The 138349-nt window shown below is 46.5% G+C and overlaps 3 protein-coding genes and 1 pseudogene across 4 annotated transcripts; 2 read left to right on the forward strand and 2 right to left on the reverse strand.

Annotated features, from left to right (window-relative positions):
* The first annotated feature begins 7434 nt into the window (after positions 1-7434).
* Positions 7435-22144, forward strand: LOC115468363 (mitochondrial uncoupling protein 2-like). Its single transcript, XM_030200010.1, has 8 exons — positions 7435-7581; positions 9387-9540; positions 11505-11716; positions 12591-12798; positions 13718-13915; positions 14888-14989; positions 15470-15650; positions 21505-22144. The coding sequence occupies exons 3-8, from the start codon at positions 11591-11593 to the stop codon at positions 21617-21619; spliced, it is 930 nt and encodes a 309-aa protein (XP_030055870.1). The 5' UTR covers positions 7435-7581; positions 9387-9540; positions 11505-11590; the 3' UTR covers positions 21620-22144.
* A 3717-nt stretch (positions 22145-25861) lies between these two features.
* DNAJB13 (DnaJ heat shock protein family (Hsp40) member B13) lies at positions 25862-70815 on the reverse strand. Its single transcript, XM_030200009.1, has 8 exons — positions 70720-70815; positions 65323-65426; positions 61068-61229; positions 47608-47765; positions 43433-43546; positions 42064-42177; positions 35720-35796; positions 25862-26021 (listed from the first exon to the last, which is right to left on the reverse strand). Exons 1-8 carry the CDS (start codon positions 70785-70787, stop codon positions 25868-25870), a joined length of 951 nt encoding a protein of 316 aa, XP_030055869.1. The 5' UTR covers positions 70788-70815; the 3' UTR covers positions 25862-25867.
* Positions 70816-79529: 8714 nt separating this feature from the next.
* LOC115467833 (proteasomal ATPase-associated factor 1-like) lies at positions 79530-121536 on the reverse strand. Of its 2 annotated transcripts, XM_030199323.1 has the most exons (12): positions 121461-121536; positions 121305-121345; positions 118687-118790; positions 110570-110659; positions 108626-108724; positions 106069-106219; positions 101177-101371; positions 95628-95719; positions 93581-93696; positions 85315-85397; positions 83382-83464; positions 79530-79840 (listed from the first exon to the last, which is right to left on the reverse strand). In XM_030199323.1, exons 1-12 carry the CDS (start codon positions 121505-121507, stop codon positions 79763-79765), a joined length of 1179 nt encoding a protein of 392 aa, XP_030055183.1. In that variant the 5' UTR covers positions 121508-121536; the 3' UTR covers positions 79530-79762. The 2 variants fall into 2 exon arrangements, with proteins under 2 accessions (XP_030055183.1, XP_030055184.1); XM_030199324.1 differs by lacking the exons at positions 118687-118790; positions 121305-121345; positions 121461-121536 and adding an exon at positions 114579-114677.
* A 3394-nt stretch (positions 121537-124930) lies between these two features.
* Positions 124931-125246, forward strand: LOC115468221 (annotated as a pseudogene).
* Positions 125247-138349: the final 13103 nt, after the last annotated feature.

The following is a 138349-nucleotide window of genomic DNA, read 5'->3' on the forward strand; positions in this document are numbered from 1 at the left end:
GTATAAGTCTGTCCAGCACTATCCCCGCCTCCCACCACCGGCTCTGGCACAGACCGTATAAGTCTGCCTAGCACTATCCCCGCCCCCCAACCACCAGCCCCGCCTCCCACCACCGGCTCTGGCACAGACCATATAAGTCTGTTCAGCACAATCCCCGCCTCCCAACCACCAGCCCCGCCTCCCACCACTGGCTCTGGCACAGACCGTATAAGTCTGTCCAGCACTATCCCTGCCTCCCAACCACCAGCCCCGCCTCCCACCACCGGCTCTGGCACAGACCGTATAAGTCTGTCCAGCTCTATCCCCGCCTCCCAACCACCAGTTCCGCCTCCCACCACCGGCTCTGGCACAGACTGTATAAGTCTGCCCAGCACCATCCCCGCCTCCCGCCACCGTTTCTGTACTTTATTACAACATATTTCCCCTTTTAAATAGAAATACAGTATTTTAAGTACTACAAATACAGTACTGTAGTTTAGTTTTATTTTCAACAATAAGTTGCCAGAAAAAAAGTACAATGTTCAATATACAATGCTGTGATTGTGTTTTCTTGATAAAAATTAGGTATGTCCAATTATCCGGATTTAAGATGATCCTTACCACTCCCTGCAGAGGATAGTCCGGATAATCGGCGTCCTACTGTATACAGTATAGTCTCAATTATCCAACATAAAGGAGACCGGCCCATTGTCGGATAAGCAAAAAGTCAGATAAGAACATAAGAATAGCCATACTGAGTTAGATCAATGGTCCATCTAGCCCAGTATCCTGCTTCCAACAGTGGCCAAGTAGAAGCAACATTCCATGCCACCAATCCCAGGGCAAGCAGTGGCTTCCCCTATGTCCATCTCAATAATAGACTATGGACTTTTCCTCCAGGAACTTGTCCAAATCTTTTTAAACCCCAGATATGCTAACCGGTTACCACATCCTCCAGCAATGAATTCCAGAGCTTAACTATTCATTGAGTGAAAAAATATTTCCTCCTATTTGTTTAAAAGTATTTCCATGTAATTTCATTGATTGTCCCGTGCTCTTTCTACTTTTGAAAGAGTGAAAAATCAATTCACTTGTACCTGTTCTACACCACTCAGACTTTCATAGACCTCAATCATATCCCCCTCAGCCATCTCTTTTCCAAGCTGAAGAGCCCTAACCTCTCAATCATGTCTAGCAGGAATCCTATGAATTCAAATTGCTGTTACATGGTTATTTGGGATAATTTATGATGAACCCTAGTATCTTCAGCACCTGAATAGTTATGCACCCTGATCTTTCTGCTCCTTGTAGAGATGTGCTCTTCACTAGCTAACTGTCCAAATAGGGAAACGTGCAAACACAGTCAGATTTGGACGTCATATCGAATATGCTCCTCCACATTTCTCATTAGTGGAAAAAGTAATGAGTAGAGTTATTTAATTATAGTTACACAAAAGTAATCATTACAATTACTTGCTACTTTTAAAAGTAATATATTATCAGTAAATTATTACTACTATATTACTTCCCAACAGTGCTACAATAAAATTGATGCCATATAACCTCGCATTTGCCTCAGAGCAGGTGTAAATCCTGGAAGCCAAAATGACTTCTATTTGTGTGAGTTAACGAATAAAAATAAAAGAAAATAAGATACATTAATGGACTAACTTAAGTTAGTCCTCTAAAAAAAGGTATAATCTTCGTTTTTGTTTATTTTATTTCTATTAATTACCTTTAAAAGTGGACTAACACAGCTACCACACAATTTTATCCAATTTGTGAGAGCATGTGTGTGGTACAGGGAATAGCTCTGGGAACCTATCATAAAGGCTTAGCTTCCTATATTGCATATATAAAATAGCACAAGGCTGGCCAAAGGACAATCCAACACAGAAGATAGTGCTTTAAAAGATGCTTTATTTGCTGCTTGGACACAAAGGACCCAACACAGTCCGTGTTTCGGCATCACAGAAAGCCTGCCTCAGGGGTCACAATAGTGTTCTAAAAGACATACATAAGTGTATCATACATAAACAAAATTTACATATAAAAGTACATCCTACACAACAAAATTACAATGAAAGGACAAAACTGGTATATTAACTCAAATAGAGGTATACAATACATAAAAATGACTGAAAATGCAGAATATTGTTATAAGTGGACTTACTTATAGATTAAAAAACTAAAAGACATCAAATGGACCATCCATGGACTACCCGGTTTAGTATAAACAAATAACCATATTGTATTGATGGTTTAAGGATCACAAAGATATCCATACAAAAGGACAAGTGGGAAGAGGAAAGAGCACATGCCTATCCTGTTTACTGTGCCCGATATATAAAATAGACACTTTTAGAAATTTATAAAAATGTGGCTATGATAAAATTATTTCCACAAAGGCAATTTCCAAAGCAATTCAGGTAGCTACTATCTTAGAATAAGATGGTTCTCTTCTAACCAGTGATGGATTGATGACAAGGCAGAATTTAACTCAGTAAGATCAGGGGAGAGAGAGTCAGTAGGAAAGGACTATCATGATGTTATCAGTATAATAACATCAGGTCAGGAAAGCTGCCCACCCTCCTTGTGGGTAAAAGTACATACTGATGGTTCTTTGAGTATGTGTGAAAGTCACAGCTGCTGTAGCAATCTTTTGTTGCCTTCCAGGAGCAGCTGCCTAGGTGACCATGTAGTTTACCAAATGGGTAAGCAAGCCCTGCATAAGGGAGGTGCTCTCTTTTATATTAATTATCCTTTCTTACAGATGTTGTAAATGAAACAATATTCAGAGGAAAGAGTCAATACAGAACCACCAGTTGCAAGTCCAAAATACATTAATAAAAACAATCCAGCCTTTTTCAAGGACCAAGCAAAGCAACAGTGTTGTAATAGTGAACCTTGAGAGTAAAAAAAAAACAAAAACAACTAAAGAAAAGACAGAACAGATAGCAGGAGGTGGGATTGTATGTGTGTGGGGGCAGGATAGAAGGAGAACCCAAAAAGTCAAATCATGGACATTGATTTGAACTGGCCATGGAACCAGCTGCTCCTGCAGAAACTCATCAATTCTTCTTCCAATCTAGTCCCAAAATATCAGCAATTTTGTGCAGTCTCTAAATATTTTTTTTTGTTACATTTGTACCCTGCGCTTTCCCACTCATGGCAGGCTCAATGCGGCTTACATGGGGCAATGGAGGGTTAAGTGACTTGCCCAGAGTCACAAGGATCTGCCTGAAGTGGGAATCGAACTCAGTTCCTCAGTTCCTTGGAAGTTAGCAATGGCATAGTGGATTTGCTCTAGGTTACTGTTTTTATGTTTTTTGTAGAGTTCTATTATTTCACAATATTGATGCTTGGTACTGAGATGATTTATATTGATCTTGATGAGATTATACTAGAATCAAAATTTTTGCATGCTGATCTTTACGGGGAAAGGTCCTAGCTCTGCTCCTGTTACTGGGGGGGGAGAGGGGGGCGCAAGGGTTCTGTGGATGCAGAATTTGTTTTCCTTTAATACTGTATGGGGAAAACATGTGTGCATTTGAGGACTGAAAAGTGCAACTTCTTGTACTCCCCCCCACCCATGTGGCCTTCAGGCACTGAATCCTGTACTGCTACCCTAACTGCAGCTAGTTTTGCAAGGCAGGGCAGAGGATATGGTGGAGGCAGAGCATGGGAGAGGAAGGTGGTGGGTTTTTGTCCCTGAGCAGCAGCAGGAGGCAGCATTTCCTTTACAGCTTTCTGTCTCCCCCATACCCCTCTCCACTGCTGCAACATCTCCATCAGTCACTGAAGAAAGAAATGACAGGTTGGTTCATCATCCTCAGAGTGGTAGAAGAACCTTCTAGATCCAATGCCTTTTTTTGGCCTGGTCAGGTGTAAGGGGGAGAGAGAGGGGAGTTTAGGGAGTAAAGAGAAAGAGAGGGGAGAGGGCACAAAGATGAGTGTGGGGTGGGGTTGTGCCTTGGAATGGTAAGAGAAGGAATGGGGGGGGGGTACAGATGAGAGAGATAAGGTGGTAAGGGCTGTGGCAGGATAGAAAGAAGGGAGGCAAGGTAAAGGAGAGAAAGGAATGGTGGTGGGCAGAGTAAGGGAAGTTCAGGGTACAAGTAGGGAATAGTAAAGGGATAAGGTCAGAGAGGCACGTGTGGGGTAGAGTCAGTATAGGAAGAGAGGGGGTATGGCAACAGGAAGGGAAGAGAAGGTAGTGGGGGTGAGATGGTAGGGGGAAAAGGGAGGTGAGTGGACAGCAGGATAAGTGGCATGAGAGTGTGGGTGAAGGGATAGAGTCAAAAGTGAGGGGATGTGCAAAGGATAAAAGAGACAAGGAAGCTGTCGGAAAAGAGGATTGGGAAATGATGGACTTTTTGGGGATCACTGAGTCCCACTATCTCTGCTGGGGATGGGAACTGTTATGTTGGAGTCACCTAGCCCCTCTTTGTATTCTTGCTGGAGTGGGAGGTATGGTGTTGGGGCTGCTGAGCCCCTCTTGTTTTTGTGAAGGTTGGAAGTACTGTGTATGTGCTGCATAAGAACATAAGTGTTACCATACTGGCATCAAGCCCAGTATCCTCTTTCTAATAGTGGCCAATCCAGGTCACAAGTACCTGGCAAGATCCCAGAACAATAAAAAAAAAAAAAAAAGATTTTATGCTGCTTATTCTAGAAATAAGCAGTGGATTTTTCGAAGTCCATCTTCATAATGGTTTATGGACTTTTCTTGTGTAGGAAGTTATCCAAAACTTTTAAAAATCCTGCTAAGCTAACTGCTTTTGCCACATTTATTGAATTCTCTGTTGTGTCACCGCACGCCACTGGTGGAGGGAGCATCTCTTCCTTACTCTAACTTCAACGCTCTGGTATAGATGAACCAGTTAAAGCCTGTTTTTGTTTTTCTCTTTTTGAAGCAAGTACAGCAAACCCAGCAAATCCTCATACTAAAGCTCCTAAGAGAAACCAGTTTATTGCACATATAATTATTTATTGCACATTTTGTTGAATTTCTAACCAGTAACTCATTTCAGAAATTAAACTAAATGAATAATAAAATGTATACTAATGTCCAATTTAGTTTTTAAAAGTTAATGTATATTTCAGAGAGTAAGGCTGAAGGTCCATCCAGGGCCTATCCTGGATAAAGCAGTGTAATTGAATGTGCCCACTGCCCAGGTCACTGTATTTAGCAAGCAAACAGGCATTCTAAAACAAATAGCAGTATGCATTTCTATACCAGATCAAGACAGGATTCCTGACTTGAAGAAGGTTCTGCCTTCAAAAGCTTGTCAAAAAATGTATCAAGTTAATCCAGTACAAAAGATATTTCTATTTATCATCTTTAAACACAACCACCACACTATTTATACTAGGACCAGGCAGGGAACAGTCAGAATGGGCATTAGTCCAGACTTTCCATTCTTTTTTTTTTAAGTTAACTTTTCAGATGTGTCACCTAGGACAGCAGCTTTTGTGGGTGCAAGGAGCAGTTGCCTTCAAGGTAAAACAGTAGTTCCTAACAGCTACACCAAAAAAAAAAAAATATATATATATATATATTTGGGATGATCAGTAGAAATAAAACAAAACCATAAAAACGAAAGATAAAATGATAGTTTTTTATTGGACAAAATTAATACAGGCCCAGGGTCAGTAAAAGGTGGTAAAGTATCAGAATATATAAGAAAAACATTCCAGTGAAAATCATAAATGACTGGAGGAGTGGCCTAGGGGTTAGAGTGGTGGACTTTGGTCCTGGGGAACTGGGTTCGATTCCCACTGCAGGCACAGGCAGCAGCTCCTTGTGACTCTGGGCAAGTCACTTAACCCTCCATTGCCTCAGGTACAAATAAGTACCTGTATATAATATGTAAGCCGCACTGAACCTGCTATGAGTGAGAAAGCGTGGGGTACAAATGTAACAAAAATAAGATCTGCAGGGATGTTATACGTTGAGTATTTTGCTGCAGTTATAGGTTGAGTATTTTGGCTATCAACTGGGGGGGGGGGGTGCTCCTGGCATTAGCCTAGCCACAGGTGGGCCTAGTACACCCTTGTGAAAAACTGAAATACGTGCTAGATGGCCGTTGGCAGCTCCTGAACACTTCCACCAACCGCTGAGCTTGGCTACAGGGAGCTCTTGGCACCTTCCGAAAAAGTCTGGCAGAGCCCGGGGATCCCTGCTAACTCTAGTATTTATATTTTGAAAAGTCACCCAAAATTTGCGGTCTGGCAATGCTACTACTCTGTGGGTGCTGAGCCACCCCGATATCCACAGCAAGCTCTTTCACTGTATCCAGGAGGGGGCGATTTTTGTCTGGCAGCCCCAATCACTTTGAAAATGTTGACGCCTATAAGTGGGAAAAAAAAGGCAATAGTCTTGCAGCAGTTTCACCTCCTTTGCCTTCCTCTTTCTTCTCCGTGCTCTAATTTGAGTGACGTGATCATTTTCCTGGCTGCGTAACTCGTCTCAGCCCACGCTTCTCTCGGAAGCCGCCCGGAAGCACAGAAAAACTCCCTCCAGTAACACATAACATAAATCAAGGGGTTGCAGCACGAGCCTCCCCCACGCCTCCCATGACGCACGCTAGTACCCACACTACGCCCTGGCTCCACCCAGTCTCGAGCCGGTCGGCCGCCATGCGCCGATCTGGTTGGCTGTAAACTAGAGACACACCGGGCAGTTCAGCCAATAGGAGAGAGGCGGGTCGGAGCTACTCCCCCCCGATACAGGTAGCAGCAGAGCAGCAGCACTGAGAGTTGTTTTATTATAATAACGGTCACATAAAAGAACTAAGTAACCGAATTCTACGGAGCGGCGCGCGCTGCCCCCATCTGCTCTGTAGCCATTAACTGGCCGGGCCGGAAGCGTCAAACTAGAAACTTAAGTTCCCCTTCATTTAAAAAATCAGAACCTATCTGAATTATAGTATTAATAGTGAAGCACCCGCGAGTGGGAGCGTTAAGGCGCGGGTGCTGGAGGTGTCTGTCTGTTCCCCGCGCCTGAGGCGCTACCCAGTGTCCACACATATATTAATAAAGCAGGTTTTTGCGAAACAAATACACGGAAACTTAAGAGAGCGGAGAGGTTACTGAATGAGGAGAAACAATTCGAAAGTTCTGCACAGAAATAAAGAAAAACATTATACCCTTCCTTTTCCACTAACTATTTTTAACGTTAGCCCAATATATAAAGGGAGCGTCTAAACAGTTGCTAACCTTGTTCGTTCGTCCTCTTCTTTGTGAAACTGCTGCTGAGGTGATATCGGCGCGCGCGCAGCAGCAGCCACCTGTCCTCGCGTGGGGGGGGGGGACTTTCTCGCTTCGCGCTCTCTTCCCCCCTCCCCACCCGGAGGGGGGGGGCCCATTGCCGGCTGCAGCCGGTTTTGACCTTCCCCACAGAAATGGTGACCCCGCCCATCCCTCTGCTCGGCCTATATAAAGGGGGAACCGCCGAAGTCTGTTCTTCTTATTTTCTCGGCATCTGAAGTTCGTTATTATTTCGTTTCTATCGTGGTGTCTTTCGTTCTCTGAATCCTGCTGAGCTCCTGGTCGTCTGTCTCCTCTACAGCTTTTTCTCTCTCTTCTTTTAATATTCAGGTAAGTGCGGTTCTTGGCTCTTTTTTTTTTTTTTTTTTTTTTTTTTTTTTCTTGTTCTTTTGCCCAAAACAGATGCGCTTATCTCGCAGCTTCATATGGTGTTTTTGTTAACTCCACATATACCGCCTTTATGTGCTTCTTACGCTTCCTGCCCTCCTATTGTGCGGTTTTATTTTTCATTTTAAACAGTTATACTTTAGGGTTGTTGTTTTTTAATTATTTCTATATCCCGTTTTATTTCTCTGTAAAACTTTGTCGATATTAGTTAAAATGAGGTCACCCCTTGTGTCTCCTCTTCTTATCCCCCTTCAGTTTTAATAATTTTTATGCCGTCTAGATGTGTTATTTGACAGTATATGAATCGAAACATAAAATGATGATGAATTTTTAACTGTATGTAAATTTAGCTAAAAGTTATCCCCGGTTTCTCAGAAGTGGGGCCGAAATAAGGGGATTTCAGGAGTAGAATATACCCCTGGGGGAGGGGGGGAATGGGGGGGGGTGTAAGAGGCCCTTTAGGCTCACAACCACGGGGGATGTGTGTGGGGAAAGGAAAGGGTGACTTCTTGCGGCACGAGGAGCACGTGAAGCTGATGGGATGATGTGTTGGTCCACGCCATGGAAATAAAATAAAACAGAGAAAAGAAAATGATACCTTTTATAATGGACATAACTTAATACGTTTCTTGATTTAGCTTTGGAAGGAATCTTTCACGTGCTCATCTTCCAATGTGGTATATATCAGTGTAAAAAAAAAAAATGCAGCCAAGGCTGCTACATTGGAGAAACAAGTCAGATGCTAAAGAAGAGATTTAAATTACATAGACAACATATGAAAAACTTTTATTTATTTTTTGGTTACATATGTAGCCCGCGCTTTCCGGCTTGCATATTGTATGCAGGTACTTATTTGTACGTGGGCCAATAGAGGGTTAAGTGACTTGCCCAGAGTCACAAGAAGCTGCAGTGGGAATCGAACTCAAGTTTCCCAGGACCAAAGTCCATTCCACTAACCACTAGGCCACTCCTAGTACCAATAAAGATGTCACGTCTGTGACAAAACCAGAACACTGTACCAGTGATTTCATGGTAAGAATCCTAAAAGGGAACTTTAAAACAATACAGGAACGTAAGACCTTTGAAGTCAGAATGATTAAATATTTTGACACCTACAAGACAGGACTTAAACAAAGATCTGGGTTTTCTAACCCATTGTAAACCATAAAATTGTACTGCTTTGTCACCCTCCTGTCTCCATGCATATCTCCCTGGCTGTCATCCACCCCGACTCTTCCTGTCTCTCACCTATCCACCCTCACTCATCCTGTTAGACTGTCACTGAAATGCTTTGATGTTTCACTTATATATACTGTCATCTACTGAAGGCCAACTTTTGAAAGCTAATCAAGAAATGTATTATGTCCAATAAAAAATGTATCATCTTATTCTTTTCCATGTTTTATTTTGACTCCTTTAACACAATTCTATTAAAAAAATTTTAACCCTTTAGTGTCTAGTGTTCCTGTAGTAAGCCATATGGGAACAGATTGATGGGAACATTGAACACTAAAGGGTTAATAAAGCGCATTTCCTGTAAACTTGAACTGGACACTAAACGCTTTAGTAATTCGGATCCTGGGAGGGGAGGGGGGCTTTTGTACCTTCCCCAGATTGCTCAGAGTTAGCTGTAGATAAATGCAGATGAATCTGATCTCTGTGCTCAAAGTATGAGAGCCACCTCCCTTCTATTGCATGGACCATGTTGACTTTGATAGATGTAACGTCATCTTCCTTTTCTTTTGCAGGATAAGTATTATGATTATTCGGTCTCTCGTTTCCAAACGTTTTTCTATGGAAAACCAAGGCCATTGGCTTTTAGTTGCCACTAGTAAATTTGATGGGCGAGACACTTTTAGGGACGCCTGATCATCGAGCCCCGATTCTCCTGGAGCACTTAAGGTAACGATCCTAGCACTTATCACTTGTGCCTATCCCTGCTGTCAATACATATGAACTAAGTATATATTAACTAAATGTCTTAGTTAAAGGCTTAATGGGGGGATTGCCGCTGCTAAAACGTGTAAACTATAGCTTGTAATAGGGCTTGTGCTTTTGCATATTGTGTGATAGTATTTATAGATTTTCATAGTCTATACTAATCTAAGATAAGTGTGCAGGATGTGTGGCAAAACCCTTGGTGAAACCAGTTGAACTCAGCTTCTCAAATCCAGTTGTGTCAAGAGTTGTGGTATGTCTACCTAGCTGCCTATTCTATCACATTTTTAAAGCGACATCTTAAATATTGACTGGATACCTAACAAATCCAGCATTTGGTTTTCTGTTGGGGGCTCTGCCTTTTGGCAAGAGATGGTGGCTTCTTTTTTTTTTTTTTTTTTTTTTTGCCTTAGATAAGGCGAGGTGGGGGTGGTTAACTGTATGAAGGAGCGGTCACAACTAGTTTATTTTAACTACACACACTGAACAGGCCTTTATTATCTACTGTTGTTGTTAATTACTGTGATCTTTGAATACATTTTTTGAGCTTTAAAATACGAGATTTCCTAGGCAGGAAGAGTGGTATTCCTAATTCTAGCCTGCACCCTTAAAATCTCAAGACTTAAATACAAAGCATATTATATTTGGTAATGCTTTTCAGTATCTCTAAACCTCAGCCTCTATATGGTGGACCAGATAAAATGGAGGTGTCTGGTTTAGACTTTTCTGGAACTTACTCTCAAAAACACACCAGTACCTGAAGGGTGGATGTTGCAAATGTATATCAACTGCCTGCTCTTGGTAGTATTGGACAAAGGTGAAGACATGCTGAGAAATCATACATAACACCTAAAGAGTTTTATAGCATCTTCTGTAGAAGCATAAGTCTAATACCACTGAACTGATTCTTGCATTTTTTTGATTGGGAGGAGGGATGGTAAGGTGACTTTCTGCATCATTAAGGCTAGGCTTAGAAACAGTAGGAGCAGAGTAAAGTCTTCCAGATTGGGTAAGATTGGTGATGAGTGACCTTTCCAGGAATGGGCAATCTGTTCACGGCTTATGTAACCGTGGGACCAGGAGTGGGGCTAGTTTAGACTTCCCTGTATGCCATTCCATGGTCTATGCTGTTACTGTGTGTGTGTCACAATTTAAATCTCAGCTTATCAAGGTATCATAACTAAACTGCTACTTACTGGGGAGGGTACAGCTTGCCACTTCAAAAGGCTTTCTTAGTGGGGAAGGGCCTTATTCCCAATCTTTTCCTGCATCCTTTTGAGGAGTAAAGCCCAAAGCCGGTGCTAGAGCTTCCTTCTGGTATTCATAAGACAACTTTGTATATGCAACCTGGGGGTGCTTGGAAACTCATAGTAATCAGGCTGGTGCATGGAAACTGTACACATCTTAAAGCATTCAGTGGTCTTCTACAGAATAAATCCAGATAGTAACAAAAGGCATGTTTATGCCTGGGGGAGGTAATTTGCTCTCAAGTCGTCATCTTGCATTCTCTCTGCACCCTTTGAAGAAAAAACAAACCTGAATAGTAGAGCTGCTCCTAGCTAATGCTTTGTCAGTTTGGTCTCCCCTTTCTTCTTAATCCCAGGGCTTTACATCTTTGGGAGTTGCTACTACTCTGTCACAGGCTACATGAAAGCTGTTGTGCCCTTTCTAGACAAGATCACTTTGAACTCTGAGTGCTTTCTTCCTCTGAGCTCTAAGCATAGTAACTCATAATGGCTGTTGCCAAGACCATGGTACCTGAGGCTGGTAATATTTAAAGCCAAAACCACATTTTAATATAAAACTAAGGTGGACAATAAGGCCTGGGTGTAAGAATATACTACATAATCCTGTAACATATGCACATCATTATTACATTTGTTCTAGCAAGTGATTAAAAAAACTGTTCATTTTTATTATCTCTTTAGACTCTGGTAGAGTTCATTTGTCTTGTCATTACATCAACCATACCTCTGCCAAGGTTACCTTTAAGAACCAATTGGAAGTGTTGAAAATGGTTGGATTTAAGCCCACCGATGTCCCTCCAACTGCAGCTGTGAAATTCGTAGGGGCTGGGACAGCAGCTTGCATAGCTGATCTGTTCACCTTCCCGCTGGATACTGCTAAAGTCAGATTACAGGTAAAACACTTTCCTGAACTGCTGTTGCACTCAGTTACTTAACCTGCATAGACTGTCACTGTTCCTGCAGAATTTCTCTAGGTGAACACTTATTCGTGGTCTGAATCTTGCATAGTTTACACTTCCATTTTTTATAGTAAGTACTGGAACCTTAACCAGGATTTAAGCCAGTACCTGTTGCATGATAGGCACAAAGCCCAAATGCTAAAGTAGATCTTATTTTTTTTTATTTGTTTAACTGAATGTTGTACTGGGACAACTGTGCTGCAAGGGATAAGTAGACAAGTGCTCTGCTGGAAAAGCTGGCTTTCTTTAGTCTTTAAATTTGTGGCTTAATTATAGTGCAGTAACTGAGGGGGCCATACTAGAACATTTTAATGGCTTACTAACAAGCCATCTGCACTGGTGAAAAGATGGGGATGTTAAATAACTAGTGGTTGGGATCAACAAAACCAGGTTTATAGAACTTGTTAATCTTTATCCCTTCTCTTGCTTTTATAATGGTGGCTGAGTACTTATTTTGGTCTTGTAAAAGCCTAAAGCTAGACACTTGACTGAATAAATTATGTTCTCTTCTCTTCTTGCCCCACAACACCTGAGACTGTTTCTAGAAACTTTCACATACAAAATACAAGCAACTCTTCTCTAGACTAGATCCAACTTTGTGCTTGCTTTTTCTCAAGAGAAATACAAACTCATAGTTCTTGTATACAATTTCTTTTTTAATGATAAAGGGCCTGGTGTGCAGTTTCCCTCCAAGGAAGGACCTTTTGGATCAGTCCAGGACTCGGCACTTTCATAGCTGGTTTTAGTGAGTTGGGCTCTGCCCAAAGTCACTGTAAAGCCTCTTCACCCCCACTTCTCTCCTGTACAGATCCAAGGAGAGACCAAGTCACACTGCAATGTGAAGGCCGTACAGTACAAAGGGGTCTTTGGCACCATTGCCACCATGGTGAAGACAGAAGGCCCAAGGAGTTTGTACAATGGGCTGGTGGCTGGCCTGCAGCGTCAGATGAGCTTTGCTTCTGTCCGTATTGGGCTGTATGACTCTGTTAAGCAGTTCTATACAAAAGGATCAGAACGTGAGTACTGCAAGCATTCTCTAGTATTTTTTTCTTTTGCTAACCCAGGGCACCCTGTAACTCTTTATAGAAGAAAAAATAAAATAAAAAATCTACCCCTCTTCTTACTCCTTAAAACTTTGAAGGAACACAGTAACATAGTAGATGTCGGCAGAAAAAGACCTGCACGGTCCATCCAGTCTGCCCAAGAAGATAAATTCATATGTGCTACTTTTTTTTTGTACTGTCCTCTTCAGGGCACAGACCGTATAAGTCTGCCCAGCACTATCCCTGCCTCCCACCACCGGCTCTGGCACAGACCGTATAAGTCTGCCCAGCACTAGCCCCGCCTCCCAACCACCAGCTCTGTCTCCCACCACCAGCTCTGGCACAGATCGTATAAGTCTGCCCAGCATTATCCCTGCCTCCCACCACTGGCTCTGGCACCCATTCTAGGCTAAGCAGTGTTGTATTCATAGATTTTAGCTTTTGATATTGTGAAGTGATACTAAAATTTGTACACAGTTTTATGATTTTAAGTCTGCCTCAGAGATCTGTCTTGAGAGGCTCATTTTCAAAGCACATAGACAAGTCTGTGCTTTTGAAAATGAGCACCTTTAATATGTAAGGATTTGTAGCCTTTGGTTGAGGTTTTCCTTTGACTGGTAGCCTGGCCTCTGAGAAGTGATTAAGAATAAATGTGCCGTAGCTATGCACCTAGTCTGTATTTAAAACAGAATAAATACAAGAGCTATTCTGGTACCTCAGCCTGTAGTAATGGATATATGGCGATACTATATAGTACAGTTAGTCACTGTACTTGCAATCATTGCTTCAGCTTAAGACTTTTACTCAAGTGTCTAAAGTAGAAAATGCCAGGTCATGCTTAACGAATTCTTATTAGAGGCCTTCTAAGCCCAGACCCATATTTTTTTGTCAGATGCTGGGATTGGTTGCAGACTTCTTGCTGGCTGCACAACAGGTGCCATGGCCGTAGCTGTTGCTCAGCCCACAGATGTGGTAAAGGTTCGCTTCCAGGCCCAGGCCAACACATGCAGTAGTAGCAGAAGGTACAAAGGGACTATGGATGCATATAAAACTATTGCAAAGCAGGAAGGAGTCCGAGGCCTGTGGAAAGGTCAGTATAATGGTTACTTTTCATCTAGGATATAATGTAAGATGATTCTAGTTCTTGGGCAGGAACTAAACTTACACAGTGGATTGATAAGCTGCAATCAGTTTTAAAGCTGGTGCTGTGTTGCCATTCTTCTAATGAGCATAAGGTTGGCTCTGTTCTTGTGCTGAGGTGTACAGCAAGAGCATTCAGCAGAATGGCCCCAAAATGAGTGGCAAATAGGGGTGTTATATTACTCTGGGAATTCCGCAAAAGTACCAGCAATACCACCATTTCCCTTCACTCTCCCCTACACTGATCAGGTGGCAGAAGAAGGTGACAGCAGTGCATTCTACCCATCAAGCCACATTCTCTGCTGTCCTAGACCCAGCTGCTTATTTGAAGCTATGGCCTCCATATAGCTCAATTGAGCACAGGCCTAGGATGGCAAAGTATGTGGTCCAATGGACAGCTGTTCAGCATCATGCAATTGGGGAAGAGGGAATGCTGCAGGGAGGGTTTCTGGAGCATGCTTAGTGTACCATGTTGATGGGGGTGAAACTTGGGGGTGGGGAGAGTTTAGAGATGGAGGGTGAGGATGGCGTGCTATAGGAGCAGATGTGGGGTTATAGCAGGCCTGGCAGTATGCCATGGGGATATAGGGCACCAACTTGAAGGTGTACCTGAGGGGGAGGTGGGGATATACCTGGAACAGAAGAAAGGGGGTTTTTGCCTTTATGGCAAGGGAAGAAGGCAAGGTGGACATATGTATCAGAGGGAGGGGAAGACCTTGAACTCAAAAGTATCACTGAGGGGCAAGAGCTGTTGAGGGCTTGACACCTAAGGAACAATTTCTAACTTTTTAGAACTGCAGCAATTGTGCTTTACTAAGTTACACACCCCCCCCCCCCCCCCCCCCCCCCCGGTCATATGTTAGTTTTATTTTAGATTTGTACTACTGTGAAAACTTAAGCTTGTTTTTCTACTCAAAAACAGGTACAGCACCAAATATTACTCGCAATGCCATCGTAAATTGTACTGAACTGGTCACCTATGATCTGATAAAAGAGATGCTGCTGAAATCAAACATTATGACAGGTGGGTGCTTAAAAGAGCTGTCAATCCTGTGCATGGGATCCTTATGGCTTTTTCTGACATGGTATATTTTGGAGATAAGAATGGAACAAAGCTGCCGATTTAAATGCCCAGTGCAGTTTTGCAGCATATGAATCTCTCTATCAAACTTATGCCACATAGAGGATTTTAAAGGAAGGTATCATAAAGTATGGTGTAAATGTGCAGAATTAATAGGCCACATAGTGCATCTGCTGTTCCTGATCTGTGACACCCCCCCCCCCCCCCCCCCCCCCCCCCCAGGCTGTTAGGGTTTGGACATTTCCAGATTGCATATACCATATCAAATGTAGAGCTTGCTTTTTAAAAAGCCAAGAGGGTTATGGTCCTCAACCAAGTTTAGGGACGGCAACCCAGGGGTTTCTTATGCTATAGCCACCTTCGCGCTGGCTGCTGTAGTTTTGTGTAACATGTTTTTTTTTTTTTTTTTTTCCCCCCTCCCAGACAATCTGCCGTGCCATTTCACATCAGCATTTGGTGCTGGCTTCTGCACAACTGTGATCGCTTCCCCTGTTGATGTAGTGAAGACAAGATATATGAACTCTGCCCCTGGCCAGTACAACAGTGCCTTGAATTGTGCACTCACTATGCTCAGAAAGGAGGGGCCTTTGGCTTTCTACAAAGGGTAAGTCACCTGAAATCCACTAAACCCTGTTACCTGCTTGATAGGAAGTGAGTGCCTTATTCACTCTTAAAGCATTTTTAAAATGCTGTTGCCAGTGTAAGCAAACTAATTTTTCAAACCAGTTCTAGTCACAAATCACTCATTGAATGTTAACCTATTCCATGTATATTATCCTGAAAACCAGAGAGATGGGTGAGAACCTATATTCCATCTTTGTTGATGCCATTGTACTTAAGGAAACATTCTTCCTGGTGCTCGTTTCCAAGAGTACTCAGCCTTGGTTAGAAAAGTACTGATGCAGGGGGAGGAAGTGACGTCACCGGGCAGCATGGACGCCTGAAAAGCTAGCTCCGGTGGCCTCGCGGCAAAAACGATCGCGTTCGCGATCCAAAACTAAGCTGGAAAGCTAAAACTGACGGCAGCACTAAAGCGGGAACTCGTACCACGAAAGCGCATGAATTTTCGCCGAACTGTGGCTGATCTTTCAAGGTTTGCATTCGCCGGAGGCGCGACCCCGATAAAAAACAAAATGGCCGACGCACGGAAAAATAAAGAACTGACAGAGAAAGCAAAACCCCAGGAGCCAACGCTGGAACAGCGATCGGTAACAGAAATCACAGAAGAAGAGCAGCCCAGCCTGCAATTATGCCTGCAAAACATCAGCGCTGACCTCAAAGCACTGCGAGCTGAGGTAGCAAAGTTGGGCACAGACTTGCGCGATGAAATAAGAGAGCTGGGAGTGCGGCTAGAGGACACGGAGGCCCAAGTGGAAGCCCACAGCGAGGCCCTTGGCTCGATGGACCAACATATCACTGAACTCCGGAGCGAACAGCAAATACTACAAGATAAACTGGAAGATTTGGAGAATCGGGGACGCCGCAACAATTTGAGATTTCGAGGCCTACCTGAAACACCTCTATACCAGGACAGTGAGCAAGTAGTACAAAAAATAATACAAGAACTGTTCACACAGAACGGGGCCAATATGGAACCTGAGGCAGTGCAATTGGAGAGGGCGCACTGGGACCGGTAAGAAATAATAGACCCAAAGATATCATTGCCTGCTTCAGTAGCTACAAACTAAAGGAACAAATACTGAAACTGATGCGACAAACTTCAGACTTTAAATGGGATTCCTACCATGTTGAAATATATCAGGACCTGGCAGCGGCGACGCTGAGAAGGAGAGGGGATTTGCGGCCATTCACGAGATATCTTAGAGAGCAGAAGATCCAGTACAGATGGCGGCACCCCTTCGCCTTGGTATTCTATAAAGATGGCAAACATCAGATTCAGTCTCTTTTGGAAGCCAGAGCAATATGCCCGGAGTCCGCAGATGAGAGTGAACGGCGAGAGGCCAGTTCGGGAGCAAGACCAAACTCCCGCTCCTTCCCACCAAAATGGCAACGAGTGGGAAATGGCCGGAAAAGACTACAACGGCAACAATCGGCCTCAAAGATCACCTGACGAGGCACAAACTTTATATTTGGGAAAGTTATTATCTTTAAAATTGTTGCGGGATGCTGAGAATGTTGAGCAGAATTCCAGTTTTGGATAAGAGGTAGTTATGATGTGTTTTTGTTGTGGGGCCCCGGGGCAGGGCCAGCTGTTCCTTCCTCTCTGAATAGGCACCCATAGAGATTGTTTGGGATGCCTAAAATGTATGGGGGAAAGTTGGGAGGGGGGGGTGAACAGGGGGGAGTAATGAGAAATAGAAGCAAACCATGTATGTCTCTAGCAGCAAATAGGACACAAGTTATGAATAAAGTAAAAGCACTGAAACAGGGAGGATGGATGTATAGTAAGGGGTAATGGGAGATATTAAATGCATGTCACTCAATGTCCGAGGGCTGAATATACCTAGGAAACGGCAGCTGCTGTTCCGGGAATTGAGGCGGCTTGGGGTAGATATAGGGATGATACAAGAAACCCATTTAAAGCCCAGACATGAATATCTATGTGTTAATAAGAAATACCCTCTCATATATTTCGCCTCCAATACAGATAATACGAAAAGCAAAGGGGTCCTGATAGCATTCTGTAGTGGCAAGAACTGGGAGGTAAAAAAGGTTATCAAGGATAAGAATGGGAGATATCTGTTAATTGTTTTAACAATGGGGGGGAAAACTTACACACTGGTGAACATATATTGCCCTAACACTAAGCAGGGAGACTTCCTCACGGATCTAGATCAGATACTGCTACGGCATCTGGAGGGTTCTCTCCTGATAGGTGGTGATTTCAACCTCACTTTGCATCCACTACTAGATAATACGACACGTAATGCGAACTACGCTAAACAAGACAGGCGACACCTCCACGAGTTTATAACACGATGGCAACTTATAGATTTATGGCGAAGGGACAATCCATCCCAGCGAGCTTATACATATTTTTCCACAGTGCATCAGTCCTCTTCTAGAATAGACCTATGGATGGGGGACGCCTCTCTGTTAGGGGTGGTGGGAGAACACACTATACTACCTCATACATGGTCGGACCACTCTCCGGTGCTATTAACAATCAAGGGGTTAGACCCTAATAAAATAAAACGGCAGTGGCGCTTGGATGATGCTTTATTGGCGGATCCATCTAATATTTCCCAGATAGAATCGGCCATCCAGGATTATATCCTATTCAATGATAATGGTGAGGTCTCCCCAACTGTGCTTTGGGAGGGCTTTAAAGCAGTAATAAGGGGCCATCTGATCGCACTGCGGGCGAGGAGATGGAAGGAGAGATGTGCTAGAGAAAAGGAATTACGCCAACAACTCCTACAGACGGAGACACTGTTGCAGGAAGGAAAAGATCAAAATCCGCTGAAACTGAGGGGGCAGGCACACAAAATCCGAACTCAGATACATGAACTGGAACTAGCAGATCTGGCAGAAAAACTACAGAGGGTACGCCAACAACACTTAGAATTTGGTAACAAACCTAGCAGACTACTAGCCCATAAACTGGCCCAACATGCTAGCAGAACCCTGATAGGGGGCCTAAGGGATGCAGGGGGAGTGGTGCACTCAGAACCCGAGTTTCTAGATGCAGCCTTTAGTGGATATTATAAGACCTTATATAGTGATACAACAAGCTGTGCAACTGAAGAGATTAGTAATTATCTGGAGGGCGTGGAGCTCCCGCGGCTCCCCGACATAGCAAATCAGGCACTGGGGGAACCCATAACACAAGAAGAGAGAGAACAGACGATTCATGGGCTCTCTGTGCATAAAGCTCCAGGGCCAGATGGCTTCACAAATAAATTTTATAAAACTTTTCAAAAACAATTGGTCCCTCTGCTGCTCCGGGTGTTTAACTCTTTGGATAGGGCCACAGGCATCCCACCTACATGGAATCTGGCTACAATCACGGTTCTCCCTAAACAAGGCAAAGACCCCCAGCTGTGTAGCTCCTACAGGCCTATCTCTTTGTTGGGAGTAGACTATAAAATATTTTCCAAAATTATGGCCACTAGGCTCCAGAAATACCTCCCACAGCTTATACATGAAGACCAGGCGGGCTTTGTACACGAGCGCCAGACCTTTGACAACATTAGGAGAGCGTTACAGGTTATTCAGGGGGCCCAAATACTTACATCTCCCCTTTGTATTTTGTCCTTAGATGCAGAAAAGGCCTTTGATCGGGTCGGCTGGTCATTTCTCTTCGCAGTGCTTGAGAAGTTTGGGGTGGGGGACGATACGTGGAATGGCTGTCTCTTATATATGAGAATCCGAGGGCAGCGGTGCGGATCAATGGGACATTAACTAGCTCCTTTCCCCTGCAGAGAGGCACCAGACAGGGGTGTGCACTGTCGCCACTTCTGTTTGCCCTAGTAATGGAACCCCTGGCATCGAGGATCAGAGCACATGAGAGTATAAGGGGTCTTATGGGAGGGGGTATTGAGACGAAAATTTTATTGTTTGCAGACGATGTCCTACTTCTGCTAAAGGACCCCCTGGTTGCATTCCCCGCTTTGGAGGAAGAGATACAGGTATATGGGGCGGTGTCCGGCTTTAAAATTAACTTTACCAAATCCGAAGCACTTGATATAAACTTACCTGACACAGTCCTGGAAACATTGAAGACACAATTCCCATATAGGTGGGCTAATAAGTTTGTCAAATATCTTGGGGTCAGTTTACCACGTCGACTGGAGGAGGTATTTGAATATAACTTTCCATGTAAGGTGCGAGAGCTCTTTAGGGACCTAGAGCGTTGGGAGGGATTGACACTATCCTGGGTGGGTAGAATTAACGCTGTCAAGATGATGATGCTCCCGAAGCTGCTGTACCTATTCACGGCCCTCCCAATCGAAATACCAGCTACCTTTTTCAGAGGCTTACAGGGCAGGGTGTTCTCATTTATATGGAAGAAGAGACCACCTAGGGTAAAGCGAGAGATGATGTATCAATTTAGAGATCGGGGAGGCATGGGGGTTCCCCAATTCCAGATGTATCAGACTGCAGCCCACTTGCGAATTTTAGCAATCTGGCTTCAGAATACAGGGAAACTCTGGACAGAGGTAGAACAAAGCTGGTTGGAGCCCTACCCACTTCGTGCAATACCATGGCTACCTAACCCCACACTCTGGGCATTAATTAAAAGAAGTCCCCTTCTCCTGCAGTGGCCATTAACAACTTGGTACAAGGTTAGGAAGCAGTTTTTCCCAGAGCGTAAATATTTCAAACATACATTTCTTAGATTCACCCCCCAATTTGGGCCGGGTAGATCAGATAAAGTATATAAGGAATGGGAAGATTGGGGACTCTGTGAGTTAGGACAAATGTGTGAGGAGGGTGCGGTCCCACCCTACTCGGAACTATGCCAAATACACGGGCTCTCTCCCTTGCAATCCTTTTATTATTATCAAGTACAGCACTTTATCAAAAATAAAGCAAGGGAGGAGCTGGAGCTAGCCGAGACACAGCTAGAGATAGGGATGACAAAAGGGGGGAACAGGGGGGGCATCTCAAGAATATATAAGGCTTTGTTGGCCCGAGAAGATCCCGTAGAATATTACATACATAAATGGGAGGTGGCAATAGGGACAACATATGATCCCGCACTGTGGGGAAGGGCTCTCAAATCCTTGCTTAGGGTATCGATCTCTAGTGCTATGATAGAAAATGGGCATAAGATGTTGTACGGTTGGTACTATACCCCAAGCCGCCTGGCCAGGATGTTTGGGACAGGTTCCTCCCAATGCTGGCGGGACTGTGGAGAGGAAGGTGATATGTACCATATATGGTGGTCCTGTGTATATGCATCTAGATTCTGGATGAAAATAGTGGACTTTGTAAATTTAGTGACGACCGCACAATACCAGCTGAAAGCGGAGCACTGTCTACTTCACCTTAAACCACCAGTGATTCCGTCACACATCCACCAGTTTGCCACTCAGGTGTTTGTGGCGGGCAGGCTGGTGCTGGCGGCATCCTGGAGAAAACCTGGCCTACCGGACATCTCAGTGGTGCTGGAAAAACTGAACTACATCCACTTGATGTCTAAGCTGACAGCGATGAGTAAAGGGCGCTTAGACCAACATAGGAAAATATGGGAACTGTACAACACTTGGTCCGCAACAGCAGCGCAGTAACAGAGACTTAAGGACTGTTAAAGGGACAGTGGGGGGGGGGGGGGGGGGGGGGGGGGGGGGGGGAGGGGAGAGGGGAGGGGGGATCTACAGGAGGTTGTTATGATAGGACCAATTACTGTAATATGCAACTTTTCTTTAAGATATCCTGTTATGACAGAACAGTCTTAAATTTTGTTTTGTATGGTTCTGAAAATTATATAAATAAAAAACTAAAAAAAAAAAAAAAAAGAAAAGTACTGATGCAGTATGCTTTCCTTCCAGGTTCATGCCCTCATTTCTGCGTCTGGGATCCTGGAACATAGTCATGTTTGTGACCTATGAGCAGCTGAAAAGAGCCATGATGACAGCCCGTATGTCATGGGAAGCTCCTTTCTGAACATGCTGAGTTGGTCTAGTCCATGTTAGACTGAACACTCCAGCTTATTTATAATCCTACCTCCTTGTCTTGTTTACATATTTGTACGTTTTTACCACTTTTGGTACAATGCAGAAAATCTAAACTTCTGAATGGGAGTTAACTTCATTATCCTTTTTCCTTCAACTTTGGCCTTTTTAAATTTTTCTAAACTTAGTCAAACTTTTTCTTTGTAAAGCTTACTTAAAATTGAGTGTTTAATTGCACATATAATCTCATCTAGTCTGCAAGGGTGCTACAGCACTTGTGAGGATGAGGTCAAACTTTTTAACTCTTGCACTAAATGGGTGGGGACTCCTTTCCAATATAAAATGAGCATGGTGGGGTGGGTGCCTTTTTATGACCATTTTTTACTTTAAACTGAGCTTGTTTCCTTTTGATATGCTGTCTTGTGACAGCACAGCCAGATGTTGCCAGAACACCTTCATATAGCCAGTGTGTTAATGAAGATTGTTATACGAGAAATAAAATTTTACTAAACTCATACCATAGTCTTCTGTTTCTGTAAAACTAATGTGCTATTTTTGTTTCCAGCAGCAGTGACCTTGTACAGCACAAACCCTGCTCCCCTGCAAGGAAGGGTCTAGCTACTAGGTGTTCAAATATCTATAATTTTATTTTGCCCCCCCCCCCCCCCCCCCCCCCCCCCCCCCCACACACACACACACACACACAAAGTATCTTGCCTTCCTTTAAACCACAAAGGAGTAATGTAGAAGAGAGCAATGTAAAATGTTGAGCTGTAGCTACAGAATCTCACAGTGGGAGGAATGCTTAAGGTTACTAATCAAGCAAGATGCATTATGGATACTAAAGCACTTTTTTGCAGCTGCTTTATCCTCCAGCCAGTGTTTCAGGACACTTAAAATATTTTTGTCTGGTATCGCCTCTCATGGCATCATGTTAAAAGCTGGACTGGTTGCTGTTCAGGGTCAAATATTAAGGCTGAAATTCTGTTAAGCCCCAGCAAACAACTCTGACATTGAAAGGATAGCCTGGATTGTACTAATCCTAATACATCAGCTTTTAGTGTTAGACATACCATCCTAGCTAAATTATAGTCCTGAACGTTTGGGATTAGATAACATAGGTGCAGTATCACTCAATGCTTTATGTAAGCATATACCAGATTTTTGCAACAGGTGTACTGGCTGGTGCTTACAGGCATATTCATTTAATCTGCAGATTTTAAAGACACAGCTGCTACGGCTTAGCAGGTACCTGGTACTTGTGTATTAATCATTACAAAATGGAAGTACCTGTACTTTTTCTTTTTTTTTTATTATTGCTTTATTCATATATTTCAATATATCGTCACAATACGTGAATATGCAATCGGCATTTATACAAAAGGCAAAAATAAAGAGAAATATCATTAACAGCCTTTCTGTCCACAAGTTTAGGAAATTTTGAATCTAAGAATTTAGAATTTAAAGTAAAAACATATAGCAATAATTACGGACTAATGGTTGCAACCTCTGGTTCAGACCCCAGCCTGCATTTAGGAAGGGCACACAACATTCAATTCCGCTCTAGAATCTAGAAATTGTTTTAACCGTTTTGGGTCTACAAATTGAAACTGTTTACCCTCAAGCATTACAGTAACAAGGAAAACGTAATATAAAAGTTGCTCCCAGTGCCACCACCCTAGGGCGGAGTTCCAAAAAGGCCCTCCGTCTCATCTGTGTAGGCCTTGAGAGATCAGGAAAAATACACATTTTTGAGCCCCAAAACAGATTTTCTTAAGTGTCTCAAGGAAAGCCTTAATACAGCATTCCTATCAGGCTCCAGCACAAAAGTAACAAGCAGAGTCAACCTCTGAGTAATTATCTCCAATGAACTTTCAAGGAAAGAAGATAGATCCATTCCTTCCCCTGCTATTGGGGGATTTTCTTCCACCACTCCTGATGTAATAAGCCCGAGTAAGGGGAGGCAGCGAGTCCTTATCCATTCCAAGAATATCAATCATATATTTTTTAACCATAGCCAAAGGGGAAATTAAAGGCAATTTGGGAAAATTTAAGAAACCTGAGGTTGTCTTCTAGCCTGGTTTTCCAGGTACTCCAATCTTTTATGTAGGAAATTATTATCCTTAACCAAAGCTGTTTCTACAGATCCCATTTCTTGAATTTTAGTATTTAGTCTCCAAATCTAAGGTTTGCTGTGCAGTCTTTTGCGCCTGAAGCAGGGCAGCCTCAGACTATGTCAGAAGTATTCATTTTTAAAGTAGTTTGCATAGAAGTGTGAATGCTGTAAACCATACCCCTTAGTGACTGTCACAGTTGCTGGTCTATTCACACCACTAATGGCTGGAGAAGGGTGAGGTTGATCTTCAACACCAGCAAGTTTAGAAACTATATCCTGGGGCAATACCTTTGAAGCTGATTGTAGCAATAGTTCTCGGCATTGAGATTCAGCTTCGGCTTCCTTCCCTGTTAGAGCTGCCAGCAACTCCCCTCCAGGCTTTGGTGGAGCAACTCGTTCCACGGGGGGGGGGGGGGGGGGGGGGCTCAGGGAAGCCCTGTTTCCATTCTCAATTGACGCAGAGAGTTGCAGAGGGGGTTGAAAAACCCTGAGGACCCGGTTGTCTGCCTCCTCGCTGAAGAAGTCACAGGAGCTGGGGGATGTTCCTTCACTTTTCCCCTCCATTCCCCATGCTTGATGAGGCGTCAGAGGCACCGAAGAGGACCTACAAACAGAGCAACTTCCAGGAGCTAACACAGGTGTGTCCATTCACAGCGCCATCTTGGATTCCTCTTTGGCCATTTTCAAGTCCAAACTGAACCTGTACTTTTTTCAACCCACCCAAAAGCCCCCTTGAACTCTGCATCCTGGCTGTCTACGTGCAGAAAGTGTTTCATAAAATCACTATAATTCTGTGTGTAAATGCTGCTGCTTTAATCAGGAGCATTTTTGCTCTTGGATCTATATCACTGAAGGAGCTAATACATAGCAATAGATTGTAGGCAGCTGACCAGATCTGCCTGCATTCATGTTTTCTAACCAGGAGCTAGTGACAGAATAGTTTTCCCAGTGCTATTGTCATCCCTCTATCAAAGTAGTGCAGCGGGATGTCCATGCTGGTTGCTGTGCCCTAGTGCTTGGCCTATGGCCAGTGGTCCTGGTTAAGAGAAAGCTGGTGCGCCAGCTCTTGGCACCCTGTCTGCAGGCTGTATACGAATGCTCAGGGTCTGAACTCGTGGGTTGGCAGGTGCCAGTGAGAAGTATCTCTTGGGCCTGCCTGCTCAGGTAAATGTGCCTGTATACCCTTAATTTCTCTGGGTCAGCAGGGGAGAGTGTGCTAGGCTTAAGGAAACATTCTTCCTTGTGCTTGTTTCCAAGAGTACTCAGCCTTGGTTAGAAAAGTACTGATGCAGTGCGCTAGGCTTCTCTCAACACGCCTTTCTTTCCTTCTGCACCCCTTCTCATTCCCCTGCCTGGGAGCCTATTGGTTTTAGGGCTCTTCAAGAGAAAAATATGGATAAGTGAACCTGGAGCTATAGGGGTAAAGGTGGGGGAACACTCTGTTAAGTTACTTGGAACTACTTTTAAAACAGAAGGAAATAAGTTTTCACTCAAGCAGTGGCGTACCAAGGTGGGGGCGGTCCGCCCCGGGTGCACGCCGCGCGCCTGTCAGCTGAGTTCACTAACTTCGCTGCAGCTCCCTCTGCTCCGGAACAGGTTACTTCCTGTTCCGGCCAGGGCAGAGGGAGCTGCAGCGAAGTTAGTGAACTCAGCTGACAGGCGCGCGCCGCAGCACCCGGGGGGGTGGGGGGGTCATCGGCGATCTGCCCCTGGTGTCATGCCGGCTAGGATCGCCACTGCACTCAAGGAATAATTAAGCTCTGGAACTCGTTACCAGAGGATGTGGTAACAGTGGTTAATGTATCTGGCTTTAAAAAAAAAGGTTTGGACAAGTTCCTGGATTTAAAATCCACAGTCTGCTATTGAGATAGAAATGAGGAAAGCTACTGCTGCCCCTGGGGTCGGTAGCATGGAGTCTTGCTACACTTTGGGGTTCCAGAATCTTGTTGTTAAAATCCTAAAAAATGAAGTTAGTTTAGCAATGAGCTACTGAAAAATCTGAATCTATTAATGATATAAATATAATTTATTACATTTATGCAGCCATTACATGACGGATGTATATAAAAACAGAGCCTGGTGCCAATAGGTGAGGAATCAGCGACTGCGTCAGGATGACTCGCATTACATCAGCAGTGCTTGTCTGATGAGTTGTTTCTTATACTGTGAGAGCTTCTCCGGGAAATGGATATCAAAGGTGATAATGAGGTCCCCCTTCTGCTTGGGGTCCTGGGATAGTGGCATCCCTTCTCCCGGCACTACTTTCTTATAGGTGGCACTGAGGAAAAATAGAGAACATTAGTCAGGGAGCAAAGATGAATATTTTGGACGGTTAAGGTCCATTTAATTTGCTTCTAGAACTGCTGACAATTACTCATGATGAACTGATGGTGCAGACAAATCTAGGCAACCACAGGGCTGCCAAGAGACAGACCTGGGCACAGGGCAGGGCATGGCTGCCGCTGCTGCCTCCCCCCCAACTCGGGCTGCTGCCACTCCCTTACCTTCCTGTGTCTGCTCCTCCTTCGGTCTGTCGCTCTGCTGTTCCTCTGTGCCTGGACCCGGGTTATCGCGTTAATGTAGTCACCTGGATTCCGACACACAGGAGCAGGAGACAGACCGAGGGAAACAGAAGCTTCTGCCTGCCTCCAGAAACCTTGCTGGCGCTGGGCCCCCCTTGGAGGTCAGGTCCAGGGAATCCCCCTGCAACCAGTCCTGAGCCATTTCTCTTCCCCCTCCCTTCCTTCCTCTGCTCTCTCTCTCTCTGTTGCCCTTTCTTCTGCTTTCCTCTCCTCTGTTCTTGTAGTTGATTGTCGTGAACTGCGTAGTCACCTTGCTGACTCCATTGCAGTATATCAAGCTCAAGAAAATAATCAATGCATTTTTAAATGAATATACCCCTCATTCCAGGTACCCTCTCTCTCTCATCCTTCCACGTCACAGGTATCATCTTTCACACGTACTTTAGCATGCCTTTCCAAATAATGTTAGTGATGGCTTACAGCATTATTAATATACTGGCACAATAACTCCCCCCAAAGAGGTTACAACTACCGACCTCTGTGAGTACCTGAGGCAATGGGAGAGAAAGTGATTTGCCCAAGGTCATAAAGAGTTCTGGTAGGGACTGGGGTGGAACTGAACCCTGATTTCTCTGGGTCTAGGCCACTCCTCTCAATAATAGTAATTTAGATTTTTGTTAGCAGGGGGGGATTTTATAAATAGCGCTCAAAAATAGGCACTGGAAAAGATTGACACTTAGGGCCAGATTCTATATACGGCTCCTTAAAAATCGGCGTGGAATAAATTTCCCCCTAAGTGTATTATATAAGTGGCACTAGATTTAGGCATGGTATATAGAATACAATTAGTTGATATTGCTTGTTAAGTACTGTTAAAAACGCTGATTGGCTTAAGCCAATTTACGCATGTTGTTATAGAATACACTTGGATTTCGGCACGGAACGCTAGGCGCGATAGATAGAATCCAGCGGTAAGCGATATTCTACAAAGGGCGTGCATCTTTTATAGAACAGGGCTTAGCGGCGATTCCCACGTCCAATTCTAGCTGTTAGACTTGCGCCTGTTGAAACCTGGTGTAAATCCCGGCACCCAAGTTGGGTGAAGAGGCCCATTATTCTATAACACTGTGCACAAAATCTGACCCACCTATGCCCCCTCCCACGTCCTCTTTTGAGTTGCATGCTATGGGATTTAGGCACTCAGCATTATAGAATAGCACACAGCCAGATGTGTGGCAAATCCTAATTGATGCCAATTAATGTTGACAATTAGTTGTTAGCATCCAATTATTGCCTGTTAATAGCTCATTAGCCAATTAAGTTTAGTGTGCATTTCGGAAGCGCCTCCAAATCTGGACACCATATATAGAATCCAGGGGATGATGCTCAAGGCAGCTTAGAGGTCCTTTCACTATGCTGAGGTAAAAGGGGGCCTGCGCTAGCATCAGCGTGTGTTTTTGACGCACGCTGAGGCCCCCTTTTACCGCAGCTGAAATAGAGCCTAGATTATGAGCACTGCTATTTGCACCTGCTCAGGAGCAGGCCTGAATATTCACGGGTAAATTTGTGTGTAAATTGTGACTCTGTTCATGCTGCACCCAAACTCATAAGAATATGGGTCAGACCAAAGGTCCATCTAACCCAGTATCCTGCTTCCAACAGTGGCCAAACAAGGTCACAAGTACCTGGCAGAAACCCAAATAGTAGCAAGATTCTGGAATTCCAAACAACAAGAAGATTCTGGAACCCCAAACAATAACAAGATTCCGGAACCCCAAAGAGTAGAGAGATTCCATGATACTGATTCCAGGGATAAGTAGTGACCTTCTCCATGTCTATCTTAACAGCAATTTATGGACTTTTCCTCCAGGAACTTGTCCAACCTTTTTTAAACCCAGATAAACTAACTGTATACCACATCCTCTGGTAACGAGTTCCAGAGTGTAACTATTCATTGAGTGAAAAAACTATTTCCTCTTATTTTTTTTTTTAAGTATTACCATGTCATTTCAATGACTATCCCCTTGTCTTAATACTAGTAAAAAATTGATTCACGTTTACGTTCTACTTCCCTCAGGATTTTGTAGAATCCTCCCCTGAACATACCTACCTAACAGGTACCAGCTTGCACTGTACAGGCTTTTAGTTGCAACCTAAAGTTTATAAGAGGCCTTTTGGTGTTTGTTATTACTATTTACCCCATCTGACCCTCAACTTGTTGTTTATTATAAAATTATCCTCGGGAGTCACGTGATGCTGTAGAGGGAGTGAGACGTGTTCTCAGGCTCTCTTAGGCCCCAGCACCTCTTAATCCACCGTTGAAGCCTCAAACTAAATAAATACAGGACGGGAACCAAAAGAGCACTCAACGAAAGTAGCGCATAGCAGATGGACAAATTTATAGAAACATCGGGGAAAGCAATGGCGAGTAGAGGGCAGGAAAAGGAAAAGGAGAAGGCCCGAAGCGCGGAAAGCGCGGCAGAAACAAAACAAGCGCCGGAAACCCCCGTGTTCTCACTGGAACAGCTATCGCAACTCACCGCGGCGGTGGAGAAGGCAATGGAGCCGAGATGGGAGCGGCTGGAAGGGCGGCTAGCAAATATGGAAACGCTGCTGGGCGAAACAGTGCAAAGAGCAACGGAGCTGGAGCGAAGGGTCTCGGCGCTGGAGGATGCAGGGGTACCGGCAGCTCAAAAACTGGAGCGAGCGTTGGGGAAGATTGAAAATATGGCGTCGGCCTTAGATGACCTAGAGAATAGGTCAAGGAGAGCAAACCTCCGGATCATTGGCGTCCCTGAATCAGTGGGGGATGGCGTACTGTGCACCAAAATAGAAAAATGGCTAAAAGAAGAGTTCGCGCTCTCGGACCACGCGGGTCCGCTATGCCTGGAGCGGATCCATCGCGTGGGCAGAAAGCAAGAAGGGAGACAGGCGCCGAGAGCAATTATCCTGAAAGTACATAATTATTTGCACAAAGTGGAAATCTTGCAGGGATACCGGATGAAGAGGGACTCTACTCAATATGAAGGACACACAGAATATTTCAGGATTACTCGGCACAGCTGCAGGGAAGGAGGAGAAACTTCACCCCGCTGTGCAAGAGACTACATGAGGCCCGCATTCAATTCATGCTGATTTACCCAGCCATCCTCAAGATTAAGCACGAGGGACGATGGAGGTCTTTCGAGGAAGTGGCAGGGGCCTCAGCGTTTATAAATGAGATAGAGAATAATATGAACAATGTCCATGCCAGTAACAACGCTAAGTGAAGTTCCTGTGTATAGGTATGACAAAGAAACTGTGAAATTGTTATTTTTCAGTGTAATGAGGGTTGGAAACATCCCATAACAGTAAGGGGTGGAAACCTGGGTATTTTGGAAAAGCTACAGAGGTGGGGGGGCCACTAGCATTGAAGTGACTCTAGGTCTGTAGGAATATGGACCCAGAACTACAGTTGCACGGGGAGGGACAAGGAGGGGAGGGGGGAGGGGGGGTAGACGGGAGGGAGTAGGGGGCAGAATTTTGGAACCACATGGCACTTCACATGTAGAGAACTCGAGGCAGGGAAGTCAGGGTCAATACGCAGAAAATAAATTAAGGGAGCTGGATAGCTGGGAACAGCAAAGCTCTGGGGGGGAGGCTGGGCGCCCCTGGAGCAGCATAATGAGAGAACTGACAGGTAAACAAAGTTTTGCTCCTGGCTAAGAAGCAGAGAGGAGAGGTAAGGGTGGTCTCCTGGAATGTTTGCGGGGTCACGTCCCCAGTAAAGAGAACTAAGATTCTAGATGCTCTGAAACGCCATGGGGCCCAAATAGCTTGTATTCAGGAGACCAGACTCACAAGAGGAAAGTGAAAAACTGAGAAGGCAATGGGTGGGAGAAGTACACTGCTCCCCAGCAAAAGGTAGAAAGGGAGGGGTGGCTATTTTAATTCACAAGGCCCTAGCTTGCCAAGTTACACCGCTGTTTAAAGACACAGAAGGGAAATATGTGGGGGTCAAACTCAAGCTACAAGGCAGGGATCGGCTCTTGATAGCAGTTTATGCACCTACAGGATCCAATAAGGCTTTTTACTCTCAGCTGTTGGCTAAGTGTCAACAGTATCCAGAATTGCCCATAATAGTGGCAGGAGACATGAATCAGGTTTTTGACTGGGAAATGGATCGCTCTGGGCCTAGACACAAAGGGGCTCCATCTGGCCCCTCATTGCTGGAGTCCTTCTGCAGACTAGCGGGACTGGTAGATGCGTGGCGGCTGATGAATCTGGAAGAGAAGGACTACACACACATCTCTAGGGCCCATAGGACCCACTCTAGATTAGATTATATCCTCCTCTCGCGGGAACTCTTTAGCCAAGTGCAAGGGGCAAAAATAGGGCCGGAGGGTCTCTCAGACCACGCAATGATATGGGTGGATTTTGAAGCGCAGCCATACTACAGAGCACAGGGGAACTGGAGGTTCCCAGCTTACCTTTACCACTCGGCAGACTTTAAGAAGTACTTGCTTGCAAAGTGGGAGGACTACTGCACATTCAATGCGCAGCACACAGATGACCCAGTGCTCTTCTGGGCAGCTGCAAAGGCAGTCATACGGGGACACATCATTGCATATGTCAGTCAGCGCAACCGCCACATTGCAAAAGGTATCATAGACAGAGAGCACCAGTTCAGAGAGGCAAAGCGGCGACATATAAAATCACCCACCACAGGGAATTATGAAGTGCTGATGGTCGCACGAGTAGCTTTGAATGAGTTGTTACATGAGCGAATGACCCGTTCCCTAATATATAGGAAATACAAGATGTATAAGTATGGAGATATAGCAGGGGGGCGCTTAGCAAGGATGGTGAAGGGAGCCCGTGGGTCTCACTTCATTGTGGCAATTAAAGACAGTGCGGGGCAGGTGAAGACAAGAGCCGAAGAAATAGCTGAGACACTCTGGAGTCATTTTGCAGCACTATATCAAGGGGGGGAAGGGAACTTAGAGGCAATAAGAACCTATCTGAGAAATTCGGAGATACCACAACTCACTGCGGAGGAGGCAGCAGGGCTAAACGAGCCGATAACTGCTAAGGAAATCCAGAAAGCTATTAAGGCATTAAAACTATACTCGGCACCCGGACCAGATGGCTATTCGGGCGAATTTTATAAACTATTGGGGAACCAGTTGGTAGGACCGCTGTGGGAATATTATATGGAAGTGATAGAGCACGAGACTTTACCCCCACAGGCGAACACAGCATTAATCAGCCTAATACCGAAGGGAGGGAGAGATCTGTTGAGCCCTGGATCGTATAGGCCGATATCACTGATTAACGTAGACCTTAAAATTTTGTCACGAATACTAGCAGATAGATTGGCTCCCTTGCTGCCCCGGCTGGTCCATGATAGCCAGGTGGGCTTTGTTAGAGGGCGGCAGTCAGTGCTTAATGTGCGTAAACTGTTAGCGACTGTGATCCATGCAACGGTGGAGGGGGAGGGTGGTCTTATAGCTAGTCTAGACGCAGAGCGCGCTTTTGACAGGGTGCTCTGGCCCTTCATGTTCGAAACTTTGCAGTGGGTAGGAATAACGGGCTGGTTTCTACAGGCCATACGAACGCTATATTCATCACCAAAGGCAATGCTTATAATTAATGGGGTCAGAACCCGGGAACTAGACATAGAGTGTGGGACACGGCAGGGCTGCCCCTTGTCCCCTCTGCTATTTGTGCTCTCATTGGAACCGTTGTTGTGCAAGGTGCGGGCAGAGGAGGGGATAAAGGGAATAAGAATCCAAGGGGTAGCAACAAAAATTCTTGCATACGCAGACGATCTACTATTGCTGCTAGATGAGGGCCACTCATCCCTGTATTGTTTATTAGAGGTGCTGCAGACATACGGGAACCTTTCAGGCTTTAAACTTAACCTCACAAAATCGCAGGGGCTGCCATTGGGAGGAGAAACAAGGGATAGCTGGAACCGGGAATTCCCACTGGGGTGGGCAGAAGGTAATATTAAATACCTAGGAGTCCGGGTGTCAGGGGACTTGTCAACATTGTATAAACTAAATGTATTTCCAATGCTGATGGAGACTCGGCGGCTTCTGCAACTCTGGGGCGCCTACCCCATTTCGTTAATGGGCCGTATAGCGCTGTTTAACATGTTGATAGCGCCCAAGTGGCTTTACTTATTTCAAATGTTGCCACTATTCATGCGGAGGAGGGAGGAGAGGAGGTTGTCTCAACAGATTCAGGAATTCCTGTGGAGGGGTCGGCGCCCCAGATTGCCAATAACGGTGCTGCAGAAGCCTAGGGCCCATGGGGGAATGGGGTTGTTGAATGTAAGGTATTTGGGGGTGTCCTATATATTAAGGCACATTAGAGACTGGCTGGCTGGTACGCAGAACTTCACGCCAACTGACATAGAGACCTTACTGTCTCCCAGGGAGCACCTGGGATGGCTGCTGCACACCACGGGGAGGAGGCCGCAGCTGGAAATCAGGAAAAATCCATTTGTCAACTCAGCACGGGAAGCATGGAGATGGCTGTGTCGGCGGCACGGATTCTCACCGTCAGCAACGCCCTTTCTGCCACTAAAACACAACCCGGATTTTCCGGTGGGGACCTCTTCTAGAACATTTGCGGAATGGCATTCGCGAGGGATTCAATATCTATATCAGATACTGGATGAGGAAGGACAACTTAAGAAACTGTCTGAGCTGCAGCGAGAGTTTGGGCTACAGAGGGCAGACCCCCTTGCATATTACCAAGTGAGACATTATATATACTCATTGGGCTGGATGAACTTATGCGAAGATGTGCAGGAGGTTATAAGCTCGGCGCTGACTTTGGGGGCACAGAGTGTGGTGCCGCTGAGATTCTTTCACAGAAACCTCCTAGACTCGACGGAGGATATAGATTACAGAGGCTATGCAAAAAAGTGGACGATAGACCTCAGAGAGGAAGTGACGGAGACGCTGTTCACAGGATTCCTGACTAGCATACGGAAAAGTGCCACGTTCCCTCGTGACTGGGAGCTGCAGTACAGGTTTGCACTGAGACTTTATGTGGCGCCTAATCGAGCATTTAAGGCAAAGTTCGGAGCCTCTGGGGCATGCTTGAAATGTGGTCAAGATCCAGCTACTTTGAGCCATATGTTTTGGCTATGTCCGCAGGTGCAGAGCTTCTGGAGAGTGGTGGTAGGAGCCATTGAGAAGTATTGGAACTGTACAGTGCCTGCACAACCCTTGCTTTTATTTGAAGACTTTAAAAATGTAGGTCTCCGAGTGCCGGGCTTGAAAGGGTTTTTGCAAAGAGCGATGCTGCAGGGGAAAAGAGTACTACTGACAAACTGGAGAGAGAGTGCAAGCCCAACTTTGGCCCAATGGAGGGGACAAATGATAGAGATGTTGAAATTAGAAAGATGTGGAGTACAAGACTTTGAAACTGTAGAGGGTAAACACCTGACAAGCATCTGGAGCAATTTTTGGGACACTCTTCAACCAGCAGCCAGGAGCAGACTACTTAATTGCTAAATATATGTGACTTTGGGACGACCCTGCTATGTTTGGAAAGCCACTAAATCGAGGAGTAGAGGAGGGAGGGTGGGAGGGGGGGCAAGAGGAGAAGGGATGGGAGGGGGGAGGGAGGGGATTGAAGGGGTAGAATAGGTTGTTAAAAGAAATATCCAGACATCAAGTCGAAAGCAATAGTTACCAGAAGTTAACATGTTGTATTACATTGTGATGTGCTATGGTTACAGTACATGAATGTATTTTGTTTGAGAACACCAATTAATAAAAAGATTTAAACATAAAATTATCCTCCATGTGAGTACATGAGGCAAAAGTCCATAAAACGGCCAATTGTTTTCATTTAGGTAGGAAAAAGGACATCAAAAATTAGCAGAATATTTTACAAAAGGTTCACTGAACACAGAGCCTTTTGTAGAATTGGTATCAGGGCGGAGGTATAGGAGCCAGCTTTGAGGGTACTGTGGGTGCTTGAGCACCCCTAACATTGAATAATCCTTGACTGTATCCAAGGAGAAGTAATTTCCATTGAGTTTATACCCTCCAATAATTTTGAAAATTTGTCTCCTATGGGCACAGGAAGTGCCAGGCTGTAAAGCAGGAGCATGTATTATACAAAGAAAGATGTTCAAAAAAGAAGCAGCATCACTCATGGCTCAGCAAGTGTAAACAACGGCATTTACACGTCTAAGTGGTGGATTTTGCAACCTACGTAAATGTCACACTCTTAAATGCTGGATTTGACCAAGATGGCGGCCGGGCATGTAGCAGCATAGGAACGCTCTCATTAGCTGGTGGAATTTTCTTCCAGGTACTTGTGACTGGGACTGTCCTCTATTGGCAACAGGACTAAATGGGACCCTTGGTCTGACCCAGTAGGTTCTTTTGTACAGAACAGGATTCACCAAAGAAGGGACTAACAGGTAGGAACTCCACTTAGTAAGACTTTGCTATTAACCTGCAAGTTGAGAACCATTGGTACAAAGACCAGCTGTAACATATCAAGGATGTCATGTGATCAGCTTCCAGCAGGAGTCACATGACCGGTCCCGTTTTGAACTCATCCTGCAGGGAGCTGTGGTAGCAGAGGCATAGGAGACAACTTTTCAAAATGATTAGAGGTGCTAAACCACACAGTCAAGGAGTTTGCCCAATATTCGGGGTGCTCAAGCACCCACAGAGCTGGCTCCTATGAGCAGAGGTATCACTGAACTGGACTTACTAGAAAGCTCAGCTTTCTGAGGGGAAGAAGAGGCAGAAGCTTAACCTGCTCTCCTACCACCCAAGGAAAGAGATCTGGGTCTTGTAAGAGAAGGCCTTAAGTGGTCTAACAGTGGAAGTCCTTCAGGCTGGTAACTGAACACGGTCTGGGCCTACTGGGACTCATGGAGGGTGAGGGTGGAAAAATGGCTGAGAGCTCAGGTGAAAGACAAAAAGGAACAACTGCATGTGGGAATCTACAGACTCATTTACCACTACTAGAAGAATCTCAATAGGGCAGATTGGAAGAGTCAATTTGGTCCTTCCTTCGTTTACTGAATAACTGGTCTTGCTTCTTCTGTTCAAAATGAACACTTGAACACTACAGGTCCCTGTGTACATAAATCAGGCCTGGCCCCAGTATCCAGGTCTCTTTGCAGCTCTGTGGCATTATAAACCCCTGGGAGCAGTGTACGGCCACAGCAGCTCCAGTCCCCTTTCTTGGCAATTAAAAGCTCTTGCTCTTTGGGGTAATTTTGTTTTGGGGGGGTTCCCCCCCCCGCCCCCCCCCCCCCCCGCCCCCCCCCCCCCCCCCCCCCGCCAAAGGCTGCCCTGCCAAATTGTCTATGGACCATCAGCCATCCAGTTCATGGCAGGCTCTAGAGGTGAAAGCCCATCACACCTGCTGTTGTAAGTCCCCCCCCCCATGAGCCTCAACACATGCAAAGACCATGTCTACCACTTACTGCACAATGTCGTTAATGGGAATATTCAGGAGCCTCTCGTCCAGAGTTTGTATGTCTAGTGTACAGCCAATTAAAGCCTGAAAATAGAACAGAACATCAAACAAATCCAGCATCCACGTGCAGGAGCAGCTTGTGATCTTAGAATTAGAAATGTATACTGTGCACATTTTTAGGTATGAATCTGTTAGCCATTACAAATTTTAAAATGAATTTGCATAAAACCATCGCACCAAGGTCAAATAACTTTGGGGTTCGTTGAAGCATATTTCTTGAGACGTGGAAGGTTTATGACAACAACAATTCCTAATCTTCAGTCCGCTAAGGACAGATTATATTTTTGTTTCTTAATATAGTGCCTTTTGTAAAGATACAGCAAAATGGTTTACAATACTGAAATAAGAAATAAAAGTGAGAAAGGAACGCCATAATTTCAAATAGCGCAAAGTATCTAATCACACGAGTGGAGGAGTAGCCTAATGGTTTGTGTAGCAACCTGGGTTTGATTCCCACTGTAGCTCCCTTGGGCAAGTCACTTAGGGACCCTTTTACTAAGCCACCTACACGCGTCCAACACACACCAAAGTGGAACTACCGCATGCACCGGGCGGTAATTCCATTTTTGACACGTGTCCAAAACACGTGGTACAAATTTTCTCTCATTCCCACTCACTCATTCTGTCTTCATGGTCTCCCCCCCCCCCCCATACTTCTTCCTCCTCCTCACTCTCTCATCCCCCCCATGCTCTCTCCTCCCCCACTAACTGACCCTTCATGCTCCCTCTTCCCCACTCATTCACACTCTCCCCATGCTCTTTCATTCCTACTCACTCATTCCCCCTTCAGGGTCTCTTACCGACTTGCTCCCTCCTCACTCATTCTTCCCCCCCATGCTCTTGCTGTTTTTTTCTATGTCAACTGCCCACTGCGCAGCCAACAGTGCAGTCTGTAGCAGTGGCGTAGCTACGTGGACCCAGGGGGGCCTGGGCCCCTGTAGATTTGGCCCTGGACCCCCTGCTGACAACCCTCGACCCCCCCCTCCCGCCTGCCTTTGCTGGCGGGGGACCCCAACCCCCGCCAGCCCAGGTCCTCTTCTTCCCGCAAAAGGCTTCCTTCTGTTTCTGACATCCTGCACATACAACGTTGTATACAGCTGATCACGTTGTATGTGCAGGACGTCAGAAACATAAGGAAGCCTTTTGCAGGAAGAAGAGGACCTCAGCTGGCGTGGTTTTTTTTTTGTTACATTTGTACCCCGCGCTTTCCCACTCACGGCAGGCTCAATGCGGCTTACATGGGGCAATGGAGGGTTAAGTGACTTGCCCAGAGTCACAAGGAGCTGCCTGTGCCTGAAGTGGGAATTGAACTCAGTTCCTCAGTTCCCCAGGACCAAAGTCCACCACCCTAACCACTAGGCCACTCCTCCAATCCAGTCCCCCGCCAGCAAAGGTAGGCGACGATGGGTTGGTGGCAGGAGGGGGGTCGAGAGGGTAGGTGGCAGGTGGGGAAGCAAAGTTGTTGTTGTTGGTGGCGGCGGCTGCAGGGTCAGCAATGGAGGGGGGGGGGTCGGCGGCACCAGGAGGGGGGCTAAAATGTGCCCCTCACCTTGGCCTCTGGACCCACCCTCCCGCCGAAGTCTGGCTATGCCCCTGGTCTGTAGGCAGTGAGAGGGTTCAGCATTGAAAATAGCAGCCCACTCGGGATCTTCACCTGTAGGATCTGGGAATCCCTGCTGGTGCTTTTCTTTAACTACTGCAGCACCTTTTCTTTGGCTGCTGGGACTTGAGAATCCCCCCCCCCCCCCAAACACACACAGGAAACAGCGACGATGACTCAAAAAAAGTCTCTTGACAATGCTAAGTGTGTCCAACTTTTATTGTACAACTGTGTAGACTCGACATGGCCATGTTTTGGCCAACTGGCCTGCCTCAGGAGTCTGTACAAGCCAGTGGCGTAGCCACAGGTGGGCTGGCCCACCCATTTATGGCTTAGGCCCACCCAACAGTAGCACGTGTTTAGTGGTAACTGGTGGGAATCCCAAGCTCCGCCAGCTGAAGATTTCCCCTGATGGTAACAAAAACGTTACTCTCCACGACACCGGCACCTGTGCATGCTCAGTTTTCAGTGCATTCCTGCTGCCAAGGTGGAAAGAAGCGTTTTCCCACCAGCTGAGATTTTTTTTTTTGGGGGGGGGGGGGGGTGGAGAACACTTGGTGCCCACCCAATTCTTGCCTAGGCCCACCCAAAATCTGTTGTCTGGCTACGCCCCTGGTACAAGCTCTCAAAGATGTCTTGATGGAAAGGACAATATTTCTTATGAAAGATGCAAACCAGTGTGTAAACTGGTATGGTAGAAGCGCTATGCGAAACACTTTGCTTGGAGAGAAAGAGAAGGAACCACCAAATTGTACCGTACAAAGCTCAAATGTGTTGATCTTGATTAACGAACAAACGTCTCCTTATCCTTAGCATTGTCAAGAGACTTTTTTTTGAATCATCTTTGCTGTTTCCTGTGTGCTTTCGAGTGTGCAAAGATTAGTGTTCTTCTGTGCATACATTGACTTTAGAATCCCCACCAGTTCTTTTTCAGCAGGACAGTTTGCCTCCTAGCAGCCCTGAGCAACCATTCACTCTACCCATAGGTCAGCCCTGATCCCAAACCTTGTTGACTGCTACAGGATCTAGCAACCCCCACTTTCTGCCCCGCCTTTACCAGCCAGTCATTGCATGCGGGATCAACTATATGAACTGAGTGTGTGCCGAGCACGGAACACAGTAATACCGGCATACCAACAATCGCTGCATCAGGCATCAAGTGGAACCAGCAGGGCAGTGCGGGAGAGAACAGCGAGACTTCTATGGGGAGCAGAGCAGGGGCGTAGCTACGGGTGGGCCTGGGTGGGCCCAGGCCCATCCAATGTCTGCTCAGGCCCGCCCACCCAAACAAACGCAGCTGAAAAGCGCACAAACTACAGCAGCCTTCTCGTAGCCGTAGCGTAGCGGCGCCCGCTCAGCTGATCCAGCTAGCCCACCTACCTTTTCAGGCTTGAGGCAGAAGGCATGCACAGCACGCAGGTGCAGACCTCTAACCCCGTGCGTCTGCGTGCTGCTGATGACTCAGATGACAGAGTGATGATGTTGTTCCATCCTACGCGGTATCCAGCGGCTGTGTACGGCAGCACGCACAGCCTCGTTCTCGATCTGCTCCGTCCGTCTCGAGATAGTGAGTGTGATATAAAATTACATTCGAACTGTCGGTGGTGCAAGTTTACTGCCAAGCAGCCTGCCAGCCCACTAAGCCCAGCCCAGCACTACAGGTAATAAATTTTTAAATACGTTTTGTTTTAAACTTTTTACATCGTAATTTTTAACATTTGTTTTAATTAAGCTAGCTGGGGCCTGGGCAGTATTAAAATTTATTGTTGGGAAATTTCTGGGTAGGGTAAGCACTTCACTGCCTAGGGCAAAAAATGTATATATTTAATGATTAAAGTATACCTTTTTTGCCCTGCAGCCAGCGTTTTGACTACTCTGGTCTGGTGGGATAGACATTTCACTGCCTAGGGCAATGAGGAGTATATATATATATATATATATATATATATATATATATATATATATATATATATATATAGGCCCACCCATATTAGCTCTGGGCCCAGCCAAAATGTCAGGTCTGGCTAAGCCACTGGAGCAGAGACTGGCTTCTCCGGATTTCTGACTCAATCTGGACCTAACTGCGCCTATGGTAGCCGGCTGAAGTCTGATCATGAAGAAACTTATTCACAAAGGCAGGTTATGCATTAATGCAATATTTATCGCAGGCCCTGTTGCTTCCTGTGCAGTAAATACGAAGTCATTATTTAAACAGGACTTCCAGTAGCGTCCCCTGTTCGTTCAGAGTAAATGAATAGATGAAGGGCATTTTCAGTAGTTGTATATTCTCATGCCCAAAATTGGGTGCAGATCCCACCACTAAGTGCTATTCTATAAACAGTACCCGACTCGGAGCACCATTCATAGAACAGCGCTTACCGCAGGATTCTATATATCACGCCTAGCGTCCCGCGCCTAAATCTAAGCGTATTCCAGATCAACACGCGTAACTTAATGGGCTTAACAAGCCAATCAGTGCTGTTAACAGCACTTAACAAGCAATAATGAGCACTAATTGGCAATAATTAGAATGTACGCGAATAATTCGCTAAGCATATGCTGTAACTCACTGCGCCTAAATTCTAATGCGCATCCAAAAAGGGGCGTGGTTATGGGCAAATGTGCATTTCGTAGGCGTTCCCAATTTTACGCGCATGGTTATAAAATATGGCCCAGTCCGCGTAAATCCAAACGCAGGGATTTATGCCACGTTTTTGTCGGTGTAAACGGATGCGTGTAGTTTTAGGTGCAGGGGTATCAACTAAGCGTATTCTATATATACCGTGCCTAAATCTTATAGAATACGCTTAGGCGAAAAAGATTTCCGCGTGGATTTTCCAGGCGCCCATATATAGAATCTCCCCCTTAGAGTGCATTTTTTTTCGGGGGGTGCCACCAATTACAGAATTGAGTCTATAGTGTTTGCTGCTGAGGAAATGCACTTAATCTGCCTGTGCATTCATGCGACTGAGGATCCTGCCAAGTACGGCTCGTCTACGCTGGCAACTTCCCATCTACCAACTGTGCTCCCAACCTGCCTCTGGGCAAGTACCTACCCTAGAAGTTCATCCCTGACGGTTTCCAGGGACTCTGAGATGTTCAGCGTTCCTAGAAATGCACCTACGGACCACCTGTAAAACAAATACTGGCACCTCTGAGTACTTTGTTAGCCCCGGGCCTGCCTGTGACTGAACAGTTTATTAGGAAATAAATCTTCAAGATTGACTTTAATTAGCCTGCGCCCAAGAAGGTTCCGGTAACAGTCTGCCCATGAAGGAGTGAGACAGGGTTATGATGCAGCTCTGGTTGACTGTACGCCTTCTGGAAAATTCTGGGCTAGGTCTTCCTTGAGCTACGCCTAACCCACAAGACACTGGATTTCTGACCAATAATATTGCTAAATCCTGAAATGCACATAAAATGTAATATTACAAATAATATTATAAAATCCTTGGGAAAGGGCAGAAAAATACCTCCATTTTCAGTTACTACAATGTAAAGCTGACTATGCCCAGCTATACCTGCTGTGCACCTCCTTGGGTGAATCACGGCATACAAACAGTTGTTAAATCTTCAAGAAATAAGACTAGTTTAACCCCTTTGGTCCTGAGTGACATAAAGGACTGCTTCCCAGCTGCCAGGAATATTTTTTTGTTTTGTTTTTTTTTGTTACATTTGTACCCCACACTTTCCCACTCATGGCAGGCGATGGAGGGTTAAGTGACTTGCCCAGAGTCACAAGGAGCTGCCTGTGCCTGAAGTGGGAATCGAGCTCAGTTCCTCAGGACCAAAGTCCACCACCCTAACCACTAGGCCACTCCTCCACTGTTGCTACTATTTGAGATTCTACATGGAATGTTGCTATTCCACTAGCAACATTCCATGTAGAAGTCGGCCCTTGCAGATCACCAATGTGGCCGCGCAGGCTTCTGCTTCTGTGAGTCTGACGTCCTGCACATACGTGCAGGACGTCAGACTCACAGAAACAGAAGCCTGCGCAGCCTTCTACATGGAATGTTGCTAGTGGAATAGCAACATTCCATGCAGAATCTCCAATAGTAGCAACATTCCATGTAGAATCTCCAGTAGTAGCAACATTCCATGTAGAATCTCCAATAGTATCTATTTTATTTTTGTTACATTTGTACCCCGCGCTTCACAACTCATGGCAGGCTCAATGCGGCTTACATGGGGCAATGGAGGGTTAAGTGACTTGCCCAGTGTCACAAGGAGCTGCCTGTGCCTGAAGTGGGAATCGAACTCAGTTCCTCAGTTCCCCAGGACCAAAGTCCACCACCCTAACCACTCCTCCACTCCAACGATAGCAGACTATTGTTGAGATCAGAGCGGTCTCCTGGAGGTAACTTAAGAGCTTGTGAGGGGAGAGAGTCACACAGATCCCAGAACAAAAGCAAGGCATCCCAAATGACACGTTGATCCCTATTTTGCCACAAAATCTTTCAGTGTACTTTGATTATTCATTGGGGCTATGCTATTAATGCTAGTACCGCAACTGCCTGCTCATTGGGAGAAGCAGGAGCGGTGGTGGAAGTGTGAGAAAAAAATGATTCTCTGTCTCAGAGGGAGGACTTCCCGTTTTGGCCAAAGCGTGAATCTCCCGCATGCAGGTCTGCATCCAAGGGTATACAAGATGCACAGCCAGAAGATATACCATACCAAAAAATTCTTACCTTTCCCAGAGCGATACTGGCTACATATATCAGGTCATCCCCTTGGCGTTTAAACCTCATGTGTGGCTTCTCTTTCACAATGAAGATGATGTCAGCTGGAATAATGTTTGGCCCCTGGTTAGACACAAAAGACCAGTAAGGAAGGAACTGTAGAATGAGTCTTACGGGGGGGCTTTTATTCTCACTACATTGACTTCTTGGCAGCTGGTGTTACCCAGCTTCCTCTATAAGCTGCAATACCTAAACTGGTAACAAGGTGTCAGTATCATCTAGAAAAAGAAAAAGATGGACCTGCCACCAGCTGGCCACTGGCGGTACTGCAGCTGAAAAAGTGAAACCCCAATTTTTTTATTAGATCCACTAGAAAGCTTGTTGGAATAATAACCCAGAAAGCTTAGGGATTTTGCTGAAAACTAGGAGAAAAAATGCTGTCCTGTGCATAGATTATCTCCCTACAAAAACCAATACTTATCATGGCAATCTGGATTTTGTAGGGAGATAATCTATGCACAGGACAACATTTTTTCTCCCAGTTTTCAGCAAAATCCCTAAGCTTTCTGTGTCATTAGTCCAACAAGCCTGCCTTCATTCACCACCTGTTTATCTCTTATTCCCCATCTTCTCACTTTAAAGGGAAGTTGAAGATTGCTTCAGTTGCTGCTCTGTGTCATGGAAGCTCTCTCTTTCTCCTTCCACACGTCTCTCTCGTAGAGCTGTGGGCCCTGCTACTCTCTCCTCCCTAACAGAGTTCAATCCCCATTTCCTACCAGGGATGTAGCTAAGTGGGGCCACGGGGGCATGGGCCCTGCAGATTTAGCCCTGGCCCCCCTGCTTTCACCCCCCCCCCCACCGCCGACCTTCCCCCGCCACATTCGCCCCCCCCCCCCATCCCCCCCCGCCGCTGCCGTCAGGTACCTTTGCTGGCGGGGTCCCCAACCCCCGCCAGCCAAAGTCCTCTTCAGCGCCAGTCTCCAGCGTGTTGCTGATCTGGATTCTGTTTCTGTGAGTCCTGACATCTTGCATGTAGGAACGTGCAGGATGTCAGGACTCACAGAAACAGAATAAAGATCAGCAAACTTGCCGGACTCGGAGACCGGCGCTGAAGGGGACTTCGGCTGGCGGGGGTTGGGGACCCCCGCCAGCAAAGGTACCTGACGGTGGTGGCGGAGGAGGGTTGGCGGCAGGAGGGGGGGTCGAAAGGGACAGGGGAGGGGGCTAAAATGTGCCCCCTCTCCTCGGGCTCTGGACCCCCCTCTCGCCGGTCTGGCTACGCCCCTATTTCCTACTCAATCCCACTTTGTCTTGAGACCTCTCTACACAAGCAGAAGCATGTATAAATCAAACAGCAATAAACCCGTCTTCTGCTTACCTGGTCTCCTTCTTTTGGAAAGGTGATTCTGGTACTTGGTTTCCATCCAGGTTGCACTTCGATAGATAAGATTTTGTCCCTTATGCTGGACGTGTGTCCATCTTCATTCATCACCTAGGGGCGATACCCTTATCAGCAGTGCGCTCCACTTCCAGGCACACTCACTCACTCTCACCTATGAAACCCAACAGGAAGGATGCGGGCATGCGAAAAACTTTGATACCAAACATACCACGATCTACACTCTGGATAAGGAGGATAGAATGGGCAGGAGATGAGAAGTTGAGTACGATGTCTTCTTTGTGAGGGCTGAATGGGGAGCAGACAAACAAGGGGCTCTATATGATGGCTCCTTCGTGATGGCTGGACAGGCGGGAGGGAGGTAAGAGGCACTGTATGATGGATGGTCATGAGGGCTGGATGGCAGGGAGAGTCGAAGGGCCCTGAATGATGGTTCGTTATAAGGGCTGTACAGGGAGGAGAGAGCCGAGGGGTTCTGTGTAATGGTTCTTCATGAGGGCTGGATAGGATGGAGAGAGGTGAGGGGCTCTGAATAATGGATGATTATAAGCACTGGATGGGGAGGAGGGAGGTGAGAGGCTTCATGCAATGGCTCTTCATGAGAACTGGATGGGAGGCAGAGAGTCGAGGGGCTCTGAATGATGGTTTGCTATAAGGGCTGGACAGGGAGGAGAGAGCCAAGGGGTTCTGTGTAATGGTTCTTCACGAGGGCTGGATGGCAGGGAGAGTCGAAGGGCCCTGAATGATGGTTCGTTATAAGGGCTGGACAGGGAGGAGAGAGCTGAGGGGTTCTGTGTAATGGTTCTTCACGAGGGCTGGATAGGATGGAGAGAGGTGAGGGGCTCTAAATAATGGATTGTTATAAGCACTGGATGGGGAGGAGGGAGGTGAGAGGCTTCATACAATGGCTCTTCATGACAGCTGGATGGGAGGGAGAGAGTCGAGGGGCTCTGAATGATGGTTTGTTATGAAGGCTGGATGGAGAGGAGGGAGGTGGAAGCCTGTGTTATGGATCCCTTAAGGAGCAAAACATGGTGCAATACACAGAATAATCCGTATTACAGAGATGTCAAGCGCTAGCGTAGCCAAGTTGAGGGCGTGGGGGGAGCGGACTGCTGACGCATCCAATACACGTCTACAACAGAGCAGGACATTTTTCGGCGCACCTTAGTAAAAGGACCCCTAAGCACCTGTATATAATAAACTGATTTGACTGGAACAGTGGTTCCCAAACCTTTTTTGGGTCACGGCACCCTTAGTGTCCAAGTAATTTTTCACAGTGCCGCCTACGCAACACAGGTCTCATCGCCCCCACAGGTCTCACCCTTACACATTTCCTCTCAGGATCTCAGGTCTCCCTTCCCCCTCACCACACATTTCATCTCAGGTCTCTCTCATCCCCCCCCCCCCAAAGCAAAATGGAGTCCTACCTTTTCCGGCTTCTTGCTGCCTAAGCTGGAATCGCCAAGAGGCAAAGATTCTATGCCGGGGACAGAGCATCTCACCTCTCCTGCGGCTCCACTGACAGCCAAGCCTCCTCCTCCATGTCTGACCTTTACCCTGTGCCAGGTGCCCTCAGCTCCTCCCCTCCTCAAGCCCTCCCCAGGTGGGGGAGTCGCAGCTGCTTCATTTGTTGCCTTCAGCACTCCTCACCCTCCAGCAGCAGCGGGGCCTGGCATTCGCTCCAAGAGGTGTCAACTCTCAAGGTGCGGCTGCTTCCCTGCTAGAGGCTGCATGCCGAGGGCGGGCAGGAAACACAGCAGTGCACCTAACATTTTCCGGCTTAAATGCAGCAAGAACGCATGTAACCTGCAGTATTCTGTACATTATGTGTGCAAGTGGGAGTGCCACTCATGTCCTGCCCATGCTCGCACTCCCCCTTGCATTTATACACTTGCTTACCGCAATGTAGAGTAACGCTTAGGAGCCCACTGTCCTATATACAGTGCGTTTTTTCTAGCAAAAAAGGTGCCGGTACTCAAATGCTAGGCCACCCTTCAGGGGTGGGGTGATCACTGAGGGACTCATCCCACAATAGCCAGGCCCCCTGCAACCAGTCACAGAATCTATGACAAGGCAGAACTGGTGTGTAGAGCCTGAGCTCTTTCATTAAAGCTTGGGGTCAATTTTAGCAGATAATGGAAAAGGTGCCGCCTTTTCAGTACCCCCAAGAACCCCTCAAAAAAAGCCCTGCCTAGGCACCTTGCTTATGTATACAGCAGGAAATCAGCAGTGGGAAATGAATCCAGGCACTTCAAACCAGGGTCGTAGCCAGACCTCAATGGGGGGGGGGGACCAGACCCCAAAGTGGGGGGGGACACATTTTGGCCCGCCTCCTCCACCCTCACCCCGCTGCTACTGCACCCCCTCCCGCCACTGCCACTTTGGCTGGCGGGGGTCCCCCGCCGGTCTCGCATTGCTTGTCCTGTTCTCAGTCACGCCGTGCACGCTCTTTTTAATGAAACTGAGCACGAGTGAATGAGTGTGCACGGCATGACTGAGAAAAGAAGAGTAGGCAATGCAGCAAGACCAGCGAGGGACAAACGCTTCAGCTGGCGGGAGCTGGGGACCCCCACCATCCAAACTGGGGGCCCCCATGGCCCCCCCATAGCTACGCCACTACTTCAAACACAGATCAAAGAACACCCAATATTAGATTCAATATTCAAGAACACCAAATATTAGTAAAAGGACCGTTCAGCCGGTTAAGTGCCAATACTGAGCACTTAACCAGCCAGGGTAACCGCATAAAACACAGTCCAATCTTTATGTGGCAACCCATGGCCGGTTAAGTTCTGAATATCGACTTAACCAGTGTTAGCCAGCGCCGGATAAACCGAATAATTCAACGTCAAAGCCCGGACATGGCCCAGCACTGAATATCCGGGAATAACGTGCAATTAGCGAAACACTCGCCGCCGCCGGCTGAACACTGACCTCCATGGTGTCTTTAGTAAATGCTTAAATGTTTAGCATTGCTATTAAACATACAAATCCTTTTAATATCTGGCTCTCAGGGTATCAGCTAGACCTGGTTCTTGATCAGGGCCGGTCAAACCCGGTAAGCAGGGTAAGCACTGCAGGAGGGCGCCTGCCTTCAAGGGCGTCACTTTGCAAGCAATCAAGCTCTGCTGAGTATCTAATCTCTGCTGCTCATCTCAGTCTGGCTCCAAAGCTGTCAGCTCTCTGTCCCGTCCCCTCCCCCCTCCCAAGCAGAGAAATACCCTCCTTGTGTTTGTCAGAGGACGTCACTGCTCCAACTGAATCTGGCTCTGAAATAACTTGTAGGAGCTCAGCTAACCTCTGTCCTCTGCCCAGAGAGGGCTCAGACAGAGACAGCACAGCACAGCCTGGACCCTTGTTTTGTCAGAGACTGCTGTTTAGTGCTGTACCTGACCCACCTTTTTCCACCCCCACCCCCAACATGGCAACTCACAGGACAGGAGGGCTAGATGCCTGCTTTCAATTCCTAACCATCACCTATCTCTCATTCCCACTTCAGTAACTCCTGTTAGTCTGTCCAACTCAGATTGTAGAATATGTTAGTTAGAGCTGATTAAGTCTGTCCTAGCTAGATCCTAAGCTGTGCTCGATGGGAAGGCTATTGTGCTGCATGCAGAGTCTAACTTCTTAGGATTTCAGGTTAATTTTTGAAGAATTTGAAGAGGGGCTATCTCTGTTCTACATGTGTGACTGCAAGGCCAAGTGTCTGAATAGAGATCTGTTTGTTAGATTCTGAAATTTTGATAACACATTGTTTTTCAGAGTTGGCAAGACTGTCTGTTCTCCTAATTCCTGGTATGTGTGCTAAGTTATTTTTCTTCTATACTGGTGTAATATTTTCAATGATGCCATGGCTGGTAAAAGGGGTGTGTCTACTATGGGGGCGGAGCCATAGTGATCCCGCCTCTGGATGGGTAGGGGCGCCGACTAATAAACTGCAGGAGGGCGCTAGAAACCCTAGGGCCGGCCCTGTTCTTGATCATCTTTTCTGGGGAGAAACCAAAGTATGGATTTTTTGTTTCCATCAGTGACAGATCTACAAAGCTGCTTTGCTTGCTGTCAGTTTGCTCACGTGGCCTGTTGATTTTCAGCTCAGTTGTCAGACAGCTTTAAATGCAGCTGAGGAGATCTTTCCTGACAAAAGGTCTTACCCGACGAGAAATTTTTATCTTTTTGGTGCATCCGTGGAATAAGTCTTCCAGTGACAAATAGAGATCTCGCTCGATAGGGAGGTCCTGCTTCTTCACCCCTCTTCCACGCAGGCCTCCAAATGCTGTGATCACGTCTGAGCCGTCCGCATTGTAAAAATCTACAAGGAACAAAACATGTGTCTGTTTTCTTACACATCAGAGGTTGAGCCTCAGATTCAGTAACATACAATCAAAAGAATGACCATTAAAAATAGACAGGGAACGGCAGAAGTCTACAGTACCAGGCATGACAAATGTCCTAACTCTTAGCCTGGGTAAACAGAGGCACGGGGTGTCTTGCAGCAGTAGAGAAGAAACAACAGAAAGCTGACACCAAAAGTCCAAACAAATCCTTTATTCAAACCAGGGGTGTAGCTACGTGGGGCCATGGGGGCCTGGGCCCCCATAGATTTGGCCCTGGACCCCCCTGCTGATGACCCTCTCAAACCCCCCCCCCCCCGCCGTCGCCATGGGCTACCTTTGCTGGCGTGGTCCCCAATCCCCGCCAGCCAAGGAGGTCCTCTTCTTCCTCCGAAGGCTTCATTCTGTTTCTGTGAGTCTGATGTCATGCACGTACAGCGTGCAGGATGTCAGAAACAGAACGAAGCCTTCGGAAGAAGAGGACCTCCTCAGCTGGCGGGGATTGGGGACCCTGCCAGCAAAGGTAGCCCAAGGCGACAGTGGGGGAGGGTTGGCGGCGGGAATGGGGGTCATCAAAGTTGGTGGGGGGGGGGGGGGTCGGCGGCGCCGGGGGGGGGCTAAATTGTGCCCCCTCACCTCGGGCTCTGGCCCCCCTCCCGCCGAAGTCTGGCTACGCCCCTGGTTACAACCAAAGTTTGACATTAAATCTGCTAATGATTCGATGTATCCATTAAATATGAGAGGGGAGAAGGCCAAGCACTGAGAGACCCCACATTTGAGCTCCCAACATAACCAGATTCACTGTGGCCTAGCTCTTCCAAGATATACACGTTTAGATCTTCAAATCTGTCACCATTTTCTTTACGATGGAGACCACTGCTCTTAATATCTGCCTTCTAGACTGTCTTCATCTGGTTTATATCCTTTTGAAGATTGTATACAGTACACCAAATGAGGTCTCAACAGAGTTAATATCACCTCCTATTTCCTGCTACTCATTCCTTTCCTTGTGCACTCAAGCATCCTTCGGCTTTTGCTGTTGCTTCTTCTACCTGTTTCATACCTTAGGACAGAAACAAGAAAAATGTAGGCAGGTAAAGACCATATGGTCTATCCTGTCTGCCCATCCATGCCATCTACTCTCCCTATCACTCCCTTCCAGATCCTATTACTGTCACAAGCTCTCTCGAATTCACTACTACTACTACTTGACATTCAGATACTGTTTTAGTCTCTACCACTTCCACTGGGAGGCCATTCCACAAATTCACCGCCCTTTCCGTGAAGAAGTATTTCCTCAGGATATTTCTGAGTCTATCCCCTTTCGCCTTCATTCCAGAGCTTCCTTTCAATTGAGACTCGGCTCCTGTGCATTTATGCCACATAGGTATTTAAATGTGTCTATCATATCTCCCCTCTCCTGCCTTTCTTCCAAAGAATACATATTGAGATCCTTAAGTGTGTCCCCATAAGGTTTATGATGAAGACCACTGACTATTTTAGTAGCCGCCCTCTGGACCGACCCCATCCTGTTTATATCTTTTTGAAGGTGGGAGTCTCCAGAATTGTACACAATATTCTAAATGAGGTCTCACCAGAGTCTTATACAGGGGCATCATCACCCCCTTTCCAAACTCAGAATAAGGTGTAAGATGTTCACCCAACCATCCCAATTAGCCATTACCTCCTTTTTGAGCCTCTAAATCGATCCCACAATTTGTTTTATTTATTTATTACATTTGTACCCCGCGCTTTCCCACACATTGCAGGTTCAATGCGGCTTACATAGTAATTTGAAATACAAAGTCTTATAAGGAGAGAAATAAAATTTCGAACTGTAATAAAACATAGTAATGGTGAAGCTTAATAATGTATGATTAGGATAAGGGAGGGTAAACAGGATAGGGTAGTATAGGTTGGGGGAAATGGGGTAAAGGAGAGATGGAGAAGAAAAGGTTGGGGATGGGTAAAGGGAGAATGGGGAGGTGGGGTAAGTGTAGCCAATGATGAGGTCGGTATCAGTGTCAGAACAGATTTGGGAGTGTAGGCTAATCCTCATCCTTCTTGACCTATCTGCTGCTTTCGACACTGTTGACCACACCTTACTCCTCCCCTCCATTTCTTTCCTGGTTCTCTTCCTACCTCTCACTCCGTACTTTCAGTGTTCACTCTGGTGGATCCTCTTCAACTTCCCTCCCGCTTTCAGTAGCTGTGCCTCAGGGTTCTGTCCTTGGACCACTCCTTTTCTCCATCTATACCTCTTCCATTGGTGCCCTGATCTCATCCCATGGTTTTCAGTATCATCTTTACGCTGATGACGCCCAGATCTAACTCTCCACACCAGAAATCTCAGCCAAAATCCAGGCCAAATAATAAGCAAAGGAAGTTATTTCCAGTTAATGCCCTAGTCAAAAGGATTAAGGCAGGAATTCTGAAACCTGTACTGGGGACCCCACAGCCAGCCAGATTTTCAGTATATCCACAGTGAATATACATAAGAAATATGAATGACTCTAGGTTGCTCAGGACAGGTTTGGTAAACTCTGGATTAAAACATAGAAACATGACAGCAGATAAAGGCCATATGGCCCATCCAGTCTGCCCATCCTCTGTAACCCCTAACTCTTCCTTTTCCTAAGCGATCCCACGTGCTTATCCCATACCTTTTTAAATTCTGACACAGTCCTCGACTCCACAACCTCCACCGAGAGGCCACTCCACGCCTCCACCACCCTTTCCGTGAAAAACTCAACAAAGAAAAAATACACTGTCTCATCCTCTCGTCCCAACACAGCGCGGACAACCCCACAATCATCAACACCCCAGATCACACCCTCCCTATTTCAGACAGCATGAAAATCCTCGGCGTTACAATGGACCGCTACTTAACACTAGAGAGCCAAGTGACATCCACGACAAAGAAAATGTTCCACTCAATGTGGAAGCTCAAACACGTGAAGCAATTCTTCCCGAGGGAAACATTTCGCAACCTGGTACAATCAATGATACTAAGCCATGTAGATTACTGCATTGAAATCTATGCGGGTTGTAAAGAACAAACCTTAAAGAAACTTCAGACCGCTCAAAACACGGCAGCTAGGCTTATCTTCGGAAAAACGCGGTTTGAAAGCGCAAAACCCCTCCGCGAAAAACTACACTGGCTCCCAATCAAAGAACGCATTGCTTTCAAAATTTGCACTATGGTTCACAAAATTATCTATGGTGAAGCCCCGAGATATATGGCAGACCTGATTGACCTACCAACTAGAAACACATCCGAATCAACACGAACATACCTAAATCCGCACTACCCAAGCTGCAAAGGACTCAAATACAAATCAACCTACGCATCCAGTTTTTCCTACATTAGCACACAACTGTGGAACGCATTACCAAAAGCCTTGAAAACTACGTACGATCACCTAAACTTCCGGAAAACATTAAAAACTAATCTGTTTTAAAAGGTATACCCTGCCAATCCAACATAAATGCCTGATATCTGAAACACAACAAAACTAAAGTACGTAATGGACATAACACAACTCTTCCGTTCTACGATGCCCTAGTGTGGCTGTGCCACATGAACTTTATCTTACCACAACATCACTTTGTATTTGTTCACACCGGAGTCTGCAAACACCTCTCTGGTACTATGTAAGCCACATTGAGCCTACAAATAGGTGGGAAAATGTGGGATACAAATGTAACAAATAAATAATACTTTTTTAGATTACTCCTAAGCCTATTCCCTCTTAACTTCATCATATGCCCCCTCATTCCAGAGCTCTCCTTCATTTGAAAAAGGCTCTCTTCCTGTACATAAATGCCCTTGAGATATTTAAACGTTTCTATCATGTCTCCTCTGTCCCTCCTCTCTTCCACCGTATACATGTTGAGGTTCATAAGCCTGTCCCTATAATCTTTGCATTCAAGACCACCTACTAATTTTGTAGGCGCCCTCTGGACTGAGTCCATCCTCTTTATATCCTTCCACAGGGGTGTTTCTCCAGAACTGCACGCAGTACTCCAAATTAGGCCTCACCAGTGTCGCGCCCCTTACCTGCGCCGCTTTGCCCGCTGGGATGCCCCGCTCCGCGAGCAGGGGAGAGCGGGGTATCGCTGGCTATGGGCGGCGTGGGCAGAGAGTTGTACCCACCTCCTGGGGTATGCCGGTTCGCCGCTTCAGCGCGGTGGCGGCCGGAGAGCGCCGGCGCTGCCAAAATGGCCGGCGCTCTCTTACTAGCAGGTCCCTTCCGGGTGCGGGACCTGGGAGCAGAGGAAACGCCCCTTCAGGGTCCGGATTGGCTGGTCGCGGCTGGACTCCGCCTTCTCTCTGGGACCAGCCTATCCGGAGCCCTGGGGCTGGTTGTGTGCCCCTCCTTTCTAACAGCTGTTGAGTGTTCTCCAGACGGAGGGGGCTATTTAAGGGCAGTCGCTGGCAGTGTTCGTTGCTTCGGCTTCTACTTGCGGATCCCTGAGTTCTGTGTTCTGGATTGCTCTCCGTTTGCCTTTGAACCTCTGATTGAACCTGGACCTTGCTATTGCCTGCCGCCTGCCTTTGAACCTCTGATTGAACCTGGACATTGCTTTTGCCTGCCGCCTGCCTTTGAACCTCTGATTGAACCTGGACATTGCTTTTGCCTGCCGCCTGCCTTTGAACCTCTGATTGAACCTGGACATTGCTTTTGCCTGCCGCCTGCCTTTGAACCTCTGATTGAACCTGGACATTGCTTTTGCCTGCCGCCTGCCTTTGAACCTCTGATTGAACCTGGACATTGCTTTTGCCTGCCGCCTGCCTTTGAACCTCTGATTGAACCTGGACATTGCTTTTGCCTGCCGCCTGCCTTTGAACCTCTGATTGAACCTGGACATTGCTTTTGCCTGCCGCCTGCCTTTGAACCTCTGATTGAACCTGGACCTTGCTATTGCCTGCCGCCTGCCTTTGAGCCTCTGATTGAACCTGGACTTTGCTATTGCCCGCCGCCTGCCTGTGAACCTCTGATTGAACCTGGACTTTGCTTTTGCCTGCCGCCTATCTTTGAACCTCGGATTGAACCTGGACTTGCTTTTGCCTGCCGCCTGCCTTAGAACCTCTGATTGAACCTGGACTTTGCTACTGCCTGCCGCCTGCCTTTGAACCTCTGATTGAACCGGGACTTTGCTTTTGCCTGCCGCCTGCCTTTGAACCTCTGATTGAGCCTGGACTTTGCTTCTGTCTTTCCTAGCCTGTCCCTCCTCGGAGGCCTCAGCCCTGATTCTCCAGGTAAGATCAGAACTGTCTGGCTGCCAGACGTTGTTTGGCCCAAGGGCTCACTTTTCGTGACACAGGCTTGACAGAAAGCCGAAGCCATGAGCTCGCCAGATAAGCCTGATCTACCGACTTGGCCCAAGCTCTCCAACAGCAGCAGGCCCAGCTTAACAGATTGTCTGGAGTACTGCAAGATGTGTGTTCCCAGATGTCATCACAGCGAGCACCGACTCCCGGGGCAAGTAGGGCATCTCCACCTCAGCCTGCCTTTCGTTTGCCGGAACCTCCCCGGTTTGACGGCACACCCTCCGCATGTCGCGGATTCCTGAACCAATGTCAGATGCTCTTTGACATGCAACCTGCCTCTTTTCCTACGGACAAACAAAAGATTACCTACATTATTTCATTACTCTCCGGTGCGGCCCTGGCATGGGCTTCACCTCTCTGGGAGCAACAGGATCCTCTCCTTTCGGATCTTGGAGAATTTCTGCGTCGGTTCCGCATGGTCTTCGATGTTCCAGGGCGTCCCTCCTCTGCTGCAGGAGAACTACTACGGATCCAGCAAGGAAGCAGTACGGTTGGTGCCTATGCTATTCGATTCCGTACTCTGGCAGCGGAACTCAAATGGAATCAAGAGGCTCTTACGGCCATTTTCTGGCAAGGCTTGAGTGGGCGCATTAAGGACGAGCTAGCCGGCCGGGAGGTCCCTAGTACCTTGGACGCTCTAATTTCTCTAAGTACTCGGATTGATGTCCGCTTCCAGGAACGGGCACGAGAACAAGTTGCCTCTCGTCCACCTCGCAGGTTTTCCCCTCAAAGACCACGAATTGTCTCTCCCCAGGAGGCGGTGGTTCCGACTGTGGAGGCACCGGAGGTGCCTATGGTGATTGGCAGGCACCGATTGACAGCTGTGGAACGAACCCACCGGAGGGAAAATAAACTATGTATGTATTGCGGGAAACCTGGCCATTTTGTGAAAAGGTGTCCCAACAAGCCGGGAAATGCTTAGACCCTAGCCTTGTGAAGGGGGTGGTTTTGGGTCGTTCAGGAACCCTTCCGGATAACTTAATGACTGTACCTATTATCTTACGTTGGCAAGAATTCAGGATAAACACCCTAGCCTTGCTAGATTCAGGAGCAGGGGGCAACTTTATTGATGCTAGGCTACTTCAGGGCCTAGGAAGGCCGGTTATTTCCTGTAAACCAGCTCTTCAAGTCACTTCCATACACGGCTCTGCTTTACCTCAGCCTATCACTCATCTCACACTCCCGCTTCAGATGCAGGTGGGCCTTCTTCATCATGAGGAGATACAATTTCTTATTTTACCTCAGGCCATCCATCCTGTAATTCTAGGTATGCCCTGGCTGCGGCTGCACGCGCCTTACATAGACTGGCCTTCGGGAGAGATCAGCCAATGGAGTGGTCATTGTTTTGAAACTTGTCTGACACCAGTGCACCCTCTTCCTATTAATGTGCCAGCGCTACCTGGACTCCTCCACCCCTGTGATGCTCATCTTCCAAGGGAGTACGAGGAGTTTTCTGATGTTTTTGATGCCCGGGAGGCAGATTCCCTCCCGCCCCATCGCCCGTTCGATTGTCCCATTGATTTGTTGCCCGGCACTATGCCTCCTCGTGGGCGGTTATATGCTTTGTCCCGGGAGGAATCTGCTGCCATGCGGGACTACATTCGGGACAACCTTCGTAAAGGATTTATCCGTCCATCCTCTTCTCCTGCCGGGGCGGGGTTTTTTTTTGTCTCTAAGAAGGATGGGTCCTTGCGGCCCTGCATTGACTATCGAGGACTTAACAACATCACAGTCAAGAACCGTTATCCCCTTCCACTTATCCCGGAGCTTTTTGATCGGCTCCAGGGGGCTGTCATTTTTACTAAGTTGGATCTGCGAGGGGCCTACAATTTGATTCGTATCCGTCAGGGGGACGAGTGGAAAACTGCCTTTAATACTCACGAAGGCCATTTTGAGTATCGGGTCATGCCTTTTGGACTGTGTAATGCTCCGGCTGTATTTCAAGACTTCATCAACTTCATTTTCCGGGATCTTCTGTATTCTTCAGTCATTGTTTACTTGGACGATATTCTGATCTTCTCTGCTTCACCTCTGGACCATCCCGGGCATGTTCGCACTGTGCTTCAACGACTCCGGGATCATCGACTGTTTGCCAAGTTGGAAAAGTGTGCATTTCATCAATCCACTATTCCTTTTTTGGGACATATTATCTCTGCTGTGGGATTACAAATGGACCCTGCTAAACTGCAGGCTATCCGGGACTGGCCGCTGCCCCAGGGTCTCCGTGCCTTGCAACGTTTTCTTGGCTTTGCTAATTACTACAGACAGTTCATTCCCCATTATTCGCTCCTCACAGCTCCTTTGACAGCCCTTACTCGGAAGGGGGCGGATGTTCGGCATTGGTCTCCTGCTGCCCTGGAGGCTTTTTCTGCCTTAAAGACGGCTTTCTTGTCTGCATCTGTGCTCCGGAGTCCTGATGTCACAAGGCCTTTCATCGTGGAGGTCGATGCCTCTGCTCTAGGGGTGGGAGCGGTGCTGTCCCAGACAACTTCTTCTGGTAAGAAACATCCTTGTTTTTTTTTTTTCTAAGAAGTTTTCGCCTGCAGAACGTAATTATACCATCGGGGACAGAGAGCTGCTGGCTCTAAAGCTCGCCTTTCAGGAGTGGCGGTACCTACTGGAGGGTGCTGCGCATCCTATTACAGTCATCACTGATCACAAAAACCTGCTTTATTTGCAAGATGCCAAACGCTTGAATCCCCGGCAGGCCCGTTGGTCACTATTTTTTGCCCGTTTTTCTTTTCATTTGGTGTTTCGTCCCGCAGAAAAGAATATTCAGGCAGATGCCCTCTCCCGAGCGTTTGACGTTCCTGAGGAGCCTGAGGAGCTCTATCCCATGCTCGATCCTGCTTGCCTTTCTCCTATGGTGGGGGCCTCCGCCTGTCTCAAGACTACTGTTCCTGCTCGATCTCGTCGCAAGGTTCTTCAGTGGGGTCATTCTACGGCATTTTCAGGACATTTTGGGTTCCGTAAAACCTATCACCTTATTTCCCGTTATTTTTGGTGGCCCCGCATGGCCCAGGAGATTCGGCAGTTTGTCTCTACCTGTCCTACCTGTGCCCGTACCAAGTCCTTGCCAGGCAAGCCGTGGGGGCTTCTTCAACCATTACCTGTACCCCATCTACCATGGCAGGAGGTCTCGATGGACTTCATAACTGATCTTCCCTGTTCCAAGGGCAACACGATCATCTGGGTGGTGGTGGATCGTTTTTCTCACATGGCTCACTTCGTTCCCATGCGGTCCCTGCCATCCGCGAAGACTCTGGCTTCCCAATTTATCCAGCACATTTTTCGGCTACATGGACTGCCGCATCGTATCATCAGTGATAGAGGGTCCCAATTCACCTCTAAATTTTGGAGATCATTATGCTCTGCCTTTGGGGTTACCACGCATTTCTCGTCAGCTTATCATCCTCAGACCAATGGCATGGCAGAACGTACGAACCAGACCCTTAAAGCCTTTCTTCGGGCCTTCACCAATGCTCGTCAAGATGATTGGACTGATCTCCTGGCCTGGGCTGAATTTGCATACAACAATAGTTTTCATTCTGCTTCACGGACGTCACCCTTCTTCACTGTTTTTGGTCGTCATCCACGTCTTCCACCTCCGATTCCTTTGACTACAGCTCCTCCACTACTCCAGTCTACTCTCACCACCATTCATGCAACTTGGAGGACAGTCCGGCAGCAGTTGGGGAGGGCGGCTGCTCGGTACAAGCATTATGCTGATCAGCGTCGCCGTGCCGCTCCCGTATTTCAGCCGGGACAGAGAGTATGGCTCAGCACCAAGTACCTCAAACTACGTCTTCCCTCCCTAAAGTTTGCTCCTCGCTTCATCGGGCCATTTTCTGTGTCATCTAGAGTGGGGACGGTGGCCTATCGCCTTCACTTACCTGGTAATCTGCGCATTCACAATGCTTTTCATGTGTCTCTGCTTAAACCTTTTAGGACTTCCCACTGGCATCCTGCTCCAAAGAAGCTACTGGTTCCTGATTCTGATCCTGATCCAGAGTTCGAGGTAAAAGAGATACTTGACTCTAAACTCCAGCGGGGTCGACTGTTTTACTTGATCTCGTGGAAGAACTTTGGGCCTGAAGATAACTCCTGGGAGCCAGTGGCTAATATCCTTGCCCCTGATTTGTTACACGAGTTCCACTCTCGTTATCCTGCTAAGCCTGGACCTAGACGGAGAGGGGGGGCTTACGGGGGGGGTACTGTCGCGCCCCTTACCTGCGCCGCTTTGCCCGCTGGGATGCCCCGCTCCGCGAGCAGGGGAGAGCGGGGTATCGCTGGCTATGGGCGGCGTGGGCAGAGAGTTGTACCCACCTCCTGGGGTATGCCGGTTCGCCGCTTCAGCGCGGTGGCGGCCGGAGAGCGCCGGCGCTGCCAAAATGGCCGGCGCTCTCTTACTAGCAGGTCCCTTCCGGGTGCGGGACCTGGGAGCAGAGGAAACGCCCCTTCAGGGTCCGGATTGGCTGGTCGCGGCTGGACTCCGCCTTCTCTCTGGGACCAGCCTATCCGGAGCCCTGGGGCTGGTTGTGTGCCCCTCCTTTCTAACAGCTGTTGAGTGTTCTCCAGACGGAGGGGGCTATTTAAGGGCAGTCGCTGGCAGTGTTCGTTGCTTCGGCTTCTACTTGCGGATCCCTGAGTTCTGTGTTCTGGATTGCTCTCCGTTTGCCTTTGAACCTCTGATTGAACCTGGACCTTGCTATTGCCTGCCGCCTGCCTTTGAACCTCTGATTGAACCTGGACATTGCTTTTGCCTGCCGCCTGCCTTTGAACCTCTGATTGAACCTGGACATTGCTTTTGCCTGCCGCCTGCCTTTGAACCTCTGATTGAACCTGGACATTGCTTTTGCCTGCCGCCTGCCTTTGAACCTCTGATTGAACCTGGACATTGCTTTTGCCTGCCGCCTGCCTTTGAACCTCTGATTGAACCTGGACATTGCTTTTGCCTGCCGCCTGCCTTTGAACCTCTGATTGAACCTGGACATTGCTTTTGCCTGCCGCCTGCCTTTGAACCTCTGATTGAACCTGGACATTGCTTTTGCCTGCCGCCTGCCTTTGAACCTCTGATTGAACCTGGACTTTGCTATTGCCCGCCGCCTGCCTGTGAACCTCTGATTGAACCTGGACTTTGCTTTTGCCTGCCGCCTGTCTTTGAACCTCGGATTGAACCTGGACTTGCTTTTGCCTGCCGCCTGCCTTAGAACCTCTGATTGAACCTGGACTTTGCTACTGCCTGCCGCCTGCCTTTGAACCTCTGATTGAACCGGGACTTTGCTTTTGCCTGCCGCCTGCCTTTGAACCTCTGATTGAGCCTGGACTTTGCTTCTGTCTTTCCTAGCCTGTCCCTCCTCGGAGGCCTCAGCCCTGATTCTCCAGGTAAGATCAGAACTGTCTGGCTGCCAGACGTTGTTTGGCCCAAGGGCTCACTTTTCGTGACACAGGCTTGACAACCAGAGACTTATACAACGGCACTATCACCTCCTTTTTCTTGCTGGTCATGCCTCTCTTTATGCACCCAAGCATCCTCCTGGCTTTGACCGCCACTTTTTCTACCTGTTTGGAAGCTTTAAGGTCATCAGACACAATCACCCCCAAGTCCCGCTCTTCCTTCGAACGCTGAAGCACTTCACCCCCTATACTGTACCATTCCCTCGGATTCTTGCGACCCAAGTGCATGACCCTGCATTTATGTTTCAACATTTTTATTGACCAACCAATACAGAAATAAAATTTGCACACATGAATCTACAAAGCAATTGTCGTCTGTGATCATTATCATAATCTAACATTATTTCGCCCCCCCCCCCCTTTTCACCCTCCTCCCCCCCCACCCCTCCTCCCCTCTTCTTTCCAGTGATACCATCCGATTGTTTTACCCTTCACCCCTCCTTCCCCCTATCCCTCCCTCCCCTATCTCCCTCGTGGCTTGTGTTCTGATAGCCCGGAGAGATCCTTCCCCCCCCCCACCCCCCACCCCCGCTGTCTGTTAACTACGAAATTTATGTGTGATCAGGGCTATCTTTAACCTTCAAGTTAGGGTGTCGCATTATGCCAATTTAGTAGTAAACTACGCCCTCTAGGGCTTAATGCCTCCAGATAAGGGCCCCATATCTGTTTAAAATGTACATATCTCTTCGGGGAGCCCCTTGCCTCCCGTGCTTCCCATGTTGCCAAAAGGTGTACCTGATTTCTCCAGTGCCAGTAAGCTGGCGACTCCGGAGCCGTCCAATACTGCAGAACAGTCTTCCGCGCCACCAAGCTCAGCTTACGGCATAAGGTGCGTGCCCCCGCTGAGTGTGTCCTGAAGGCCCTTTTCGTGTCCAATACAAAGTGATCCCAAGTTCCCGTTACTGATGATCCTAGTATCCGGGACAAGAATCTCTCAACCTGTGTCCAGAAAGCCCTTACCCCTGGACATGCCCAAAATGCATGGAACAATGTATGTGGGGTTTGACTGCATTTAATGCAACTCGCTCCTTGCGGGAGGCCTATATGTGACAACTGTTGCCCTGACATATATGCACGCATGATTGTCCGATAGCCACACTCGCGTAGCCTTTCATCTGACGTAAGGGTTGCTATTCCCTTCAGCATGGTTTCCCCCTTCCCAACCCACCAGGGGTCTCCCTGCTTCTTGTTCCCATAATTCTTTGCCGGAGGTCCCCGACGGATCAATTGAAGTGCCAACACTGACAGGCCTGTTGCTTCTGTTTCTTGAAAAAAAATCCCTCACTCTTTGCCCCAAACCCTGTCTCAGCATAGGTTGATCCAGGGGCGTAGCCAGCCTTCCGTGGGGGAGGAGTCCAGAGCCCAGGGGGAGGGGGCACATTTTAGCCCTCCCCCGCCGCCGCCCCCCCCGCCGACATTGCCGCCCCCCCCTCCCGCCGCGAACCCGCCGCCGCTGCAGCCTATCTTTACTTTTGCTGGCGGGGGATCCCACTCCCCGCCAGCCGATGTCTTCTACTCAGTCGCTTCCTGCTCTTCAATTTGTTTGCTGACGTCCTGCACGTTGTACGTGCAGGACGTCAGACTCAGGGAAGGACGTAAAAGTAAAGGTAGGCGGCGGCGGGGGCGGGTTCGCCAGGAGGGGGGTCCGGGGGTGAATCTGCGGGGGCCCCGGCCCCCTCAGGCCCCACGTAGCTACGCCACTGGGTTGATCTAAAGCAGATACATAGTGTTTAATTTGGACATACGTGAACTTATTCCCCCAAGAGACTCCTACTCGTCTCTGCAATTCTTCATAACCTATTAATTCTCCATCTCTCCCCAGGAGGTGTTCCAGCTTCCTAATACCCTCTCTTTCCCATTTTATAAATACTGGCTTATCTGTACCTGGCTGGAAGGTCGGATTCCCCCTTATTGCCAGTTGATCAGACACCGTGTAGCTCCCCCCCCCCAACTTTCTCGCCAACCCTTTCCATACCTCCCTCATTGATGTGAGTATCACACAGCCTCTAAATTGTCGCGGAAGTTGTTTCTGGGTCATATGCAACAAAGAGAGGAAATCGTATGGGGCAAAATACTCCCTTCCCATATCAGTCGGAGTATATATGTTGGTCTTACGAACCCAGTCCCCCAGATGACGTAGCAAACAAGCTTGGTTATACACATATAGGTCGGGGATTCCCAGGCCCCCCTGATTCCAATTCCCTAGCAGGTAGGAGAACCGTACCTTTGGCTTTTTTGCATGACCCTGCATTTAAACAATGAATTAATCTATGAGGTAAAATAAGAAAGATGTACAATTATGAAAGGCTTATTACATTTTGCAAAATGGGAAACTTTAGTTCCCAACTAATCCTATTACTGCGGAGTGTTTCCTCCTTTAGTCAGGCTGGCGATAACAAAGTAATCAGCACTCAATTGCCAGAACAAGACGATAAGAGTTGAACTGCGGTTCGGTCAAACTTATCTGTTCTACCACATTTCTACATACCAGCAAAAGGATTATCTCCTCCAAAGAACTCCCTGAAGGTTCTGAATACATTTCCGTGATACGTGTAGCCACTGGTCCAGGCACTTTCGCCTCCAAAAGATGTAGGGATGCCTCCCTTCAGGCCCTCTTCTCCAAATTTATCGTAAACAGCTTTTTTTCTAGCTATAAAGAAAAACAAGTTGAGAATGTAACCTTTGTGCTTTTGGGGCTCTTTTACTTAGCCGCCTACAGGCGCCCAACGTCAACTTTTGAGTTACTGCCTGGCTACCGCGTGGCCCTTGCGGCAGGGGCGTAGCCAGACACCCAATTTTGGGTGGGCCTGTGCTCAAGATGGGTGGGCAGAAGAACTCCGCCCTGTCCCACAAGTAATTTAGTCTCTCCCTCTCTCACCTGCATGCCATATGGTCTCTCAAACTTCCCCCCTCCTCCGCATACCTTTTAAATAGCAGATTTTCACCGGCAGCAAGCACCAACTAATACACACTGCTCATGTTGGTTCCACAGCCTTCCATCTGATGCAACTTCCTGTTTCCTCATAGGCGGGAATACATCAGAGGGAAGGCTGTGGGGCCGGTGCGAACAGTATGTATCAGTCACTGAAGGTGTGCAGGAGGGACAGTTGTTCAGGGATTTCGGCTGGTGGGGCTTGGGGATCCCTGCTAGCCACATCATAGGTGTACTGTTACTGGGTGGGACTAAGCCCAAAGTGGGTGGTCCTGGCCCTTGGCTACACCACTGCCTTGCGGTAATTTCATTTTTGACACGCATCTGCTACGCACGCTGGAAAATATCTATATTTTCTGGCACACGGGTGGTAATTGGCATTTTCCGCGTGTAGACCATTACCGCCTGGTTACCGGGTGAGACCTTACCGCTAGGTCAATGGCTGGCGGTAAGGTCTCAGACCCAAAATGGACGCGCAGCAATTTTCATTGTGCCACACGTCCATTTTCGGCACAAATTTTAAAAAAGGTATTTTTTACAGGTGCACTGAGAAATGATTCTGCGCGCGCCCAAAATACGCGTCTACACTACCGCAGGCCATTTGTCAACACGCCTTTGTAAAAAGGCCCCTTTGTTTTTAAGCCACCGTCAAATGTGTGGATTCATGAGTCACACCAGCTTCTCTCCCAGCAGGATGCGCAAACCTAAGAATGGATACACAACTGAACAGAAAAAGAGGCAGACGGGATTCCTCAATGACTATTTATCCATACTGTCCAAAGGGAAAATACTGAGCAAAGATTAGAAAACATTTGGGAAAAGGTGGCTAAAGTTGCAGACTCTAATTCTATCCCACTGCCAGTTGGTGTACCTCAGGGATCTGTCCCGGGACCTCTTCTTTTCTCCATCTATACTTCTTCCCTTGGTACTCTGATCTCATTCCATGGTTTTCAGTATCATCTTTACGCTGATGACTCCCAAATCTACCTCTCCACACCAGAAATCTCAGCCGAAATCCAGGCCAAAGTATCAGCCTGCCTGTCTGACATTGCTGCCTGGATGTCTCAGCGCCATCTGAAACTAAACATGACCAAGACTGAGCTTCTTATCTTTCCCCCTAAATCAACCTCTCCTCCTCCCCCATTCTCTATTTCTGTGGATAACACTCTCTTCTTCCTGTCTCGTCAGCTCGTAACCTTGGGGTCATCTTCGACTCCTTCCTCTCCTTCTCTGCACATATTCAGCAGACTGTAAAAACCGGTCGCTTCTTTCTCTATAGATCACCAAAATTCGCCCTTTCCTTTCTGAGCACACTACCAGAACCCTCATCCACACTCTTATCACCTCTCACTTAGACTATTGCAACTTGCTTCTCACAGATCTCCAACTTAGCCATCTCTCTCCTCTTCAATTTGTTCAAAATTCGGCTGCACAACTAATATTCTGCCAGTGTCGTTATGCTCATATTAGCCCTCTCCTCAAGTCACTTCACTGGCTTCCTATCCGTTTCCGCATACAGTTCAAACTCATCTTACTGTCTTACAAATGCATTCACTCTGCAGCTCCTCAGTACCTCCCCACTCTCATCTCTCCCTACATTCCTCCCCGGGAACTCCATTCACTGGGTAAATCTCTTTTATCTGCACCCTTCTACTCCACTGCTAACTCCAGACTCCGTTCCTTTTATCTTGCTGCACCATATGCCTGGAACAAACTTCCTGAGCCGGTACGTCAAGCTCCATCTCTGGCCGTCTTCAAATCTAAGCTAAAAGCCCACCTTTTTGATGCTGCTTTTAACTCCTAACCCTTATTCACTTGTTCAGAACTCTTATTTTATCATCCTCACTTTAATATTCCCTTATCTCTTGTTTGTCCTGTTTGTCTGTCCTAATTAGATTGTAAACTCTGTCGAGCAGGGACTGTCTCTTCATGTTCAAGTGTACAGCGCTGTGTACGTCTAGTAGCATTATAGAAAAGATAAGTAGTAATAGTAGTAGTAAACATATAAATTGGCTATGTCAGGAGCCATGGACGAACCCATGGCCGTGCCTTTAATCTGTTGAAAAAAAACTTACCCTGAAGGCAAAAGTAATTATTAGTGAGTGCCATGCTTGCAACTGTGAGAATAAATCTGTTTGGAATGCATCTGTGAGTAGTCCTTTCTCTATGGGTTTCTTCAATGAACTGTAGTGTCTCAGTCTGCCCAAGAATATAAACTCATTATACAAGGTATGTGATGCTTTATACCCGAGTTTGATTTGTCCTTGCGATTCTCAAGGCACAGACCGTAGAAGTCTGCCCAGCACTGTTGTTGTACTAAAAGTTCTGAAGCTAACATCGAAACCCCTTAAAATGTACACTTCAGCCCATCCCTTTCTATTCAGTCACGATCAGGGCGTAGACCGTAGAAGTCTGCCAAGCACTGGTTTTGCTTCCCTTTAATTACTACTACTACTACTTAACATTTCTAGAGCGCTACTAGGGTTACGCAGCGCTGTACAGTTTAACAAAGAAGGACAGTCCCTGCTCAAAGGAGCTTACAATCTAAAGGACGAAATGTCAAGCTGGGGCAGTCTAGATTTTTTGAATAGCGGTATAGTGGTTAGGTGCCGAAGGCGACATTGAAGAGGTGGGCTTTGAGCAAGGATTTGAAGATGGGCAGAGAGGGGGCCAATTACCAGTGTTGCCACCCAATATCCACTAAGATTCCGTAGATCCATTCCTTCTAAACAGGATTCCTGCAGGACATCCTCCAGCAACAAGTTCCAGAGCTTAACTATTCGTTGAGTGAAAAAATATTTCCTCCTATTTGTTTTAAAAGTATTTCAATATAACTTCATTGAGTATCCCCTGGTCTTCATACTTTTTGAAAGAGTGAACATTTGATTCACTTTTACCCATTCTACACCACTCAGGATTTTATAGACCTCAATCCTATCCCCCCTCAGCCGTCTCTTTCCCAATTTGAAGAGTCCTAACCTCTTCAGCCTTTCCTCATACGAGAGGCGTTCCATCCCCTATCATTTTGGTCGCTCTTCTTTGAACCTTGCTTCACTGCTTTCTCAACCCTCTCCTGGACGCACATCTAGCCAGTTGGGTTTTTGGGATTACCAAAAAGAAAATATGCATGAGACAGATTTGCATATCATGGGTCTTTGCAGTTTGATCTCGTGTACATTCACTGTGATGATCCTAGGTGTGTCTCCCGGAGAGGGTAATGAAGCACTGCTCTCCTTGATCTCCAGCAAACTCTCGCACTACCATTGCTTAAGATTCGCTGTGCTTCTCCCGGGTATTCTTGAATTCTGTCATTACTTTTTGTATCTACCATCTTCATTGGACGCTCACTCTATTCATGTACCACCCCTTCAGAGAAGTAACAATATTGGTGCTGCTGCTCTTGAGTCTACCCCCCAGAAGTCACATATCAGGATATCTCATTGAAAAATGTTCGTTTCAATGTCTATAATTTTTTATTTTTCACGAGATTTTATTAGTTTCAAACATATTATAGATAACAATCGTAAAAGAATCACAAAGCCCAGCTAATAATAGAACAAAGAAAATGTGCCTAGAAGTTTTAAACAAAATACCAAATGCAATCTTAAGTATTCAAACAGTATTGCATATGCTCCCCCCCACCCCCACCACGGCTGCATCCTGCGATGTTTGGCAGCGGCATGACATTCCACCCAACCTCTCTCCCTTCCGACCCAATAAACGTTCAGGTCAGACTCTTAACATAATTTATGGAAGCTTCCATTCTGCGGCTCGACTGTTCCCTCAGCAGAAGACTAGTGTTCTTACTTACGGTCGCTCAAGACGTCATACGCTTCTGCAATCTGCTTGAATTTGTGTTGTGCTCCCGGCTCATTGCTTTTAAGGGGATGGTACTTCAAGGCTAGTTTACGATATCTGGAATGAGGGTGGACCAAAATATTCATAAGTTTTCTATTATTTTATTTTCATGCAGACATAGGTATCGTTTTGCCTGTTTATTTTGGAGGGACAAAGGGTAAAGAAGTGATATTAGCAGTGGAGAGAGGGGAAACAATTCAACATTAACACCTGCAACATTTGAGGGAGCACTGCCCACCCCCAACGCCCACCTATGCCTATGCATGCAGACATGAAGTGTGGCAAAAAGTGGGAAAAGCTGGGAAGCCTTGGAGCTGGGAGGGGAGGGGGCCTTGGAGCTAGGAGGGAGAGACAGAGGGCCTTAGAGCTGGCAGGGAAGGAGGGAGGATGCTGGACAAGGGAGGTCAGAAGGAGGGGGGCCTTGCAGCTGGGCTGGGAGGGAGGAACAGAGGGGGGTCCAGGGGGGCCCTTGGAGCTGGGAGGGAATGGGGCCTTGGAACTGGGAGGGAGGGCGGGGGGCCTTGGAGCTGGGAGTGGAGGGACTGGGGCCTTGGAGCTGGGAGGGAGGGACAGAGGGCCTTGGAGCTGGCAGGGAAGGAGGGAGGGCGGGGGGCCTTGCAGCTGGGAGGGGAGGGGTGAAGGAATGGGGCCTTGGAGCTGGGAGGGAGGGAGTTACACATAAAAATAGAACATACCAATACTCGCCCATTATAACGGGATTAACGGCTAGTCTATACATATTATTATAGAATACACCCACTCGGGGCTTAATTTAGGTGTTGAGATTTACGCTAAGTAAAACATGGCCTAAATTTGGTTGCATGGAAAAGCGCTCAGCGTAATTCTATATACCGCGTGGAAATTTAAACTCATTCTATCAAATTTAGGTGTAGAGATTACGCCTAGGCGTATTTTTTTCCTGTGCAGATTTTTCAGTCGCAATTTATAGAATCTATCCCTAAGCACTGACCACAAATATTCAGCCAGTTAAATAGCACTGAATACAGTACATAAGTACATAAGTAGTGCCATACCGGGAAAGACCAAAGGTCCATCTAGCCCAGCATCCTGTCACCGACAGTGGCCAATCCAGGTCAAGGGCACCTGGCACGCTCCCCAAACGTAAAAATATTCCAGACAAGTTATACCTAAAAATGCGGAATTTTTCCAAGTCCATTTAATAGCGGTCTATGGACTTGTCCTTTAGGAATCTATCTAACCCCTTTTTAAACTCCGTCAAGCTAACCGCCCGTACCACGTTCTCCGGCAACGAATTCCAGAGTCTAATTACACGTTGGGTGAAGAAAAATTTTCTCCGATTCGTTTTAAATTTACCACACTGTAGCTTCAACTCATGCCCTCTAGTCCTAGTATTTTTGGATAGCGTGAACAGTCGCTTCACATCCACCCGATCCATTCCACTCATTATTTTATACACTTCTATCATATCTCCCCTCAGCCGTCTCTTCTCCAAGCTGAAAAGCCCTAGCCTTCTCAGCCTCTCTTCATAGGAAAGTCGTCCCATCCCCACTATCATTTTCGTCGCCCTTCGCTGTACCTTTTCCAATTCTACTATATCTTTTTTGAGATACGGAGACCAGTACTGAACACAATACTCCAGGTGCGGTCGCACCATGGAGCGATACAACGGCATTATAACATCCGCACACCTGGACTCCATACCCTTCCTAATAACACCCAACATTCTATTTGCTTTCCTAGCCGCAGCAGCACACTGAGCAGAAGGTTTCAGCGTATGTTTCAGGGTGGCTTATGTATAATTTCAAACATTCCATTAGGTTGGACATAACACTTTCACAGTCCTTAAGATAAAAGTGTTAGTCAGAAGAGTTATTTAAGAGAACAAAATATCTCTAGCAGCACTGAACTAATTCCTGCAACCTCCGTTGATGCTATATCATACTACTTGTCCTTTTTATTCTTTCCAACCCAATACGTGTTGGAAAGAAATTACACAAGGGAATACTCTTATACGTCCCTGCATTATAAAATAGAGTTCTGCCCAGGGAGGGATCATGCATTATTTTATAGGTGGGAGGGGGCGGATGCAGTTTTTGTGACCATGTTCAAAGGGAGGTTAAGAGTGGAGTGGCCTAGTGGTTAGAACACTGGTCTTGACATCCAGAGGTGGCCAGTTTAAATCCCTTGTGAACTTTGGCAAGTCACTTAACCCTCTATTGCCTCAGGTACAAACTTAGATTGTGAGCTGGGGCAGGGAAATACTCAGTGTACCTGAGTATAACTCACTTTGAGCTACTACTGAAAAAGGTGTGAGCAAAATCTAAATAAACATAAGAATAGACATACTGGGTCAGACCAATGGTCTATCTAGCCCAGTACCCTGTTTCCAATAGTGGCCAATCCAAGTCACAAGAACTTGGCAGAAACCCAAATAGTGGCAACATTCCATGCTACCAATCCAAAGGGCAAACAGTGACTTTTCCTCCAGGAACTTGTCCAAACCTTTTTTTAAACCCAGACACGCTAACTGCTGTTACCACATCATCCGGCAATAAGTTTCAGAGCTTAATATTCTTTGAGTGAAAAAATATTTACTCCTATTTGTTTCAAAAGTATTTCCATGTATAACTTCCTTGAGTGTTTCCTAGTCTTTGTACTTTTGGAAGAGCTTTGGGGAATTAAAGGAGACATATGGGTTACTGCTGAGAAATATATTCCCCTGTTTGCAAGTTAAATATTATCTCCACAGTTCATGGTTTACGGTTTGATTTTTTGATAAACTGCTGCTCCTGAGACATAACACAGTGGTTTACAAATTCCAAGGCACTTCCTGATTTGATCCAAGGGAAAAATGTTTGAACATATATTGGTGCCTACAGTGAGATGAGAGGGTTACCTTTCAAATTTATCAGTACTTAAATGGAAGGGGAGGTAAGAAACTTAAATACATGCAGGAATGGGAGGACGACTTAGGGAGGCCCCTGCGAGAGGAGGACATAATGGGCCAGATAGGCTCATGCCGTCTCCTGTGATCAAACCTCTTTGGCCTCAATACTAGTATATCTGGGTAGTGCTGGGGCAGTCTGAGGCTAGAGCTAAGGCAAAAAAATAGCTGTCATAATTTGCCTGGATTGTTATCCTGATACTGGTGCTGAATATTAGTAGTACCAAGGAGGTTTAATTGACAGGAGACAGCGTCATGTGACAAGGCTGAAGCTGTAGCCGCCATCTTGATGCACTCAAACCAAAGCAGACTTTTGTTTCATGCCAAGCCACAGATGGATGGAGGAGTAGCCTAATGGTTAGTGCAGCAGGCTTTGATCCTGGTGACCTGGGTTCAATTCCCATTGCAGCTCCTTGTGAACCTAGGCAAGTCACTTAACCCTCTATTGCCCCAGGTACAAAAACTTAGATTGTGAGCCCTCTAGGGACAGTGAAAGTACCTGCATATCAGTGGTGTAGCCAAGGGTGGGCTCAGGCCCACCCAGTAGCAGCAGGCCTATGATGTGGCTGGCAGGGATCCCTAAGCTCCATCAGCCGAAAACTCCCAACCACTGTCCCTCTTGCATACCTTGTAAATAGCAGATCTTCGCCTGCAGCGACTGATACATACTGTTCACACCGGCCTCACAGCCTTCCCTCTGACGTATTCCTACCTATGCGGAAACAGGAAGTTGCATCAGAGGGAAGGCTGTAGGGCCAATATGAGCAGTGTGTATTAGCTGCTGCTTGCTGCCGGTGGAAATCTGCTATTTAAAAGTTAGGCGGGTGGAGGGGGGATGTTTGAGAGACTATATGGTATACAAGCGAGAGAGGGAGAGACCAAATCACTTGTGGGACAGGGCAGAGTTCTGCCCACCCATCTTGGGCCCAAGGCCCACACAAAATTGGGTGTCTGGCTACGCCCCTGCAGCATATAATGTGTGCAGTGCTGCGTACATCTAGTAGTGCTATAGAAATGATTAGCCGCATAGGCAGTCCTTATTTCTAATAAGCATTTGCTATTGTTTTGGGTCACTCGATATGGCCAGGCAGCAAGCTCTGCTTCAGGTCAGATAATGGGCCAAGCACACGCTCACCGTCTCTTGTCAATTAAACCTCCTTGAGTAGTACCCAGATAATTCCTGGCGGCTGCTCTGACAGTATATTCAGTGCTGATACCTGGGTTCAGATTTAAATGCCATTGTCAGTGTTTGAATCCAACAATGGTTGCAATGTTTAAATACTGGGTGGGGGGAAGGGGGGTATGTATGAGCCATGCTTTGTATGCTTCTCCCACTTGTTTTCCAATGATATTGGAAATAAATTATGCATAAGAGTTTGAGAACTTCTGCCTGTATCTCTGAAATTTTAACAGAGGGAGACCAAATCTGGTGAAAGGGGGAAAACCGCTCACGGTAAAGACATCCAGTTGAAAACTGGACCAGATTGTACTGAGTACTCCAGAAAAAAATAAGCCCCCACCAAAAAATAACCCAATACATATATTTATGGGAGGAGTGACACTGACAACTTCTGCATCATCACGAAACACTGATGCACTGACACATAACAGTTAGGAAAATGCACCGTCTGCTCTTTCCCGGACCCACATGTACACATACAAGAATTCCTTGAGCCATGCCCCGAATGCTTAACAAGGATCTGGGGTTCTTAGCCCATTACTACTACTATTTAACATTTCTAGAGTGCTACAAAGTGTACACAGCGCTGTACAAACACAGAAGAAAGACAGTCCCTGCTCAAAGAGCTTACAATCTAATAGACAAAAAGTAAAGCATTTAAATTAAATTAAATTAAAAATATTTAACCATTATAAACCATAAAGCTGTATGTCTCTGTTGATCACCCTCCCCTCACCTATCCACACCCATCCTGTTAGAATATCAATGATATGCTTTGATGTCCCCATGCATACCTCCTACCCACCCCCATCCTCCCACCCTGTCAGACTGTCATAGTAATGCTTGAATGTTTTCACTTATATACACTGTCAGCTAGCACATTTGCTTATTTCCGATCTGAGGAAGAAGGGCAACCTTCGAAAGCTAATCAAGAAATGTATTAAGTTATGTCCAATAAAAAAGGTATCATCTTATTTTCTTTTCCATGTTTTATTTTGCTTGATTTCTATTGATAACCTACTTGCAAAGGAAGTCAGTAGCCAAAAACTAACCCTCCTCACTTGCAGCACATGTAAAGCATGAGCCAATCAGCACAGCCCCAAAGTGCCATTATACGTCTACCACAGTATGTAATGTGTATTCCTACCGCAGATTATAAACACATATCTATGGAACAAGGTAAAAGGCGGATCTCACGGATCCTCCCCTGGGCCGGGTCAGCAGCCGCCGCCTTTCCTACTCACGCCTTCTTAATTTCCTCATCGCTGGCATTGGCGATGATATCGAGCACAGCGTAGTAATCCTGCCCCATGTTCTCCCCAGGACCGGACCCGCAGCTGCACCGTGCAGTTTATTACCGGGCTTCGTTGCTAGGGACGCCCTGAGCATCCTGGGAACTGTGGTTTCTTTCGGACCTCCTGGGGTAGCTTCCTTGCCGCAAGGAACTACAATACCCAGGGTGCTCTGCCGGGAAATGCCGCTTGTTGTATTGGTGAAGAAGCGTCCAACATAACACGTTTTAATGTTCTGGGAAAGATACATGAATGCAAAAAGAAGGTGCGCTTCTTTCCCTGCTGCACCTCCAGCCTCTGCCACTTACCGTTCTCATTGATGTACCTAAAAGTCTAGCCACTGGTGCAAATGCAGGAGACCCAGGCTAGCTTTTCGGGGTGAAGCTACTAGGACCCTGTGCTCTTCTGCATTGTCTGGGGAAGAGAAAGTAGGAAAGAGAACATGAAGTACCAGGAGAAAAATAATATTAGGGAGAGGAAGAGGAGGATACTGGGAAGTGGAAAGAGAAAAGGGATTCAGATTTGCAACCACCAGCCTTTCATAATAAGGGTACTCAATAGAAATCAAACAAAATAAAACATGGAAAAGAAAATAAGATGATACCTTTTTTATTGGACATAACTTAATACATTTCTTGATTAGCTTTCGAAGGTTGCCCTTCTTCGTCAGATCGGAAATAAGCAAATGTGCTAGCTGACAGTGTATATAAGTGAAAACATTCAAGCATTACTATGACAGTCTGACAGGGTGGGAGGAGGGGGGTGGGTAGGAAGTATGCATGGGGACATCAAAGCATCATATTGATATTCTAACAGGATGGGTGTGGATAGGTGAGGGGAGGGTGATCCACAGAGACATACAGCTTTATGGTTTATAATGGGCCAGGAACCCCAGGTCCTTGTTAAGTCCTTTCTGTTGGGTGTTAAAATATTCAATCATTCTGACTTCAAAGGTCTTATGTTCTTGTATGGTTTTAAAGTTACCTTTGAGGATTCTCACTGTGAAGTCACTGGTACAGTGTCCTGGTCCTGTAAAATGTTGACCAACAGGCGTGGAAACCCTACTGGCACCAGTATTGTTCATGTGATGTCTATGTAAATTGAATCTTGTCTTAAGCATCTGGCCTGTTTCTCCAATATAGCATCCTTCGTTACATTTTTTACACTGAATGATATATACCACATTGGAAGATGAGCAAGTGAAAGATCCCTTTATGTTGAATATGTTTCCTTTGTGGATGACTTTGGGGTCCTGTGAACTATTTTGGCATAGTTTGCAACTGGATAAATTACAGGGAAGTGTGCCCTTCTGTTCCTTTTCAGTCTGTGATGGAAGTTTACTTCTGATTAGCTTGTGTTTTAAGTTGGGTGGCTGTCGGAAGGCCAGTACTGGTGGGGCTGGGAATATCTCTTTCAGTAATTCATCCTCCTGGAGTATAGGTTGTAGATCTCTTATGATTTTCTTCAGTTTTTCCAGCTCTGGATTGTATGTCACTACAAGGGGGATTCTGTCTGTGGATTTTTTCTCCTTGTACTGTAGCAGATTCTCCCTGGGTGTTTTGAGGGAGGAGGCAATATTCTTGGAGATTATTTTGGGGTTGTAGCCTTTCTGTTTGAAGGATGCAGTCAGGCTTTTAAGGTGTCTGTCTCTGTCCCCTGGGTCAGAGCAGATACGGTGGTATCTTGTGGCTTGGCTGTAAATGATGGATCTTTTTGTATGTGAAGGATGGAAGCTGGAGTTGTGGAGATAGCTGCATCTGTCTGTGGGTTTCTTGTATATAGATGTTTGTATACAGCCATCACTGATTGAGACCGTGGTGTCCAAAAATTTGACTTTTTCTGGGGAGTAGTCAATTTTGAATCTGATTGTAGGATGGTATGTATTGAAGGCAGAATAAAATTGTTTCAGAGTTTCTTCACCCTCCGTCCAAATCATAAAAATGTCATCGATGTACCGGTAGTATTTTAGAGGTTTGGTCTGGTGTAACATAGTAGATGACGGCAGAAAAAGACCTGCACGGTCCATCCAGTCTGCCCAACAAGACAAAACCATATGTGCCACTTTCTGTGTATACCCTACCCTGATTTGTACCTGTCCTCTTCAGGGCACAGACCGTATAAGTCTGCCCAGCACTATCCCTGCCTCCCACCACCGGCTCTGGCACAGACCGTATAAGTCTGCTCAGCACTATCCCCGCCTCCCAACCACCAGCCCCGCCTCTCACCACTGGCTCTGGCACAGACCATATAAGTCTGCCCAGCACTATCCCCGCCTCCCAACACCGGCTCTGGCACAGACCATATGTCTGCCCAGCACTATCCCCGCCTCCCAACCACCAGCCCCGCCTCCCACCACCGGCTCTGCCACCCGATCTCGACTAAGCTCCTGAGGATCCATTCCTTCTGCACAGGATTCCTTTATGTTTATCCCACACATATTTGAATTCCGTTACCGTTTTCCTCTCTACCACCTCCCGCGGGAGGGCATTCCAAGCATCCACCACTCTCTCCGTGAAAAAAAAATTAGTCTTCCTGGTTCCCTACATAGATGTGTCTTCAACCCCTTTTCTAAAAATTCACTCTTCCTCCCCCCCCAACAGTTCATCTACACTGATGAAAACAAACTCTCAGGGAAGATCACACTTGCCCCCTTCCTCTGCTCCACAGTTCCACTTCCAATTTGTCTACAAATCAAGCTCTGCCAAATCCTAAAAGTACATATCCAAGAGTACCACCACACTAGCCCAACCCTCGGAAAGGGAACAGATAATACTGCAGAGGCATAGAAAGAGTCTGCTATCCAGACAAAACCATATTTTTTAAACTACCGAACACCCAGTTCTCAAAGTGTCGATCTACTGCAGGTTTGTCCAACCTTTTCCTGTCGGGGGCCACATTTTATACGTCTATTTAGAGGAAAGACTGAATTATAAAGAACAGTATTGGATATACAAATTGAACTCAGTGGAACGGCAAGAGTTAAACAAAGAAATAGAATGGATCACGTTTGTATGACCGAGAACTAGGATTGGTAGTTGCTTTAGATCACATGTCCCTTGAATGCTCTTTAAAAAAATAACGCCGCAGTCATTTTCATACACACAGCAAGACGCTAAGTCAGCATTAAAAGATTTAAGGTACGTGGACACTGGAGAGGGTAAAACTTTCATGTAGTTCTGAAAAAAATTTGGATAAAATTAAATGGATATTTTATATTTATATTCTGTTTTAAGGACTGCAGTATAAACACAGTCTCGCATGTCAGGCTGTCCTCTCTCCCCCTCCCCACAAGCAGGCTTCATATGACTCGGACAGAAGACTGGTATAAGGATATCCCTTTTTAACTTTTATATCATGTGTATTCAGAAATGTCTCTTCCAGCTCAGCCATAAAAAGGTTGGCATATTGGGGTGCTGTCCTGGTGCCCATCGCAGTGCCCATTATTTGCAGATAGATATCATTGTTAAAGCGGAAGTAGTTGTGAGTTAAAATGAATTTGATTAATTTTGTAATAGTTTCTGGTGAGTATTGATGGTCCAGTGTGGATTTTTTTTAGGAGTCTTCCACATGCAGCTATGCCATCCGCATGTGGAATGTTGCTGTATGGTGATTCTACATCCATCGTGACCAGAAGGGTGTTAGGTGGTAGTTGCTTGATATTTTTCAATTTATTCAGAAAGTCTGTGGTGTCTTGTATGAAGCTGTTAGTTTTGTGTACGAGAGGTTTCAGAATTCCCTCTATGAATCCAGATATTTCTTCCGTGAGTGTGCCAATACCTGATATGATTGGTCTGTCAGGGTTTCCCGGTTTGTGGATCTTGGGTAGCATGTAGAATGTGCCCACAGCAGGCTGGTTTGGTATGAGTTTCTTCAGGCGAGGTTGCGCTTGTGAAGGAAATGTTTTGATAAGGTCTTTCAGCTGTTTTGTGTAATCCTGTGTGGGGTCCTCAGTTATATAATATGGGTACTAAATGTAATATTGTTACTGACACAAGCAGTTTGGACTATGCCGGGGGGGGGGGGGGGGGAGAAGGAAAGTATCCCTGGGTGGGAGTGTCCCTCTCAGTGTTGACAAAAACAAGCAGGTTTGCTTTAAAAAAAAAAAAAAACCCTTAGGAGCATTGGGGGATCCTGGAATGAAGAAATAAATACAAGCTGACTAAAGTTGCACGTTGCTACCCCTATAAATGGCAACTGAGAGGGAGTGAGAGCTTCAGGTGGACAAGGGCAGCCTAGCCTGGAAGTGAGACTGGGACAAGGAAAGCCTGTCCCAAGGCTGGAGTGTAGCCCAGCGAGGTGCACTGCTGGAAGGACAGGCTGAAGGGTCTGTGCCTGAAAGTAGCAATTTGGAGTTAGGAGTAACAGCGCAGCTTTGGACTTATTGTTGGCACACCAGGACGGGTAAAAACAGGGGCGTAACCAGACAACAGATTTTGGGTGGGCCTAGGCAAGAAGTGGGTGGGCACCAAATGTTCTCCCCCCCTCCCCAAAAAAATATCTCAGCTGGCGGGAAAACGCTTCTTTCCACCTTGACAGTCTGAAGCAGCCATGCTTGAAAACTGAGAATGCACAGGTGCCGGTATCGTGGAGAGTAGTGTTTTCATTACCATCAGGGGGAAGTCTTCAGCTGGCGGAGCTTCGGATCCCCACCAGCTACGGTTAAACACATGCTACTGCTGGGTCCACCTGTGGCTACACCACTGGGTAAAAAGAACATGTGTGATGTAATATGTACAGCTGAAACCTATCTTGTGAGTGGAGAAAAAAAAGCTGAGGAGCATCACTAATGATCTTGATTAAACTTTCCTCTTATATTCAGTTCCAAAGTGTTTGCCAGTTGCAGAGGTTAAAGTAAAGTTCTGTTTCAATCAAACTCTGGGAGTGCAGCGTAATCATTGGTGTGAGAGTGAAAGCAAGTGTTCCAGGACTGAGCAAACTGACACAGTGAGACCTTTACACTCCCAATATCCCAGAACTCTATTCTGGACCATTGACCCACTCCCAAGCTCGAATGGTGGAACCTTTGACTGAATGAATGGTGAGCTGAGTGGAAAAAGAACAGAGCATTTAAGAGAAATAAGCTTTGTCCTTGCGACCCAGGTCAGACCAGAGCTAGCTCAAAAAGGGGAGAGACCTGGGTTACACAAATATAATATGAATGTTCCCTCCATGGAAACAATGAAGTAGTTGTAAGGCCTGAGGCAAGCATTGCTTCTAAAAGTCTTTCACGTCTTGAATCCCCCAGTGTCTCTGAAAGACCCACAAAACGTAAATGATTTTGGCTCAACCTGTTTTTCAGGTCTTCTAGTTTCTCCTTGTATTCCGCCAATGTTTTTTGTAAGCTGGTGCACTTCCTCTACCACTGTCACTCTATCCTCCAAATCACTGGTGTGTTGACGAAAAATAGCCATATCATGGCTAAGCTGGTTCATATTATCTTGAAGCTACCCTAGTTTAGAATCAAATAGGCTTCAGTCGCTTGTCCAATACAGTTTCCATAGCAACCTCCACCACACATGCCCAGCTCGCAGACGACCTGTGGGGCATTTTGTCTTCAGGGAATTTAGCCTGGTCTTGCCCCCTTCTCAGCAATTTGGAGGTCTTATTCATTGAGAAATGGAGTAACAGCACACCAAACAGATCTAGGTAATCCTTGAGTAAATGGAGCCCAAATGCAAGGGTCGGAAGCCTGAAAAAGAACAGGGTTTAGTGAAGGGGAGACAGGAGCAGTGCAGCTAGCGACCAAGTTGGTATTTAAATGTCTCCATCATACCTTCCCTCTCCCACCTTTCTTCCAAAGTATACATATTGAGATCTTGGAAGTCTGTCCTCACATGCTTTATGACAAAGACTACTGACCATTTTAGTAGCTGCCCTCTGGACCAACTCCATCCTGTTTATATCTTTTTGAAGGTCTGGTCTTCAGAATTGTACACAATATTCTAAATTAGGTCTCACTAGAGACTTACAGAGAGAGGCATTTTCACCTCCTTTTTCCCTTCTGGACATTCTTCTCCCTATGCACCCCAAGCATCCTTCTAGCTTTCGCCATTGCTTTTTCTACCTGTTTGGCCACCTTAAGATCATCACGTATGATTACACCCAAGTCCTCCTCCACTTTCATGCACGAAAGTTCTTCACCCCCTAAACTACTGTGCATGAACCTGCATTTTTTTAAACATTAAATCTAAGCGGCCAGTTTACAGACCACTCATCTATCTTCGCGAAGACCTTCCCCATGTTATCCATGCCATCAGAAGTGTCTATCCTATTGCAGATTTTGGCATCATCCGCAAAGAGGCAAACCTTAACAGACAGCCCTTCAGCAATATCACTTACAAAAAATGTTAAAAAGAACCGGTCAAAGAACTGATCCATGTGGCACAGCGCCGGTAACATCCTTTTCTTCAGAATGAGCTCCATTTACCGCTACCCACTCTGTTGCCTTCCACACAACCTGTTTCTAACCAAGTCAGTCAGTTTGGATCTAAACTGAGGGCACTCAAAATTATTTATTATTCGTCTATGCAGAACCTTGTCAAAGGCACAGTGGCCTAGTGGTTAGGGTGGTGGACTTTGGTCCTGGGGAACTGAGGAACTGAGTTCAATTCCCAGCACAGGCAGCTCCTTGTGACTCTGGGCAAGTCACTTAACCCTCCATTGCCCCATGTAAGCCGCATTGAGCCTGCCATGAGTGGGAAAGCGCAGGGTACAAACGTAACAAAAATAAAATAGATACTATTGGAGATTCTACATGGAATGTTGCTACTATTGGAGATTCTACATGGAATGTTGCTATTCCACTAGCAACATTCCATATAGAAGGCTGCGCAGGCTTCTGTTTCTGTGAGTCTGACGTCCTGCACGTACGTCCTGCGCGGCCACATTGGTGATCTGCAAGGGCCGACTTCTACATGGAATGTTGCTAGTGGAATAGCAACATTCCATGTAGAATCTCAAATAGTAGCAACAGTGGAGGAGTGGCCTAGTGGTTAGGGTTAGGGTGGTGGACTTTGGTCCTGGGGAACTGAGTTCGATTCCTGACACAGGCAGTTCCTTGCGACTCTGGGCAAGTCACTTAACCCTCCATTGCCCCATGTAAGCCGCATTGAGCCTGCCATGAGTGGGAAAGCGCGGGGTACAAATGTAACAAAAAAAAAAAAAAAGCATCCCAGCATAGGTGCAAATGTACGCACATGCAGCTCTGTGTGGCCAAAATATTTTTGCAGTTAACAATATTTATCATTGGCGTTAAATGTGCATACGTTAGTACATAAGCACCGCCATACTGGGAAAAGACCAAGGGTCCATCAAGCCCAGCATCCTGTCTCCGACAGCGGCTAATCCAGGCTTCAAGAACCCGGCACCCCCCCCCCCCCCCCCCCCCCCCAAACAAAAAAAAAATTTAATAATGTTCAATAGACTTTTCCCTCAGGAATCTGTCCAAACCCACTTTAAATTCCGTAAGGCCAGCTGCTGTCACTACATTCTCCGGCAACGAGTTCAGAGTCTAACTACACGCTGAATGAAGAAAACTTTTTCCTATTTGTTTTAATCTACCATATTCTAGCTTCATCTTGTGTCCCCTGGTTTTGTTGTTGTTTGAAAGTGTAAACAAACGCTTCACATCTGTCCGCTCTATTCCGCTCATTATCTTGTAGACTTCTATCATATCATCTCTCAGCCGCCTTTTCTCCAAGCTGAAGAGCCCTAACCTTCTCAGCCTTTCCTCATAGGGAAGTCGTTCCATTCTCTTTATCATTTTCGTCGCCCTTCTCTGCACGTTATGCACTTGTACTGGAACGGTATTCTGACAAACACCAATAGCAACAATCGTTCAGGAGGTTCTTGTTAACCTAACATATAAACTACCTCCCATACGTTCGAAGTGTACCATAGACCTCAGCGGTGCTACTTACTGAACTTAAGACTTGTGAATCAGTAAGATGTATACACCCACCTCCTCATCGGTGTAAAGGGATAAGAACTTTATTTCTTGTTTATATTCAATTTGTCAAAACTTTTTCAATTTTTTACTTTAGCTTTTCAGCAAAATTGACTTAGTAAAAAATACTCATCTCAAGATTAAGTCAATAACAATGACCCAACAGTTCAGCATCATCTCACCCAGAGAGAAATGCTCGTGATGGAGATGAAATTCCCCTACACTGCTGTTAGATTTGCTCCTGCTCGCTGCCAGGCCTCTCACAATGTTCAGGTATACAGTGGTGTTTGAGAGCTGGCCTCAGATTAAGCAACAAGGAAATGGAGATTTGGAGAAATCAACCCCCCCTCCCCTGTAGCATTTCTGGGCTAGCAAAGGGTCACATGACTTCTCAAAACTGGGGAGCTAATGGTCAGTTTGTTCCAAAGCCTAAAGCCTGTGAGATACTAGACCAGCGATAGTGTATTTACCACTGACCACTACATTTCTTGCTAGACTGTGTGCACACAGACAAGCCATTATAAAACCGAAGCAACTTAAGGAGCCAGAGTTTAGGCAAAAACATGACTAAGGAGGTCGCCTCTCCTCAAAGAAGGCATAACAGACCACAAGAGAATCTAACACACCATTATTAATCAAATTATAAAAATAAATGGGCTTTATTTCTAGTCAATATAGCATCCAGAAACCAGCACTTACTTTTTTTTTTTAATCCCTCTGGATCACTTTGGATATTTTCTTAAGCATAATAAAGGTAACATTTGACATCAAATATTCATAAATACATGTCAAAGTCTATAATTGTCTCTCTTTAAAAAAAAATAAAACAAAGCCTACATATGTGAAATTTAGTCCTTTACTGCCCACTCAAATGTCAGAGAGCCTCACTCAAAGCAGTCCATACTGCAAATGGTATGTACAAGTCCTCGTGCTCGTTTCTACATGACTCCCAAAATTCACATAGAGAATGCACAAAGAGCATCTCAGCAAGTCAAAGAATGATGTCCAGTTGGTCTGTCTTTTTTTTTTTGCACACTGGACGATTTGAGGTCAAAGGTTGGAGAGTAAGTATTTTCTTACTATGCCATCCCTGCAGCAGGTATATATCAGTTTTTCCGACGTCGCCACCTGCAAAAGCATAATGGTACGTTATTATATTGCTGCAATAATGGAGTATTCTAGCACAGCAGGATAAGAGTACCTCTTCCAGGTCATTAAAGTACAATGGGGTGGGGGAAGCAACATACAGGGATTAAAATTAAAATCCAAGGAACCAGGTTACCAGGGCATCTAAATTTGGCACCTGGCACGTAACACCGAGACAATAACAGAAATAAGACAGACAAAGCTATGAAAATAAACCAAAAGCGGAGCGGAGGAGTGGCCTAGTGGTTAGAGTGGTGGACTTTGGTCCTGGGGAACTGAGTTCGATTCCCACTTCAGGCACAGGCAGCTCCTTGTGACTCTGGGCAAGTCACTTAACCCTCCATTGCCCCATGTAAGCCGCATTGAGCCTGCCATGAGTGGGAAAGCGCGGGGTACAAATGTAACAAAAATAAAATAGATACTATTGGAGATTCTACATGGAATGTTGCTATTCCACTAGCTACATTCCATGTAGAAGCCTGCGCGGCCACATTGGTGATCTGCAAGGGTCGACTTCTACATGGAATGTTGCTAGTGGAATAGCAACATTCCATGTAGAATCTCAAAAAGTAGCAACAGTGGAGGAGTGGCCTAGTGGTTAGGGTGGTGGACTTTGGTCCTGAGGAACTGAGTTCGATTCTCACTTCAGGCACAGGCAGCTCTTTGTGACTCTGGGCAAGTCACTTAACCCTCCATTGCCCCATGTAAGCCGCATTGAGCTTGCCATGAGTGGGAAAGTGCGGGGTACAAATGTAACAAAAATAAAATAGATACTATTGGAGATTCTACATGGAATGTTGCTATTCCACTAGCAACATTCCATGTAGAAGGCTGCGCAGGCTTCTGTTTCTGTGAGTCTGACGTCCTGCACGTACGTGCAGGACGTCAGACTCACAGAAGCAGAAGCCTGCGCGGCCACATTGGTGATCTGCAAGGGCCGACTTCTACATGGAATGTTGCTAGTGGAATAGCAACATTCCATGTAGAATCTCAAATAGTAGCAACAGTGGAGGAGTGGCCTAGTGCACTTTGGTCCTGGGGAACTGGGTTCGATTCCCACTTCAGGCACAGGCAGCTCCTTGTGACTCTGGGCAAGTCACTTAACCCTCCATTGCCCCAGGTACAAATAAGTACCTGTATATAATATGTAAGCCGCATTGAGCCTGCTATGAGTGGGAAAGCGCAGGGTACAAATGTAAATTTAAAAAAAAAAGGGCAAATTAGCAGAAATTGATGAGAAAGAATATCTTCCGTAGCAGATGAGCAGCAGCTCCAATTGATAAGGTGATCATTCCACGGCGCATTTTACTGCACATTAAAATGGTCAAGTGACACAGATTATTCATTGTGTAAAATGTGGAGGTCAGCCCAATTCCTTTTATCATTCATTCTGCAGTTGTCCCAAAGTACAGGGTTTCTGAGTGGTAATTACAAGCTATTAGGAATACATTGGTAGGGGGAGCAGTGGCAGGCAAGGTAGAACTGTTCTTATTAGATAAAAAGGGAGCATTTGGTGGTAGGTCTAAGGGCTATACTATGCTTATACACAAGATGAATTTAATAGCACATAAATGTGTATTGCAATATTGGTCATCTGCTGAGCGAATTTTTGGCATTGGAGGAAGCAACTACTCCTACTGGTGACCTGGGAGGCCAGAGATGCTAAATGATTCACCAAGAGACGGAAGTGATTCCTCCAGGTGTGGAAGCCATACCTTCAAGCTCTGCACCCAAAAGGTCATGGTTTGATCATTAATACCTTATAATTCTTGCTGTTTTTTTTTGGGGGGGGGGGACTATACCATGTCTGTGGTAACAAGTGGAATTGAAGAGCACAATGGGGGGAGGGGGAGGTGTTCAGATGTGGGAAGAGATGGAAGGGGGGGGGATTTTGGAACTGTTTCTTTGTCTTGAGTTCAGAGGGTCATAAGAGTACAGGCCTTCTGAATCGTGTAAGAGTGAGCGGTGGAGACAGAGGGATTGGAATTCTTCAGGTGTGGAAGTTCAAACAAACACAGTTATGTTGTTGATATGCATTTCATCTTTTTTTTTTTCAATAAAATTGTTTAAACATAAAATGGTCCAAAGCAGCATCACACGTATCATTACAAGTACCATAGAGCTCTATGCGGATTCAAGACTAAAAGAGCCTGGGAATTAATACCAGTTGGGGGTTGGTAAGGGGTTTGGCATGTTTTTGTTGTAGAGTCCATTCTACTTCCCCGGGGGCTATAAGAGCTCAGGGCTCCTGGGGGTTGGTTGGATGAGTTCTGCTTTTGGTCATCGGCTTGGGGAGAAGGGGAGGTCGAATTTGATACGAGACACCTTTTTATTTTTATAACCAGGATGTTGTTTGGGGGAGTAATTGGGATGGGGTAAGGATTGTTGAAACGGGGGTTCTAATAAGATTAGCTCTTGATTCTGTAGGGTTGAGGAAAGTGTTAAAAATTTTGATGAAGGCATGTATTCCTGTTTTTGAAGGGAACTGGGACTTGATATACCACCTTTCTGAGGTTTTTGCAACTACATTCAAAGCGGTTTACATATATTCAGGTACTTATTTTTGTACCAGGGGCAATGGAGGGTTAAGTGACTTGCCCAGAGTCACAAGGAGCGGCAGTGGGAATCGAACTCAGTTCCCCAGGATCAAAGTCTACTGCACTAACCACTAGGCTGCTCCTCTACTATTCCAATGTAACCATTCACTTCACTGTTTAGTGCATTGATTGGCAATGTGTGTTCTGCTGGTTCATCAATAAAAATGTTCAAACAAAGAGCCTGGGAAGAACATTATCTCAGTACGTTCAACACCTCTCCAATAAGTATTTTATTTATTTATTTTAAAGAAAGCATTTCACTGCCTTTCGGAATACCAAATAGTTTAACATCCTGATTTGTATAGGTACAGAATTCCAAACAGAAGCTTAATAACAGAAACCTGATGAAAAAGCTCTTCTAAGACCAAAAAAAAAAGTTATTTCAATGCTATGGGACATTTTATGGGTTTCACATCTTAGGATATATTGTCGAGAATGGATTTGTGGGATGACACCATGAACAGATTCTCGTTATGATGTACTTCATGCCAGGGGCGTAGCCAGACTTCGGCAGGAGGGGGGGCCAGAGCCCGAGGTGAGGGGGCGTATTTTAGCCACCCCTCTTTGCCGACCCCCCCACCGCTAACCCTCCCCCAAGTCCCCCGCCAGCAGAGGTACCAGATGGTGGCAGAGGGGGAGGGTTAGCGGCGGTGGGGGGGAAGGGGGGTCAAAAGGGTCGGCGGAGGCCAGGGCCAAATCTGGGGGGGGGGGGGGGCCCAGGCCACCGTGGCCCCACGTAGCTACACCCCTGCTTCATGCTTAACACTGCCAAAACCATCAGCGTCTTCACAAAACTTATGGAGTGAACGTGCTAATCCTGTGCATCCCAACCCACAAATGGGCAGGTTGGAGAACCATTTGCTGGTGCTTTGTGGTTCTTGTTTTGGAGAAAATTAAGAGAAAATAAAAAGGTTACTAGGGTTCACCTTATACACAGGATCAGAGTCAGGTTCTGTGAGTTCAATTACGTGATCGAGGTCTTGTTGGATAATAAAGCAGCTTCCATCACCTGAAACCCCAAAAAATGACATTAACAGCAGTGAGAAAATCTACAGGAATAAACAGCAAATGTGTGCGGGTATTGTATTCACCAGCTGTCACAGCCACTCAGCTTCATGTTGAACTCCTGCCTAAAACCGAATTTACCCTAACGTGCCAACATTGTTTCACTGGTTTTGTGTACTGGAAGGTGAGGAATGAAGCAGAGGTCCGCAGGGAAAGTGTGTTAGTCCTGGCAGTCCTGCTGGTGTCCACCCCAGCTACCAGCGTAAGCTACATGGATTAGCTGGTGAGACTTTATGATATCACAAGCCTTCCAGCCAAGAACTCACGCAAATACTCAAACAAATACAAAGGAGATTTTTCACAGTGTTTATACCTTTAGCTGCATTTAGAGGTGGTGCTTCCCAGGGGGAGGGGGGTTAGGTTACAGGATGATACATACATGAATAGATTGCCTTTACATTTCCAGTACAACTGGCACCTTTCAAAATGAGGAATTTGCATGTTACGTTCCCTCTGAATGAATGGATCCTCAGTAGCTTAACCGAGATTGGATAGCAGAGCCGGTAGTGGGAGGCGGGGCTGGAGGTTGGGAGGCGGGGATAGTGCTGGGCAGACTTATACGGTCTGTGCCAGAGCCCGTGGTGGGAGGCGGGGATAGTGCTGGGCAGACTTATACGGTCTGTGCCAGAGCCCGTGGTGGGAGGCGGGGATAGTGCTGGGCAGACTTATACGGTCTGTGCCAGAGCCCGTGGTGGGAGGCGGGGATAGTGCTGGGCAGACTTATATGGTCTGTGCCAGAGCCGGTGGTTGGGAGGCGGGGCTGGTGGTTGGGAGGTGGGGATAGTGCTGGGCAGACTTATACGGTCTGTGCCCTGAAGAGCATAGGTACAAATCAAAGTAGGGTATACACAAAAAGTAGCACTCATGAGTTGTCTTGTTGGGCAGACTGGATGGACCGTGCAGGTCTTTTTCTGCCGTCATCTACTATGTTACTCTGACATTTTGTGCATCACACTACACTGTTTGAAAAGGAAAGGGAGGTGAGCGGCTGAGAGGAAGGAGGTGCAAGTGAGAGTGTGAAATGAGATGGGATGAAAGGGTGTTGCACACTCCCCATCCCACCCACTTCTGTTCTTCCTGGAGTTAGATTCTGGAAGAAGGAGGAAAGCAGGGGGTACAGTCACTTGCCATACCCCACCACCCCCACCTTCCTCCAGACCCAGCATTTGAAATCTCCGAAAGAGCCAGGCATGGTACTCCCCCCACCCCAGCGAGGGGAGGGGGCCCAGTAATCTGAAATGGCCTGTTTGGCACCATCACATGACGTTTTCGGATCCCTGATCTATCAGCTCACAAACAGGACGTCCTAGTAAAGGTCTTCCTTTGGAAGGACAAATGCCCCAACCCAGCTCCCACTATGCAAAGACACAGCACCAAAAAAGCATCCTTCCAATGACCAGACCAATGGTGCTAACAGTGGTGAAATGACTTAGCTTTCAGCTCTGCAGCTCATGCTTCTCTCAAAGGGTCCCCAGCATGGCTCTTACCACCAAATAATTAACAGCACTAGCACTTACATTTGAGTAAAAAGAGTAACTTGTTCGGATGCGACTTGCTGACCCAGTACTCGCTCAGTTGCACCCATTCTGGAGAAGTCCATTTATGCCAAACAAACAAGAAACAGCAAAGCTGATACAAACCCACCGTATATGTCAAAGGTGCCACAAATGTCTTTATTGTAGATCACATCAGACTCGACACGGGCTGTGTTTCGGCCTGCATCAGGAGTCTGCAATGTTTTCATTTATGCAACGTAATCTAGCACTTTAAGCAGAGCACAATCAATCCATCTACCTTGGCTGGCAATATATCCCTCTTTGAAAGGCATCAGGGATAGTACAGGCGCTCCGGATCTGTGGGTTACTTGCACTGGTGTCCTAAAAGAAAAGGAACGAAGAGGTTTAGATAGAATATCGAAGCTTCCCATCTTTACAATACGAGACTAACAAAGAACTCTCCTTTTAAATTAAAATCCTTGCCCAAAAGTTTGTATAGCTGTATTATTTGCAAAAAGGTAGGCCCTGTACTGACATCAATAAATGTGATATGTAACAAGGGGGGGGGGGGAGGTTAAGGGATAGGGGAGAAAATGTTAAGAAAGTTTGACAGTTGTCTAATGTGGAGTTGGATGATTTGCTTAAGTGAAAGTACTGATATGGTGTACCATGTTCTACAATTCGACTTATTCAGTGCATTTGACATGGTAGATCACAACATACTAACCAAACTACTGGACAAACTTGGAATCGGCGGTAACATTATTAACTGGATAAAAGGATTCATCACCTCAAGATCCTATCAAATTAAATCACCCACTGATATCTCATCCCCCTGGTCACCTTATCTGCGGAGTACCTCAAGGATCCCCTTTATCACCCATACTCTTCAGTCTAATGATGATCCCACTAGCCAAAGCCCTATTCAGGCATGGTCTAAACCCTTTAATTTCTGCTGATGACGTTACTATATTCATTCCCTTTAAATCAAACCTAACTGAAATCTCTGATAGAATATCCATGGGCATGAACATCTTAACCTCCTGGGCCAACGCCTTTAGGATGAAATTGAACAAAGAAAAAACACAGTGCCTAATCCTTTCATCTCAGCACTCCGCAATCCCCCATCTTATCTCACCATCTCCAGCACTACAATCCCCATGTCTGAAAACCTGAAAATCCTTGGAGTGACACTAGACGGCCACCTCTCCCTCGACAATCACTCCACATCCACCACAAAGAAAATGTTCACAATGATGTGGATATTGAAACGCATAAAACCATATCTACCCCAGAAAACATTCCAGAATTTAGTGCAATCCACGGTACTTACCCATGCTGATTACTGCAACAGTATTTTCTTAGGCTGCAAAGCCTATATCCTAAAAAAACTTCAGACCGCCCAAAATACAGCAGCAAGACTCATCTTTGGCAGATCACGTTTTGAGAGTGCAACTCCTCTCCGTGCAAGACTGTACTGGCTCCCAATCAAAGAACGTATCAATTTCAAAGCCCAGACTTTAATCCACAAGATAATACACGGAGAATCTCTGAACTATATGATAAATCTGGTCGACCTTCCAGCAAGAAACATGTCTGTATCCTCACGAAAATACCTCAACCTGCACTACCCCAGCTGTAAGGGTCTCAAGTACAAAACTTATTATGGTAAAATTATGTATAATCATACCTGATAATTTTCTTTCCATTAATCATAGCTGATCAATCCATAGACTGGTGGGTTGTGTCCATCTACCAGCAGGTGGAGATAGAGAGCAAACTTTTGCCTCCCTATATGTGGTCATGTGCTGCCGGAAACTCCTCAGTATGTCGATATCAAAGCTCCATCCGCAGGACTCAGCACTTAGAGAATTACACCCACGAAGGGACACTCTGCCCAGCTCACCACCGCCGAAACGGGGGAGGGGAATTAACCCAGCTCATCCCCACACAAGTGGGGGAGGGGAATCCGTCCAGCTCATCCCCGCGGAGCGGGGGAGGGACACCACACCCGCCGATGCGGGGGGATCTGGCTTATCCTGCAACCGCAACCGCGGGAGGAGCTGACTGACCCTAACACCGCCGAAGCGGGAGGGGTACAAAACTGCCCTACAGCCGCACGAAGCGGGAGGGAGTGTCGGCAGAATTTTAAGCCTCAATCCAGCCCCGTAAAACAGAGGGGAGAGGAATGCAGCAGCTCACTGTAACACAAACTCGTCTTAACTCTTGAAGAATCCAAGTGAAAAAACTTGAACACGAAGTCTTTCTGAAGTACTGAAGACTAAACTTGAACCTGAAATGCAACCAGAATAAAAACAATACAGATATCTGGGAGGGGCTATGGATTGATCAGCTATGATTAATGGAAAGAAAATTATCAGGTATGATTATACATAATTTTACCTTCCATATCATCAAGCTGATCAATCCATAGACTGGTGGGATGTACCGAAGCAGTACTCACCCAGGGCGGGACATAGAAATCCCTGACCGCAACACTGAAGCTCCAAACCGGGCCTCCGCCCGAGCAGCCACAGTCAAGCGGTAATGCTTGGAGAATGTATGGGCCGAAGCCCAAGTTGCCGCCTTGCATATCTCTTCCAAGGAGACGGAAGAGGCCTCTGCCATCGAGGCCGCCTGAGCTCTTGTAGAGTGAGCCTTCAGCTGGATAGGCGGCACCTTCCCCGCGGCCACATAAGCCGCTGCAATGGCTTCCTTGACCCATCTTGCCACTGTAGGCTTAGCAGCCTGCAGACCCCTACGAGGACCTGTATACAGGACAAACAGATGATCCGATTTCCGGAAATCATTGGTCACTTCCAAGTATCTGATGATGACTCGTCTCACATCCAGATATTTAAGAGCAGAGTACTCCTCTGGGTAGTCCTCCCTACGAAAGGAAGGGAGACATAGCTGCTGATTCACATGGAAGCGAGAGACAATCTTGGGCAGGAAGGAAGGCACTGTGCGAATAGTCACTCCTGCCTCAGTGAACTGTAGAAAAGGCTCTCGACATGAGAGCGCCTGGAGCTCGGAAACTCTTCTGGCTGAAGTGATAGCCACCAAAAAGACTGCTTTCAACGTCAGGTCTTTCAGAGATGCCCTTGACAAGGGTTCAAACGGCGGCTTCTGCAATGCTCTTAGCACCAGGTTGAGATTCCACGCAGGCACCACTGAGTGCAGAGGAGGGCGCAGGTGATTAACCCCCTTGAGAAAGCGCACCACATCTGGCTGCGAAGCCAGGGAAGCACCCTTCAGGCGGCCCCTGAAGCAAGCCAGAGCCGCTACCTGGACCTTAAGGGAACTGAGCGACAGGCCTTTGTCCAGACCTTCTTGCAGGAACGCCAACACTGAAGAAATTGGAGCAGTGAAAGGAGAAAGAGAGCCTGCTTCACACCACGCTGCAAAGATACGCCAAACCCTGGCGTAAGCAGTAGAAGTAGAGCGTTTCCTCGCTCTCAGCATAGTGGCGATGACCTTGTCTGAGAAGCCCTTCTTCCTCAGACGCTGCCGCTCAATAGCCAGGCCGTAAGACCAAAGGGGGAGGGATCCTCCATCACCACGGGACCCTGATGTAACAGGCCCTGCTCCACTGGCAGCCGCAGAGGATCGTCGACTGAGAGCCTGATCAAGTCCGCATACCAGGGACGCCTGGGCCAATCCGGACCCACCAGGATTATCCTGCCGGGATGCTTTGCCACCCGGTCTAGTACCCTGCCCAACATGGGCCAGGGCGGGAACACATAGAGAAGCTCTTGTGTCGGCCATTGTTGGAGAAGAGCATCTACTCCCAGGGATCGAGGGTCCCGTCCTCTGCTGAAGAAGCGCGGCACTTGGCAATTGGCCGATGACGCCATCAGATCTAGGCTCGGCTGGCCCCAGCGCTTCGTGATGTCCAAGAACGCCTGAGCAGATAGCTGCCACTCTCCGGGCTCCAAGGTATGGCGACTGAGAAAGTCCGCCTTGACATTCATGACTCCGGCAATGTGGGCCGCTGACAGCTGTTCCAGGTTCGCTTCCGCCCACTGGCATAGACTCATAGCTTCCTTGGCTAGAGGGGCGCTCTTGGTACCTCCCTGGCGGTTGACATAGGCCACAGCCGTGGCATTGTCCGACAGGACCCGTACAGGCTTCAACACCAGTACCGGGATGAACTCCAAAAGCGCCAACCGAATAGCTCTGAGTTCCAGGAGGTTGATAGACCACTTTGCCTCTGCAGGAGACCAGAGCCCCTGCGCTGTCCTTCCCAAGCAGTGGGCTCCCCAGCCCGATAACGAGGCGTCCGTCGTGACGACAATCCACTCTGGGGACACCAGAGGCATTCCCGCAGACAACTTGTCTGTCTGCATCCACCAGCTCAGCGCCTTGCGCACTGCTGGATCCAAGGGAAGACGCACCGCATAATCCTCCGACATCGGAGTCCAGCGCTGCAGCAGAGAGTGTTGTAGTGGTCTCATATGAGCCCTGGCCCAGGGCACTACTTCCATCGTGGCCGTCATAGAGCCCAACAGCTGCACATAGTCCCAAGCCCGAAGAGGAGAGGCTACTAGGAACTGGTCCACCTGAGCCTGAAGCTTGACAATCCGATTGTCTGGCAGGAACACTCTGCCCATTTGGGTGTCGAATCGAACTCCCAGATACTCCAGGGACTGAGTCGGGCGCAGCTGGCTCTTCTCCCAGTTGATGATCCATCCCAGGGAGCTCAAAAGAGCAACTACCCGGTCCACAGCTTTGCCGCACTCTGCATAAGAGGGGGCTCGGATCAACCAGTCGTCCAGATAAGGATGGACTTGTACTCCTTCCTTTCGCAGGAAGGCCGCTATGACCACCATTACCTTGGAAAAGGTCCGCGGAGCAGTAGCCAACCTGAACGGGAGGGCTCTGAACTGGAAGTGTCGGCCCAGGACTGCAAAACGCAGAAAGCGTTGATGAGGAGGCCAGATGGGAATATGCAGGTACGCTTCCTTGATGTCCAAGGATGCCAGGTACTCCCCTGCCTTCACTGCCGCTATAACAGAGCGGAGAGTCTCCATGCGAAAGTGCCGCACTTTCAAGGCCCGATTGACCCCTTTGAGGTCGAGGATAGGCCGGACAGAACCTCCTTTCTTTGGTACCACAAAGTAAATGGAGTAACGCCCCTTGCCAAGCTGACTTTCTGGCACCGGAACGACCGCACCCAGGCGGATCAGATTGTCCAAAGACTGCTGCACTGCCACAGCTTTGACCGGAGACTTGCAGGGAGAGAGTACAAACCCGTCTCTTAAGGGTCGGCAGAACTCTAGCTTGTAGCCGTCTCTGATGACTTCCAGCACCCAAGCGTCTGAAGTTATTGTGGTCCACTCGCCCAGAAACGAGGACAGCCGTCCTCCAATCTGCACTGGGGCGTGGACCAATACCCCGTCATTGGGTACGAGACCCTGGGGGAGGACCGGAGGGAGCACCTCCGGGACGGCGGTCTCTGCGAAAGGAATGCTGCTTGGGGGAGAAATTCCTCTTAAAGGAAGAGGGGGCAGAAGCACCCGACCTGCCCGGGCGGTACCAACGGGCTTCCTGAAACCGTCCTCTGGAGGTACCGGGACGAGCACTAGCCCGAGCCCTGACCTCCGGTAACTTCTTGCCCTTAGACGTGCCGAGATCAGTCACGATTTTGTCCAGCTCGACCCCAAAGAGCAGCTTGCCTTTAAAAGGCAATCTAGCCAGGCGGGATTTTGAGGCGTGGTCAGCAGACCAATGTTTCAGCCAAAGCCACCGCCGCGCAGAGACAGTCTGAGCCATGCCTTTAGCTGAGGCTCTCAAGACATCATACAGCAAGTCTGCCAAATAGGCTAGGCCCGATTCCAGGGCTGGCCAATCATCCCTCAAGGAATGATCCGAGGGGGAAGCCCGCTGCACCATAGTCAGGCACGCCCTGGCCACATAGGAGCCGCAAACTGAGGCCTGCAAACTTAAAGCAGCCGCCTCAAAGGACGACCTTAAGGCCGCCTCCAATCTCCTGTCTTGGGCGTCCTTTAGGGCCGTGCCACCTTCCACCGGCAATGCCGTTTTCTTAGTCACCGCAGTGATTAAAGAATCCACGGTAGGCCACAGATAGGCCTCACGTTCACTCACAGCCAAAGGATAGAGGCGGGACATAGCCCTAGCCACTTTAAGGCTCGCTTCTGGGACATCCCATTGAGCCGAAATTAAGGTGTGCATGGCATCATGCACGTGGAAGGTTCTAGGCGGGCGCTTCGTCCCCAGCATAATGGCAGAGCCAACAGGGGCTGAGGGAAAGACGTCCTCCGGAGAGGATATCTTCAAAGTGTCCATGGCCTGTAACAACAGGTTGGGCAAATCCTCCGGGCGAAAAAGCCGCGCTGCAGAGGGGTCATCCGCTCCATCCGAGCGGGGATCCGTCTCCTCCAAGGAATCCGCAAAGGACCGTTGGGAGACCTCAGACACGCTGCCCTCATCTACATCGGAGGAGACAAATTCCTCCAAGGCCTGGGAATCAACCCGAGGGCGTTTACCTCTGGGAACCTCAACCTCTTTACCAGAGGAGGGAGCGGGGGCAGCGTTGTGCATGAGGAAGGCCCGATGCAGCAGCAAAACAAACTCGGGGGAGAAACCCCCCAGACTGTGCACTTCCGCAGCCTGGGCAACAGCCCTAGGCGCGCTCTCAACCGGCGCTCGCAACAGCGGGGGAGAGACATGCTGCGCATCCAAAATGGCGTCCGGCGCGAGACTCCGCGAAGGAGCCGCGCGGGAAGAACGGCTCTTAACTTTAGCCGCTTCTGTGCCGTCGCCCAAATTAAGGGCGTTCATGGCATTAATGTCTCCAACCTCAAGGGCGGCCCAAGAAGAAGCCGTCCGAGCCGCGTGGCCGGCCAAGATGGCGGAGGCGAGGAGCGGGGGATGGGCGTTTATGGCGGGAAAAACCGCCACGCCGGAGGAAGGACCGGGACATGCATCGGTCGCGAAACTGTCACCCACCAAGGGCGAATCCGGCTTGAAGACCCCCGCATCCCCTCTAGAAGCGCTCCAGCGACCCGGGGAGCGACCCTTTGCGCCCTCGCCCTCCGACGCCATGTGCCACGAGGAGAAGAATCGGGGAACCCCCGCCCGCTATAAAAAGGTAAAATTACCTGCTGTCCGCTCCGAGTCGTAACGACCTGGTGTCTCAGTGAGTAGCTGCAATAGACGCTTAAATAAACGTCGAAATAAACGCCTTTAAGGCCGTTCAAAATTTTTTTTTTTTTTTTTTTTAACGGAGCCAGCGGGAGGGGGGAGAAAAGGAGGGACCTGGCACCACCAGGTTTGCACTTGCTCAAAAGAGCCCTCAACCCCAGGCCTCAACAAAACCTAAGGATTAGGCTTGGAGGCCTAGCCAGAGCTGCTGCTGTGTGTGACCACCACCTGCTGAGATAGAGAACATACTGAGGAGTTTCCGGCAGCACATGACCACATATAGGGAGGCAAAAGTTTGCTCTCTATCTCCACCTGCTGGTAGATGGACACAACCCACCAGTCTATGGATTGATCAGCTTGATGATATGGAAGGATCCAATTTCTCCTTCCTGGGCAGCCGTCTATGGAACGCTCTCCCTAGACCTATCCGAGCAATCCATGACCACCTACCATTCAGAAAAGCACTAAAAACCCATCTATTCAAACAAGCCTACCCAAAAGACCCAGATTAATCTCGTGAACCCACCTTACATATACTGAAGAGAAAACGACATTGACCCAGAATCTATCTCCCACCTTACCTCCCCTCTCTATCACCTGTCTCTACCTACCTACCCATCCATTTACTACCCATCCATCCTTCTGTTATGTTATACTTAATTTCCTACTTTACATAACAAAATTCTGTGTTACCTATTACTATGTAAGCCGCATTGAGCCTGCTTTTAGTGGGAAAGTGCGGGATACAAATATAATAAATAACTAAATAACAATAAAAACCGTTTAAACATAAAATCCTTGCCCCATTTTGCCACAGATTATCTTAATTACTGGAGATCTAGGGACAGGGGAGGGGTAAGGAAGAGATTCTACCAAAGTCTTTCCCTTTGTTTCTTAGTGAAACTGTTAAGAAACAAATAAAACAAATGATACAAAATACAGCAAGAGAGGGCAGACACTATACGTAGAGATGGGTTCAATTCCTGGCTCTGCTAATGATATAGAGGCAGTCTCAGCTATTGCTCAATGGTGACACCTAGCAGCCAGTCTGTGGCCCCTAGATCAGGGATGTCAGTGAAAGTAGGGGAAACCCCCCCCCCCCCCCACCCCCCTGGATAGTTGCCTGTCTCTGGAGGCTGCTTTTGTTCACAAATGTCATCTCTGGAAATCCTGCTAGCGAGGGAGCTTTAAATATCAAGGGATTAAGCTCCACTACAGCTGCCCAGAAATTTCAGCAGAAAACAAATTTCAATTTCTTTGTGTTTTAAGATGCCAAGTCAGCATCAAGACCTGGCTCTATGACATGGAGCTGGAGAAGGGGGGTCAGTCTTTCCCTCCCACTCATACCCGGCTAATACGCATTTCCACGTGAGTAGTGTCCTCATGTTCTCACTTACTGTGTATTTCTCATATCCAGCTGATATATATTGCCATCTTGGGCACCTGCCAGGATGTGGACACTTGAGAGAAATGCACAACAGTTAAAGGCATCAGACCCACTGAACAGGATGACCTGAGAGACGGGGGAGAAGAGAACAATTAACAGGTTCACGCAGGCTTAGCGATTTCCAAAAGGCTCCTCCAGACACATTGGACTAGCAGCAGCAGGGTGAATTCTGTTACTCAAAGATGGGATAGGATTTGTTAAAGCTTTCCTACCACTCTCTGCCCAGGAGGAAAGCAGCTTTCAAAACCCAGTTATATGTAATGGATACCCACTGTTTCCATAGAGTTCATGTGCTGGTATAATTTATAACTAACAGCAAAGGTTCAAATGTGGAGAGGAGGAGTGGCCTAGTGGTTAGAGCACCGGTCTTGCAATCCAGAGGTGGCTGGTTCAAATCCCACTGCTGCTCCTTGTGATCTTGGGCAAGTCACTTAACCCTCCATTGCCTCAGGTACAAACTTAGATTGTGAGCCCTCCAGGGACAGAGAAATACCCAGTGTATCTGAATGCAACTCACCTTGAGCTACTACTGAAAAAAGTGTGAGCAAAATCCAAATAAATAAATATATGGAATGTTGCCACTTTTTGAGATTTTGGAATGTTGCTACTATTGGACATTCTAGATGGAATGTTGCTACTATTGAGATTTTGGAATGTTGCTACTATTGGACATTCTAGATGGAATGTTGCTACTATTGAGATTCTGTTGCTACTATTTCAGATTCTACATGGAATGTTGCTATTCCACTAGCAACATTCCATGTAGAAGCCTGCCCTTGCAGATCAGCAACACGGCTGCGCAGGCTTCTGTTTTTGTGAGTCTGACGTCCTGCACGTACGTGCAGGACGTCAGACTCACAAAAACAGAAGCCTGCGCAGCCGTGTTGCTGATCTGCAAGGGCAGATTCTACATGGAATGTTGCTAGTGGAGGAGTAGCCTAGTGGTTAGTGCAGTGGAACATGGAATGTTGCTACTATTTGAGATTCTACATGGAATGCTGCTATTATTGGTGATTCTACATGGAATGTTGAGATTCTGTTACTACTATTTGAGATTCTACATGGAATGCTGCTGAATGGAGGAGTGGCCTAGTGGTTAGAGCACTGGTCTTGCAACCCAGAGGTGACCGGTTCAAATCCCACTGCTGCTCCTTGTGATCTTGGGCAAGTCACTTAACCCTCCATTGCCTCAGGTACAAACTTAGATTGTGAGCCCTCCTGGGACAGAGAAATATCCAGAGTACCTAAATGTAACTCACCTTGAGCTACTACTGAAAAAGGTGTGAGCAAAATCTAAATAAATAATGTGCACTGTCACAGATCCTGGGAACGCCGCACTAAAAGCTAGCTGGAGTAGGGGTGGCTGATTTAAAAAATAAAAAAAAGAGGGTGGGATATGGAAGGGAGATTGGAGGGGGAAGAATGAGTTCAAAGACTGGGGGGGGGGAGGGAGAGAGAGAGAGAACGAACAAACAAGAGTGGGTGGTGAGGGGGCTACTGGCTCTGGATTTCTGCCAGTGGACTACACTGAAGTCCTGATTTACTATGCTCTCTCCCAGAGAAGCTGCAATAGATCTCAGCCCCCCCCCCCCTGCAGTGGAAACAACGGAGGTTTGGGGGCTCAGCTGCCAGTTCCTAAATTGAAAAAAAAAAAATAGACGTCTGCTCTAATGTATGATGAAACCACACTATGAAAAGATACAAATGTCAACTAAAAATAAGCACATCATTTTAAAGAGGGTGAATTTTTTTTGCCACATACAACAGAAATGCTCAAATGTCAGCAGATTTCATCAGGCCCCCAAAGAAGAGTCACTAAGCAACAGTTCCAGGCAGGTCACAGATTCAGCCTGTCCTTACCACAGGATCCTTCTTGCTCAGTACTCAGTAAGGGCAGCCTGATGTGAGAACAGGGTCACTACAGACTGGGGGGACTGTGATCACGTGGCTCTGTGCTTGGTTGTTTTCTGAAGAGTGACATGTTTGCAGGTCCTCACCGGTTGCCGGCTGTGCAGACTCACACCCTGCAGCTTTTTATCTTCTCGGGCCAGAAGCAGCAGCTTCCCTTCCGTCCCGATCTCCCGGTTACCTAAGGGAACGAGGATCCCACGTTATTTCCTTGTATAAAAGTGCAAGATAATAATACGCTCTCACTTCAGGATCACAGCAGTGGACACCAGGGGACACAAATACATTAGAAATAAACTGAGAGATAAGCAAGATATAGTGGAATTAGAAAAGGTACAGAGAAGGGGGACAAAAATGATAAAGGGGATGGGACGACTTCCCTATGAGGAAAGGCTGAAGCGGCTAGGGCTCTTCAGCTTGGAGAGATGACGGCTGAGTGAAGATATGATAGAGGTCTATAAAATAATGAGTGGAGTGGAACAGGTAGACGCGAATCATAAGTACATAAGTAATGCCATACTGGGAAAAGACCAAGGGTCCATTGAGCCCAGCATCCTGTCCACGACAGCGGCCAATCCAGGCCAAGGGCACCTGGCAAGCTTCCCAAACGTACAAACATTCTATACATGTTATTCCTGGAATTGTGGATTTTTCCCAAGTCCATTTAGTAGCGGTTTATGGACTTGTCCTTTAGGAAACCGTCCAACCCCTTTTTAAACTCTGCTAAGCTAACCGCCTTCACCACTTTCTCCGGCAACGAATTCCAGAGTTTAATTACACGTTGGGTGAAGAAAAATTTTCTCCGATTTGTTTTAAATTTACTACACTGTAGTTTCATCGCATGCCCCCTAGTCCTAGTATTTTTGGAAAGCGTGAACAGAAGCTTCACATCCACCTGTTCCATTCCACTCATTATTTTATATACCTCTATCATGTCTCCCCTCAGCCGTCTCTTCTCCAAGCTGTATAGCCCTAGCCTCCTTAGTCTTTCTTCATAGGGAAGTCGTCCCATCCCCGCTATCATTTTAGTCGCCCTTCGCTGCACCTTTTCCAATTCTACTATATCTTTCTTGAGATGCGGCGACCAGAATTGAACACAATACTCAAGGTGCGGTCGCACCATGGAGCGATACAACGGCATTATAACATCCTCACACCTGTTTTCCATACCTTTCCTAATAATACCCAACATTCTATTCGCTTTCTTAGCCGCAGCAGCACACTGAGCAGAAGGTTTCAGTGTGTTATCAACGACGACACCCAGATCCCTTTCTTGGTCCGTAACTCCTAACGTGGAACCTTGCATGACGTAGCTATAATTCGGGTTCTTTTTTCCCACATGCATCACCTTGCACTTGCTCACATTAAACATCATCTGCCATTTAGCCGCCCAGTCTCCCAAGGTCCTCTTGTAATTTTTCACAATCCTGTCGCGATTTAACGACTTTGAATAACTTTGTGTCATCAGCAAATTTAATTACCTCGCTAGTTACTCCCATCTCTAAATCATTTATAAATATATTAAAAAGCAGCGGTCCTAGCACGGACCCCTGAGGAACCCCACTAACTACCCTTCTCCATTGTGAATACTGCCCATTTAACCCCACTCTCTGTTTCCTATCCTTCAACCAGTTTTTAATCCGCAATAGGACATTTCCTCCTATCCCATGACCCTCCAATTTCCTCTGTAGCCTTTCATGAGGTACCTTGTCAAACGCCTTTTGAAAATCCAGATACACAATATCAACCGACTCCCCTTTGTCCACATGTTTGTTCACTCCTTCAAAGAATTGAAGTAAATTGGTCAGGCAAGATTTCCCCACACAAAAGCCATGCTGACTTGGTCTCAGTAATCCATGTCCTCGGATGTGCTCTGTAATTTTGTTTTTAATAATAGCCTCTACCATTTTCCCAGGCACCGACGTCAGACTCACCGGTCTATAATTTCCCGGATCTCCCCTGGAGCCTTTTTTAAAAATGGGCGTTACATTGGCCACCCTCCAATCTTCCGGTACCACGCTCGATTTTAAGGATAAGTTGCATATCACTAGCAGTAGCTCCGCAAGCTCGTTTTTCAGTTCTATCAGTACTCTAGGATGAATACCATCCGGTCCAGGAGATTTGCTACTCTTCAGTTTGCCGAACTGCCCCATTACGTCCTCCAGGTTTACCGTGAAGTCAGTAAGTTTCTCCGACTCGTCCGCTTGAAATACCATTTCTGACACCGGTAACCCACCCAAATCTTCCTCGGTGAAGACCGAAGCAAAGAATTCATTCAGTCTCTCCGCTACGTCTTTGTCTTCCTTGATCGCCCCTTTTACCCCCTCGGTCATCCAGTGGCCCAACCGATTCTTTTGCCGGCTTCCTGCTTTTAATATACCGAAAAAATTTTTTACTATGTTTTTTTGCCTCTAATGCTATCTTTTTTTCATACTCCCTCTTGGCCTTCTTAATCTGCGCCTTGCATTTGCTTTGACATTCCTTATGCTGTTTCTTGTTATTTTCAGACGGTTCCTTCTTCCATTTTCTGAAGGCGTTTCTTTTAGCCCTAATAGCTTCCTTCACCTCACTTTTCAACCAGGCCGGGTGTCTTTTGGACTTCCGTCTTTCTTTTCTAATTTGCGGAATATGTATGGCCTGGGCCTCCAGGATGGTATTTTTGAACAGCGTCCACGCATGTTGTACAGTTTTTACTCTCTCAGTTGCCCCCCTTAGTTTTTTTTTTACCGTTCTTCTCATTTTATCATAGTCTCCTTTTTTAAAGTTAAACGCTAACGTATTTGACTTTCTGTGTACAGTTACTTCAAGGTCGATGTCAAAACTGATCATATTATGGTCACTGTTATCAAGCGGCCCCAGTACCATAACGTCCCTCACCAGATCATGCGCTCATTTGTCTACTCTTTCAAAAAAAATACTAGGACTAGGGGGCACGGAATGAAGCTACAAAGAAGTAAATTTAAAACAAATCGGAGAAAATATTTCTTCACTCAATGTGTAATTAAACTCTGGAATTTGTTGCCAGAGAATGTAGTAAAGGCGGTTAGCTTAGCAGGGTTTTAAAAAAGAGCCTGGACGACTTCCTAAAGGAAAAGTCCATAGACCATTATTAAAATGACTCGGGAAAATCTACTGCTTATTTCTGGGATACAAAATAACAAAAAATATACACAGAGTGTATGGATGCAAATATAATACTCCTAAGGGCTAAATTTAACTGAGGTGAGGAAGAGTCTCATATGTAATACATGATAATATTTCTTTCACTCAACAGGTGAATCGATTGTTCGTGTTCATATCTTAATCACTAACAGCCTCCACCGTCCTAATTGTACTAACAAAGAAGTGACTTGCACAAAATTCTCAATATATTAATTAATGCACACTGCACTTATCTTAGGCAGGTGTAAGAGCGCACCAACCTGCCTAAGATAAGTGCAGTGTGCATTAATTAATATATTGAGAATTTTGTGCAAGTCACTTCTTTGTTAGTACAATTAGGACGGTGGAGGCTGAGTCAGTGATTAAGATATGAACACGAACAATCGATTCACCTGTGAAGTGAAAGAAATATTATCGTGTATTACATATGAGACTCTTCCTCACCTCAGTTAAATAGCCCTTAGGAGTATTATATTTGCATCCATACACTCTGTGTATATTTTTTGTTATTTTGTATCACGGGACAGAGTGACGGTCTACAATTATTTCTGGGATAAGCAGCATAAAATGTATTGAACTTTTTCAGGATCTTGCCAGGTATTTGTGACCTGGATTGGCCACGGTTGGAAACAGGATGCTGGGCTTGAGGGAACTTTGGTCTGTCCTAATGTGGCAATACTTATGTAAAGTAGAAGACAGCAGGAATGAACAAAAAAGGCACGCCCTGCCCTATTATTTAATTTAATAGTTATTAGAGATTAGCACCCAAATAATTTTCTTTATTTTTATTTTATTTATTGTTGTCAAGAGTGTGCACTATGCGCATACAGGGCTAGAATAAATACACACCGAGTGCTATTCTATAAACTGCAGTCTAAGCTGGGCACCATTTATAGAATAGTGTGTAGCACCGGGATCGACGGCCAATGATTTACACCAACTGAAACCTGGTATAAATCCTTGTGTGTAAATTAAGCATGAATCCCTCCCAATTCTAATACTATGTGTATCTTTAGTGAACATCCCTGGCCACGCCCCATTTTCAATTGCATGCTAAAAGCAAAGAGCAATGTGGAACAAAATCTCGCTTCCACTAGGCTGAGCAAACATTCAACGATCTGTCGGACTTTCAGCTTGGTCCTACTGTATATCTAATGCATTTCCCCCATTTAGTCAGCCACACGAAGGTGGGGGGGGGGGGGACGTCAATTTTGTTTCATAAGATACGGAATGTGAACAGAACATGGAGGGATCAAATACCGGATGGAAGAGTCCTATAGATTCATTAATGGACAGGACAGGTTACTTTATGGTGATCATCTGAAATGCTTGTATGTTCAATAGTTTTCTGGGTGGGAAGGTGATGGGAGGTTTGTACTGTACACTGCAAGGTTGTTTTGCTTGTTGAGTACTTAGAATAAATAATTGAAAAAAAAATGTTTAAGTTGTATGTGCGCTTGATGCAAAGACATAGAAAATGAGAAGTGAAGGCTAATATAAATATTATAAATCATCAAATTTATTATTATTTAACTAAGGGGGTCTTTTACTAAAGATTAGCTCGAGTTATCTGCAACAGGGCCCACAGGAATAAAATGGGACCTGCTGCAGATAACTGAAGCTAACCTTTAATAAAAGACCTCCTTACTTACTAACCAACCAACCAATCAATCCGAGATACAGCCCTCCCCTTGTCCCTTCCTACCTTCTCACTCATTACTTCCCTCACCCGTAACTGTCTTGTTTGTCTGTATTACTTAGATTGTAAGCACTTTTGAGCAGGGACTGTCTCTTTGTGTCAGGTGTTCAGCGCTGCGTGCGTCTGGTAGCGCCATACAAATGCTAATAATAAGTTACCATAGTTTGGCATTCAAGATGATCTTACAGCAGCGCACTGAAATATACGTATCACATTTCATGCAAAAATTGCACAAACACTTTTGCTTTCAGGCGATGAAAAACTTTTAGTGCAACAATTGTATTCAGATCTGTTCATTTTACATTAACTTAAATGATGTAATACAGATTGGATTTGTAAAGCATAGCGTGTAGGAGTAAACCCAGCTGCTATGCAAAGGTTTTTACCCAGAGTTGTATCAGGGGCGTAGCCAGACTACAGATTTTGGGTGGGCCTAGGCAAGAAATAGGTGGGCACCAAGTGCTCCCCCGCCCCCCCACCAGCACCCAAAAAAAATATCTCAGCAGGTGAGAAAACGCTAATTTCTACCTTTTCAGTCTGCAGCAGGCATGTGCAGAAAACGGAACATGAGCAGGTGCCGGTATCGTGGACAGCACTGTTTTTGTTACCATCAAGGGGAAGTCTTCAGCTGGCTGAGCTTGGGATCCCCACCAGCTACCACCACCACTGTTGGGTGGGCCTGAGCCCTAAGTGGCCCACCCAGGCCCACCTGTGGCTACGCCACTGAGTTGTATAATCCCTACACAAAAGGATCAGAGCAGCACAGAAAGGACTCACTGGGTGTGTCTTCGGGAGAGCCGAGTTCCACTGAGCTGTCAGCAACGTCCAAGGCAATGCCGTTAATGGGAGAGCCGCAGTCTGCAACCACGCCCAGGCATGCGGACTTCCCACAATCCCACAGCCGAGCCGTGCCATCTCTGGAACTCGAAACCACGTTCCTGCCACGCTCAACGATGGCCACATCCAGGATACCTGTTCCACCAAGACAAATACCTTCAGTGCTAGGTGATAACAGAGACACAAGCTCCGGAGCCCCGTAAGAGTGGATGTCACACCAGGTGTACAATGTAAGGCTTATTTTTTTTGCCAAAATTGCAGCATCCCTGACTGGTGCCCAAACAAAAGGAACACCAGATGCTAAGTACTCCTCCTAGAGATAGGTTATTTGAAAACCGTCTAGGTTTTAGGCAGGGTATATATTTTAAAATAAATAAATACATTATAATAAAATGTATGAATATGGTAATGAATGAATTCTTCATATGAATGCTTAAGGCTTTCTTCTTTTATGTTACATGTTTATTTGTGTGTTATGTTTGTAAACCACTTTGTTTTGTAATAGTTAAGCAGTATATTAAGTTTTAATAAACAAACATTGCTCTTGGAACAACTTGGGATGGTACAAACTATGGGAGTCAGAGATACGAACGCACCCATGCTTCCCTCCCCCCCCCCCCCCCAACTCCGCTATTGATTGGATCTGATTGTTACAATGGAAAAGTGATGCAGGGCTGACTGGAGAGCCAACAAAGATGTAAAAGCCCAAAGTTGACGGACCAAGTGCATCACTATACTCAAGACGGTCATGACATCAACTTGAGAGGCAAGAATGTTACACTAGCATATGACAAAGTTTAGACAAGATCTGTTTCAATTTTCTCTATTTTAGATTTACCGCCGTTTTGAAGAAATTCCCCCAAGTCAGTGTACAGTCAGTACAACCCAGGCATAGGCAATGAACAATTACATCAGCAAAATATTCAAACAGTATACATCACAGTATAGTGTGTTACTTACAATAGTAAGTGAGCCCTTATGCCAAGCCCCCTCCCTGCCCGTCTTCAAGTCTTTGCTTAAAGCCCACCTCTTCAATGCTGCGTTCGGCAGCAAAGCCTTACCGTTCAGTGAATCCAGACTGCCCCAATTTGACTGCCCCTATCGGACCAACCGTTCACTTGTCTATTAGATTGTAAGCTCTTTGAGCAGGGACTGTCTCTCTTTGTTAAATTGTACAGCGCTGCGTAACCCTAGTAGCACTCTAGAAATGTTAAGTAGTAGTAGTAGTAGTAGTTACAATAGCCGTGATCCAGTCGGGTTTTCAGGATTTCCCCAATAAATATGCATGAGATTTATTTGCACGCACTGCCTTCATTGTACGGAAATAGATCTCGTGCAAATCCTGAAAACCTGACCAGGTGAAGGCCGAGGTTGGACAACCCTGGTCTAGACTGGCATCACACTTGGTTCTCTCTTCACTGATAACAGTATTAACAGTATGCATTTGTTCTAAAGTAGAGAGTTGCCCGTCCCCGCTCATCCCCAACAGAATCTAACCCGTCCCCACCCGTCCTCATGACTGATCTCCTCCATCCCCGCCCGTCCCCATAAAAATAAGGAAGTATGTATTTCTGAATTTTAAAGACTCACTACATACAACTTGAGCAAATCTCCTGCACGTGTTGAACTTAGTTGAGACAGAGAGAGACCTGGGTGAAAACGTGCAAGTGCTCGTCAGGGACGTCCTTTTTTTTTTTTTTTTTTAAGATTATGGATGAAGGACGTCTAAGCGTTAGGCGCTCAAGTCCCACCTTCGCTATGCCTCCAACACCCCCCTGAAATTTGGCCGTCCCTGGCGCAATGGAGCAGTTAAGGACGCCCAAAATGGACATTTCTTGGAGCACACCCCCCCCTGAAATCTGGCTGTCCCTGGCGCAACGGGGCAGTTGAGGGCATCCTTCTTTTCCCACTGGAGGAGAGCTTGGTGTCTCCGCCCACTAAAAGAAGGAGGGGCGATTGGCGAACCAGCAGCATGATTGATGCGATAGGGGCACAGATAAGCAGAAAAGCAGCGACCTCTCAAACAAAAGGTATGTGCGCGCGTTCCCACGGGAATCCCGCCAGAGCATCCTCCATCCCCACGGGAATCCCGCATGTTTATTTCCGTCCCCACGGCATTCCCGCTGACCCGGAGGGGATTCCTGCGGACTCTGCGGGATCCCTGCAAACCTCATTCCCATGCAGACCTCTATTCTAAAGTAAGGGAATACTGGTGCAGCTTCAATTCAATATTAATACATTCTGTAACAAAGCAGACACTCCTACTGGCATCACCATGTCTATATGTCCATCTGTGCACCCAATTTCTGCTATATGGTTAATAAGGGATGAGGAAGTTCATGTGCCTTCAAAAATTTGGTGCATGCACAAATACATACACAAAGTTGATTTACACATTTTAAAATTTGTATTAACAAATATGTGAAACAAACCAAAAAAATCTGAGAAAAAAAAACCCTGAGAAGAGGCCAAGAATCCAAAAATTGAACTAAAAATCTTAACTGCTGCCTATCCCTCGTGGCTAAGCATACATGAACTTGCTTGCACGTCTGGGGAGGGAGGAAATACCCACAGAATGTATTCTCCATTAAACTCTGAAGCAGTTCTGAGAAAGAGAGGATGTGCTCCCTGTTATGTCAGCTCATTGCTGACACCCTTTACCACCCTCCCCCACACTATAAGAACCAGCTGCAGAACAGCTAGCCAGCCCACTTCAACCAACCAGAGCACCTGTAGCTTTTGATCTGATCAGAAAACAGAGAAGCATTGCTGGGGAGGGGGAGGGGGGCGGCAGCACATCCAGTGACAGGAGCCTGTACGCTGCAAGCTCACTGGGGAAAGAACAAGTGCATTGCTTTCTGGTCTGAACAGAATTCGGTAGAAGCCACAGCTCAGCTTCTCCATCCAGAATCTCCTCCCTAAGGGGTCCTTTTACTAAGGTGCGCCGAAAAATGACTTGTGCTGTCGTAGGCGCGTGTATTGGACGCACGCAGGTGCAATTTTCAGCGTGCCTGAAAAAAGGGCCTTTTTTTTTGGCCGAAAATGGACATGCGGCAAAATAAAAATTGGCGCGTGTCCATTTTGGGCCCGAGACCTTACTGCCACCCATTGACTTAGCGGTAAAGTCTCGCACGTTAACCGGGCGGTAATCGTCAGCACACATACACTGCCAATTAGAGCCACGCAGTAGAAAATAAATATTTTCTGCCACGCGTAGCGGACGAGCGTAAAAAAAATGTAATCACCACCCGGGGCATGCATTCCAAATTGACGCATGTAGGCGCCTACGCACCTTAGTAAAAAGGACCTCTAAATTGCTTTCTACCTCACAGGTGAGCTAGGTAGCTACACCTTTCCTTTTTCTTTCATGTTCCTCTCCCAAAATATCTCAATTTTTTAAAAACTTTTATTTTATTGTTTATAAGGAGAAGAAAAACATACAGCTATAGAAAAAAAGAAAAAAAAGCAGAATACAAATGAAACCCCAACCTTCCCTCTCCACTAATCCCCCTCCCAAGTCACAGTTGTGCTCTCACAAAAGTTCCTTTAGTTTTTTTTTTTAACTCATCAAGCTAAATACAAAACTGCTCAGCAGATCAAAACACAATAATCATAGAACAGATACCCACATCTCCCGCCACCACCCTCTTCCTTCACTCACACAAAAAATCCTCTTTCCCCCCCCCCAACCCCCACTATATCACAGGCCCCCGAGGTGTCAATGTCAACAGTTCCTTTATTTATTAAATTTACTAGGAAAAAATGCCCGTTTCTGAGCGGAATGAAACGGGCGCTAGCAAGGGGCCCCCTCCCTCCGTCCCTCGAAGCTACTTGCCTTGTTCGCCCTCCCTCCGTCCCTCGAAGCTACTTGCCTTGTTCGCCCTCCCTCCTTCCCTCGAAGCTACTTGCTGCCTTGTTCGCTGTGGGCCGTTTCGGCTGTCGAGTGTCAATAGCTCTGCCCTCGACGTCATGACGTTTTGACGCGAGGGCGGTGCAGACACTGCAGGGCACACCGGATATCTCGGGCGCCTCAACTTCCGTGGAGGCTTCAGAACATTGGGGTTGCCTTTTATATATATAGATATATTACTTTTTTTTTCTCTCTCTCTCTCTTCAGAAAATGGGTAGTGATGGTGGTGGGGACAATCTACTCTCTTGAGATCCGCCCGATGTGGGGAGGAACCCAATATGGGGAGCTCCTGGCAGTGCCCTGTATAAACCTCCTACCAGCTAAACTCAACTGATAACCAGTTCTATAATGGAAGAAAACAAGCAAATTTACATTAAACATATTCACTGTGGATATCCTGAAACCTCAACTGTCTGTGGAGTTAAGACAAATTTGGGAAGCCCTGATTTAGATATACTGGGGGGTGGGGGGGGGGGGGGGGAGTAGAAGACTGCTGAAGGAAGGCCTTTAATTTTGTCTGCTGTTCTCCTGCCAGCCCAGAGAAACCAGAGCTACCTTTGCCCCCCTCGTCTTAGGAGCCTGTAAGAATGGCATTTACAATATGCAACAACATTGGGAACAGGCCATCCTAAATGCAGAGCTCACATTTAGAATTACAAGACGGACGTACATCAGCCCCTACTGCAGGGGTCCTCAAATCCCAGTTCAAGATCCACAGCCCAGTCTGGTTTTCAGGATTTCCACAAAGAATATTTGCATACAATGGAAGCAGTAAATGCAAGTAGATCATACATATTCACTGTGGAAATCCTGAAAACCAGGCTGGGTTGTGGATCTCAAAGACTGGATTTGAGGACCCCTGCCCTACTGCCTCTGGGTATCTCTGGAATGGGAGAGAGAGATTTTTTTTTTTTTTTTTTACCTCCTTTGTGACCTTTCAAAGTTACAGGGCAGCTGGCGTCTTCTGCTGACCAGATCTTCACCTGGGAATCCATTCCCCCACTCAGAACCACAAGTCCAGAGGGGAAAAACTTGCAGCAGTTCACATCATAGATGTGGCCTTCCAGTATTCTCTTGAGAGAAGAGAAACAGAGCATATAGTAATCCCATCTTTACCACAGTTCTACCTTTTCCCAAAGTGTGACAGATACCCAGATGCCATGTGAAGCTCAAAAATGCTATAGGTGCCTCTTACACCACCACAACCAGGGGTGGGGAAAAAACATGTGCCTAAAATTAGGTGGAAATAAATTCAGGTGCCTAAAATCAGGCACTTGGTGCTTTGTCACTGTTCCACAGTGGGAGGTACTGCAGCTGAGGCTGCTCCCTGCCACATAGAAGAGGAGAAGCTGGAGGGAGGAAAGCATGGAAGGAAGAAAATGGGACTTGATATACTGCCTTTCTGTGGTATTTTGCAACTACATTCAAAGCGGTTTACATATATTCAGGTACTTATTTTGTACCAGGGGCAATGGAGGGTTAAGTGACTTGCCCAGAGTCACAAGGAGCTGCAGTGGGAATCGAACTCAGTTCCCCAGGATCTAAGTCCGCTGCACTAACCACTAGGCTACTCCTCCACTCCATGGAGAAGAGCAGGGAAGACAAATGGGATGGGAGAAGCTGGAAGTAGGTAGAGAATGACACGGGAAAAAAAGTTTGTCCCCGTCCCCGCGGGTTCTGTCTCCGTCCCATCCTCATGGGCTCTATCCTCATCTGCAGAAGCCTCAAACATTTATGATTTTATACAGTATAAAAAGGAACAACGTGCTCTGCAACTATTGTGTATAAATTACAAATAGAAAATAATAATAACAGCAAGCAGCTATAATAACCCTCCTCACCACCACCCTGCCAAACCCAACAATAGCTGATTTCTACTACCCCAAGGAATCTTAATCCACCCTGTTAAAATGTCCAGGGCTACAAAATACAATCCATTCTGTATGCCCTAGAGGGGAGAAATATGCCCTACGAAGCACTATTATGATTTTTTAAATCTGTGGATGAATAAGTAGTCATCCACAATCTCAGGATTCAGTCTAGCTCTCCTGTCTTCCACAGTCCCTCCTGCAATAGAAGATGTCTTCTTAGAAGATATGCTGGTAGTGGGCTTTACAGGATCCCCCATGCAAAGTTTGCTACTCGTGGCCAGCATGTTTGCTTGTTTCTCCAAAAAAATCCAAATATCGTCTGCATCACTCAAACATAAACAACAGTCCAGTTCATTAACAGGCAAAGTAGAAAATGACACGGGGACAAAGTTGGTCCCCATCCCCATGGGCTCTGACCCACGGTTACTGCAGGTCCCTATCCCTCTCTCTAGATGGAGGGTAAAGCAAAGCACACACAAAAATAGCAGAAAGTTGAGACAAAAAAATTAGTCTTCCTGGTTCCCTACATAAATGTGTCTTCAACCCCTTTTCGAAAAATTCACTCTTCCTCCCCCCACCCCCGCGGTTCATCTACATTGATGAAAACAAACTCTCAGGGAAGATCACACTTGCCCCCTTCCTCTGCTCCACAGTTCCACTTCCAATTTGTCTACAAATCAAGCTCTGCCAAATCCTAAAAGTACATATCCAAGAGTACCACCACACTAGCCCAACCCTCGGAAAGGGGACAGATAATACTGCAGAGGCACAGAAAGAGTCTGCTATCCAGACAAAACCATATTTTTTAAACTACCGAACACCCAGTTCTCAAAGTGTCGATCAACCTTTTCCTGTCGGGGGCCACATTTTATACGTCTATTTAGAGGAAAGACCAGTGTGTGTTTTCTAGCAAAAAAGGTGCCGGTACTCAAATGCCAGGCTACTCTTCAGGGGTGGGGTGATCACTGAGGGACTCACCCCACAATAGCCAGCCCCCCCCTGCAACCAGTCACAGAATCTATGACAAGGCAGAATTGGTGTGTAGAGCCTGAGCTCTTTCATTAAAACTTGGGATCCATGGGTCAATTTTTGCAGACAATGGAAAAGGTGCCGGTACTCAGTACCCCCAAGTACCCCCTCAAAAAAAGCCCTGGGAAAGACTGAATTAAAAAGAACAGTGTTGGATATACAAATTGAATTCAGTGGAAGTGCAAGGGTTAAACAAAGAAACAGAATGGATCATGTTGGTATGACCGAGAACCAGGATTGGTAGTTGCTTTAGATCACATGTCCCTTGGTTATTTTTTTTAAAGAGCATAAAAAAAAAAAACACCGCAGTCATTTTCATACACACAACAAGACGTTAAGTCAGCATTAAAAGATTTAAGGTACGTGGACACTGGAGGGAGTAAAACTTTGATGTAGTTCTGAAAAAAGTTTGGATAAAATTAAACAAATGGATATTCTGTTCTAAGGACTGCAGTATAAACACAGTCTCGCATGTCAGGCTGTCCTCTCTCTCCCCCTCCCTCCAAGCAGGCTTCATATGACTCGGACAGAAGACTGGTATAAGAATATCCCTTTTAACTTTTATATCATAGCCCTTACCCGAGTTTCTCCATTGGTGGTCTGCCAGATTTTCATTGTTCCGTCGGTGCTTGTAGACACTCCAAGCCCTCCCCCACTGGAAATATCCAAACATGTGATCTGGTTTTAGTTTAAAAGAAAAAAAAAAAAAAAAAAAAAAGAAGGTAACACTTAAGGAACAAAGTTTGAGATATGTGAATAGTCTGCTTGTAAGACACAGTGTGCTGTATACCCTTCGCTCCCTTTGATACAGGAACTCTAAACCTTAAGATCTCAATCAATTTTTACATTATTATGGATACTGCTCCTCCTTTGGAAGCCAATATGTAGTACAAGAGCTGGAAACAGCTCCAGAGGGTTTATAAAACCAAACACAGAGCTGGTACAAAAGGGAAAGTGTTTCATATGTATTCATAGGACTGGTGTACAGGTCTGTATATATGAGTGGGCATTAGGATATATATATATACAGGATTATTATACTAATGAATTCAAATAACAAGCCCAGCTCCTATGAATATTTCTTTTTTGAATTTAAGATTGTTTTTATTCAACATTTTAATAAAGAAAATCATACAATACACTTAACTGCAGCCACAAGGCTACCAACTCTCCAAAATTCCTCAAACTCATCTGTAATGCATAATCAACATTGTATTTTTTCCCCCTACCCAACCCTTCCACCCCCCTCCTACCTCTCCTCCTCCCGTTCATGGCTGCCCCCCCCCCCCCCCGCAGTGTACCAATAGCAGTGTTCCATATTCTTTCTAAGTTTGTCCATTCTTGCGCATCATGTCTGTATCTGCCAGCTCTTCGATCTGTCAATTTCTCAAGATCCGTTATGACCCGGAGTCTTAATTTCCAGTCTAAGATAGTGGGCCCTACTCGTTGCTTCCAATGGGCCGCAATTTCCAACTTAGCTGCTGCCAGACAAAATCTCTTAATCCGCCTCTGCCATTTCTGGCCTCTTTTATTTCCCCATCCCAGCAGGCACCACCTCGGTTCTGTCGGAAACTGTGTGTCCAAAGTTCGTGTCAGTTGTGCAACAACCCCCGCCCAGAAAGTCTGGATGAGAGAGAAGGTCCACCACACGTGCAGAAAAGTGCCGGTCTCTTCTTCGCATCTCCAGCACCGGTCAGATGCTGTCGGGTACATACCCTATGAATATTTCTTATCGACAAACACTTTGACTTACAATTATAGACTTACTATTGGATCCATCAGATACGCCTGCTTCAACCACTAGGCTAATTTCTTTTTAGCCTGGCATAAATAAGGGTGAGCACCTTAGGTGGATTGATGACGATTACGTGCTCACCCTTATTTATGCCAGGCTAAAAAGAAATTAGCCTAGTGGTTGAAGCATGCGTATCTGATGGATCCAATAGTAAGTCTATAATTGTAACTCAAAGTGTTTGTCGATAAATATTCGTAGGAGCTGGGTTTGTTATTTTTGTGGAACATTTTGCCTTCTCCTTTACAAATACATTTTGGTGCCTGGTCTATTAAGAATGAATTCAACTAGTCATACTCCAATCTGGAAATCACCCTGCTCAAAAGGATTCTGGGTAAAGGATGCTTCAGCACGCTCTAGTCCGAGAAGATACCCTTTGCGGGACTTTGCTTCATTCTGCCCCATCTTTCCACCTCAAAGCGAATTTAAGTTCTACTGTGTGAGTGTTTGTTCAAAGGTGAGGATCCTAGACTTCAGGTATCTACCTAACTTTGTTAAAATGGGAGACTCTCTCAAGGCGTCGTTAGCTGGATGGGAAAACCTTGGAGAAGCAGAGGGAAAAATTGAAAGGAGATATTGTAAAGGGCAACAAATCTTTTTTGTTGGAAAGCAAATAAAGAGATAAGAGAGCCTGTTATGGATTTCTAAAGCAGTAGCAGAAAGGTAAGCGACAGAAGCCCAAGTCATTAGAACAAGATGGCAGACATGACTATGTGGCCTACATTACTTACACTTTTTTCATGAATTCTTGAAAACGTTGTGTATGGAGCCAAAAACTTAGAAGTAACATTTTCCTCAGGGCACGAAATAAGAATGCTTTTCTGTGGGGGGAAAACAAACAAAACAGAAATATTAAACCTTTTCAATCTACTTAAACTCAGGAAGCGTACCGTATCACTACATCTCTCACTTTGAGTACCTCGATAGCAAAGAGAGTTGCACATTTTTGTAATAAAATAACGTTTTGTTGTTAACTGGACAAATGCAGAATTCAGGTAAAAGGATAATATTTCTTATTTAATGTTTCAGCCACCTTCAACAGTTTATTATCATGGGCTACTTATCCATGCTATGATGGGTATGGGCGCCATAGTGTTGGCTTGGTTTCATTCTTATTTAGAGCGTGTGCAAAGGATCAAAGCTTGGGTGATGAACTGTCAGACTGCTATATTCTGCCATAGGAATCTTCACTTTTTTCCCCATCATTTTTAATATATATCTGAAATCCCGACAGACTAACCCCTGTTTACAAGGCTGCGCTAGCAGCTGCTGTGTGGCATTGCCAACATAGCCCATTCAAAGTGAATGGGCTGTGTCAGCAATACTCAACCGCCAGCCGCTAGTGTGGCTTTGTAAACAGGAGCTTTAATGCCTCTGAATGAACTGTGTTGGCAGTACCACACCGCCAGCATGGCTTTGTAAAAAGGGGTCTTAATGCCTCAGTATTTATGCAGATATGATGACGACCTTTTCTTTTTCGTGTCATTCCTGCCCCCAGTGGTAGAAGCCTCAAACTGAATTCAGCACATCTTCATTTAATCATGAGGTATTGTTTTGAATGTTAGGAAGACCGAAGGTTTGATTGCAACTCGCATGTCCTTTTCAGTGTGGCCATCACAGATTTCGCTTGATAATATCTGTATTGGTATTTTATCACAAGTATATTATCTTGGGGTGATAACTGAGCAAGGTTTTGTGTTTCCACAAATCAAATGTGTGAAAGTCAGTCTTTTTTCAGTTTAATTTATGGTCCTACTTAGAACTTTCAAGCCATCCTTCAATCATTTGTATCACTTTGCCTAAGGCATTCATAAAGGCCTTGCAGATTAATCCAAAATATGTCAGCAAGCCTTATAACTGGTGTAACATGTTCCAAGTGTGAACATCCTGTCTGGCTCATTTGCACTGGCTTCTTATTGAGAAGCATATGCACTTTAAACTGTTTAAGGCTTCGTATGGGGAAGCTCCTCAATATCCCAAGATCTTTTTGGTTGGTTATCATCCATCACAAGATTTGTGTCTTAAACCAGTTTGACCGAGGGGACTGTTGACAACTCAAGACTTTGGCATCATACTTGTTCTATTGCTTGTCCTACATTATGGAAGTCTCTTCATTCTAATCTTCGTTCAGAGACTCTAAGTCTCATCTTCAAAGAATGGAAAAAGGATCCGAATGAAGAAAATAAGAAGCAACATAAGCACTGGCAAGCTAGAATCAAAGCACTGGTAAAGAAAGATAACAGAGAATATGAAGAAAAGATTGCCATGGAGACAAAAACTCGTAGTAACAGATTTTTCAGGTATATCAGAAGCAGAAAGCCTGTGAGGAAATCTGTGGAACTGTTAGATCATAAAGGAGCAAAAGGGACAATCAGGGAGAACAAGGCCATAGCGGAGAGAGAGTGAATGAAGTCTTTGCTTTGGTCTTTACAGAAGATGTAAGAGATCTACCTGTACTGGAAATAGTTTTCAAAGGTGATGGAGGAACTGAAAAAAATCTTGAAGAACCTGGAAGACGTACGTACTGAACCAAGTCGAGGTCTGGCTACGTCCCTGGGATGAACCACACCGAATCTAATTAACTGTACTCCTACACTTTTTATTTGTTCACACCGGAGTCTGTAACCTTCTCTCTGGAACTATGTAAGCCACTTTGAGCCTACTAATAGGTGGGAAAAGGTGGGATACAAATGTAACAAAATAAAAATAAATTAAAGAGTGAAATCACCTGGACCGGATGGTATATATCCCAGGGTACTGAAAGAACTCAAACATGAAACTGCTGATCTGCTGTTAGTTATCTGTAACCTGTTAAAGTTGTACATAGTAACTGAAGATTGGAGGAGTGGCCAACATGACAGCGATTTTTAAAAAGGGATCCAGGAAGTTACAGACTTGTAAGCCTGATGTCCGTGCTGGGCAAGATAATGGAAACTATTATAAACATATAAAGAATAAAATTACGGAACACAAATAAACATGATTTAATGGGACAGAGTCAGCATGGGTTCAGCCAAGGAAAGTCTTGCCTCACCAATCTGCTTCATTTCTTTGAAGGTGTAAATAAACGTGGATAAAGGTGAGCCGGTTGATGCAGTGTATCTAAACTTTCAGAAAGCTTTTGACAAAGTTCCTCATGAGAGGCTCCTAAGAAAATTAAAAAGTCATGGGATAGTAGGCAATGTACGTCTGTGAATTGGGAATTGGTTACTGGACAGACAAAAAGAGGGTAGGCTTAAACGGTCATTTTTCTCAAAGGAGGAGGGTGAATAGTGGAGTGCCACAGGGATCCGTACTGGGACCGGTGCTATTCAACATATTTATAAATGATCTGGAAATAGGAATGACAAATTATTAAATTTGCAGGTGACACAAAACTATTCAAAGTTGTCAAAACACATGCGGATTATGAAAAATTACAGGAAGAGCTTAGGAAACTGGAAGACTAGTCATCCAAATTGCACTCAAGAAAAAGATCTAGGTGTCACTATAAACAATACACTGACATCTTCTGCCCAGTGTGTGGCAGCAGCAACCAAAAAAAAAAGCAAACAGGATGCTAGGAATTATTAGGAAAGGGATGGTAAATAAGACCAAAATTGTTATAATGTCTTTGTATTGCTCCATGGTGCGACCTCACCTTGAGTATTGTATTCAATTTTGATCGCTGTATCTGAAAAGAAATATAGCGGAATTAGAAAAGGTTCAAAGACGAGCGACTAAAATGATAAAGGAAAAGGAACTCCTCTCATATGAGGAAAGGCTGAAGAGGTTAAGGCTCATTAGCCTGGAAAAGAGACGGATGAGGGAGGATATGATTGAGGTCTATAAACTCCTGAGTGGAACAGATAGAAGTGAATCAATTTTTCACTCTTTCAAGTACAAAGACCAGGGGACACTCGAGGAAACTACATGGAAACACTTTTAAAACAAACAGGAGGAAATATTTTTTTTCACTCAAAGTACAGTTAAGCTCTATAATTTGCTGCCGGAGGATGTGGTAACATCGATTAGTGTATCTGGGTTTAAAAAAGGTTTGGACAAGTTCCTGGAAGGAATGTCCATAGTCTGTTATTGAGATGGACATGGGGGAAGCCAATGCTTGCCCTGGGATTGGTACTATTTGAGTTTTTGCCAGGTACTTGTGACCTGGATTGGTCACTATTGGAAGCAAGATACTGGACTAGATGGACCATTGTTCTGACCTAATATGGTTAATTTCAGTTTCTTAATATCAAAGATTCTATGGAAGCTAGTCGCGACAGTTGAGAAGTCTTCAAGAAGTGAATCATCTCCAAATAAAACTGAAGGTTTGACGCAGAGTTTAGAAGAGTCCGCGGTTGATTTTACAACTCAGATAACATTTGTTAAGGGAGAGGTTTACAACAAGTTACTACAGATATCGTAAAGGGTAAGGTTCTTTTACATAGAAGAATTGAACAGATTGAGAACTATAATAGAAGATTAAACCTTTGTTTTGTTTTTTACTTTCCAAGTCACCAGGCATCTGCCTGCTGATATATTGAGAAAATATTTCCTCAAAGTTAAAAAAAAGTTTCTTCCAGAAGCTAGTCTCCCTTTAAATAAAGTGTATTATATTCCTTCAGTGAAATTATCAGGGGATGGTACAGAGATTTTGGTTCAAAGAACAAAACAAGGAGATTTTAGAAACATCTTTAAATGAGAATTCTAATATTAAAATTATACATACTTAAGAACACCATTCATTCTAATATTCACAATAATTTCACCACAATATGAACATTCAACTTTCACACTCTCCAACCAATCATGAAACTTCCTTGGGCAATAAATGCGCATGCTCTGGCGTCTTCTTTCAGTTGAGTCCGATCTGCAGCGCTTTCATACAGCCTTGGAGCCTTGAAGTGTTTCCAGCCAACACACAACTGAAAGTAATTTTAAGAGCTGTTTTAAAGGTAAACTTGCCATTTATTAAATTTGTGTAATTTTAGGAGCAGTTTCTTTACTATTCTTTAGCACAATGGTTTCCTGTTTTGTTTATAGTCTTGTCCCCTAACAATGCTACACAGCGAAACATGGCTCCATGTCGGGTCAGAGTGGCAAGTTTGATACATTAAATGAGGAGTCGAATTTTTACTGACTTCACATACTCGCTCGCTGTTTGAAGACTTTTGGAGGGAGAGTTATTAAAATACTAGTAAAAGAAGCCCGTTTCAGAGCAAATGAAACGGGCGCTACCAAGGTTTTCGTCGCCAACACCCCCCCTCCCTCCCTGGCCAACCCCTTCGTTGTTCTGCCATTGCTCCGCCCCCACCGTCATGACGTTTGACGCGAGGGCGGGGCCCGGAGCGATTTTCCCCCCCCGTCTCCCTCCCTGCCAACCCCTTCGTTGTTCTGCCATTGCTCCGCCCTCGAGGGCAGGGCCCGGAGGGATTTTGGTGGCTTCACCAATACGAACCTTCGAACCTTTTTGAAGGAAGTCAGGGCTTGGCTTCACTGACGTCAGTGTCCTCAGAACGTTGAGGGTGAGTTTTATTATAGTAGATTGGGCCTTGGCATTTAAAGTTGGAATCATAAAAGAAACTGAAAAATGTGACCTTCTGGTACTTTAAGATAGACAATAACAGCGATTGATCCAATAAATCAGCACAGCATTACGAAGATCTTCCTCAATCTTTGTGGACTATTGGAGTATGCTGATATTGTGGTGAAATTGTGACTATTAGGTGAATGAATGGTGTTCTTAGACACATATAATTTTTAATATTTGGTTTCATAATAAAAGTGAGTTTGAGGTGTATTTTTAAAGCACTTAACCTATGGAACTTTGTAAGTGTAAGTGCTTTAAAAATAGGCCCCATGTTTCATACATGCGATGGTTATTAATGTTTGATGTATGTATAAATTATAACCATATTGAAGTATATTTTACCCAGATTTATGGTACACGAGAATTCAGAGAGCAACATTAATAGTATCTTTTGTTTTTTTTTATTTTTGTTACATTTGTACCCCGCGCTTTCCCACTCATGGCAGGCACAATGCAGCTTACATATTGTATACAGGTACTTATTTGTACCTGGGGCAATGGAGGGTTAATTGACTTGCCCAGAGTCACGAGGAGCTGCCTGTGTCTGAAGTGGGAATTGAACTCAGTTCCTCAGGACCAAAGTCCACCACTCTAACCACTAGGCCACTCCTCCACTGTTGCTACTATTGGAGTTTCCACTAGCAACATTCCATGTAGAAGTCGGTCCTTGCAGATCAATGTGGCCGCGCAGGCTTCTACATGGAATGTTGCTAGTGGAATAGCAACATTCCATGTAGAATCTCCAATAGGAGCAACATTCCATGTAGAATCTCCAATAGTATCTATTTTATTTTTGTTACATTTGTACCCTGCGCTTTCCCACTCATGGCAGGCTCAATGCGGCTTACATGGGGCAATGGAGGGTTAAGTGACTTGCCCAGAGTCACAAGGAGCTGCCTGTGTCTGAAGTGGGAATCGAACTCAGTTCCTCAGTTCCCCAGGACCAAAGTCCACCACCCTAACCACTAGGCCACTCGTCCACTCTTGTTTTTGAACACGCTATTATGAAACTGTATTTTCGTAACCCTCAAGCCCTTTTCCCAGATGTGAGAAAACAGGTGCAAGAATGTAGGAAAACCTTTTTGGTATTAAAGCATGAGGCAGTAACTTTGGGAGCTTTTTTTTTCTATAAGCCTACCCTTGCAAAAGTTTGATAAAATATCTAGGTGTTAAATATATGTATTTTCAACCAGAGCAGCTCAGGGCCTTTTTGGACTTGAAGACTGGGACCGTTTCGCGTAGTTAGATTTGAGAAGATGATGATGTCAATGGGGGTTATTCATGTTAATGGCCATTTTGATATTGTGTTTTCTTTTGTAGACTTCCTTGTCTTTCAGCTACCCGCCCCACACAAACACTTTTAGTCGTCTAAGGAGGATAGGTTTAGTTTCCTAACTGATTTATGGTATTCCATTTTGCTTTATCAAGTGGCTTTTTGATTCTACGACCACTTTATACAGTTCATCCTTTTCTGACTGCACAGACACGTCACATGCTTTATCATGCTTTTGTAACTTCTCGCAGGGACTATTCCAATATTGTCTATGCAGGCTTACCTCAAACACCCATAAAAATAAGACTTCAAACACTTAACACAGCAGCTCACTTTCTTTACAATGCAAAGCACTGTGATGTCACTCCATTGTTTCAGAAATTGTACTGGTTACCATTTTTGTTGAAAATCCAGTTTAAGGTTTTACTTTTGGCTTTTAAGGCATATAGAGAAGGAATTCCGGATTATCTATCCAACTCACGATCTCCTATGTTCCGAGACGGGTACTGCTGTCATTTAACCATTGTTTGATCCTCCCAACAGTGTCATGGGCTCACTGGGCCTTCACTCGCACCAATGCATTCTTTTTTTCCAGCCCCTTCAACGTGGAATAACTTATCTGGGCAGCTTTGGGCTGAACTTTCATATAAAAATGTTTACATCAGTTTGAAAACCCACCTTTTTTCGATAGCTTTTAATACTTGTTGAGAATGAAGGATAATTGCAGTACTCATTGTACCTTTTCTTTTACTTGCATTCCTATTGCTTGTAGATTTAAGAATGTTTGGATTATCTTAGTAAAATGGGAGTTTTCTTTTTCCTTGTATTTTAATTTTAATTGTACATCGCCTAGTCTTGGCTGCTCCAATTGTGGTGATATACAAAGAATTTCGAATAAATGTAACTTGTAATCTATATATATAAAAGGCACTCCAACGTTCCAATTAAGCCTCAAGCCGGAAACTTGAGGCGCCAGAGATAACCGGTTTGGCCTGCAGTCAGCATAGCTCCGCCCTCGCGTCAAAACGTGATGACGTAGAGGGCGGGGAAGGCACAACGCACGAGTTCCACAGATTCTGTGACAGCAGCGGGGAGTCCCACACATTCAGTGACAGCAGCGGGGAGAGCGCTGCGAACTTTAATCACAAACTCGCAACCAAGTGACTGAGGGATGGAGGGAGGGAGAGGGGGGTGTGGAAATCGGAAGGGAGGGATGGAGGGGGGGTCTGGAACTCGGGAGGGAGGGAAGATGGGGGGGGATTACCTTGCTAGCGCCCGTTTCATTTTTATCCGAAACGGGCATTTCTCACTAGTATATAAATAAAGCAGAAAGAAAGGAAATGATGGCCGGTAAAGCAATTAGTTGTAACTACCCCTCCCTGTGCCTCCTCTAACTCTATGCAGTCTGTATCCATTTCATTCACATTACCAATATACAAAACTGGAGGAGGATTTTCTGTTCTGTTTCTTGTTCTACGTAAGACTTATAAAGAGAGCAGAATCCCTCCTTTATGAATGCAGATTGCATTTACTAGGACACTGTCTATCCTCCATGCTTAGTTCACCAGTTCTACTCTTCACACCTCCCCCGCCCCAAATACCCACAGACAGCTAAATTCAATGGTACCTTTTTATGTTGAAAATATTTTTATTAAGTCACAAAATTGAGCATTATACAAAATACCAACAAAATGCAAAATAGATAAAGGTGACAAGATTTTTTTTAGTTTAATCCCCTCTCTGGTGTCCACAAGAACCAATAAACCCCACCCCTACTATACCCATCACTACGTCCACTCCAATTCCTCTGGTCACAAAACACCTTTCCATAAATCCCCAAAATTTTAAGTCAAGATTTACACCTCCAAGTCATTTAACAAAGCAGACTTTAGATTGTAAGCTCTCTTGAGCAGGGACTGTCCTTCCCCATGTTTAAACTTGTACAGCGCTGCGTAACCCTGGTAGCGCTATAGAAATGCTAAGTAGTAGTAGTAGTATGGTACCTTTTTAACTTCATTTACAACAAAACCTTCTGATGCAGTGACTTCCAAAAGCCCATCTGAGCCCACGCCTTGGCATTTCAGGCTGCCGTAGAGGGTAGGTTTCCCTACAACACAAAATCATTTACAAATGGGACAAAGTAGTTCATGACAATACATAAGTACTTAATATGCAAACTCCTGATCTCATACTTTTTAATATAAATAGTAGTGGAACATAGGATTCAACTGAAAAGGGTAAGAATAGCAGAAGATGCAATGGCAATGATGAAACAACATTTCTCCTCAACTTTGGAACTAATTAGGTTGAAGCTTTGCTTTAAATGTGATACTGGATAAATAATTAAGAGTGTGCAAAGACAATACAATGTGATTGGATCTGAATTTATAAAAAAAATAAACAAACTGTCAGCATCTAGGGTAAAATCAAAATTTATTTTCGAACTTCATGTTTATTTCAAAACAAATATAACTTCTTGCAGAACAAGTAATCATCCACATTCAAGAAAAATGACAATTTTTTTAAACTACTTCAATATTTTCAGGTGAATTGATTAGATTTATTCACAAAAGGGGAAAATGCCAAAGTCAGCCTTGGAATCAATCTTCAAGTGCAGAGATTGCCAGGGCCAGGATATTATGTAACACAGTTTGCAGTCTGTGAAGGGGCACCACATTCATAGGTGGAGGTGACATCCAGGCCAATTTGAAGCTTGCTCACTCAGAAGCGATCATGCCCAGATCCATCTTTACTATATCTGACCTAACAGAATCTATCAGAGTCATGGGTTTGAGCCTCTATGCCTCCGAATCCCATTTTTTTTCTCCCACAGCTGCATAACCCAGGTAACTGCGAAGGAGCCATCATAGGAAGAGTGCAAGAGATGCAAGCGCATAAATGAGAGGGTGCAAAGATTGAAGGTGCTGTAAGCCTAGGGAGTCCATCAATTGATGAAAATGGTGACCAGGATCAACTGCAGCATGACAGCTCAAGTTCAGGTTTGTTATTTCATACACCGCCAATTGAGGAAAAGAAACACATCTAAGTGGTTTACAAAACTTTTTAAAAAATAGGAATAAAACAAACACAGTAAAAAGATATAAGAACAAAACATAAGCGTTGCTATACTGGGACAGACAGAAGGTCCATTAAGCCCAGCATCCTGTTTCCACCAGTGGACAATTCAGGCCACAAGTACCTGGCAAGATCCCAAAGTCAAAGAACACATTACCTGTATTATAAAGAAAGAAAAAGAGTTGAAGATATATGAGGTGGACGTGCCGTTGTGACCAAAGTGATTAAGATGATGGAACACAGTGGAGGAGTGGCCTAGTGGTTAGGGTGGTGGACTTTGGTCCTGGGGAACTGAGGAACTGAGCTCGATTCTCACTTCAGGCACAGGCAGCTCCTTGTGACTCTGGGCAAGTCACTTAACCCTCCATTGCCCCATGTAAGCCACATTGAGCCTGCCATGAGTGGGAAAGCGCGGGGTACAAATGTAAAAAAAAATTAAAAAAAAAACTCCTCTCACACCAGGAAAGGCTAAAGAAGTTAGGGCTCTTCAGCTTAGAAAAGAGGTGACTCAGGGAGGATATAATTTAGTAAACATAGTAACATAGTGTTGGTGTACAAAATCCTGAGTGGTATAGAAAAGTAAAAATTAATCCATTTTTTACTCTTTCAAAAAGTACAAAACTAGGGACCACTCAATGAAGTTACACGGTAATACCTTTAAAACGAATAGGTGCAAATAGTTCTTCACTCAGTCAACTTCTGGAACACATTGCTGGAAGATGTGGTTAGAGTGGTTAGCATATCTGGGTTTAAAAAAACAAAAAGGTTTGGACAAGTTCCTGGAGGAAAAGTCGATCCTCAGGAGCTTAGTCAAGATCGGGAGGCGGGGCTGGTGGTTGGGAGGCGGGGATAGTGCTGGGCAGACTTATACGGTCTGTACCAGAGCCGGTGGTGGGAGGCAGGGATAGTGCTGGGCAGACTTATACGGTCTGTGCCACAGCCGGTGGTGGGAGGCGGGGCTGGTGGTTGGGAGGCAGGGATAGTGCTGTGCAGACTTATACGGTCTGTGCCAGAGCCGGTGGTGGGAGGCGGGGCTGGTGGTTGGGAGGCAGGGATAGTGCTGTGCAGACTTATACGGTCTGTGCCAGAGCCGGTGGTTGGGAGGAGGGGCTGGTGGTTGGGAGGCAGGGATAGTGCTGGGCAGACTTCTACGGTCTGTGCCCTGAAGAGGACAGGTACAAATCAAAGTAGGGTATACACAAAAAGTAGCACATATGAGTTTATCTTGTTGGGCAGACTGGATGGAGCGTGCAGGTCTTTTTCTGCCATCATCTACTATGCTACTATGAGGCATATTTTCAAAGCACTTAGCCTCCCAAAGTTCCATAGAAACCTATGGCACTTAGCCTCCCAAAGTGCTTTGAAAATATGCCTCTATCTGAGACAAACATAAGGGGAAGCCACTGTTTGACCCAGGATGGGTAGCACTGAATCTTGCTGCTGTTTGGGATTCTGCCAGGTAGTAGCCTGCATCAAACCTCTTGCTGCCATCATTGCTCAGACGGTCAGACCCAGCAGGTCTACCTCCCCTTCCATTGCCCCTTACCTGGGATTTTACATGCCACCCAAACTTCTCCTTCCACCTTCCTGCGGCAAAAAAAAAACAACACACAAATTAGCGAGTTAACGCGGCCCAGAACTATAAACCCGCGCGTTAATTTCAGCTAAAACGCAGCGCCCGCACCTCACTGCTGCCTCTCACCTCAACACCTGCGGCCAATCACTCTGTAGCAACAGCCGAGCGGCCATATTGGTAGCTGGCCGGCGCCGGACGTGACCTTCTGTTAACCCGGAAAGGCTTGTAAAAGCCGACCAATCAGGTCCTCGTGCTCGCCCCTTAAAGAGGTAGCGCTTTAAATTGCCCGGCAGAGAAGGAAGGAATTCGTGTGTTGGGTAACTTCCAGCTCAGTGGGGATAGTGATCAGGTAACCCCAGTGAGAAGGAAACAGGGGTTTCATTGCTTATCTCGTGTCTTCTTCCTGCTTCATCCCTGGGCGCCTTCAAATCCAGGCTAAAGGTTTACCTGTTTGATGCTGTTTTTAATTCCTAACCTGTCACCTGCTCTTAACCTTTATCTTGTTTTCCTCTCTTTCCCTATGTGTCCTATCTGTCTGTCCTGTCTATCCTGATTTAGATTGTAAGCTCTTCGGAGCAGGGACTGTCTTTTCTTCATGGTCAACTGTGAAGCGCTGCGTACGACTGGTAGCGCTATAGAAATGATTTGTAGTAGTATTTATAAAGTGCTACCAGGGTTACGCAGCACTGTACAATTAAACACAGAGGACAGTCCCTGCTCGAAGGAGCTTACAATCTAAAGGTAGTGCATGCTTTCCTTTTATGTTTCTCCTGTGAGGCCCATCTTACCACCCCCCCCCCCCCTAAATTTTCTGTTAAATGTTTTTATATTTCCCTGGTCGATAAACCGACAACATCTGGCCTAACCTCTCTGGAGGAGGAGATGGAACAGGTTTGAACTCTTTGAAAAAGTACAAAGACCAGGGGACACTCAGTGACATTATGAAAATACTTTTAAAACAAATATGAGGAAATATTTTTGTACTCAAAGAATAGTTACGCTCGGGAACTCGCTGCCAGAGGACGTGGTGTGTATCTAGGTTTTGAAAAAAAAAAAAGGTTTGGACAAGTTCCTGGAGGAAAAGTCTATAGTCTGTTATTGAGATAAGATGTGGGGAAGTCACTGCTTGCCCTGGGATTGATAATAATTGGGTTTTTTGCCAGGTACTTGTGACCTTGATTGGCCACTGTTGGAAGCAGGATACTGGGCTAGATTGGCTATTGGTCTGACCCAGTATGGAAATTCTTATGTTATGATGGCAGCAATATTAAGCAACCATGTAATGGAAGAATAGTCTAATGGTTACTGTAATGGCTTGTGAACCAGCGGTACCAGGTTTGATTCCCACTGCCGGTCTTTGTGTCCCTGTGCAAGTCACCTAACCCTCCCTTTACCTCGGTTACAAAAATCTAGATTGTAAGCCACTAGGGACAAATATATTACCTGTATATAAATATAATGAAAAATCCCATCAATGGGGGCTGATGTAGACCTTTGCACTAACATTTATCACATGGCTTCCTAACACAAGAGTAATGCCAAAGTTTTGCTCCTCAGTGCAATAAACAAATATGCAAATTAGCCTGCATGAAAAACCTGTGCTAATATGGGAGAGTATACCAGGCACACATGGATCTGTATTAGTGGCCACAATATCTTGGAATGCCACTAAGGCCTGCCATTTTCATGGTATAATGGCATCATGCTGACTTGCACTCGTATTCTGTAGCAGAATGATACCATTACAGAATTGGCACGGAGCACATGGCATTGGGGCACCCAAACTGAACCCCCAATTTATAGAATCATTCTGATGTTCTAAATGTTTTAATGTTCTTTGATTTCATGTCTATTGCTTTGAACACAGGACATTTCTGTACCACAAGAAATAAGTACATAAGCACCCCATACTGGGAAAAGACCAAGGGTCCATCAAGCCCAACATCTCTGTAGTGTATGGGCAAGCAAGGTTTGTAGGTGGGAAGATCAATTGACTTCCAGAACAAGGCCAAATTAAGCTTGGCAGCATTTAAATCTTTTGAAACAGAAAAAAATTGCAAACTACTGAGGTATGTTTTTATTAATCGCCCTCCCTATTCCAAATTGTATAGCCTTCCAAGATGCATGGGCTTTAGGGAATATGGGTTATGGTCCCCCTCTCATCCAGTCTCTAACAACCCTCTGATACTCTTGGAAAAAACCTGGCCAGTCCAGATGGAGTTAGATCAAGGAGATTTGATAACAGGAGATGGCATGAGCCTATCTAGCCTGAAGCCAGTAGGTGGAGCTTGTTGCTCTATCAATTTAATTGTTTGGGTGTGGCCAAGATGGCGGCAGCTGCATGGGGAGAATTAAAACTTCCTTGAGTGGAGACTACCTTCAGCCTTGTGACATCATACCAATATCCTGTTATCAAACTTTCTTGAGTTAGATACCTTCCTATGTAAAACTGAGCAAGTCAGTTAACCCTCCATTGCCCCAGGTACAACAGTAGTACAATGTGCTACTTAGACTATGAGCCCACCTGTAAAATTAAACTGTAAAAACCGCTTAGGTCTAAGCGGTATATAAAAATGAAATGAAAAATGAAATAATTATTTTCCTGAACATGGACAACAAATGGAGTGTGTGAGATGTCACTCTGCATCTGTGCTCCTTTATGCTTATCCCACGCATGTTTGAATTCCGTTACCGTTTTCATTTCCACCACCTCCCGCGGGAGGGCATTCCAAGCATCCACTACTAGCCGGTGGTTGGGAGGCAGGGCTGGTGGTTGGGATGGTGACAGTGAGGATAGTGCTGGGCAGACTTATACGGTCTGTGCCAGAGCCGGTGGTTGGGAGGCGGGGATAGAGCTGGGCAGACTTATACGGTCTGTGCCAGAGCCAGTGGTTGGGAGGCAGGGATAGTGCTGGACAGACTTGTACGGTCTGTGCCAGAGCCGGTGGTTGGGAGGCAGGGCTGGTGGTTGGGAGGTGAGGATAGTGCTGGGCAGACTTATACGGTCTGTGCCCTGAAGAGCACAGGTACAAATCAAAGTAGGGTATACACAAAAAGCAGCAAATATGAGTTATCTTGTTGGGCAGACTGGATGGACCGTGCAGGTCTTTTCTGCTGTCATCTACTATGTTACTATGCATCTGTGCTCAATAATCCTCCTCTTGCCATTGGGCCCTGTGAACTACAGGGGAAGGACCACACATGGATCTGTTTATACCAGATAACTACAAGGCCCTTGGTAGAAGACAATGCTCCACAAAGCCCAATTAGCTCAGATTCAATTTGGTTAAGCTTCTCCGTCACCTGGCTCCTTACAAAATGTGGCAATTGCATATATTTATAGTAATGGAAAGGAGAAAGCCGGTATTCCCACTATAAAGTTGCAGAAGGAATCAGTTATCCGTTATCATAGACTTGACCCAGGGCTGCCTGCACTTTTTAGTCATTTTGTTCCCTTTTAATAATGGAAAAAATTGAGGCTCAGGAAGTGGCTGCAACTTAGTTTTGTGGTGGAACTTTCTGTATTGTAGTGGTTTAACACGTAACTGCTATGTTTATTTACTTCCTCTACCCTTTACAAACAGAACCTGAGGAAGATGTCTGCTCCTAACCCACCAGGTCACACCTGGAGTAGGAAGTGGAAAGAGAGGAAGAGGAGGAGGAGGATCCCTTAGATCAGATGATCTCCCGCTCTGGCTGTGCCGCCTTTCATTATGCGCTGCAGGAGTGCATGTCCGAGCAACGGGACTGGAGAAGTGTCAGCAGCAGGTGCAGCTCTTCAAGGACTGCATGCAGGAACAACAGCAAAGCGCATGCAAGAACTGCAGAAGAGGCAAAAATAGACAGCAGAGAGCCCAGGAGCAGACCCCAGGCCCAAGCCCACTCCAGTGGAAGGCGGCTATAGCCCTCTAGCTGTGTTCTGAAGATGGCCTCGGGGAGAAGGGAGGGAGAGGTGTTGGGGCATTTGTGCCTGGTTCATAAATGCAGAAGCTAAGACTTCAAATCTAGGTTTTGCTTAAAAAAAATTGCTGTGGATTTCTCAAATGTTATGCCAAAAACTTTAAATCCATTTGCATTTTCGATTTACAAAATCTGCATGAACAATAAATCAAAATTAACATGTGCTGTACTGAGGTGGCCAAGCGGAGGATACAGCAATACGTACATTCTGCCCACCCAACCTCCAGCAGGTTGCAGGAAGGCAACATACTGCTTTAGACACCAACATAAGCTGTCTGGGCGTAGGTGGGAGTGTGAGTAAGCACTCAAGGATTAGGTGGGAGGATAGTGGGGCTAAGAAATTGAGTAGAGATCAGGAGGACAATGAGAACTAAGTGACAGGGTGAGGGTTATGAGTAGAGCTCTGAGACTGAGTTCAGAAAAATGGGGAGGATGCCACTGCTCATGGAGACTGGTTTGTTAGGGTTTAATTTCAAGTCTTATTCTTTGTGATGGTCTTCTTTTACCATATAGGATTGGTGTAGAAATCCAGCTTGTTTCTATTTCCAGTTTGGAAAAGAAACGTGAAGTTAGATAAAGACCATATAGCCTCTCCAGTCTGCCCATCCTACTACTACTACTACTACTATTTAGCATTTCTATAGCGCTACAAGGCGTACGCAGCGCTGCACAAACATAGAAGAAAGACAGTCCCTGCTCAAAGAGCTTACAATCTAATGCTATCTACTCTCCCTTCCACATCCTCTACTTGTCACAAGCTTTATTGAATTCAGATACAGTCCTTCATCTCCACCACCTCCACTAGACCAGTTGCAGAGCTGACTCTTCAAAGGTAGATGTGCTGCTGTGTAGGGTAGGGTAAGCTTTCAGACGCTGCTGGGTTTGGTGTTTTTACTTCACACAGTGTCTGGCAGTGGAGGGGGTTGGTGTTGCTGTTACTGATGTGATACCAGACTTTAAAGAGAATTATTCTCATGTTGAGTGGTAGAGTGAAACACCACACTTTGGTTCTGCTCCTTTTGTTGATGGTACTGGGAGTTCTGTTGGTGGGATGGGAATGTCCTATGTGCATGAATACGCTATACGAGTTAAACAATGACATTATAGGGTGATTTTTTAAAAAATTTATAGACGTCTTTATTATGCATTGTTAATACAGAACAAAGCAATACTCAACTCTACCACATCGCATAAGTGGAACAGTATTCTTAATGTAAACACAAAAGTATGTAACGTAGAAAGCACAAATACAAGTAATCATGCTATTAAACAAACTATACTTCAAGATTTTTCAATTTTGTTGATGATAGATACCCCTTTCCCCTAACTACCCACCTCCCCCAACCCACCCAATAAATTCCCCTTCTAAAGCCTCTAACACCCCCCTCTACCCCATCCTTTCATCCAAACCAATCACCTTTTAATCAGAACACACATTCAAGAAGGGTCTCCAAACCCTTTCCCATTTAGGCAAGGTTTTCCTTTTCACTGCTGTCAAACTCTCCATCTCACATATATAACGCACCTTAGAAATCCAGCCTACCAATGAGGGGAACAATGGAGACTTCCGACTCTTTGCCAAGTTTATTCGAGCCGCATGCAAGGCTCCCCTCACCAATAAACACTGACTCAATGTAAGTCCCTCCGGCCTCTGCCCAAGTAAAAAGACCGCAGGATGCCACTGTACAGACCTACCCACCCGAACCTGAAGACAAGACTGCACACCTTTCCAGTAGGCCTTTGCCTTGGAACAAGACCAGCAAATATGCCCCATGGTCCCAATCCCCCACATTCTCCTCCAGCAACCATCCAACACCGTAGCAAACATATGATGCAACGTGCCGGAGTAAGGTACCACCTATAAAACATTCTAGGTGATTTTAAAGCATTTTCCCCAGGTAAAGATGGTTTTACACACATGCATGCATTAAAAGTATGGATAGGAAAAACGTGTTTACTTTTCACTTTACGTCTGCATAGGCATTCCCAGGGCTGTAGTTGGGTGGAGCAGAGGTCGAGATGTATATATACACAGATTATGTATTCTCACATATTTACACTTTTCTTCAGACGGTGCAAATCTGCTGCACCAATGTGTCTGGGATCCAGGAGCCTATTTTATTAAAGAACAATATGCCAATGTTGCCTTTATAAAAACCTCACACTGACTATTCAACAAGTCCCCCAATAAGCTCTCTTATCGGGTAAAGAGTAACTTGGCTACTCTACGCACATGCCTTGAGGCTGTCATGCTTAGGCCGTTGTAACTCTCTCCTTATAAGTCATCCCAAGATTTATTGGCACCTTGGTGGATTGCTGGAATGGTTGGTTAAAAGATTCAACACCATCTATTAAATATGGAGTTATCAAATTATGGGGAAAAATATTGGATCTTTAGTGTACATCTGTTCAATCAGGGGCTTTAAATGAGGAACGGGATTGAATTAGTTTTGTTGTAATCATATGATCTGTGCCAAAAGACCACACTGACACCATTTGGGAGGTATGAACATTACATAAAACCAACTACCTGATTAACATAAAAATAAGAGTGGAGATTATCATCTCAGAGGTAGCAGCTATTATCCTATCACTGTTTTTCCTACCTCCTATCATAATAATCATTGTCCTTGTAATTAAAAACAAAAAGTATGGATTTGCAATACAAGACGTATGAAGAGAGACTTGCTGAACTAAACATGTATACTCTGGAGGAAAGGAGAACAGGGGTGATATGATACAGACGTTCAAATATTTGAAAGGTATTAATCCGCAAACGAACCTTTTCCGGAGATGGGAAGGTGGTAGAACGAGAGGACATGAAATGAGATTGAAGGGGGGCGACTCAAGAAAAATGTCAGGAAGTATTTCCATATCATCAAGCTGATCAATCCATAGACTGGTGGGTTGTGTCCATCTACCAGCAGGTGGAGATAGAGAGCAAACTTTTGCCTCCCTATATGTGGTCATGTGCTGCCGGAAACTCCTCAGTATGTTCTCTATCTCAGCAGGTGGTGGTCACACACAGCAGCAGCTCTGGCTAGGCCTCCAAGCCTAATCCTTAGGTTTTGTTGAGGCCTGGGGTTGAGGGCTCTTTTGAGCAAGTGCAAACCTGGTGGTGCCAGGTCCCTCCTTTTCTCCCCCCCCCCGCTGGCTCCGTTTAAAAAAAAAAAAAAAAAATTTTAAACGTCTTTAAAGGCGTTTAATTCGACGTTTCTTTAAACGTTCATTGCAGCTACTCACTGGGACACCAGTTCGTTACAGCTCGGAGCGGCAAGCAGGTAATTTTACCTTTTTATAGCGGGCAGGGGGTTCCCCGATTCTTCTCCTCGTGGCATATGGCGTCGGAGGGCGAGGGCGCAAAGGGTCGCTCCCCGGATCGCTGGAGCGCTTCTAGAGGGGATGCGGGGGTTTTACAACCTGATTCGCCCTTGATGGGTGACAGTTTAGTGACCGATGAATGTCCCGGTCGTTCCTCCGGCGTGGCGGTTTTTTCCCGCCATAAACGCCCATCCCCCGCTCCTCGCCTCCGCCATCTTGGCCGGCCACGCGCGCTCGGACGGCTCCTTCGTGGGCCGCCCTTGAGGTTGGAGACATTAATGCCATGAACGCCCTTAATTTGGGCGACGGCACAAGCGGCTAAAGTTAAGCGCCGTTCTTCCCGCGCGGCTCCTTCGCGGAGTTTCGCGCCGGACGCCATTTTGGATGCGCAGCATGTCTCTCCCCGCTATTGCAAGCGCCGGTTGAGAGTGCGTCTAGGGCTGTTGCCCAGGCTGCGGAAGTGCACAGTCTGGGGGGTTTCTCCCCCGAGTTTGTTTTGCTGCTGCATCAGGCTTTCCTCATGCAAAACGCTGCCCCTGCTCCCTCTTCTGATAAAGAGGTTGAGGTTCCCAGAGGTAAACGCCCTCGGGTTGATTTCCAGGCCTTGGAGGACTTTGTCTCCTCCGATGTAGATGAGGGCAGCGTGTCTGAGGTCTCCCAACGGTCCTTTGCGGATTCCTTGGAGGAGATAGATCCCCGCTCGGATGGAGCGGATGACCCCTCTGCAGCGCGGCTTTTTAGCCCAGAGGATTTGCCCAACCTGTTTTTACAGGCCATGGACACTTTGAAGATTTCCTCTCCGGAGGACGTCTCTCCCTCAGCCCCTGTTGGCTCTGCCATTATGCTGGGGACGAAGCGCCTGCTAGATCCTTCCACGTGCATGATGCCATGCACATTAATTGCGGCTCAATGGGATGTCCCGGAAACGAGCCTTAAAGTGGCTAGGGCTATGTCCCGCCTCTATCCTTTGGCTGTGAGTGAACGTGAGGCCTATCTGTGGCCTACCGTGGATTCTTTAATCACTGCGGTGACTAAGAAAACGGCGTTGCCGGTGGAAGGTGGCACGGCCCTAAAGGACGCCCAAGACAGAAGATTGGAGGCGGTCTTAAGGTCGTCCTTTGAGGCAGCTGCTTTAAGTTTGCAGGCCTCAGTTTGCGGCTCCTATGTGGCCAGGGCGTGCCTGACTATGGTGCAGCGGGCTTCCCCCCGGATCTTTCCTTGAGGGCTGATTGGCCGGCCCTGGAATCGGGCTTAGCCTATTTGGCAGACTTGCTGTATGATGTCTTGAGAGCCTCAGCTAAAGGCATGGCTCAGACAGTCTCTGCGCGGCGGTGGTTGACCACGCCTCTAAATCCCGCCTGGCTAGATTGCCTTTTAAAGGCAAGCTGCTCTTTGGGGTCGAGCTGGACAAAATCGTGACCGATCTCGGCACGTCTAAGGGCAAGAAATTACCAGAGGTCAGGGCTCGGGCTAGTACTCGTCCCGGTACCTCCAGAGGACGGTTGCTGGAAGCCCGTCGGTACCGCCCGGGCAAGTCGGGTTCCTCTGCCCCCTCTTCCTTCAAGAGGAATTTCTCCCCCAAGCAGCATTCCTTTCGCAGAGACCGCCGTCCCGGAGGTGCTCCCCCGTCCTCCCCCAGGGTCTCGTACCCGATGACGGGGCCTTGGTCCACGTCCCAGTGCAGATTGGAGGACGGCTGTCCTCGTTTCTGGGCGAGTGGACCTCTATAACTTCAGACGCGTGGGTGCTGGAAGTCATCAGAGACGGCTACAAGCTAGAGTTCTGCCAACCCTTAAGAGACGGGTTTGTACTCTCTCCCTGCAAGTCTCCGGTCAAGCTGTGGCAGTGCAGCAGACCTTGGACAACTGATCCGCCTGGGTGCGGTCGTTCCGGTGCCAAAAAATCAGATTGGCAAGGGACGTTACTCCATTTACTTTGTGTTCCAAAGAAAGGAGGTTCTGTCCGGCCTATCCTCGACCTCAAAGGGGTCAATCGGGCCTGGAAAGTGAGGCACTTTCGCATGGAGACTCTCCGCTCTGTTATAGCGGCAGTGAAGGCAGGAGAGTTCTTGGCTTCCTTGGACATCAAGGAAGCGTACCTGCATATTCCCATCTGGCCTCCTCTCCAACGCTTTCTGCGTTTTACAGTCCTGAGACGACACTTCCAGTTCAGAGCCCTCCCTTTCGGGTTGGCTACTGCTCCGCGGACCTTTCCAAAGTAATGGGGGTCATAGCGGCCTTCTGCTAAAGGAAGGAGTACAAGTCCATCCTTATCTGGACGACTGGTTGATCCGAGCCCCCTCTTATGCAGAGTGCGGCAAAGCTATGGACCGGGTAGTTGCTCTTGTGAGCTCCCTGGGATGGATCATCAACTGGAAGAAGAGCCAGCTGCGCCCGACTCAGTCCCTGGAGTATCTGGGAGTTCGATTCGACACCCAAGTGGGCAGAGTGTTCCTGCCAGACAATCGGATTGTCAAGCTTCAGGCTCAGGTGGACTAGTTCCTAGTAGCCTCTCCTATTCGGGCTTGGGACTACGTGCAGCTGTTGGGCTCTATGACGGCCACGATGGAAGTAGTGCCCTGGGCCAGGGCTCATATGAGACCACTACAGCTATCTCTGCTGCTGCGCTACTCCGATGTCGGAGGATTATGCTGTGCGCCTTGCGTGGACCCAGCAGTGCGCAAGGCGCTGAGCTGGTGGACGCAGACAGACAAGTTGTCTGCAGGATTGCCTCTGGTGACCCCGGAGTGGATTGTCGTCACGACAGACGCCTCTTTGATGGGCTGGGGAGCCCACTGCTTGGGAAGGACAGCGCAGGGGCTCTAGTCTCCTGCAGAGGCAAGTGGTCTATCAACCTCCTGGAACTCAGAGCCATTCGGTTGGTGTTATTGGAGTTCATCCCGGTACTGGTGTTGTAGCCTGTACGGGTCCTGTCGGACAATGCCACGGCTGTGGCCTATATCAACCGCCAGGGAGGTACCAAGAGCGCCCCTCTAGCCAAGGAGGCTATGAGTCTTTGCCAGTGGGCGGAAGCGAACCTGGAGCAGCTTTCAGCGGCCCACATTGCCGGAGTCATGAATGTCAAGGCGGACTTTCTCAGTCGCCATACCTTGGAGCCCGGAGAGTGGCAACTATCTGCTCAGGCGTTCTTGGACATCACGAAGCGCTGGGGCCAGCCGAGCCTAGATCTGATGGCGTCATCGGCCAATTGCCAAGTGCCGCGCTTTTTCAGCAGAGGACGGGACCCTCGATCCCTGGGAGTAGATGCTCTTCTCCAACAGTGGCCGACACAAGAGCTCCTCTATGTGTTCCCGCCCTGGCCCATGTTGGGCAGGGTGCTAGACCGGGTGGCAAAGCATCCCGGCAGGGTAATCCTGGTGGGTCCGGATTGGCCCAGACGTCCCTGGTATGCGGACTTGATCAGGCTCTCAGTCGACGATCCTCTGCGGCTGTCAGTGGAGCAGGGCCGGTTACATCAGGGTCCCGTGGTGATGGAGGATCCCTCCCTTTGGTCTTACGGCCTGGCTATTGAGCGGCAGCGTCTGAGGAAGAAGGGCTTCTCAGACAAGGTCATCGCCACTATGCTGAGAGCGAGGAAACGCTCTACTTCTACTGCTTACGCCAGGGTTTGGCGTATCTTTGCAGCATGGTGTGAAGCAGGCTCACTTTCTCCCTTCACTGCTCCAATTTCTTCAGTGTTGGCGTTCCTGCAAGAAGGTCTGGAGAAAGGCCTGTCGCTCAGTTCCCTTAAAGTCCAGGTAGCGGCTCTGGCTTGCTTCAGGGGCCGCCTGAAGGGTGCTTCCCTGGCTTCGCAGCCGATGTGGTGCGCTTTCTCAAGGGAGTTAATCACCTGCGCCCTCCTCTGCACTCAGTGGTGCCTGCGTGGAATCTCAACCTGGTGCTAAGAGCATTGCAGAAGCCGCCTTTTGAACCCTTGTCGAGGGCATCTCTGAAAGACCTGACGTTGAAAGCAGTCTTTTTGGTGGCTATCACTTCAGCCAGAAGAGTTTCCGAGCTCCAGGCGCTCTCATGTCGAGAGCCTTTTCTGCAGTTCACTGAGGCAGGAGTGACTATTCGCACAGTGCCTTCCTTCCTGCCCAAGATTGTTTCTCGCTTCCATGTGAATCAGCAGCTCTGTCTCCCTTCCTTTCGTAGGGAGGACTACCCAGAGGAGTACTCTGCTCTTAAATATCTGGATGTGAGACGAGTCATCTTCAGATACTTGGAAGTGACCAATGATTTCCGGAAATCGGATCATCTGTTTGTCCTGTTTGTAGGTCCTCGTAAGGGTCTGCAGGCTGCTAAGCCTACAGTGGCAAGATGGGTCAAGGAAGCCATTGCAGCGGCTTATGTGGCCGCGGGGAAGGTGCCGCCTATCCAGCTGAAGGCTCACTCCACGAGAGCTCAGGCGGCCTCGATGGCAGAGGCCGGATCCGTCTCCTTGGAAGAGATATGCAAGGCGGCAACTTGGGCTTCGGCTCATACATTCTCCAAGCATTACCGTTTGACTGTGGCTGCACGGGCGGAGGCCCGGTTTGGAGCTTCAGTGTTGAGGTCAGGGATTTCAATGTCCCGCCCTGGGTGAGTACTGCTTCGGTACATCCCACCAGTCTATGGATTGATCAGCTTGATGATATGGAAGGTAAAATTATGTATAATCATACCTGATAATTTTCTTTCCATTAATCATAGCTGATCAATCCATAGCCCCTCCCAGATATCTGTTTTTATTCTAGTTGCATTTCAGGTTCAAGTTTAGTCTTCAGTTATTTCAGAAAGACTTCGTGTTCAAGTTCTTTCACTTGGATTCTTCAAGAGTTGAGACGAGTTTGTGTTACAGTGAGCTGCATTCCTCTCCCCTCCGTTTTACGGGCTGGATTGAGACATAAATTCTGCCGGCACTCCCTCCCGCTTCGTGCGGCTGTAGGGCAGCTTTGTACCCCTCCCGCTTCGGCGGGTTAGGGTCAGTCAGCTCCTCCCGCGGTTGCGGTTGCAGGATAAGCCAGATCCCCCCGCGGCGGGTGTGGTGTCCCTCCCCCGCTCCGCGGGGATGAGCTGGACGGATTCCCCTCCCCCACTTGTGTGGGGATGAGCTGGGTTAATTCCCCTCCCCCGTTTCGGCGGTGGTGAGCTGGGCAGAGTGTCCCTTCGTGGGTGTAATTCTCTAAGTGCTGAGTCCTGCGGATGGAGCTTTGATATCGACATACTGAGGAGTTTCCGGCAGCACATGACCACATATAGGGAGGCAAAAGTTTGCTCTCTATCTCCACCTGCTGGTAGATGGACACAACCCACCAGTCTATGGATTGATCAGCTATGATTAATGGAAAGAAAATTATCAGGTATGATTATACATAATTTTACCTTTTCATGGAGAGAGTAGTGGATGCTTGGAATGCCCTCCCGCGGGAGGTGGTGGAAATGAAAACGGTAACGGAATTCAAACATGCGTGGGATAAGCATAAAGGAATCCTGTGCCGAAGGAATGGATCGGGATCAAGATCGGGAGGCGGGGCTGGTGGTTGGGAGGCAGGGATAGTGGTTGGGAGGCAGGGATAGCGCTGGGCAGACTTATACGGTCTGTGCCAGAGCCGGTGGTGGGCAGCGGGACTGGTGGTTGGGAGGCGGGGATAATGCTGGACAGACTTGTACGGTCTGTGCCCTGAGAGCACAGGTACAATCAAAGTAGGGTATACACAAAAAGCAGCAATATGAGTTATCTGTTGGGCAGACTGGATGGACCATGCAGGTCGTTTTCTGCCGTCATCTACTATGTTACTATGTTTTAATTACAAAGACCAATGACTGTATCATGTGAGCTGTTTTCCAATAGCTGCTGCCTCTGAGTTGATGGTTTGCCACTCTCAATGTTTTTGGTTTGCCTTTAGAAAATAGGCACCGTGGTATAAAAGATCTTCCCCTCCCCATGTAAATGGAGAGATAGCATTGGGAGGAGGGGGTGGAGGTGGGGAATGGACTTGGTGGGTTTGCTGAGCCCGTCCATCCAGAAAGGCATCCAGCCTCTCCCCGACTGGTTTCTGCGTCATACCAACCAGCAAGAAATCTTGAGTTCTGTAAAAAGCCCTGTGAGAGGTTCCATCTTTTTATTTTGGGCGATTTGAGGAATGTCGCTCAGCTATATTTATAACAGTTGGTCTGCAACTTTGGAATGCTTTGCCTCTAAGAGGCAGATGCACTAAACGTTTTTCATCGTTAAATGAGCCCTCGGGGAAGAATTTCCGATCCTTTCCATGCACTAAAGCCTATTTTTCGACGGTAGTAGCAGCTAACGAAAACGGAATGGAGATGAGCAATTAGTGTGAAAACCCATTGAACGACATGCACTAACCTTTTCGATTGCCTTTACGCAGGAAAAAGGCAGGAAAGGCAGGAAAACTAACGAGAGGTCTGGACCTCTCGTTAGGACAGCTCCGTGGCAGGAAAAAGTGTTAAGTGAAAAAATAAACAAACTTTGAGCCAATCCCAGCGCATTAGCAGAGCTAAAAGCGCTGTGATTGGTCCAAAGGACCTCAGAAATCACATAAAAAAATAAAAATAAAAAAAGGATCGGGAGGGGGCAAGGGCGCTCATCAGGAGCGTCCTGTACGGACGGCCTTGCCCCCCCCCCCCGCCGCTCCCCTTTCCGCCGCTCCCCCACCCCCCGAAAAAGCAAAATTGTAGCAGCCCCTGCCCCCCTCCCTTCCTCACTACTCTCAGCTCCGCTCCCGACATCCTCCGTCTGTGCCCCGCCCCCTTTGGGGGTCGTCGCCGCCATTCCCCTTCTCCATCGGGCCCCCCTCCCTCTTACCGGGCCCGTGCAGCGCCTCTTCCTCTGTCCGAAGGCGCTGCACGGGCAAGAAGAACGCTGAATCAGCTGATGCCTGCCTTCGCGATAGAGCGTCTTTCTCCTCCTGGGCCCGCCCCTGTCTGACGTCAGTAACCTACGTAGGTTACTGACGTCAGACAGGGGCGGGCCCAGGAGGAGAAAGACGCTCTATCGCGAAGGCAGGCATCAGCTGATTCAGCGTTCTTCTTGCCCGTGCAGCGCCTTCGGACAGAGGAGAGAGGCGCTGCACGGGCCCGGTAAGAGAAGGGGGGCCCGATGGAGAAGGGGAATGGCGGCGACGATCCCCAAAGGGGGCGGGGCACAGACGGAGGATGTCGGGAGGCGGAGCTGAGAGTAGTGAGGAAGGGAGGGGGCAGGGGCTTCTACAAGTTTGCTTTTTCGGGGTGGGGGGCAGCGGAAAGTGGGACAGCGGGGGGGGGGCAAGGCCGTCCGTACAGGACGCTCCTGATGAGCGCCCTTGCCCCCTCCCGATCCTTTTTTTATTTTATTTTTTATGTGATTTCTGAGGTCCTTTGGACCAATCACAGCGCTTTTAGCTCTGCTAATGCGCTGGATTGGCTCAAAGTTTGTTTATTTTTTCACTTAACACTTTTTCCTGCCACGGAGCTGTCCTAACGAGAGGTCCAGACCTCTCGTTAGTTTTCTGCCTTTTTCCTGCCTTTTTCCTGCGTAAAGGCAATCGGAAAAGGTTAGTGCATGTCGTTTCAATGGGTTTTCACACTAATTGCTCATCTCCATTCCGTTTTCGTTAGCTGCTACTACCGTCGAAAAATAGGCTTTAGTGCATGGAAAGGATCGGAAATTCTTCCCGAGGGCTCATTTAACGATGAAAACGTTTAGTGCATCTGCCTCTTAGAGGCAAAGCATTCCAAAGTTGCAGACCAACTGTTATAAATATGCTGAGCGACATTCCTCAAATCGCCCAAAATAAAAAGATGGAACCTCTCACAGGGCTTTATTTACAGAACTCAAGATTTCTTGCTGGTTGGTATGACGCAGAAACCAGTCGGGAGAGGCTGGATGCCTTTCTGGATGGACGCTCAGCAAACCCACCAAGTCCCATTCCCCACCTCCACCCCCTCCTCCCAATGCTATCTCTCCATTTACATGGGGAGGGGGGAAGATCATTTTATAACACGGTGCCTATTTTCTAAAGGCAAACCAAAAAACATTGAGAGTGGCAAACCATCAACTCAGAGGCAGCAGCTATTGGAAAACAGCTCACATGATACAGTCATTGGTCTTTGTAATTAAACATAGTAACATAGTAGATGACGGCAGAAACGACCTGCATGGTCCATCCAGTCTGCCCAACAAGATAACTCATATTTGCTGCTTTTTGTGTATACCCTACTTTGATTGTACCTGTGCTCTTCAGGGCACAGACCGTACAAGTCTGTCCAGCATTATCCCCCCTCCCAACCACCAGTCCCGCTGCCCACCACCGGCTCTGGCACAGACCGTATAAGTCTGCCCAGCGCTATCCCTGCCTCCCAACCACTATCCTGCCTCCCAACCACCAGCCCCGCCTCCCGATCTTGATCCCGATCCATTCCTTCGGCACAGGATTCCTTTATGCTTATCCCACGCATGTTTGAATTCCGTTACCGTTTTCATTTCCACCACCTCCCGCGGGAGGGCATTCCAAGCATCCACTACTCTCTCCATGAAAAAGGTAAAATTATGTATAATCATACCTGATAATTTTCTTTCCATTAATCATAGCTGATCAATCCATAGACTGGTGGGTTGTGTCCATCTACCAGCAGGTGGAGATAGAGAGCAAACTTTTGCCTCCCTATATGTGGTCATGTGCTGCCGGAAACTCCTCAGTATGTCGATATCAAAGCTCCATCCGCAGGACTCAGCACTTAGAGAATTACACCCACGAAGGGACACTCTGCCCAGCTCACCACCGCCGAAACGGGGAGGGGAATTAACCCAGCTCATCCCCACACAAGTGGGGGAGGGGAATCCGTCCAGCTCATCCCCGCGGAGCGGGGAGGGACACCACACCCGCCGATGCGGGGGGTGGCTTATCCTGCAACCGCAACCGCGGAGGAGCTGACTGACCCTAACACCGCCGAAGCGGGAGGGGTACAAAGCTGCCCTACAGCCGCACGAAGCGGGAGGGAGTGCCGGCAGAATTTATGTCTCAATCCAGCCCCGTAAAACGGAGGGGAGAGGAATGCAGCAGCTCACTGTAACACAAACTCGTCTCAACTCTTGAAGAATCCAAGTGAAAGAACTTGAACACGAAGTCTTTCTGAAATAACTGAAGACTAAACTTGAACCTGAAATGCAACTAGAATAAAAACAGATATCTGGGAGGGCTATGGATTGATCAGCTATGATTAATGGAAAGAAAATTATCAGGTATGATTATACATAATTTTACCTTCCATATCATCAAGCTGATCAATCCATAGACTGGTGGGATGTACCGAAGCAGTACTCACCCAGGGCGGACATTGAAATCCCTGACCTCAACACTGAAGCTCCAAACCGGGCCTCCGCCCGTGCAGCCACAGTCCAACGGTAATGCTTGGAGAATGTATGAGCCGAAGCCCAAGTTGCCGCCTTGCATATCTCTCCAAGGAGACGGATCCGGCCTCTGCCATCGAGGCCGCCTGAGCTCTCGTGGAGTGAGCCTTCTGGATAGGCGGCACCTTCCCCGCGGCCACATAAGCCGCTGCAATGGCTTCCTTGACCCATCTGCCACTGTAGGCTTAGCAGCCTGCAGACCCTTACGAGGACCTACAAACAGGACAACATGATCCGATTTCCGGAAATCATTGGTCACTTCCAAGTATCTGAAGATGACTCGTCTCACATCCAGATATTTAAGAGCAGAGTACTCCTCTGGGTAGTCCTCCCTACGAAAGGAA

Source organism: Microcaecilia unicolor, chromosome 4 (genome assembly GCF_901765095.1).
Source record: "Microcaecilia unicolor chromosome 4, aMicUni1.1, whole genome shotgun sequence".
Classification (NCBI taxonomy): domain Eukaryota; kingdom Metazoa; phylum Chordata; class Amphibia; order Gymnophiona; family Siphonopidae; genus Microcaecilia; species Microcaecilia unicolor.

Excerpts from the sequence above, each read along its gene's own strand:
- LOC115468363 (XM_030200010.1), top strand. The coding sequence starts at position 11,591 with ATGGTTGGATTTAAGCCCACCGATGTCCCTCCAACTGCAGCTGTGAAA. Across the intron at positions 13,916-14,887 it reads AGTCCGAGGCCTGTGGAAAG|GTACAGCACCAAATATTACT; the intron begins GTCAGTATAATG and ends ACTCAAAAACAG. Across the intron at positions 14,990-15,469 it reads GAAATCAAACATTATGACAG|ACAATCTGCCGTGCCATTTC; the intron begins GTGGGTGCTTAA and ends CCCCCCTCCCAG.
- LOC115467833 (XM_030199323.1), bottom strand. The coding sequence starts at position 121,507 with ATGGCCGCTCGGCTGTTGCTACAGAGTGATTGGCCGCAGGTGTTGAG. Across the intron at positions 108,725-110,569 it reads CAAGAATTCATGAAAAAAGT|ATCACATGTTTGGATATTTC; the intron begins GTAAGTAATGTA and ends AACTAAAACCAG. Across the intron at positions 95,720-101,176 it reads CTCTCCCGAAGACACACCCA|GTAACCGGGAGATCGGGACG; the intron begins GTGAGTCCTTTC and ends TCGTTCCCTTAG.
- DNAJB13 (XM_030200009.1), bottom strand. The coding sequence starts at position 70,787 with ATGGGGCAGGATTACTACGCTGTGCTCGATATCATCGCCAATGCCAGC. Across the intron at positions 47,766-61,067 it reads AGGAGATAATCCTTTTGCTG|ATTTTTACAATGCGGACGGC; the intron begins GTATGTAGAAAT and ends TGTTCCTTGTAG. Across the intron at positions 43,547-47,607 it reads AGATAAAAATTTCTCGTCGG|GTGATGAATGAAGATGGACA; the intron begins GTAAGACCTTTT and ends TATCGCCCCTAG.